The 144179-nt window shown below is 38.0% G+C and overlaps 1 protein-coding gene across 3 annotated transcripts; it reads left to right on the plus strand.

Annotated features, from left to right (window-relative positions):
* Positions 1 to 6316: 6316 nt before the first annotated feature.
* Positions 6317 to 83140, plus strand: CYTIP (cytohesin 1 interacting protein). Of its 3 annotated transcripts, XM_030796816.1 has the most exons (11): positions 6317 to 6399; positions 8304 to 8412; positions 9304 to 9405; positions 9905 to 10007; positions 63343 to 63392; positions 63661 to 63715; positions 67137 to 67239; positions 67447 to 67540; positions 70691 to 70760; positions 79574 to 79640; positions 82014 to 83140. In XM_030796816.1, exons 4-11 carry the CDS (start codon positions 10005 to 10007, stop codon positions 82478 to 82480), a joined length of 909 nt encoding a protein of 302 aa, XP_030652676.1. In that variant the 5' UTR covers positions 6317 to 6399; positions 8304 to 8412; positions 9304 to 9405; positions 9905 to 10004; the 3' UTR covers positions 82481 to 83140. The 3 variants fall into 3 exon arrangements, with proteins under 3 accessions (XP_030652676.1, XP_030652677.1, XP_003266181.1); XM_030796817.1 differs by lacking the exons at positions 6317 to 6399; positions 8304 to 8412; positions 9304 to 9405 and having other exon boundaries at positions 9898 to 10007; XM_003266133.4 differs by lacking the exons at positions 6317 to 6399; positions 8304 to 8412; positions 9304 to 9405; positions 9905 to 10007 and adding an exon at positions 54095 to 54274.
* The last annotated feature ends 61039 nt before the right edge of the window (positions 83141 to 144179 follow it).

Genomic DNA, 144179 nt, shown 5'->3' on the forward strand with positions numbered 1-144179 from the left:
CTCACTGCAACCTCCGCCTCCTGGGTTCAAGCGATTCTCCTGCCGCAGCCTCCCAAGTAGCTGGGACTACAGGTGCGCACCACCATGCCCAGCTAATTTTTATATTTTTAGTAGAGATGGGGGTTTCGCCATGTTGGCCAGGATGGTCTTGATCTCGTGACCTCGTGATCTGCCCACCTCGGCCTCCCAAAGTGCTGGGATTACAGGTGTGAGTCACTGCGCCTGGCTTAGGATATACTTTTAAGTGAAAAAAGTAAAGTGCACATATGTCTATAGTATGGTGCCATCAGATGAGAAAGAGATATAAGAAAATATACGTATATTTTCTCATCTGCACAAAAAGAAATATAGGAAGGTAAAAGTAGAAACTACTGTGATGGGTTATTTACAGAGATCAGTGAGAATGGGGTGGAAAGAATGGGGAATGGTAATGGTTAGAAGGAATGAAGCGGGACATTTCTGCAAGTACATCTTCTGGGATGTTTCTAACTTCTTGAACCAAGTAGTGCTTCACATATTTAAAAAACTAATTAATATTAACCAGGATGTGTGGGAAACCAAAATAGAACACAAACAGTAACCAATGTTATATATACCATACATAAATTAATACCACAACCATAATAAATGGGATGAAGAAGAATGAATCTAAGTAATACTGAAAAACAGCCTTTTAAATATATTCTATAAGGGCAAAGACAAAAACAACTGCACAAAAATATTGTGCCCTTCTCAGGAAATTCATTTTTCACAGGAGAATGTGTTAGTAATTCTAAAACTATATGTATTCTAAGATTGAACAAATAAGTAAACAAATTGTGAATAATGAGAGCCAGTTTCTCCCTATCAGACAAAAGAGTTACAGATGAGGAAACGGGAAGGTGAGAATGACTCCTATGGATTAGATTCACATGTAGATTCACTGGTTCTGAATACACACACACACACTCACAGAGAGAGAGAGAGAGAAAGAGAGAGAGTGAGAAAGAGAGAGAGAGGAGATAGTTACAGAAATAGTTATAGATGTGCATGTATTTTTGTGTATATAAGCTTGTCCCTAGGTATCCACAGGGAACTGGTTCCAGGGCACCCCACAGATGCTCAAGTCCCTTTTACAAAATGGCATAGTATTTGCACATAACCTATGCACATCTTGTATACTTTAAATCATCTCTAGATATTACAATGCCTAATATAGTATAAATGCTATGAAATAATTGTTGTTCTATATTGTTTTAATTTTTATCTTCTTTGAATTAGTTTTGATCTGAGGTTGGAATCTGCAGATATAGAGCGCCAACTGTATATACAAATATTTCTTAGCTCTGTTCACTTAGGACTAGAAGCAATGACATCTCAGCAGCAATGAGTATCCTAGTACTTAGAACTTGAATTCTAAGTACCATTTTTCAGTTAAATGGCTAATTTGAAGGCTGGGATGCAGAAAGTAAAAGATATGCCTGAACCTCCCTATCTATCTATCATCTATCTATCTATCTATCTATCTATCTATCTATTTTTTTTTTTTTTTTTTTTTTTTTTTTTTTTTTTTTTTTTTTTTTTTTTTTTTTTTTTTTATCTATCTATCATCTATCTATCTATCTATCATCTATCTATCTATCTATCTATCTATCATCTATCTATCTATATCTATCATCTATCTATCATCTATCTATCATCTATCTATCATCTATCTATCATCTATCTATCTATCTATATCTATCATCTATCTATCATCTATCTATCTATCTATCTATCATCTATCTATCTATCTATCTATCTATCTATCTATCTATCTATTTTTGAAAGAGTCTCACTCTGTTGCCTAGGCTGGAGTGCAGTGGTGCCATCACTGCTTACTGTAACCTCGACCTCTAGGCCTCAAGCGATTCTCCTGCCTCAGTCTCCCGAGTAGCCCAAGTAGCTAGGACTACAAGTGCACCCAGCTAATTTTTTTTTTTAAGAGATTGGGTCTCACTTTGTTGCCCAGGCTGGTCTCAAACTCCTGGGCTCAAGTGATTCTTCCCCCTCAGCCTCCCAAAGTGCTGGCATTACAGGCCTGAGACACTGCGCTTAGCCTTGAATCATCTTGTGATGCCAGAATGTGAATGCTCAAAAATGATGGGAGCATATTGAAAGGACTGGAAGCCAACCTAAAGGAGCTCTTGAAGGCTAAAACTGGGACAATATGTGCCAAAAAATAAATGAATTATAATCCATTGAATAAAATAAATATCTACTAATTCATACTGATGAAAACAATCAAATAAATAAATAAGTGAGGGAGAAAGGAGGTGTCTTCCTTACAGTAGAATTCCAAAGAGTAAATATAGAAGAAGTGGTGGAAATATAAAGTTGCCATTTGGTTAATGGCACAGTAATAATTGTTTTAAGGACAATTCAATCGGTGTTAAAACTAGTGTGCAAAAATACAATTAGAAACAAGATATTTACACAGTTTCAGACTATCTTCACTAGCTAATTACAAGGGGAAATATCTTTATTGTGGAGAAACTTGGCAGACTAACAACTAAGCGATCAAAGTAAACATCATCAAAATGTGACACTTTGACAACATGGACTCCTGATATGATGCACTGAGAAGAGTGTGGCAAAATTTCTGGGGTATTCTTGCCAAAAATACATGAGTTTTATTTAATCATAAGGAAATATTAGACAAACAGATTGAAGAATATTCTATAAAACAGCTGACCATATGCTTCAAAAGTGCCAAGGTCATGAAAAAGAAAAGATAAGACTAAGAAACTGTCTCAGATTGCAGAAGACTGAGTAGACATGAGAAATAAATGCAACTTGAGATCCTGGATGACATTCTGCATTGAGGGTAGAGAAAGGCCTAAAGAGAGCCAGGCTGGACTTTATGCAATTGGGACAACTAGTTGTTTGAATAATTAATTAGACTTGGCTGAAAGAATAATCTGGGAGGTGGTGCTGAGCATAGAATTTATTAACTCCCTTGTAGAACATTGTACTTCTCCAGTGTAACATTTCTCAAACGATAGTGACATGTCCATATCTTTTACTAGAATGTAAGCTCCATGAACACAGAGAGTTGTCACATCTATCTGGTTCGTCACACTGTCCAAGTGCTCAATGCCTTGCCAATAAATGTGGTTTAAAACATAACCTTAATCTGTGGCTGGTTAAGTTCATGCAAGCAACTTTGCCCCTCACCTCTGCTCTGGGTGGCTTTGCTGGTTGGGTGACTCTTTCTACTTAAGAATGGCTAAGGGGTTCATCCCTTTATTTAATGACTCCTTATCTTTCAGGCTCAATATAAGCCTCATCTTTTAGTCAAAAGTTTTAGGCTTTAGAGGCTAGATGGAATTCAAATTCCAGTTCCGTCACTGATCAGCCTACAACTTAGTTTGGTCTTTCCTCCTCTCCAGGAATGGTTTCCTCAACAGTGAAGAAAGGCCTTTGAATTTTAGACCAGTGATTTTTAAGCTGTTTTTTTAAAAATTTGTTTTGTTGTTGTTATGATTATTGGTGGGTGGATTGTTTGCTTACTTGCAGATCTGCTTTCTTTAAAGGAACTCTTTATGTAGTATCCAGAGGTGTACACAAATAATACATGTTAAAATGGCATTGTTTTCATCTGGTTGGAGGTGGGGGGAAGTGAGGGTAGGGAAGTGGGTTTGGGGGTGGTACAAAGCCTGTCCAACTACCCATTCCTTCCCCTACTGCCACCTCACCCTGGGAGCCTTTGAGGTCCTAATGACAAACTTCTAGTCCATAGTTTGAAAATTCTAGAAGTTTGCTACAATTACTCTGCCACCTTCAGAAGCACTGTTCTCTCCTGTGAACTGTGGCATTTATCCTTTCTCTCTTCCGTGTTACATTTATCATGCCACTATCTGGAATGGAAGGAATGGGATATATCATTTTAGACCCAAGCTCTAGTACAAAACCTTCACCCAATAGTTCACTTACTGTGAAAGTTAATTACACATATTGATTTATTACTGTCATACTGAACTAAATAAGATTCAAGGGGTAAGGGAGAAAATGACTAGGGGCACACAACAGCTACCCCAAGAATTGTCCACATGCCCAGTTGCTGAAACAACCTGCTGAGACTCTAAGATTAATTTTACCTACCACCATCACTCACCAATCAGAGCTTGCCAGCCCCCCAAAACTTTGCTAGTGCCAATGAGTTTTCTTTCAAGATAACATAACATTTCTCTTTCCAATGAAACTTCCAACCTTCTCTTTGTTCTTCAGACATACTGAAGATCACCCCTGTGTGTTGTATAACTCAAATTGCAATTCTGTGATTCCCAAATGAAACAGTGAGTTTAGAGATTCTTCTTTATATTTTATTTGACTTTGGCATTGGCAAATGTTTCTTGATGATGACCACTGGGGCCAGGACCTCCAGCAACTTCCTGGAGGAGGTGGCCCGTAAGTCAGGCTTGGGGGGAATTTGAATTAGTGGGCAGGAGGTCATTATTCTTGATTAGTGAGGGTTATGCAGGGATGACAGACCGAGGAGGCCATGCAATGGGTAGCTCTTAAGAGTTGTTAGGGACACAGGGAGATAGAAGGTGTGGGAGTGAGTCATGGAGCCCAAGAGTGGAGTAGCTCAGCTATGACCTAAGATGGCCTAAAGCCAGAAACAGAAACTATCATGGTATATCTTAAATTAATTCCGTAGTGTAGCATCCTCAGCAAGATATTCCAGGAAGGTAGTTGGAACTGGCTAGTTTCCAGGTATCTTTAGATCAAACAAAATGTGAGCAGCCTCTAAGGCAAAACTTTTCTGGACCTTTCCAAGGGCACATCCCACATTCTCTATTTTCAGCACAAGCCTGCACTGTATTTCGGATCCGGGTGAGAAGATGATGATTGTTGCTCCAGTGCGGGAACACTGCACCAGGTAACTGCACTGGCTTGGCTAGAGGCACTAGCCAGCTGCTGACTGTTGGTGGGAGTATCCTGCCCTCTGCTGGATTTGGCGGGCAACATGAATTTGCATTGCCTGCTAAAGAATTAAGGCTGAAAGCTTTTAGAACTGAAACTAAATATTTGCTTGTGTGTTCATTAGGTTTAATTAACTTGGGAATGCATTCCTTAAATAACATCGGGATTCTCAGGTAATTTCCAGGTGTCAAGGAAAAAAAATCATTTTATATCATATACAGACCTCTTGTTCAGTAAATTCGGGTGCATAATATAAAGTGCCAGCATTTTGTTCTGTAAAGAATAAAAGTTGCATCTATAATAATTCTTAAAGCATTCACATAGTGTTGTAATTTGATGAAAGAATCCCAAGAGTGCAGTTAGACTGTTGGGGTTTATATATTAATTCTGCAAGACACTGAATCTCTCTGAGACGCGTTCTCTTTATCTGTAAAAAGATGCCATACTCACCTTGAAGGGTTGCTGTGAGGATCAAGTGAACTAAGAATATTTGCAGAAGCACTTTACTATGCCTACTAAAAGTATGTAGTTTTAAACATACATGCTATTCACAGGTTAAATTATTGATTTCCCCGAGTTTATTTTGAGTAAAACTGAAAAACAGACATCAATGTTTCAAATCCAGATAATGATAGGACTCTTCCTAAAATACTGAAAGAGATCAGCAGCCCCTAATTTTTGCAAGAGCCTTTGAAGATGGGACAACTTTTTACCAAGTAGTATTTATCTCCAACTGCTGGTCATTCTGTTCTGTGCAATCAATACAAATGTCTCTATTTCTCACTTTCATAAAGAGAAAAATGGCAGAACCTAATTCTAAGGATAATCTTTTCCAGCAGCCATTCCCTTGGTTTCCTCTCCTCCTTTTCTCTTTTGTTCTGGATCCTTCCCTATCCCTTTATTCTGTTCTCTTCCTATGTAAGTTGAAACCAGAAATAAGCAGTTTCAGCTGGCATTGTCATTGCTGTTGATGTTTAGCCGTTTCTCATCTGCCTGTAGAAGTTCCACAGGTGTATAGTTTTCCCTTCAGTGCTATTATTATATTAGGGGTAGAGCCCAGGCTCTGAAGTTTTTTGCTATCTAAGGTGTGAGAAGCTGGGTAATAATGGTATTATTAATGTAGCACCTCTCTAATAAAAAATAATAGATCTGTTTTTAACTTAATAATTTATTTAACTGATTTTATTCTATTCATTAGCAGCTCTCCTTAATAAAAAGATTTTTTAAAATCCAATTTGTGCAACCAGCTGAAGAGTAAACCCAAGTAATTGATCACCTTGCCAGCCTCAGTAAATGCTATATTGATGTGTTTTAGGAAATCCACATTCAACAAAGATTTATACTAATTGCTGAAGATAAGAAGGAATAAGATATGATCGCTATACATGATATATTTTAGGAAGAAATTGGCAAAGAAGATATTATGTGCTCTTGAAGAATGAAGTTTTTCAGGTAGGAAAGGTGTGTGTGTGTGTGTGTGTGTGTGTGTGTGTGTCTGTCTGTCTGTCTATTGGAGCTGGGTGGGGGCAGGCTTCAAGACCGAGGGTACCAGGTAAGCATCACATACTGTTATGAAAACCTATGCTGTGGCCAGAGTGATAAGGAGGATTAAGTTGAGGCTGAGGCTGGAAAGGTACTTTGGGGCCAAAGGAAGGTGCTACTTAACTGCTAAGATGTGGAGCTTGAATTTCATGGGGTATGTGTGTTAACCAATACATTTGAATGTTGGATCAATATTATACCTCCATCACATTCTGGTTTGTCAAAGAAGTATTTATTAGGGAGGAATGTTGGGTTTTAAGTGGCATTATAATTCTCTACGACTTTAAAAATATATGTAAATTTCTGAGTGAGAACCGCAACAGCCTCTGTTCAGTCCAAACTAGGGTGGGTTAGTGACTCCCTGTGTAACCCAGGGTTCCAGGTTTTTGGGTATGCACTGTGAGGAAATCCCCACTTGTGTCTGTTGTATCTTGAGTTCTTATTTCAAAAAGCTCTGGGAAGAAGCTCAGCCCTGGAAAAACTAAAACTGGTTGGATCCAGAGATGCCTGAGTTGGAAAGGAACTTTGGCCAACTCTGCTCATTAACCATAGTAACAAACCTTGCTCAGGGAGAAGCTTATTTGCCATTTTCTGTACGTGCGATTTATGTAGAAGCATGATCAGCAGGCGACTGCACTGCCTTTATGCCACTTCCACATACAATGACTCAGCTAACCAGCCTAATACAAGCCCTGCTTTTACTGTTGTTCCTGGAGGCACCGCTTTGGGAAACTATCCCAGATGTCCTCCTTCCTTGTTGCAAATAATAAAATCTCCCTCTTAAATCCTCTGTGGTTGTGGTCATTGGACTTTCACCTGCCTAGCAATTTCACCCACCTGTTGTGTGGGTAACACCTGAACAGACTAGAATCCCTCGCTTGCATCTTTAAAAGACAACAGCTTGAGTCCCTTTCAATTTATCAAAAAGTCATGCATTTTTAAAAAGCAGCCACCAGCCTCTCTCATCCAGTTAGTCTTAGACAGCCATATACTCTAAAATATCTGGAGTCCAATGCCTAAAGAAGAATTTAGAAACGGCGTCAACCACTTTCTATATCTGACCAACCATTTTGTCACATCAAATAAAAGGGAGATCATAAAAAGACCCACGGATAAATGCTCTCTGCATCACCAAACATGCTTGCTCATCTAATTAATGATTTAAAAAATACAGATTATTTATATAAACTATTCAGCACCATATTACTGATCTTAATTCCCCTTATTCACTATAGCAATTCCACAAACCTCGAAAGAGACAAAGATTGCACACACTAAAGCTTGTTTATGGCACCTTAAAAGAAAGCACTCTGAATTGCTATTCCCCAGTTCCTAAAGTGGTAATGAGATTTATAGGTAACTTTACAAGTTTTTCTTTTGTGTGTTCGCTTAGCACTTAGCACATTATAGGCATTCTGAAGAATGGAGCACATTCCATTAAACAATTTGGGCAAAAATAAAGTGTAAATAAACATAATAGCTAGTGTAGCCAGGTGCTTAGTTGGCAAAAGAGCATAGAGTAGTGTGAGAGCCCATAGGAGCTCCTCCACCTCCAGTGCCCAGCACATAGTAGGCATTCAATAAATAGCTGAGGAATAATGAAACAATGAATGCATTCTTTTTTTTCTAGTCACTTTGCTTGCAGTGGTTATCTTAAGGGTGTAATAAAATAATAATTGCTTTGTGACTATGTGGGCTCATAAGTTAATGTTTGCAAAGTGCTTTGAACTTCTTGGGAAAAGAGATGGTGTTTTTGTTGGCACTGTGTATTGTTTGCAGTGGCACACAAATTCCTCCTCCTCCTCTTCCTCCAGCTGCCAGCACTGTGCCCTCCCCCAGCTCTGTGCAGGGCCAGTATCTCCCACAGGGCAGCCTCACGGCCTTCATTGCCTCTCTCCAGCCAGCTCCAGCACTACAGGACAGGTAGGGACACAGCAAATATCGGAAAGATTTCTTTAAGGCCACCGAGGAGAAATGAAACTTGGGTCGATACTAATGATTCTTATAGGGTTTGGTGTTTAGAGGGATGCAGATGCTTGGCTACCCGTGGAAGGAGCTATTGGACAGACACACTCATCCGTGAGGGCACATCAAGCTAGATCCTGAAGGGGAGAGAGAAGTGTCATATAGGCAAGCGGGGGTATGTGTGGAAGCAGCTGTTTTTTCAGTTTTAGGTGGCCCATATACATAATACAAAACCTTGGCTAGTAACTGGCAACAAAATGTTACATAGTTCTGTTAGTAGGAACCCACAAGACAAGCCAGATTTCTTTTATATGAGTACAATTTTCGACTGCTATGATTTCTTTCCTCATTATTTTCTTTATATTTGATGATGGCAAATAACGGAGTTCTGTCTCACATATGGTTAGCCAAGGCTGCAATAGTTTCCAATGCATTTATTACTATTTTTTAAATTGCCATCATTGTTAGGAACTTCATAATTAAACAACTCACATGTGATTTGGAAAACAAAAGCTATGTTTTCTGTTAAGAATGGATGTCCTTTGTGAACAAATTCAAGCAAAAGAGTTTTTTTTTTCTTTTTGTGTTACACCAGGTTAACTTTCAACTGATCACACATGATAAATATCTCAAAGTAAAACAGGGAGAGGCAGTTACAGGTTCAGAATAACTAGAATGACTATGGGAGGCAGATCTTGCCTTAAAGGCAAGAACACCTTCAGTTTTCCACAAGTTGGAAGTGACTTGTTTTCCAGACCACATCATGAGCTTTTCTGTGTGTGTGGAAAAGTTTTTCATGTTAATTGCTGTACATGTGGCAAATTCGCTCTCTCTACAAATTATTTCTAGAGATTGGAATTAAATGTTACGTGGAAAAAAGCCAACATGGCATTCTGTTAAGAAGATAGACAACCTAAGTGATGTCTATCCTGCTTCAAAGAAAAAACTCAGGTAAGTCTGACTTTAGCTGAACCACATGAAGTTAACCAAGAGCAAGGCTTAGGTTTTGTTTTAAAAAAAATACATAGAAGGAAAACTCCTTCCAACTAAAATACACTCATTATTTACCTGAAAACAAAAGTAGGTGGAGCTGAATTTGTAGTTAGATTATAGTAAGTAGCGTTTGAAACTCTGAAAGCTTAGAGTCCACATAAAAGCCACAAGTACAACATTTATTTGGGAGTAACTCCAGATAAGAAATGGTTTCTTTCGTCACTTGATTCAGTACAAGATGAATTTTTTATTTGTACAGAGCTTGAGAATCACATAGGCATCATTGAATTTTTCTTCTTTTTCCAATCTCTATTTGTGAGTATTTGATACTTGACAGTTTGTCTATGTCCTGAAATAAATGGATGAGAACTCATTTCAGGGAAGATAAGGTGAGCAGTCTGAATTAGGGGGAGGCTGTATTTCCTTTTCATTATGTTAATGACCTGTTGCATTTCAGGAGGCTGTACATTCATTTAGAGCAGAGTAGACGGAACCTCCTATGCTCTGGCTTGGGAACCAGGAGGAATCACTGACTGAGATTTGCCAACCAGACCTCTATGGTAAGTTTGAATTGAAATGTGTGGGTTGATTTTCATTATTCATTATTTCCTTTGATCTTGGGGAGGGGTAGAAATTAACAAATTTTAATGCAGTGTTATATATTCAAATAAATATCATATTGAGGAAATTATTGCTGGAAATTTTTTATTCGAGCATTTAATGAGTCAGCTGACTGACTCGTCATCTAAGTATTTTGGACTTCCTGTTGATACTAGTTTTCACCTGTTTTTTCTTATATGATCAGTGGATTTGCTATGGGGATATCTTATGTCAAGGCAGATGTTGAGTTTATGACATTTAGACACCTGTTTTTGATAATGGAAGGGTTCAATAAATACAAGAGTGTGACATCAACACAAGAAGGGAAGAGACAAGAGATTGGTCTAGGAAGTTGAAGGTTCTTATTAAGAAAAAAGAAAGGAGGGAGATGGTGAAAAGCCAATTTTACATTGGTTAAGCACTAGAACTCAAACATGATATTCTAATGATGAAGACAGGTTGAGTTGGCGTATGGGAGTGTGTGTGTGTGAAACAGAAAGAGAGGGAGGGATGAAGGGAGGGGCACAGAGAAAAATAGAGAGAGAGAGAATTGATTATTTTCTTATCTGTATCCACTCTAGCCTTTCTCAGGACAGGAACCCTGTCCTTTCACCTCTGTATTATCTGCAAAGAATAGATAATCAACAAACATTTTGATTGAATAGGGTATCTCTTTTTGTGGCTGCTACAGAAAAGATCAGCAAACTAGTTGCTTTTATGTGCTTTCTGTGACATAGGGCTCCGAACTCAGCCAGAGGCAGCTGAAACTTCATCAAATAAATAGCCAAAAGCTGAGCTTTGAGTGTATCACAAAGTATTCTCTCAAATTCAGATCATATTGAGAGGTGACAGCCTGCTGGCAGTCCTCACGGCCCTCTCTTGCTCTCGGCGCCTCCTCTGCCAGGGCTCCCACTTTGGTGGCACTTGAGGAGCCCTTCAGCCCACCGCTGCACTGTGGAAGCCCCTTTCTGGGCTGGCCAAGGCGGGAGCCGGCTCCCTCAGCTTGCAGGGAGGTGTGGAGGGAGAGGCGCGAGCGGGAACCGGGGCTGCGCGCGGCGCTTGCGGGCCAGCTGGAGTTCTGGGTGGGCGTGGGCTTGGCGGGCCCTGCACTTGGAGCAGCCGGCCGGCCCCGGGCAATGAGGGGCTTAGCACCCGGGCCAGCAGCTGCTGAGGGTGTACTGGGTCCCCCAGCAGTGCCAGTCCACTGGCGCTGCGCTCGATTTTTCACCGGGCCTTAGCTGCCTTCCCGCGGGGCAGGCCTCGGGACTGCAGCCAGCCATGCCTGAGCCTTCCCCCACCTCCGTGGGCTCCTGTGCGGCCTGAGCCTCCCTGACGAGCGCACCCCCTGCTCCACGGCGCCCAGTCCCATCGACCACCCAAGGGCTGAGGAGTGCGAGAGCATGGCGCAGGACTGGCAGGCAGCTCCACCTGCAGCCCCAGTGCAGGATCCACTGGGTGAAACCAGCTGGGCTCCTGAGTCTGGTGCAGGTGTGGAGAACCTTTATGTCTAGCTCAGGGATTGTAAACACACCAATCAGCACCCTGTGTCTAGCTCAGGGTTTGTGAGTGCACCAATGGACTCTCTGTACCTAGCTGCTCTGGTGGGGCCCTGGAGAACCTTTACTGTCCATACTCTGTATCTAATTGATCTGATGGGGACCTGGAGAACTTTTATGTCTAGCTCAGGGATTGTAAACGCACCAATCAGCACCCTGTTAAAACAGACCACTCAGCTCTACCAATCAGCAGGACGCAGGTGGGGCCAGATAAGAGAATAAAAGCAGGCTGCCCGAGCCAGCAGAGGCAACCCGCTCGGGTCCCCTTCCACACTGTGGAAGCCTTGTTCTTTTGCTGTTTGCAATAAATCTTGCTACTGCTGACTCTTTGGGTCCACACTGCTTTTATGAGCTGTAACACTCACGGCAGAGGTCTGCAGCTTCACTCCTGAAGCCAGCGAGACCACGAGCCCACCGTGAGGAACGAACAACTCCAGACGCGCCACCTTAAGAACTGTAACAGTAACCACGAAGGTCTGCAGCTTCACTCCTGAGCCAGCGAGACCACGAACCCACCAGAAGGAAGAAACTCCGAACACATCCGAACATCAGAAGGAACAAACTCCAGACGTGCCACCTTAAGAGCTGTAACACTCACGCAAGGGTCCGCGGCTTCATTCTTGAAGTCAGTGAGACCAAGAACCTACTAATTCTGGACACAATATCACAGTTACATTTTAGGGCTAGACCACCAAAAGTCAGGGCGTTGTCTCTGGGAAGACTTTGTTAAGTACACTTTAGGTGTCCTGTAAGAAAGACACAGGGCAGAAGATCTCAACTTTTAAGCATGTAACCCCCCCGGACAGTATTCAAGCACTGGTTCCTGGGTCTTGCTTCTTGTGATTCTGATTCAGTAAGTATGAGATGGGGGGATGTGTGTCCCTGGGAATCTATATTTTGTAAAAGATGCTGGTGTTGAAGGATCTCAATTTTGAGAAACATTTCTGGGGTTTCTCTAGCCTGTTTATCTCATTAAAGGCTTATGAGCGCAGAACATATCAGGAACCTGGCTCTGAGACAGACTCACGGCAGCTGGGATGAGGGGCAGTGCCTGCGTCTCAGGGACTTGTGTTTGAACACACTGTGGTGTTGGAAAAGGCACCTTTCTCTTTCCAAGGTTCAAGTATTTTCTTTTTGAAAGAGGAGAACGGTATTGTCTACCTCATGGGATTTGAAGAAATCGTGCATGCAAAGTGGGTTAGCAGAGTGACTGACACGTAATGAATTAGTAATTGTTAGCTCTTGCAGTGGGAAGAGAAGAGGGATGCCAGTAACAGGCCCTCTGTGGCCAGGAAAAATGGTTTGGGCAGACAGACCCAAGGCATCACAATAGAGGAGGCTAGCTGTGGGATCTTGAGCATGCAGGGCCAGTGTCTAAAGGTAAATTCTAGACCTAACGATGAATAAACACGAGGATAAGAGACACACTTTCTCACTCTAACAAGGTTTTTCCAAGAGTGGTAATGAGCAACCCAGATGGCACAGCTAATTGGAATCATAATTGATCCCACAATGGTGTTTAAGTCAATAGTTTAATTGATTTTCCTCAGGACAACCATTATGAGAACTTCTAAAGAGAACAAAGTGAAATGCATCAAATACTGTGACTGGTTCATATTTGCTATCCCTGGGTGGGTGTGGTGGCTCACACCTGTAATCCCAGCACTTTGGGAGGCCCAGGCGGGTGGATCACCTGAGGTCAGGAGTTTGAGACCAGCCTGGCTAACATGGCAAAACCTCACTTCTACTAAAAATACAAAAAATTAGCCAGGTGTGGTGGCGCATGCCTGTAATCCCAGCTACTCAGGAGGCTGAGGCAGGAGAATTGCTTGAACCCGGGAGGCGGAGGTTGCATTGAGCCGAGATAGCGCCATTGCACTCCAGCTTGGGCAACAAGAGCAAAAACTCTGTCTCAAACAACAACAACAACAACATATTGCTACATGCTCTGCGTGGAAGGAAGAATGAATAAAGAGAATAATGGTCAAAGAGGGGAGGGGATACAGGGATCACAAATCAAACAGACTGTCATGAGTCAAATACTTGTCTGGTCATTCAGTGCAATGTTACGTGGTATTGAACCAGATGGTGAGGCCAAGTACTCCCCCGAAATGAAGTACCAAGAGCAGAGGAACCAATACTGGTATCTTAGGTGCCTTCCTTAAATGACAAAGATGAAATTTGGTGGCACATAAATGTATGATATGATAGAAACAGCCAGCAAACAAACAGATGGGGCATATGAAGGATGAATGGAGGTGAGGTGTGATCAGATGTCTCTGAGTATATCATGTAGCCTCCTTTGGCCTAAATGTTCCCTCTGAGTGCCCTTCCAGTCCTGATACAATGTGATAAGGCATATTGCATGGGACAAAACCGATCACTTTATGTTTTTCTTATCTGCAGAGTAGTCCATAAACTAGGGCACCTAAGTTATTGTGAAATGCTAGCTACTTTGAGGAATTTTGTTTACCCTGAATTATGATTTTTTTCCATAAGCCAAAATTTCCACGTAAATATATTTTTACCTGTACTGTTATGACTCTGGATGTAACTGATGTCTTTTCAGTAAATAATCACCTTAATAGGTGGTAATTATGAATGAATGATGAAAAAAATGCTAACAGTAGCAGCCACTGTTTTTCAAGTGCCTATCATCTGCTAGGTCATATTTCATCATTAATCCTTTCAGTAACCCTGTTAGAAGGCATTATTGTGGCCATTTCCCATGTGGATTCTGAGAGGTCACAGAGGTAGTAAATACCTCAGGACTTTTTTTAGATGGAATAATTTTTTATTACAACACTAATTTATTCCAAGTTAATATTACAGAATCTTAAAAATGGAATGACAATAAAATTAGGAATCCGAATAATCTGGATTTGACTTTTCATGTAGTGTTTATACTGAGTGATCTAGTAAAAGTCATTATCTATGCCTCAATTTTATTAGTGAAAATAAGATGATGACACCTACTTCATCATTATGTTTCAGAATAGAATACAATATTTTTGAAAAGATTTTAAAATCTGCTGGGTGATGGCTTTATCACATCTTTATGCCATGCTATGGGTTCCTATTCCTAATATATTCCTTCCTCTGCCTCTTTGCCTGGTATTATTTTGTTTACTTTTAGTAATGAGTTTGCTGAATATTCTGAATTTCCCTGGGGCATATAGATGAAAGTAACTTCTTTTTTTCAATTACTTAAGCTTTGTCAAATTTCTCTTTTACTTGGGCAGATCCTGTGATCTTTTGGTTATGCTTCTATAAAAAAAACAAACCATAACAATTCAGTGTTAGACAAGCCTCAATCTCAATCTAATTTAGAGCTATTCCCTCCAACATCACAGATCAGATATAAGGTGTCGGGAATAGAAGACGTGGGTGTGGTCTGCCTCCGGGATACTACCTCCCTCTCCTTCTTCTAGGGTTCCACAGTTTGTGGTGATTTGGGAAAGAAAAAAAAGGACAAGTCTCTCACATTTAATAGTGCAGCTGAAGTTGGTCCTCTGTAAAATTTTGACTGTTTATCTGGTTATTGTGGACTGGGAGGCAGTGGTCTCTATCTGGGAGTTTTCAGAAGCCCCTTAGGGACCTCACCACTGCACAGTCATTGATATCTCATACATGGAACACTCCCCAGCTCCTGCTGCTGAGATGTGCTTTCAATGGCCAATCCTTGTGGGTAGAATTTGTCAAGATAACACAAACCTAGCTACTTCCCCCAAGTTCACATGGCCCATGAAGATACACGTGTGGGTCACCCCAAAGCTGTGCTCTCTCCCTTTTCTAAGTCACTTTTTTTGCCCTCAGTTCAGGTAGGTACAGGGGCTGGATTGGCAAGGCCACTGCAGGTGCAGATGTCAAAGCTAGAAATGAAATTCTGGCCTTCTCTTCCTACAGGAACTCCTTCCAGGCTTTAAGAGTGGTTCTCATGGCAGCCCCAGCACTTGGTTCAGTGGTGCGAGGCATGTCTTGGTGGAATAGATAGAAAACTGAAGCATTACTCCCTTCCACCCCTACCAAGGCCACCTTATACCTCTAATCATTTCCTTTTTCTCCGTTCCTACCTCAGTCTTCCTTTCAGACTTGACTGGAGGGAGAAGGTACAGTTTGGGGTGATGATTTAGAGCAGCAGAGCCTTTACCTGGTTGTGTCTTCGTAAGCCTTAAAGATGGTGGTCAGCTCCAGTTGTTCTCAGTTCTCCAACTTCTCTATTTTAATATTGTGGCCTTAATTGCCAATTTGGGGTAACAGAAAAACTTGTACTCGTAGCCTGTTACATTTGTGCACTTTGGGGAACAAAAATTGATACAAAATTGAAAACTTCTCATCTGCAACAGAAGCTGTCAAGAGAATGAAAAGGCAAGTCACAGACAGGGATACAATAATTACAAAAGATGTATCTGATAAAGGACTGTTATCCATAATATGCGCAGAAATTGTAAAACTCAACAATAAGAACACAAACAACCTGATTAATAAGTGTGCAAAAGATTTGAACACACTTCACCAAAGAAGAACGAAAGATGGCAAATAAGCATATGAAAAGATGCACAACATCATATCTCATTAGGAAATGCAAATTATTAAATGCCTCAAGGTAGTCTTCTTTGGGTTAAATCTGCTTGGTGTTCTATAATCTTTTTTGGATTTGGATATTCATATCTTCCTCTAGGTTTGGGAAATTCTCTGTCATCCCTTTGAATGAACTTTCTACCTCTCTCTTCCTCTACCTCCTCTTTAAGACCAGTAACTCTTAGATTTGCCCTTTTAAGGCTATTTTCTAGATCTTGTAGTCATGCTTCATTTTTTTATTCTTTTTTCTTTTGTCTCCTTTCACTGTGTATTTACAAATAGCATGTCTTCAAGTTCACTAATTCTTTCCTCTGCTTGGCCAATTCTGTTATTAAAAGCCTGATGCATTTTTTAGTATGCCAATTGCATTTTTCAGTTCTGGATTTTCTGTTTGATTCTTTTAAATTATTTCAACCTCTTTGTTAAATTTATCTGATAGAATTCTGAATTCCTTTTCTGTGTTTTCTTGAATTTCCTTGAGTTTCCTCAAAATAGCTATTTTAAATTTTCTGTCTGAAAGGTCACATATCTCTGTTTCTCCAAGACTGGTCCCTGGTGCCTTATTAGGTTCATTTAATGAGGTCATGTTTTCCTGGGTTGTCTTAATACTTGTAGATGTTCATCTGTGTCTGGGTATTTATCTTAGTCTTTGCAGTCTGGTGTTTGTACTGGTCCTTCTTGGGAAGGCTTTCCAGATATTTGATAGGACTTGGATATGGTGATCTAAGCTGTATCTGCTTCAAGAGGCACCTCAAGCCCAGTAACACTGTGGTTATTGCATACTTGTAGAGGTACTGCCTTGATGGTCTTGGACAAGATCTGGGAAAATTTTTTGTATTATCAGACAGGAACTCATTTTCTCTTCCTTACTTTCTCTTAAACAAATGGAGGCTCTCTTTCTATTCTGGGCCATCCGAACCTGAGGGTGGAGTGATACAAGCTCCCTTGTGGCAATCACCACTATGACTGTTCTCAGTCAGACCTGAAGCCAGCACAGTACTGGATTTCACCCAAGGCCTGTTGTAACCACTCCCTGGCTACTGCCTATGTTCTCTGCAATCAGCAAGTGGCAAAGACGGCCAGGCCCGTGTCCTTTCTTTCAGGGCAGCAAGTTCCCCCAGGCTCCAGGCAGGTCCAGAGGTGCCACCCAGGAGCCAGGGATCAGAGTCAAAACCCTTAGAAGTCTATTATACTGCAGCTGAGCTGGCATTCAAACTACAAGATACAGTCCATCTCACTTTTCTCTCGCCTTTTCAAAGGCAGAGGAGCCTCACCTCATGGCCACCGTCACCACAGGCCCACAGGGAGTACTACCAGACTACCACCAATGTTCCCTTAAGGCACAGAGTCTCTTCAGTCAGCTTGTGGTGAATGCTGCCTGGGTTGGGACTCACCCTTTAGGGCAGCGTGCTCCGTTCTGGCCCAGAGCAGATCCAGAAATGCCATCCAAGAGCCAAGTCCTGGAATTGAGGACCCCAAGAGGCCTGCTTGGTGCTCTACACCCCTGTGGCCAAGGTGCATGACAAAGTCCCCTTTGCTTTTCCCTTCTCTTTTTTCAATCAAAAGAAGTCTCACCCATAGCCATCACAGCTGGGAATGTGCTGAGTCACCCAAAGCCAGCAAGTTTCAGAGTCTCCCCCAAGACCCTCAATGTAGTACCTACATATTGCTGCTGGTTATTCAGGACCTAAGGGCTCTTCACTTAGCGGGTGATGAATGCTGCCAGGAAAGCGTCCTTTCTTTCAAAGCAATGGATTCCCTTCTGGCCCAGGGTATGTCTGGAAATATCATCTAGGATCTAGGGCCTGGAAAGGGGGCCTAATGACTCTGATTGGTGTCCTATCCCGCTGTGGCTGAGCTGGTATCTAAGATGCAAGACAAACTCATGCTCACTCTTCCCTCTCCTGTCCTCAAGTGGAAGGAAAAGGTCTCTTTTGAAGCTGTGAGCTATGCAGCCTGGGGCTAGGGAAGTGTTAATAGCAGCCCTGCCTTAGGTGCTGCAGTGTCTCAGTAGGTCACATGCCCCTCCAGTCAACTGTCTCTGAGCCCAGTTTAGCCCTAGGACTCACCGAGGAGTTGGAGTCCTTGTGACCTAGAATGCCTTTCGAGTTTATTTAGAGCCCCAGAGCACTTTAGACCATGGTGGTAAGGCTTGTGGGAACTCAAGTTCTTACCACTGGGATTGGTGAGAACTTAGCTGATGCTCCTTCCTTGGGTGGGTGATCAGCTAAGTTTGGACTGGTTTTCCTTTCTGTTATAACAGAACAGCACTGAGTTTAATGCCTCACAATTGCTGCACTCTCCCTCCCCCAGTTCACAGACAAGCTTTCTGTACCATACCACTGCTGCTGGGGTGGGGAGGTGGAGGGGAAGGGTTGCGTTTTTTTTTTTCTACTTTTTCAGTGCCCCTTTCAGCAATACGAAGTTAAAACCAAGTACTGTGAGTGCTCACCTGATTATGGGTTCTTATGAAGATGCTTTTTTTGTGGGTAGGTAGTTGTTAAATTGGAGTCCTTGGGGTTTGGGAGGGGGGCGATTGGTAGAGTCTTCTGTTCTGCCATCTTGATCTACCTACCAGGAAATGTAAATTAAAATGACAGGATACTACTATAGTCCTATGGGAGTGGCAAAAATCCAAAACACTGACAACACCAAATGCTGATGAGAATGTAGAGCAACAGGAACCCTCATTCGTTGTTGGTGGAAATGCAAAATTGTACAGCCTCTTTGGAAGACAGCTTCACAGTTTCATATAAAACTAAACATACTCCTACCATAGAATCCAGGAATTGGTCTGCTTGGTATTCTCCCAAATAAGTTGAAAATTTAAGCCCACACAAAAACCTATACATGGATGTTTATAGCAGCTTTTTTCATAATTGCCAAAACTTAGAAGCAACTAAGACGTCCTTCAATAGGTAAATAGATAAAGAGACTGTGGTACATTCATATGATGGAATATTATTCAATATTAAAAAGAAATGAGCTATCAAGTCACGAAAAGACATGGAAGAACTTTAAATGTATATTAGTAAGTGAGAAAAGCCAATGTGGATATGCTACATACTGTATGATTCCCATTATATGACATTCTGGTGAAAGCAAAACTGTAGAGACAGTAAAAAGATCAGGGATTAGGTGGGAGGAAGTAATAAATAAATGGAGCACAAGGCCCGGCGCGGTGGCTCATGCCTGTAATCCCAGCACTTTGGGAGGCCGACCACGAGGTCAGGAGATTGAGACCATTATGGCTAACATGGTGAAACCCCGTCTGTACTAAAAATACAAAAAATTAGCCGGGCTTGGTGGTGGGCGCCTGTAGTCCAGGAGGCTGAGGCAGAATATTGGCTTGAACCCAGGAGGTGAAGCTTGCAGTGAGCCCAGATCGTGCCACTGCACTCCAGCCCAGGCGACAGAGCAAGACTCCATCTCAAAAAAAAAAAAAAAAAAAAAAAAAGTGGAGCACACAGGATATTTAGGGCAATGAAACTATTCTGTATGATATCACAATGCTGGATATATCATTATACATTTGTCAAAACCCATAGAATATACAACACCATGAGTGAACCTGATGTAAACTTGGGTTACATTTGGGTAAAAGTGATTGCTTGTATTTGGGTAAAAATGATTGGCTGTATAGGTTCATTAAATATCTTCATATCAACATCATGAAGGAAGTAATATTGGTATGCCCATTTCACAGGTAAGGAAAATGAGTCATAGAGGGGCTGTAACAAATGTCTCACTCTGGTGCCTAATGCTCATAGTGGGGGAGGCTGTGCAAATGTGGAGGCAGGGGATATATGAGAACTCTCTGCACTTTCCACTTAATTTTGTTGTGAACCTACAACTGCTCTAAAAATAAAATATATTGAAGATTAATTGATAATAAAAATATTAGAGTCACAGGTAACCAAAGCAGAGAAATTGACTTTCTAAATAGATGACAGATTTCTTCACCCTTGCATGGGACAGAATAAGTTTTTTTAACTTTTATTTGAGGTTTGGGGTAGGTGTAAAGATTGTCACGTAGGTAAACACATGTCACAGGGTCTTGTACATATTATTTCATCACCCAGGTATTAAGCCCCGTACATAATATTTTGTTTTATGACTCCATCCCTTGGACAGAAAATGTCTAGTGCATCATAGATGCAGTTGAGCCTTTTACCTTCTCTCTGCATTTTGTTTTCTTAGCTACTGATAGATGACTAGGCAGCAGCATAGGTGGGTGAGAAGAGAATGCCCCTTCCTGGAAGGCTTACCCTTGATAGTGAATCTACTTCCAATGTTGCAGAGAACTATGTGTCACCGTTATTGTTCTGAATGATGCAACTCTATAGAGATTCTTTATTACCTAGAAAAACAGCAGTCTCTGAAAGTTGAGATTCTGTTTTCTTAGAATACTGTTTTTGGTGTTCACAACTTTAGTTAGTCATGAAACCAGGTTATGAGAAACGGGAGCTGGCAAGTTGGACATGGCATAGCTGTGAGAAATGTCTTCAGCAAACTGATATTTGCCTACAATGTTATTCTTTCACATTTAGCTACAGACATTCATTCTGTGCCTTGGTCTCTTAGACTTTTCTCTGTAACACGAGATTTTGCACAACTAACTCATTTAATCTTCATAGCAACCTCATGAGGGAAGTTAATATTGGTATGCCAATTCCACAGATGAAGAAACTGAGTCACAGAGAGGCCATAACTAGCCCACTGTGAGATAGCTAGTAAGAGGTAGAGTTGAGATCTGAGTAAAAGCATCCTTGCTTCAAAGTAGGGTTCTTAATCACTCTACTGGGTTGCAAAAAGCCACAATAATACAAACGACACGAAACTGGTTAAAAATTAGAACTGTTTATGTAACAAAAATAAATAGATTGGAGGTAGAAACTAGGGTATAGTTTCATTATAAAATTATCCAACCCAACAAGGGTTGCTATTCGGAGAAATTGGTTATTTTGGATTGAAAAGTCCAGTTTAAGGCCGGGCGCGGTGGCTCACGCCTGTAATCCCAGCACTTTGGGAGGCCGAGGTGGGCGGATCACGAGGTCAGGAGCTCGAGACCATCCTGACTAACACGATGAAACCCTGTCTCTACTAAAAATACCAAAAATTAGCTGGGCGTGGTGGTGGGCGCCTGTAGTCCCAGCTACTCGGGAGGCTGAGGCAGGAGAATGGCATGAACCCGGGAGGCAGAGCTTGCAGTGAGCCGAGATTGCGCCACTGCACTCCAGCCTGGGTGACAGAGCAAGACTCCATCTCAAAAAAAAGAAAAGTCCAGTTTAGCTAATCCCCCCTTAAAAATAATTACCCATTTTATTCCAAGTGGATTAAAGAGTTAAATATAAAGAGTTAAACCAAAATAACTTGGAAGAAATATAGATGAATATTTATCTTATCTCTGGATAGAAAATGATTTTCTAAACATAAAAGCAATTAAGAAAATCACAGAGGAAAGACTGATGAATGAAATGAAATATTTCTGTATGTCATAGACAAAATGAAGACAAATAACTAACACATGTAAGAAATTGTGATTTTCATATACATTTGAAGAAAATAACAAAAGAGAAAACAGAAATGCTTAAAATATGAGCAAAATATAAAAAATACTCTTTTTTTTGTAAAATATGAAAGGCAAATTTTTAAAAATGGAAAATAAAGCAAAATTAGTAAGCATTTTCTACAGAGCACATTTTATCGAAGACTTTTAACTGGTAATAATTAAAGCTGTTGGGAGTTCTGCAAGATCAGTAACTTCATGTACAATCTTTCTGCCAATAATTTAGCAATATCCATTAAGAGATTTAAAAAATTATATTTTTCAGACCCCTGTTTTTTTAACTTTTAGTTCGGAGGGTACACATGAAGGTTCATTTACATAGATAAACACGTGTCATGGGGGTTTGTTGTACATATTATTTCATCACCCGCGTTTTAAGCCCAGTACTCAATAGTTATCTTTTCTGCTCCTCTCCCTCCTCCCCGTCTCCATCTTCAAGTAGACCCAAGTGTCTGTTGTTTCCTTCTTTGTGTTCATAAGTTCTTATCATTTAAAAGTGAGAACATGCAGTATTTGGTTTTCTGTTCCTGCATTAGTTTGCTAAGGATAATATCCTCTAGCTCCATTCATGTTCCCACAAAAGACATGATCTTATTCTTTTTTTTTAATGGTTGCATAGTATTCTATGGTGTATATGGACCACATTGCCTTTATCCAGTCTGTCACTGATGTCGTTTGATGGGCGTTTAGGCTGATTCCATGTCTTTGCTATCATTAATAGTGCCGCAATGAATATTTGCATGCATGTGTCTTTATGGTAGAATGATTTATAGTCATCTGAGTATATACCCAGTAATGGGATTGCTGGGTTGAATGGTGGTTCTGCTTTTAGCTCTTTGAGGAATTGCCATACTGCTTTCCACAATGGTTGAACTAACTTACACTCCCACCAGCAGTGTATTAGTGTTCTCTTTTCTCTGCAACCTGGCCAGCATCTGTTATGTTTTTGAATTTTTAACAATAGCCATTCTGACTGGTGCGAGATGGTACCTCATCGTGGTTTTGATTTGCATTTCTCCAGTGATCAGTGATATTAAGCTTTTTTTCATATCTTTGTTGGCCACATGTATCTCTTCTTTTGAGAAGTGTCTGTTCATGTCCTTTGCCCACTTTTTAATGGGGTTTAAAGCACTATTTTTTATGTAAGGATTTATCCTAATAGTTATATGGACATATACTAGAAAATTATGGTTCTGCTATAGTATGGACTGTCATATCAGTATTAAAATCATGTTGTGATTAGTTCTTAGTGACAAAAGAAAATTATAGTGGGTAGTGTTAGTGGTTAAGTGTAACAAAATAGTGTTTTAAGATACACTATTTAAGTGTAGTAAGAGTATACATAGTTATTTATGCATAATTATTTCATCTGGTTAAAATCAATAATAAAAAAGGACTAGGGAGGTTAAGACAAATGTTCATGATGATTTTTGGTGGTAGTGGGATCCTCTCTACTTTACAAATCATCTACAACAGAGAGATAATCATGGGAAAATGTATTTAAATAAGGAAAAGAAACAAATACAACAGGAAATACAGAGACAAATAAAAAGGGCAGATCATTAGAAATGGTGAGAGGCTCACAGATATGCCCTCAAATCTGAAGTGAAGGCAGAGTTGGAATGGAGTTTAGAGCAAATAGAAATATTGGAGTAATTCGTGCTCGTGGCCAGCTCCTTCAAAGCACTGAAGTGTATAGAATGGCTGCAAGGAAAGACCTGAGCTTGTCTGTTTTGTGATGAAAGTGAGTTTTGTTTTTCTAAAACAAACCAGTTCTCTGCCCAAATTTACATTTTTATAGATGCCACATATATTTTCAACCTCTAAAATATTTTGGTTAAGGTGTTTTCAAGATAATAAATCTTCAAAATCAGTCTCTATTTTCTCTGTATTTTGTTTCAGCCCATGACCTTTCCAATTTATGCAATATTTTAATTTTGGGGGAGAGGGGCAGCAAAAGTAGATGTAATTTGTCTATTAGCTATTACTTTGATTTTTATAGTCTAAATATGTGGAAGTTTCCAACTTTCTTCCCTTTATTGCAGTTAGACTTTCTAAAATGCCTTAGAGGAGTTTGAAGTTCTCATTATTTTCTTCAAACACTTTATTTCCCAGGAAGGTAGATATTTGTATCTCTTGCCTGTAGAATCTGCTGTATGGTTAGGAGAATTTATGTCCCTATTTTTTAGTTCTCACTTGGATTTCTTGATACTACAAAAAGCCTCCTGAACTCAGGCCTTTACATACTTGTTCTCAGCATAATGGATGCCTGGTCCACACAATCATGTTCATTTTTTCAGTTTCTCCCTCCCTCTTCAAATTACCCTGGGGCCTTGATCCTGTCTTCTCTTGCTATAGCCTGTCTACCACTACCTAATCTCATATTCCAGCAGCGAGTGATCACTTATGTAGGCCGAGAGGAAAAAAATGTTGTTCTCCTGAATTTCTTTTTAGGAAATAGCAGTATATTTTTGTTAAAACATAAACATAATTGCTTATGCCCAATAAACTTTTACAGAAATAAAATATACTTAAAACTGTGTTTTCCATTGAATTGTCACTACAACACTTCTTTCCACTAGAACATTTCTTTGCACTTAGTCTTAGTAAGATTGCATTGGGTTCTCCATCAGCCCAAGGTATGAGATGCTGGCTGTTGGATCTGCGAAGCATGACTGAGTCCCAGGGCATTGATCACCGTGGCATATGTATTATTTTGCTGCTGTGCTCTGCTGAGCCAAGGAGATGATGCATATGTATTCACACTCCTCCACTCTCACTTTCTTCTTCCATCTATACTTTCTCTGTGAAGGCAGTTTTGGCTGCCACCAAGTACTGTACCCTAAATGCCAAATTTTCAAATGCAAATGCCTGTTTACAGGGACATCTTGTCCCTTGGGCCAGTTCATCTCTCTGTGGTACATGCCTACCGGTAGTATAACTATAACTTTGGCTGCTGCTTTGTAAGTATAAAGTCACAGCCAGAATTATAAAATGCGAATTTAAAACTGGAATGTCTACAAGTAGGCTCAAATACCTTTGGAGTCACTAAGTTTGTTTAGAGGCGTGGAGCTGTATTAGCCTGGGACTTGACTTCATGTCCCATAAACCCCTCTGTTCCCTCTTGGAACCTGTTGCCATTAACCTGTGATGTATGTACTCTGCCACCATTACCTCTAGCTCTAGCACTCATCCATTCATATGGCAAATATAGAGAGAGCACCAACCATTGCCAGGCACTCTGCTAGGTGCTAGACACGCACAGTGGAAAAGAGGAAAGAGCCTGTACCATGTGAGAGCTTACAGTCTAGTGGAAATGCAGACAAGAGAGCTAATTAAAATATGCAGTGTTAAGAAAAATCCTCTGTGCTGTAGTGGAACCCAGTCCACAGGAAGGACACTCAGATTACCCTTTAAAAGGAGTGATGAGGGAAAGTTTCCCAGAGAAGTAATCCAGAACCCAAAAAAGAAAGGCTTAAAGCTGTGGGTCTCATGCTTCCAGGTCTCCCGCAAAGGATACACTGGGATTCCAGGAGTGCTAGGGTGACAGAGCAGTCAATCATCCAAACCAAGCTTGGAGAGGCTATGGCAAGCAATGGGAACATACAAATCTTTAATCTCTGTTTGCTCTTAGTGATGACGGCATCACTGAAATTTTTGAGGTGTATTCTCAGGGTTATTTAACACACATTAAAAAGAAAAATGTATTAAAACTGATTTTTTTTCATGAAGAAAAATCTTGGTGATGCTTGCCTGGATTGAAGAACCCTTCTGGGATGTGACCACAGGTCTAACTTCTCTGGGGGTTGGTTTGAGACCCACTGGAGTGACCTCTGAGAATGGACCCCACTAGTGAATAGCCTCATTAGAGACGATGTGGGTGGAGAAGGCTGAAGTGATGCTGCCGTTTCTCCAGGATGCCTTCTGTAGATTCATCTCTGCTCTGCTGGGAAGCAGACTTCACTGACTCAAGTTTTTTTTTGGTATTTTAAATTTTGAGGTAGGGTCTCACTCTGTCACCCAAGCTATAGTGCAGTAGTGCAGACTTGGCTCACTGCAGCCTTGACCTCCTAGGCTCAAGCGATCCTCCCTCCTCAGCCTCCTATGTAGCTGAGACCATAGGCACCCGCCACTATGCCCAGCTAATTTTTTTTTTTTTTTTAGTTTTTGTAGAGATGGGGTCTTGCCATGTTGCCCACGCTGGTCTCAAACTCCTGGGCTTAAGTGATCCTCCCACCTTGGCCTCCCAAAGTGCCGGGATTACAAGTGTGAGCCACTGTGCTGGCCTTCAAACTTCTCGAACTTCAGCATTCTCATGCTTGCCACAATTGTCCTTCAGAGCTTGATTGGTCAGTGATATGCTGGGTCTCAGCTTGTTTCCCCCTTCTCATCATTGTTCTAATATCATTCCAAATATCTTTATTAATGCTACTGTTACTTCTAACTGCTACTACTATTACAACGACTACTAGTAAGGGTTTTGTTTTGTTTGTTTTTTGTTGTTTGTTTTTTTTTTTGAGACGGAGTCTCACTCTGTCACCCAGGTTGGAGTGCAGTGGCACGATCTTGGCTCATTGCAACCTCCATCTCCCGGGTTCAAGCCATTCTCCCACCTCAGCCTCCCGAGTAGCTGGGAATACAGGTGCATACCACCATGGCTGGCTACTTTTTGTATTTTTAGTAGAGACGGGGTTTCACTATATTGGCCAGGCTGTTCTCGAACTCTTGACCTCGTGATCTGCTGGCCTCGACCTCCCAAAGTGCTGGAATTACAGGTGTGAGCCACTGCGCCCAGCCAGGGTTTTGTTTTTTGAGTGACTAGTAGCCAATGTCCTAGGCATTTTTTTTTCACATCTTTAGAACAACCCTGCAAAAATAAATGTTATTATCTTCATTTTGTGGTTTAGGTGACTGAGGTTCAGAGAGTTTAAGAAACTTCAGTTTATTGAACAGTATTCTCCGCATACGGAACAAATATAAAACTTAATATACCATTGTTAACACCAAAATTCCACTGAGCACAAACAGTGCTCAGTACCCTTGATTCAGGAAACCTGTGCTGCCGTGCTTCCTGTTACAGGGACCACTGGCAGCAATTTGACTGAACAGCCAGATGGGCCCTGTGGCTTTGATGGTTATTGCAGGTTTCAAGGCAAGAAAAGGGTCTTCTTGAGGTCAAACAGGCCCATTGGAGGGAAGCAAGGCTGACAGACTACAGAGTCAGCAAGCAACAGGGAGGCCTGACCACTCCATCCAAGGGCAGAAGAGTCACCAGGTGCTGACTTTCTGTTTTGTTTCATTTTTGTTTGTACTGACTGCTGGGTGTCAGTCGTTATGGGCTTAGGGCTGTTAATTCTTGGCAAAAAATGTTCTGAAATTCTGTAGTTGAAACCACCCTTCTTGGGGACAGGGAGAGAAATTCTTGGATTATCAAATCAAAATTAACATCAGCAACCCCGTTTTTTACCCTGCCAATACAATGACCCTTTGGTATGCTGTAGAAGTTTTATTATTTGAAAAAAAAAATTCATAACAAAAAAATTTTACTAATGTTTTTTCTCTTTGCTACAAAATTAGGATTGCTTATTCTAGCTTTCCAGATGTTTAGATCCTGAATAAGCAGGGTTTTCATGTACTAATAAGCTTCCATTGTGTGGACAGATACCATTATTGAAGGAAAGTTAGAGACCTCTGAAGTTCTCCACTGCATCCCAGGCTGTAGAGACTACGTTAAATTGACAAGTATACATGGCCCATGCAGATGAGCAGGAAATAATGCATAAAAATAGAAGTTTACATTTTTACTCTCTACCCTAGGTAAGAGGCTGTGAACTGGTGTGTGTGCTTTGGCAGATAGTTAAGAAAGTGTGGAATTCCTTACCCAGAGGGAATGAAGTTAGAGTAGGTGTCCTGTTGTTTCTCATCACAGCACTGAAGAGATGGTTTCAGTGGTGGAGTAAGAGATGGACCCTGGGAGGCTAAGAATAGAAGTTGTGGTTAGCCCCAGACTATGGGCTAATGGGGCTGTATTTCTTGTTGTTTTGAAGTAATGTGAACCTCAGTGGCCTTTCTGTTGAAGCAGTCTGTGTGCTAATTACTTGTGATAAAAGGGTGCTTACAAGATATCAAAAAGAGTCCTTGGCTTGTTATCTGAAGATGGTTTCCTTTTCCAAAATGAGGGGGAAATGGTCTGGAAGACCTGGAGCTGACTGTGTTTTATCAACAGGAGTTGACTATGTAAATCCTATGTACAGCTTGTTTGCTGGTGATTTAAACCAGCGTTTAAAAGTCCCAGATAAGGGTTGTCACAGAATTCTTGTAGGTGATTTTTTTCCTCTTTCAAGAACTTCATATAGAGTTAATTAGGAACTCTTCATGCCCTTATACAATTCAATTCAATGTATCACTAAGAACTTCAAGTATGCAATTTGTATAGCCCACTCTTCATATTCATTAAAATTCACATACACATTTGTTCATATTCACTGCACAGTGATGGAATCAGAGAGATTTTGTTATTTAGTCACTCTCTTGGTTTATTTAATCTCACTGAGTTTATGCCAAAAGGGATTTAAAGTGGCTAAATTAATAAAATTCAACAAACTATTCTTGACCACACAGCATTTCTCTATTTTTTGGAAGGTTTTTACTTCTAAAAAATTGTGGAGGTAGAGTTTTCTTATATTTTGAGTAGGTGAAATCATCCTCAAGTTGAAGAAAAGAAAACAAAAATTTTTTCCTGAAATGCCAGAAATTTGCATGGGGTAAAACACCTGGTTCGTAAGAAAAAAAAAAATCAAGCCCAGACGTCCTTACCAAGCTGAAACAATATTTCATGTTTCTAAGATACTTGGGTGAGTTAAACCAAACAGGAAGCAGCAACAGAAGTCCCTGAATCAGAGAGGAACTGATCATTACTCATTTGACTTTGCAAGCAGAATGATGACGCCATTACCCTGAAATCTAAAAAACTTAAAATAACTCCTTGTCAATTATGAAAATACTTATGGTTATGGTCTTCTGTCATGTAATTTCATGGGCAATTTCAACTTCTCCCTATCCCTTAGACTACTCCAACCCTTCATACTTCTAGAACTAGATCATGTTTTTGCAAACTTTTTAGAACATGGAACACTTTGGGGGAGAAGAAGGCTGAATCACCCCACTCGATCTTTTAAGTGACTTAGCCCACCCTAAATAACTTGAATGGGAAAACTACACAAGAAAACAAATGAAAAAATTGGTAATTCTTTTACATAATCGAGATAATGTTTAGTTTCTTAAAATACAGGGAGAAGCTAAACATTAGATGTAAAACTATTGTAAACACAATTTCCTCGGCCGCCTATGGATGACAGTCATCTGTAATACACAGACAACTTGTCATGCCCAATGAACACCCTGAAGAAGGAGAAGCAGAATGGGGAAGTGGGATGGAGGTTTTAATTTCATGGTCTTTTGTGTTTTGGAAAATGTAAGTCAATGTGGCATTTGCAGAAGTTATCACATTGTTATCAGAGCCAAATTACACCTTCCCTTGCCATTATATCTAAAATGCTGGCTCCTTTTTATTCTTTGATATAAGGAGAACAAAAGGTATTTCTCCTTAAAGTAACAGTCGAATTTTGCCACTTGGGGCCCTGTGTTTATATGCCATGCTAGTGCTCAGCAGCTCCAGGTTTCTTAGATATAATTTTTATTGAGTGCTTACTATTGTGTCAGGTAGTCCTACAGAACTTTAATTTCCACAAAAATCCTATGAGGTTGGCACTATTTTTTACATAGATGTGAAACTGAGACACAGAGATAAAATGCAGCTTTTCCCGACAACTTGGTTGCCTACTGTTCTCAAGGGGTATCTAAAGTGTAGTCCTCATGGGGTGCCTATAGGACTTGTTTAGCCTTTTTTCTCTTATTTTACCATTATTTTGAAACTTTAAACTGTTTTTGAAGTTATGAAGTAAGTACGTATGTAAAACCAGGATTAGAACATACGAAGAGACAAATAAAAAGAAGTCTTCCTTCCCTAACACCCCAGGACTACTCCACAGGGGTAACTATTTTTAATTTTATGTATTAGAAATTTTCTATGCCTAAACTAGATATGCATATGCATACACATTCATTTTTATGTATGGATCAATTAAGGTACATGTGTCGTACCTTGACATGGTTGAGACATCTGTGAACATGCTTGTCTCCCTGAATTCACTGTAAATTCTGAAGTCATACTATGTATACCGTTTTGGTTATCTGCTGTTAAGTAACAAATGATCCCAACACTTAGTGGCTGAAATTAACATTTATTTTGCCCACAGACCTGCAGTTTGAACAGGTCTTTGCTGGAAAACCTCATCTTTGCTACACTCGAGATCAGCTGGGGTGGTGCAGGGATTAAGGGCTGGAATCGTATGAAGGCTCAGTTGCTCACATGTGCAGTGTTTGATGCTGGCTTTCAGCTAAGTCGACAGGTGACCCTGTGGCTAGAACACCTTCACATGGTCTTTCCATGGAGCTGCTTGGCTTTCTCAGAGTATGGTGGCTGGGTTCCAAGCATCCCAAGATAATTGGGCAGACACCATATTGCCTTTTATAATTTACTCTTGGACATTGTGTGACATCATTTCTGTAGTGGCCACAGTCTTAACCAGAATCAACTCACATTGTAAGGGGAGCAGGTGCGATGGGATATATTGATAAAGGCATCTTTGGAAAATATGATCTGCCATGAGTATCTTTTTATCTCAGGCATATCCCTCACTGGCCACAGCTTTATCCTACAGTTTTGTATACAGTAGGTGCTTAATTAATGTTCAGGACTTCGAATTGTGAATCAGGTTTAGGAGGAGGTAGCTCTGTGAACTGAGCTGACCTAACAGAAGCGGGGAGGTGCTGGCTCATACGAGAGTAGGATCCAGACCATAAAATCCCACCAGGGACAATTGCTAGGGATTGCTAGAAAAAGTGCTTCTGAAATAATTCCCCTGGGGTAACTAGCAGATGTCTCTGAGCTATTTTCTTTGTCCAGGAGGTTTCTGGGAAGTGAGAGATGTGGAGACAGGATGGAAGGTCATACTCATGGATTTGTTTTGGAACTCATCCTCGTTATGTCTTATTTTGTCTTTCTTATTCCTCTGTATTCTCCTCTGTAATGTCCTTCTTACTGTCACACTCAGTTTCCAAGTCAGCTGTCAGCCTCCTCCATTCCCTGGATATTGATACACTTGTTCTCTCCTGGCATCACATCACTTTAACGGATAGCCTGGAATCAGCCCAACCTGGCCCCTGGCAATACATCAATTCCCAGCATCACACACATTGCATTCCCTTGTAGGCCTTCCCTCATGGGGGTCTTCATTTGGCCATTCAAGCTCCAAGGGTTCTACTCTCCTTCCCAGTTTGGCCCCAATAGTGTTAGAGTAAACAATAGGTAACCATGTGTTTACAAGGGCTTAGAATCAGAGACACTATTGAAAAAGACCTTCTTGTGCTCATATTTAAGTGTATTTGAAAAACATTTATCAGAGGGACAAGGCCAATATTAATATTGTTAGCTAAATATTTCCAGCTACTTATAGGAGTTGTCTGCCATGCTACCTACACTATTTTCTTCACTCAAGTGGGTATCCATAGCATTGACTAACTCCATTTTCCTTTTAGTATAGTTTATGATTATTTTTATACCTTAGACTATTCTAAACCATTCCTTTGAACAGATCCTTAAAGGCCCACCTCCAGCTGCCTCACCATTGCCATCCAAGCACTTCTTCTACTCATAAGATTCAGTGGTAGAGTATGACTTCATGGTAACCATGGGGGGGATGCCCGATAGAGGAAGATGAAGCAATTGAAAAGAATTTCATGACAGCCTTTTGATGTTCAGGCCAGATTCCCCGATGGGACATTGGTCTGAAGAGATGGTCAGACCTTCCATTTTCTAGTTGAGCTCAAGATGAGTATTTCGCTTTTTGCTTTCAGAATGATTGTTTCTGGAAAGCTATTAAATGTTGTTATTTATTAACCTTCCATTGCCAATGGCTTCTGTAGTGTGAAATAAAGAAAAAATTAGATTTCCCAATGTGGCAAGGTTTTCATGAGTTAATTTTTGGGCCTCAGAAGTTGAACACTGTTTGGAAGAGCTTGGCTGTAGTGGTAGTAATGAAATTGAGTCACATAACAGAGCAAAATTCTTAGGTTCCCTGCCATCACTGCTTGTGATAGCATCATCCTCCTAGGTCCTCAGGATGGTTCAGAGTTGCAAGTCCCTCTCCCATTGCTCCTTATGCCTAGGAGTCACAACTTGCTTATCCCTTTGCAGTGTTTCTTGCTTCTACTCTGTCCATTTCTTACCCACGGACACTGCTTTAGCACAAACTTTTTTTCTTTTTTTTAGACAGTTTCCCTCTGTCTCCCAGGCTGGAGTGCAATAGCACAATCTCGGCTCACTGCAACCTCTGCCTCCCAGGTTCAAGGGATTCTCCTGACTCAGCCTCCGAAGTAGCTGGGATTACAGGCATGTACCACCACACCCGGCTAATTTTTGTATTTTTAGTAGAGTCGGGGTTTCGCCATGTTGGTCAGGCTGGTCTCCGACTCCTCACCTCAAATGATGCACCCGCCTTGCCTCCCAAAGTGCTGGGATTACAAGCATAAGCCACCCTGCCTGGCCTCTAGTACAAGCTTTAATTGACTATTTTTAAGATGGTGGCACTAATTGAACTGATCTTCAGCTTTCTTCCTTCCAATTATCTTATAAGCCACTGTCTTATCAATTTTCCTAAAATCCCCATTTAGTAACATATGCCTTTACTCAGAAAGATTGGCGATTCCTTTTTGATAACTGAATCAAGTTCAGTGTATTAATTACACCAGTGAGGTGCTTGGTAGTTCTGTGTTACGCAGCTGCCCACGTTCCTGCCATACGAGCTTTGTCGCCAATCTCTGATAGCTCTCCCAGTTTTCTCCTCTTGATGACTCTCCTCATCTTCTCATTCACATGTGAAATGCTGGTTCTTCCCTGGTACCATTTCTGACTTGAAATTGTGCTGATTCTCTAAATTTGTCTTTCACCTTCAAAGGCAACCTTGGCTCCCATCTGAAGAGGAAATGAATTTCTCTGTTGTGTCCTTCGAATGGCTTTGTGATGTTTTGTGTCTTGTACTCTGTAGAGGTGGGCATGTTGAGTTATTTTGCTAGACTCGAGGCTCGTGCAGGGCAGAAGCTAGGCTTTGCTCACTTCCGCATCACGTTCTCCCACACTTAGAGGCAGACATGTTGTAGGCCTGTGCTAAATGCTGTTGATTTGAACGGAATATTCGCAGATTCTCTCTAGGAAATGGTTAAGTTTAATCTAGACCATCAACTTAAGTTTTTGTGTCTATAAAATGTGTAAAGCAAATATGATAAAAAAGTAGATATGATTAATTTGATGTCAAATTATTCTGATCATATTTCCTAAATCAAGACATCAAAATGTGATTTCATAAAGGATGTTTAAAACCTATAATTGACAAAGGACAATAGGACAATTTCCTCCAAATTGGATATATTAAATTTGATTCCTTTTATATGTTAGCACATAACAACTAATGACTCTTATAGACGCAAAAATATATAGTAATGCCAATGGTTGTTTACTCAATATGCTGTCATGGGAAGACTTTAAATATTTTGGTATATGTATCTTTTTAGTTTTTTAAAGAAAGCATACTTACATTTGCCTTTATAAAAACTTGTATAAATGTAAGGGGTACAAATGCAGTTTTGTTACATGGTGTATATATCTTATGCCTCTATTTTCCTCATCTCTTTTTAGAAGTGAGCTCTATCACATGGTACGTTTATGAGAAGAGGAACCAGCAATGTTTCTTTCCATCTTCAACTATACTAACAAGATCCATCTGATGTGTAAGCTAGTCTGGGAAGTAGGGGCACAGAAAATTGCATATTAAAGTCATACAACTTTTTTTTTTAAGAAAAGCTCTTTCTGTGATTTGTTGCTCCAAATCTTTCTTCTCTTGTATTAAAAACTATAATGTTGAGAATTGATTCTCTTTGTACCTGGTAACAATATTTTAGTAAGCCTCTTTTCAGTTTTGAATAGTTTGTCATTTTTCCATGAGTACCTTCAGGTCATACATACTTGGCTTTTAAATTTTTTTTGGAATGCTATGGTAATGGGCCTGCTGTTCAGTCCCACCACACACTTAGCTACTTCTTTTGGGTGCTTGGGTGCAGATTTTCCTTTGAAGCCAGTGGGAGCTACATGCACAGATGAAACATGTGGCAGGAAGGGGACGTTTCCCACCTTCTCCTCTCTTGGGCTCTTTCATCTCTGTGTGATAATGTTTTCCACTCCTCCATAGATAAGAATCTTTTTGTAAATTTCCTATATTTAACACCAAGACTAAATGCTGTTAAGCAACACCAGTCATTCTCACCGCATCCACTGAGATTAAAAGTGAGTCAGACAATTAGGTTACTCTGGCAGGAACTGTGGCCCCACAAACTGATGGTTTTTGATAGCGTCTTCCAGCATGTTCTCTACTGCAAATGCTAGGATTCAGACTAAGGCAATTTCCATTTTTCCTCCCCCTTTAAAAAAAAAAGAGAGAGAATAAGATATATATTTTAATGTATTCTTGATACTTTCCCTGCTTTTTTAGGGCCAGATGGATGCTCAGTGATACCGCTCAGTTCTTATGCGTGGTCACTGGATTTCATCTAACTCTCTTCCCCAGAGGTCTTGCTTAACATTGAAAAACTAAAAACTTAAGAAGAAGACTATCTTTTTTTTCCCCCAAAACGGAGTCTTGCTCTGTCACCCAGGCTGGAGTGCAGTGGTGCGATCTCGGCTCACTGCAGCCTCCGCCTCCCGGGTTGAAGCAATTCTCCTACCTCAGCCTCCCAAGTAGCTGGGATTACAAGCAGGCACCACCACGCCCAGCTAAATTTTGTATTTTTAGTAGAGACTGGGTTTCGCCATGTTGCCCAGGGTGGTCTTGACCTCATGATCGGCCTGCCCCGGCCTCCCAAGGTGCTGGGATTACAGGTGTGAGCCACCATGCCTGGCCCAGAAGAAGACTACAAATTCCCTTGACAATCCATGGCAATAATGAATGGTCTTTCCTTTCAGGGAAGTGCCACCTTAAGTGATTGCTTGAAGAGAAGTAACTGGTTGGTTCTTGTCTGGAGGTCTGAAGACTGCCAGATCTGCCATGTCCTGTACTCCTTTAGATCATCAAAAGACTGCACAGGCCAGTCCTCACGCTGACCTGACCATTCCAGACTCTGTAACTGAGGTCTTAGCTTCTTCTTGGTTTCCTTCTCAGAATTATCTTCCAGATCTCTACAACCTAGGAAAGGCTAAAATTGAGGCTTTCTTTACCCTAAAATTACTTCCCACATTTAAGTTTCTCCTACACGAAGTAAACTCAGTGGAGGAAGCTTGCTTTTCACCAACCAGCTCCACTCCAGCTCTTTCAGTTCTGAAATTTAAGGATCTGGAAGGGACACTCCAGAGACTTTTTAACTAAAGGAAACTAAACTTTTAACTAAAGGATGTTTTTTTGCTTTTAACTAAAGGAAATTCTTAATTTTAACTAAAGGAAATTCTTAATTTTCCAACATGTGTGTTTTCATATATGCTTGGGGTTGAACACTTGAGGACAAGTGAAAAATGTTCTTTAAATATTCGGATATAAACTACATTTACTATTAAACTAATCTAAAGGACTCGCCTGCACCACCAAGAGTAATTTTGTTTTAGAATAAACAAAATTTTGTTTGGAATAAATTGGCAACCAGTAATTTACGTTTACTAACTTATTTAGGATAATTTTCCATGTGTTCTTCAGCAAACTGAATACTCTGTTACTACGTAAGTTTCCTTGTCTGTAAAATTAAGCAGAGGAAGTAGATTGTCCCAAAGATGTTTTTAACTATAATCATATTTTTTGATTTTGTGATCCTAGATAAACTTCAGTGTTTTCAGTGTGGATAGAAAGGTGATTAGAAGGCACAGCTGGGCAGAAAGACATAAAATACAGAATTCAAAGTAATTTGGGAGTCAAATTGGATCCTCTCTTCCTCTGAGCAAGTGTTTGAATGACTCAGGAAGAGCCTCCAACCTTCTCCCCTCCTTCTACTTTTTCTTCTTTCTCTTCTTCTTTGTCCTCTTGTTTTCCTCTTTGTCCCCCTTATGCTCCTCTATTTTCTTCATTCTTTTTTTTTTTTGGCAGGATCTCGCTCTGTTACCCAGGCTGGAGTGCAGTGGCATAATCACAGCTGTCTGCAGCCTCAACCCTTGGGCTCAAGCAATCCTCCCACCTCAGCCTCCTGAGTAGCTGGGACTAAAGACACATGCCACCATACCTGGCTAATTTTTAATATTGTGTAGAGATGGGGTCTCAGTATGTTGCCCTGGCTGGTCTTGAACTCCTGGAGGCAAGTGATCCTCCTGTCTCAGCCTCCCAAAGTGCTGGGATTACAGGTATGAGCCACTGTGCCCAGTCAATGCAATGGATTTTTACTGGTTTGATATACATATTTTATTTTCAATGAAAGTCCAGTTACCATGATTAAGCTTATATTCTATCTCCTTTGCTACCCCATCCCACATAACTAAGCACCAAAGTTGTCTTAGATTTATTTGATTTCAAAGAACAGGAAAAAGGAAATCAGTAGTTCATTTAGTGATGTTTTCCCTTGGACATTTTCCATGTACCTGAAGAATGATTTTTCCACGTATGTGAAGAGTGATGACCTATTTTTTTGTTGTTGCTTTCCTATAATTATGTTTTAGTATTGATTTTTTTTTTGTCAGAGAAGATTTCAAGCAATTTGGAAAAGGTTTTAAAGTCATTCAGTCTTTAGAAAATTTGTCCTGTCAATACTATGAAATACATCTCTATATATTCATTTTTGAATTGATGGACAGATGACAGGCAGTAGGCAGCAGGATTCAGTATTAAACAATTCTTGTGTTAGGCTTCAGAAAGCTTAGCAATCTGATCTGTAGTACATGAAAATAAGCTGGAAAAGAGCAAAAACAGATATATGCATGAGAATTTGGTCTCAAGTCAGAAAAGAGCAAACAAGTACTTGTATTAGAAATTTTTTTTTAAAAAGTAAAGCTAGAAAGTAGGAATGTTTGATACCATTATGAACAGATGAGCTAATAATTTTATGTTTTATTGAAAAGTTATCTGTTGCCTTATGCCATGTTGAAAATTTTAGAGATTAGTTGAAAGGGAATAAGAATGATTAAAAGTTTGGAAGGCTGAATTTATGAGGAAAAATTTTAAAAAGGCAAAGTTCTAATCATGATCTTCCAGTAAAAGGTAGTGTGGTTCAGTGGGAAGGGCAACAGTTTGGGAAACAGAAGGTCAGTGCCTGACCGCAGCTACTCCCAATGACCCCCTGTGTCAAATTGTCCATATTTGTCAAATGAGGGCACTGTATTGCATGATATTTTAAAAGTCCTCCCAGCTCAAACTTTATAATGGCCTTTTATCTACCAAGGATATAAAACAAAAAGAAATATGCAGAGTGTATTGAGTTAGCCTTGTTAAGAAAAAAAAAAAAGATACAGCATTTTTAAAGCTGGGGATGAAACAGTCATAGAATTTAGGAAATTTTATTCCATTTATAATCTTGGCATTTGGGTTCAGTGCTTATCTTCTTTTCTTTCCGTTTGCAAAGCCCATTGTGTCTTGCTTATTCTTGGCAGTGTTCAAACACAAGCTCTAGGAAAGAAAAAAAAGAATAAAAATAGAAAAATTAATGCAAGTACAATTTCTTCTGGGGAGTCCACTGGTTTCCTCTCAGCTTGCCCTACTTTTTCTCAAACCTGGCTTGCATACCAATGTGTTGTGTTTCTGTGCAAATCTTGTTAGAGTTTTTGCACAACAACAACAAAAGTTTAAAAAAAGAATGAGAATTACAAAACTAAATAAAACTGACAGGCTACCAGTACTTAAAAGCAGAATAAGAGCGAATTCTCCTCTGCACCCAAGTCCTTCAGGAACTCGTGGAAATAAGTAAATAATTAACTTCTTTCACTTGAAGTATGACGAAGAGGGCCTCTGGGTTTGTTGAGCAAGCACTAGATGATCTTCAGCGTCCTATGTGGTCCAAAGTTTCCATAACATGATTTCTGCCCTCAGGGAAATCACATTTCAAAAGTGGGGAAAAGGGAAGTTTAGACTAAGCTAGCGTGGCTCATTTGAAAAATGACAAGAGCTATTTTACCTCTGAGTGTGTCTCTAAACACCTCTGGCATTCCATACAAATACAATTATTTTCTCCCCTGGGGAGTTCACTGGTTTAGGTGGGTTTTTGTTTTCTAGTTGCTTGGGAGACTGAGTCATGTTTCAAAACCTAAACCATTAAGCAAAGAATAGCAAGCCATAAGCAAGGGACACAGTGTAGAGTGAAAAATCTATAATGGTCTATGCACTTATGAACTATTTAGTATTTAAGAGAAGTTTTACTTTTTGAAAAATTCAAAGGCGTAAGTATAATATCAGTTTTCAGTAGGTGGAAAACAAATCAAAATTAATTGTAATGAACACTTGTTGATCCTGGAATCCTTGCACTTTAGAAAGGATTTCAAAGGCATCTATTATAAAAAGAAATTCTCCTCTAAAATCCAGCTAATAAACTGACTCGCTAACCCAGGGAAAGAAGTGCATCAATACATTGGCAAAAAAAAAAAAAAAAAAAAAAAAAAAAAAAAAAAAAAAAAATCACTCTGCTTGTTCTGGGTGTAAGGCTTTGGGTCTGTTTTCCAGGGTGAAGAGAGAAGGAAACATTCCCTGTATGGTTATGCATTTGTGTGTATTGTATACGGAATTTTTTGCGAGGCGTTATAAATTAGACAAAAGAGAAAACGCATTTTACCCAGAGATAGCAATTACTTAGGGGGATAAAATACAGCAGCATAAGAAAGACTAGGAACTATTAACAATCTGCTTATCACCGAACGAAAGTGTTGTCCTACACGCTGATTGTGGAGTTGAATATCATATCATAGATAGAAGTGACAGATCCATACAATCTGGCTTTTCCTTCATTCAGTTTCTTAACTTGTGGCTAGAAGCCAGTGATATATTTTGCTGTCTTTGTTCCTCCCTCCACACGTGCTCTGGTGAGCAGCTGTTATGTTTTCCTTTCCTTGCTTAGCCATGATCAGTGTACTTTTTTGAGGTCCTAGTAAGAATTTTAATCAGTCCTGGCCAGTAATTACTGTCTCTTTCCAGATGTAAATCTCTTACGCATACTTCATTTTTATTCTTCTCCAGTGTTACGAAGAAGGGTGAAATTCTGTTACAGAGCTTGTTGTACCATTAGCAGGAAGGGCATAAGTTGCTTCCCTCAGTCCTCCTGTAAAATGGGTGAGGGCGTCGTTTTCTGATACTGCTAATCTAAAACAGAGGTATTTTGGTGATTGCATATACTTTGGTTTTTCTCCTTCCCTGACCCCAAGAATGTTCAGTGTTTTATTATTTCCACATTGCGCAGGTTCTACCTAGTTTAAAGAAGACAAATTTGTCAGGAACAATAGCTGTTGTATCTCTCAACGCATTCTCAACATGCCCAGCGTACATCTACAAAACTCTTGAGTGTTTCACCCAGTGAGGGTATGAAATAGTTTAGAATAAGGTTTTTAATTTTGGCCATTTTTATCAGCTTTGACTTTCTCCATATTATCTCAGAAACCATTATGTGACATTCAATCAACTGAATTATCTGCTCCAAATATTTTATTTATTTGACTTATATTTAGGCAATTTTTACATATCATAGATATATGTAAAATGAGGTTCTTGTCCTAATAGGAGGATGTCTTGCAAACAAATAACTGCAATATATGCTGATGTGTCAAGAGCTATGTGAGTAGGGCAAAAACTAAATCTTATAGGAGTCCAGGAGTGGTAACGAGACATTTCTGGTTGCTTCCATCAGGGAATACTTCAAAGACGTGGTGGCATTTAAACTCAGCTTCTAAGTGAAAAAAATTTTAACAAAGATGGGGTGGAGTATATATTGGTCAAAGGATCCAAAATTTCAGTTACACAGGAGGAATAAGTTCAATAGACCTATTGTACAACACAGTGACTATAGTTAATGGCAATGCATTATATACTTGAAAACTGTCAAAATGGTAGATATTAAGTATTCTCACCACAGAATAGTATGTGTGATAATGCATGTTCGTTTGATTTAGCTATTCCACAATGTATATATATTTTAAAACATCATGCTGTACACCATACATATATACAATTTTTATTTGTCAATTTAAAAAATCAAAAACAAGGGGGCAAAAAATAGAAATGGGGAGAATGGGGAGGGGGTTTTAGAAAGAGAGCTGTTTAAACAAAGATACAGAGATATGATAATGCTAGATGAATTGTCAGGAGGAAGGCTGTCATATCTTGGAGCAGGAAGCCAATATATTTAGACTAAAAGCTAAGACTGGAAAATTAGGTACAGATTAGATTGTAGACGATTTTGAATGCAAGGCTAAGAAGTTTAAATCTAAATCAACAGTTATGGGAACTTGGCACTATTAGATAGGAATAGTTTGGTTGGGAAGACCGTATATGGGAGACCAGTTGCCATCTCTTGTGTTGTGTTGAGGACTGAACTTCGGGCCTCGACTAGGAAGCTGCTGGGGTTCATGGAAAAGAAGAGACAGATATCAGACATTCCAGAGGCAGAAGTAACAAAATGGGAAGTCTAACTGAATAGAAAAAGAGAAGTCCGAGACAAACGAGATGGGAGCTGTGTTCCCTACAGGATTGTCCTGGTGAGTCTTGTTCTTTCTCTACTTCAATGTGTGCATATCTTGGAGCATGGAGCGGGCTGTGCAAAGTACACTCTTCGTTCTGAGTGCTCATCTTCTCCAACTTTACATTTCTGAAATTAGGATACGTCTTACCATCTATGGATATGTTTAATATGGAAATTTTTCTTGAAAGGCAGTTAGTAAATCAACAGTGCATATTTTAATTAATGATACCTTATCATCAAATAAATAAAGTGTACATTATTGCTGTGTTCGGGTTTTGCTTTCAAACCAAAGTTATTGTTTTGGGTTTTGTTTTTCAGACAAAATTATTCTATAGTCTTGCAATTAAGCCAAACAGCCTAGAATGCATAAATTACATTTAAATATTAAAAACACAGTAAATATTATCCAACAAACACCTACATTGCCCAAAGTAAAGAATCACTGTAAAAATAAGTCAACTGGCAGATCTTTGGGCAGATTATGAATGTATTCATCAAATGTTTACTGATTAGCTCTTATGAAAAAGCCACTCTTTTAGGTGCTAGAGGGACACAAAATAAATGAGAAAAGAATTCTGTCTTGGAGGTGGGGCTCCCAAGAAGAAAAGACAGGTATACATAATTTTAACAAGGCAACATGTGATTTATCATAAGAGAGATCCCCAAATTGTGCTTTGGATTATTTGAAGAGGGGATGCTCATGTTTGCTTGGGAATATCAGACGAGACTTCAGGGAAGATGTGGCATTTAAGTTGGGCTAGGAGAGTGGGGAGAATTTCTGTAGCTAGAGGTCAGAACCTGGAAAGGACCATGTGTGTTCAGGGAACACAGCAGTCCAGAGTAGTTGGAGTGCAAACCATAAGCAATAACAGTGATAACTGTAGGAAGCATTTGCTGAGCAATTACTACGTACCAGGCACTGTTGTGTTTTACTTTGTGATGTGCAGTGTTATTGGTCCCATTTTACAGATGAGGACACAGAAGCACAGTTAAATAACTTGTGCAAGGGGCTAAGAGCCCAAGCATCACCAGTAGGCTTTACTTCTTTCGTAAGCAGGATGCATGTAAGAGCACGCACACAGTGATGTTCAGCTACGAAAGAATGCTGAACACAGGTCAGGGGAGGTGTTGCAAACTTATGTTAAAGAGTTTGGAGTTTATTCTGTAGCCGAAGTGACAGTATTATCTAGATTTGGAACACTATGTCACTATCATCATGGTGTGTATAGTAGAACTGAACCATAATGGTCTTTAGTAATATGGTACGAGGGAAGTGTAGAATTGAACCATAATGGTCTTCAGCAATATAGTACCAGGGAAGTGTAAATTGTGTGTCAAATTCTAGCATCTTTCAGGGGACATTTAAACTCCGAAATTTTCATAAGACTTTGCATTCTCAAAGATCTTTTCTATTGCCTATGTCATTTATTTTGATTCTCATAACGATGTGGCATTTCTTCCTGTATTGGTTATAAGGGGAAATGTACCCCAAACTGGCACTGATTTTCTCAAAGCTCTATGGCTGACAGGTGGTGAAGCCAGGGAAAGAAACAAGGTATCTGGAGCCTAGAAAATTGCTACTCTCTTCTGCTTAGTCCTTGGCACTTTCTTCTTTTTACTGGTTTTGTCTCAGCAATCCCCCTTTTTACAATCAGAGGTGTAAATGAGCATGCATATGAGAACTGATAGGTTTGCTTGACACTAGAAGTCAGTTCTCCTAAGCAGAAGACAGTATTCTTACCAAGCAAGAGAAGTGGACCATTCTCGGGCTGACATTAGCAGAAGCAGGAGGTCAGGTGTTTGCTCAGTAGCTTCTGTACATTTCCGTTGATGAGTCGGGAGCAGTCCTAGCTGGCTACCTCTGGAAACTCAGTGTCTGGCTAACACGGTGAAACCTCAAAATTTATTTTATTACAGTTCCAAAGGTTAGAAGTTAGAAATGGAGGTGTCACCAGGGCATGCTCCCTCTGAGACTCTGCACAGAAGCCTTGTTTCCCTCTTCTCTGCTTCTTGTGGTGGCTGTCAATTCTTGGTGCTTTTTGACTTGCAGCTACAAAGTTTACAATCCCAAATCTGCCTCTCTCGTCACATGGGGTTCTTCCTGTGTGTCCATCTTCACATGGCATTTTAATCTTCTTATAGGACACCAGTCATATTGGATTAGGGCCCACCCTAATGACTTCACCTTAAAAAGACCCCATTTCTAAATGAGGTTAGTCTTACAGGTACCAAGGGTAAGGATGTCAATATATCTTTTTAGGGGGACACAATTCAGTCCATAAAAGATAGAACCAATAATTGACAATCTTCCTTTTATTAAGGTTAGCTATATACTTGTCATATCACTTTCTCAAGATTGTAAACTTCTTAGGCATATGAGCTGAGCTCTAATAGAAGAAATACTTTGATTCTCTTTGGTAAATCCATAGTATTGTTAGAATTATTGTTTTAATTGTAATCACACAAAACTGTTTTTGTCAGTCTCTATCTTCCCTACTTGATTTCTTTCCCCATGAGGGCAGGGATCTGGCTCAGTTTTACATTCTCACAGGGTTAGCACAATTAACAGGAGACAGTATTGCAGAGTGGCTAACCTTGTCATGTTTGGAAAATGATGATATGGTTTCTAATTCTGGCTGTTCTGGGTCTTAGCTGTTAACCTTAGGCAAGTGTGTTGGCTTCAGAATCCTCATCTGAAAAGAATGATAAATATCATACTCTTCTTATGGTTTGTATGAAATTAGACACATTTTGCATATTGCCTGTTATTATAATTATAAACTCAGTAAGTGCTTGCAGAATTGAATTCAAGGAGACCAAGCAGTCTAGTCATAGTTCTGCCATTAAATTACTCGATTTCTTTGGGCAAGATTGCCATCTTTTCTGAGCCTTAGTTTGTTTACATGCAAACTAAGGGAGTAGTTGAGATGACTCTAAGATCCCTTCCAGTCTGTAAATTCAGCTATTGTCTTCTTAGGACTTCAATAATACAGATACACACATACATATACACATACGTATATACATATATATATATATACACACATACATATAAATAAATAAATAAATAAATATATGACATATATATATATATGCAGTCAGTCCTCTGTATCCATGGGTTCCACATCTGTGAATTCAATCAACAATGGATTGAAAATATTAGAAAATAAAAATGGATGGTTGTAGCTGTATTGAACATGTACAGACTTTATTTTCTTGTTATTACTTCCTAAACAATACAACTATTTAATAGCATTTACATTGTATTAGGTATTATGAGTAATCTAGAGAGGATCTGAAGTATATGGGAGGATATGCATAGATTATATGCAAGTACTACATTATTTTTTATAAGGCAATTGACCATGTGTGGATTTTGGTATCTGCAGGGATCTTGGAACCAATCCCCCACAGATATCGAGGGATGACTGGAGATATGCAGATGGAGAGAGAGAGAGAGAGAGAGAAAGAGAAATATATATATATTTGATATATATAGCAAACCAATATATACTCAATTCTATTCTTTACTGAGGAGTCTAACAAATAGTATGGAATTATTAGAGGGTTATATTGTTATTGGTTTCTCTCCTGTGCTTACTACCCTGAACTGTATATATTTGACTTACGTCAATTAAATAAAATTTGAGAAACTTTTATGGCTGCCTATTGTAAGTCAGGCTCTGTGCTAGGTTATGGACACCCAAAAATGACTGGTACACTATTCCCTGTGTTACATTTGAATCTCAAAACAATTGAGATTTCATATCTTTTTTTACAAATTGTAAACAGGCAGGAAAAGAAATAAAATAGAGGATTCTGGTTTTCTAAGAGGTTACCTTATTGCTCTTCTGTAGTTCCTTCTGCTACACACACACACACACACACACACACACACACACACACACATAACTTTCTAGACTCTGAAAACAAAAGTGGAGAAGTTAAGGAACATTCCAATTGTTGCTTCCTGCTGGCCTTTCTCTGCTGATCCACTTAACCATTCTCAAAGACAAGTCCCCTATAGGTGGCAGAGCTAATCCAGGCAGCTCCAGATGGTAAGCAGAGTGGAGGAGTGTCTATTTGGAGAACACTAAGGTGAAAGTTCTCCCTAGAGCTCGTCCATCCACATCTGGATGTGGCTTATCACCTTTATTCAATGGGTTGCGTTGGGACCTCCCTAGTCGGTAATATTTGAACTGGGATTTGGAGAGAGAGATAGAGAGAAGACAAATGAAACAGGCCAAAGGGAACAGTGTTTTGAGCAGAAGAAGCAGTGAGTGCAAAGGCCCTCAGGAGGAACTGCTTCCTGCTGGATGAACAGAAGGAAGGCCAGTGTGACCAGGGTGATATGAAGTTGTAGGATCTGCTAGAACATGCAGGACCTTGAAGGATAGGGTAAGGAGTCTGGATTTTATTCGAAGCCCTGGGGAAAATCACCTAGATTTCATGCGGGTGTTTTATTGTTCCAAGTATTACACAAAATTCCAGTCCCCAAACAGGTTTCTTGCTTTCTAAGAAGTTACTTTGTACAGCCCTGAAGCCCTTGCCGATTGTGTGGGGCTGCCCGCCCACGCCCATTGGGCAAGAGTTAAGATTAAATAAAAGCCAAGCCCTGAGTGTGACGCAGGATGCTAAGTAAGGGAAGAGGAAGGAACTCTGTCACTTGTTTACCTTGAATTTTGATAAAAGATTTGGATTTCGAAATGGAACTGTGTGTGTGGTAGAGAAGGGTAGGGGTAATAAGTGAATTAGACACTAGAAAACTGCCACTTTAGAAACAGTGGATTTCAAAAGAACACACCAATGCCCTTTACCATCATCAAAATTAATGGCTCCTCTCTGCTACTACATTATTTTGTGGAGACTTCGGTAGGTCTTTTTGAGGAGGAAAAAAAAGATAAAGAAATATGAAAGAATTGCCTAAAAGAATGAAAAGAAAATCACATTAAGCAAAATAAAATCTTAGCCTGTAAACCAACACAAAACAGCCAATGGATAAACCAGTAATTCTCATTGGTAAGCAGAAACAGAAGTATGAGGACCTTTAAAACCATAAGACATTATGAACTAAATGTGATTTGCTTTTTAAAATTCTTTGTGAATTGTTGATATTTTTAAAGTTGACCAAATAATATATGAATGCGTACTTACTATAAAAGATTCAAGCCATATATGGCATACACTTTGAACTTTCCTACCCATCTTCTCCCACAACGGTTCAAGAAGTAACTACTATTCTATTAACAGGCTGGTATATATCTTTCTAGTCTTTTTTTTTATGTCTATACATGTTAGTGTACATATATGTATGTGAACTTTAAGAAAAAAGTATAAATGGGATCACACCATACCTATTATTCTACCGTTTTCTCCACTTTGTGTTAAAAATTTTTATCAGCATATGAATGTTTATTGTATACTTTTCAATAGGTGCAAAGTATTCCATTGAATTAAATTACCATAAATTATTTAACCAGTTCCCTATTAATGTAAATTTAAAACTCCGGTTTTTTGCAATCACAAACAATGCCACAAGAATCATTCTTGAATTGTTTTTTGCACATATGGAAGTATTTCCATAGGGTCAATTCTCTCTATTTTTTTTTTCTTGAGACAGGGTCTTGCTTCATCACCCAGGCTGGAGTGCAGTGGCTCCACCATGGCTCACTGCAACCTCTGCCTCCTGGATTCAAGCCATTCTCCTGCCTCAGCCTCCTGAGTAGCTGGGATTACAGGCATCTGCCACCACGCCTGGCTAATTTTTGTATTTTTAGTGGAAATGGGGTTTCACCATGTTGGCAAAGCTGGTCTTGAACTCGTGACCTCAGGTGATCCACCCAACTCGGCCTCCCAAAGTGCTGGGATTACAGGCGTGAGGCCCTGCACCCTGCCCTAAGGGTCAGTTCTTAAAAGAAGATTCACTACCATTAACTGTCAAAAGAGCAACACATTTCATGTTGCACATTTAAAATTTTGATACTGTCAAATTACCCCACTGTTATTATGTCTTTATTGATTTGTATTCCTACCAAAAGTGTTTAAGTGCTCACTTACTTGCAATTTTGCCAATACTGGATTTCACTAACCTTTATTATTTTTGTTTATTTGGTGGGCAAAAAGTAGTATCTATTTTAGTTTTTGCTTTCTTGATTACTAAGTAGGGTGAGTTCCTTTAATAAATCTATCGACAATTTGTATTTCACCTGTAAATTATTTGTTCCTGGCCTTTGGTATTTAAAAATACTTTGTTGAGAAGTATAATTTTAAGAACTCTATTACAACCATTAAGCAATTGTCTGTCACAAATAATTTCTTGCTATCTTTCACTTAGCTTTCACCTATGAACATTATAGCTTTCATTGAACAGAAGTTTTTCATCTTTACATTGCTAACGCTTTCTGGGCTCTTATATATTGTTAGGAAAAGCATTCCCAACCCAATTATGTTAAATATTCTATATTTTCTGCTATTCTTTTATAGATTTTAAATTATTTTTACCTTTCTAACTCCTTAAGTTGCCTGGAAATTACTATTATATTATCATAAAAAGCTAAGATTTAATTTTTTTCAAATGGGTTCCAGTCTTATTTATTGGAAGATATATTCTTTTCCTAATACAATGAAATAACTTCATGGAAATATAAATTTCTACATATGCATGTGTATGTTTGGGGAGTCTCTATTCTTTGATAATATTGTATTTATAGACATTCTTTTTACTGACCTTTCCTGTTTGACAATACAGTTCTAACCCATATAATATTAAAGATAGATTTCCCAATGCCCATCCTTACCTCCATCTCTTACCTCTTTTAATTTCAGACTTTTGTTGGCTAGTCTTGTGCACATTCTCTTTCAGATGAGTGTAAGAATGTGTGTCAAATTTTATAAACAAACAAGCAAGCAAACACACAAAACCTATAGAGATTTTGACTTGCAGTGAACTATTTTAGAACATTTGGGGATAATAAACGTCTTTATAAGATGGGCTCTTCTTATATGAGAACATGGCATGCCTTTCCTTAGTCTGGACTCTAGAATTTTCTTCATAACATCTTAAGAATGCTTGCTAAATTCATTTCTGTTTTATGACTTTTTGGCTATTTCGATGTGTCTTTCTCCCATTCTTATAAGTTCTTTTGTAATAAGATAATATTATAATATACTATATTAACAAATATATAACATAACTGCTATTGTATAAGAAGCTTGTTTCTTTATATTTGTATGTCTTTTGAATGCTATACTTCAGAAAAATTCTTACCAGGTTTTTGTTCTTCATGAATTGTCCTGGATAATCTAGTTGTGAAGCCATATAATCAACAAACTTGACAGTTTCATTGTGTTTCTTTATAAATTCTATATCTTTTGTTTGTGATATACTGTAAAATTGTGAAGAGTGACGATGGTTATGGTCATCGTGGTCTGCCTTCTTACAGTAATGAAAACATTTACGTTTCAATATTGAGGTTAGTGTTGGGTGGGTATTTCTGGTAGATACTCTTCATTATGTTAAGGTATTTTTCCTTCTAACCCCAGCTTACTTGGAATTTTTAAAAGCAAAAATCAATCTTAATAGCTTCGACATCTATTACATTGAATTTAATTTCTTTTTAATGCAGAAATTTAGTGGTTTTATTTTATTGCCTAAGGTCATGCTCTTTGCCTCAAATAGATTTGAATGAACTGATTTCAATAAATTATTCCTGCTGGGTGCAGTGGCTCACACCTGTAATCCCAGCACTTTGGGAGGCCGAGGCAGGTGGATTACAAGGTCAGGAGATCGAGACCATTCTGGCTAACACTGTGAAACCCCGTCTCTACTAAAAATACAAAAAAATTAGCCAGGCATGGTGGCGGGCACCTGTAGTTGCAGCTACTCGGGAGGCTGAGGCAGGAGAATGGCGTGAACCTGGGAGGCGGAGCTTGCAGTGAGCCGAGATCACACCACTGCCCTCCAGCCTGGGTGACAGAGCAAGACTGTCTCAAATAAATAAATAAATAAATAAAATAAAATAAATTATTCCTATATTCAAATAGAAACAGCCCTCTTCACTGAAGCCAATTTCTATTGGGTGCGGCTAATATAATTCATTTATTTCATGATTGTTATGGCAGCAAGATAAAGACATTTATGCATCAGGTTAAAAATAAAACTAAATGAAAATCATCTATCCATCTCTCTATATAGACAGGTAGATCTCTATATGCCTCTATATCTTGATCTCGATGTTTATACTTGATTGGACATATTCTTAAATGTTTTATTAATCAAGTAACTTTAAAATAAAAATAGCTACTTTTTAAAAAATACAATAGTCCTCAAAGAAGGAAAATATTCCTGGTAATAAGTGGTCAACCAATTATATATTTGTCTTAAAGCTTTAATCTTTCTTGGAAAGGCATCTTCATATTATAGAACAATTCCCTTAGTACAAAAATGTTGTTCATTCCAGTTGAGTTAAACCCTCTCTACCTTTGTCTTAATAGGTTAATGAACAAAAGATTGTTTTGAATGAATTTTAAACAAATCCAGAATTAGGGTTCCTTTAACTGTTGGTTATCCTGGTTACTTTTGTGTTTCTTTTTAAAGGGATTTTTACTGTTAGGGCTTTATCTCTCCAAAAAGGTGACAGTCAGTAGAAATTGGGGAACTCATTAGAGGGCTGACACTTTTTTTTTTTAACAGAGGGATTCAGTAGTCTACTGTTCTTCACACTGTATGTGAAGAGTCTTTTCTGTTTTCTATAAGCCTGTATTTTCATTCAGTTTTATTTTTTAACCCGATTAAATCATGTGGTATGAATGGGAACACAATATAAAGCAAAGCAATTACAACTACAGTGGTTGATGTCAGGGCTGAAAGTCTCAGAATCCCCCTCTCATGCCTTTTTATTTTTCTTCTTCTTCCCTTATTTCCCAGGACATTCAAAGGATCTCCTTACATTTTCATGAGTACAGTTTTAAAATCATTGCACAGACTACCTCTTAAGACTCAAACAACCCGCATTCACAGAGCATTTTGTATAGATATATGGATAAGTCCACAGGAGAAGCTGCCTTTTAAAACCTATGCACATACATCCTGACTGCTTCCAAGTGGCCCCAATACTACTGTGTACCTTCAGCATGGACCCTTCAACATGGAGCCATCTCTGCCATATGCCCAACATGCTCAAAGTACTCCCTCTAAACCTGACATAGATAAAGTAGCAAATGGAATATCTAAAAATGTAGTTAATGATGTTTGTACGTGATAAGTGCACCAAACGAATGTGTCTACTTTTACATCTAAAAGAATGTTGAAATTATCTTACTGAGTTATTTCATGAAACACTGATCTAGATAATCTATTTAAAGACCCAATTGAATTTAGTGGTTTAATCCCTTGAATGGTATTGCAATCTACCCCTAGCTTCATGATTTGATTGAATTAAACTTGAATAAATCAGAAAATTGTTTCCTTGCACTTGCATTAAAAACATAATAGATTTGATGTATTGCTAGCTATTATTTATATTAGGTTTAAAGTTTTTCTTTGTGCTGTTTTAAATATGAATGTCACAACTCTAAGCCAATATTTGGCTTATATCACACTAGGATTTCTAATATAGGGTCTTTATGACCTTTGTTTCTGTTATTTTCCTTTCCTGAGCTGCCTATTTTTCAGGGCTTTTCCTAGTTACAGATTTTTAGTTTATCCTTTTCTGAAGAAGGCTATTACTGTCTGGGGAGTAGTGTTCATAATTCCAATGATCCACACTGAGTTGGATGAGGACATCTGTCTACCCAGCTCCATCACTCAAATAAGGTGATACATAGGACAGAGCATTTTCACAGTTAGTGGATCCTCATATATGAGAGTAACTTTACTAAATTAAATTTACTTTATATAAATTCAAAAGCACAGTATTCAAATATTGTCTATGTGACTTTAACACATCTCCTACATCATTCCAGAGACCCAGATAAAAACTTCCCTTCCAAATGAAGGCAAAAGGCCAAAATAAAACAAATTAGCAAACCAAACCACAACAAAACACAATCCTATGATGTTCCAGGAAGCCAGATAAAATCTTCTTGTGCAAATAAAGGCAAATGGCAAAAATAAAACAAACAAAAAACTCAACAACTATCTTAAGATCAGAAAGGCATAGAGGAAGTCTCATTTTTTAAGCAACCAGTTACTCTTCTTCTGTGTCTTACAATAATCCAGAAATTTCAGACACTGGCTCTGATGATGGTTTTCAAACACATCTTGATATTCGATGGTAAGGAATTCACATGTATTGTGTAGCCTTTAGACTTCTCCAGGGTGAGCAAGGGCATCCTTGCTGCACATAGAGGCACTTGGTAATGAATGGGGCTATTCATATAGAATTCATGTTATTTCCTTTTTTAGCTTTTCTTTTGAAGTCTTGTTACTTAAAACAAAATTCAGTATATATAGCTTACTTTATACCATGTGCTATTCATGGGCTATTCTGTCTATTTTTTCCTGCAAATTTTTGTTTTAGATATGTGAACACTAAGGTTTAGAGAGTGTATTAGTCAGTTCAAGCCACCATAACCAATGCCATAGCATAACAAATACCATAGACTGGGTGGCTTTAAACAATAGAAATTTATTTTCTCACAGTTTTAGGTGCTGGGAAGTTCAAGATTGAGGTGCTGGCAGGTTCAATTCCTGGTGAGGGCTCTCTTCCTGGCTTGCAGGAGGCTGCCTTCTTGCTGTGTCCTCATATGGTGGAGAGAGAGCCCTCTGCCACCTCTTCCTGTGAGGGCACTAATCTTATCAGATCTGAGCCTTACCCTTATGACTTCATTTAACCTTAAATGATTCATTAACCTCCTTATAGGCCCTGTCTCTAAATACAGACACATTGAAGCTCAGGGCTTTAATGTATGAATTTTTGGGGGACACAACTCAGTCCATAGCCTTTAAAGCAGCAGAGCTAGGATTTGAATCTAAGTAGTGTGACACTGGAACCCTGTTGTCAACCCTCTTACAGCTGCCTAAGATTTTCATGGATGATTGTAAGGTTGGCTCAGTTTGTCTTGCAAACCTTTCCACCTTTCTTTCTCTGTTCCGTGCTTTAGGTATATTCCTCTCACCTGACTGTACCAAATCTCCATGTTGTAGGCCCTCAGTGTTCATCTCATTTGTACTAAAGATTAATTCCTTCCAAGGGTATTTGCATATTTATGAACAAAATATTCCAAATAAGAGCTTTGCCCCACAGAACAAATATTAGCTTTTAGAGCATATGGCAGATGGGACGTATTTTTTTTTTTTTATTATTATACTTTAGGTTTTAGGGTACATGTGCACAATGTGCAGGTTTGTTACATATGTATCCATGTGCCATGTTGATTTCCTGCACCCATTAACTCGTCATTTAGCATTAGGTATATCTCCTAATGCTGTCCCTCCCCCCTCCCCCCACCCCACAACAGTCCCCGGAATGTGATGTTCCCCTTCCTGTGTCCATGAGTTCTCATTGTTCAATTCCCACCTATGAGTGAGAACATGCGGTGTTTAGTTTTTTGTCCTTGCGATAGTTTACTGAGAATGATGTTTTCCAGTTTCATCCATGTCCCTACAAAGGACGCGAACTCATCATTTTTTATGGCTGCATAGTATTCCATGGTGTATATGTGCCACATCCAGGGATCCCATTATTTGAAAAATTTTACTTGTTAACACATTTCATGAGTTAAGTAATAAGTAAATTATTTTCCATTTTCTTAATTGAATGATGATCTATGATTTACATCAGCTTAAGGTCAGTATAACAATGAATTGGTACAATTTTAGTAGTCATTTATAAAAATGAGTGAGTCAGTTGGCCTGAGTGGGTGGCCTTATATTAAGCAAGTGTATAATTTCCATTTGGCATTTTAAAATATTAAGAATAAATATTAAAAATATTTACCTAACTTTATCAAATTCCTAGGGTACAGTGGACTGCTGTCATCCATTAATAGTGTTGATTTAATTTATGTGCCTCTTAGCCTGAAAATGTTTTTAAAATCAATCTCTCTCTCTGTCTTCCTAACACACACACACACACACACACACACACACACACACACCCGACATATACCTGTATACATATCTGTACATATCTATAAATATAGATTTTACGTGAATATCTTTATAATCGACGTATTCTTTAGTTGCCAAGTATTTACCACTCCCTTTTGCCTTACATATTTATGTTACTCACCTGGCTTCTGAAAACATATGTGTTTTTAATTCCCGATTTAGACCGTTATATGTTTTTTTGTGATATCACTTTGTCCATGTCAAAATTCAATTCCAGTATAATGAGTCATGCTGTGATAGAGTTTTTAAAATCTATAATTGGCTTCAACTTTTGAAGCACTGTTAATTCAGGTTTTACTATTTATATTTGGCAATTTCTACTTGAGTTGAATTCATCTTCACTGCCAGTACACACACATTCCATTGTAGTTCAGATTTGCTAACTCTTTTAAATGCTAGTATTGATCTTCAGAGATTTTAAAAAGCACGTTTGACTTTTCGTGCCATATAAAACTTCTCTTTTTGACTTTTGTTTCGATTCTTCTTTTTACTTGCCTCCCCTACTCCTCCACTGAAACCAGTTCTCTCAAAACTACCTGCCCCCCAACCTCAGCCAAAGGAAAAAAAAAAGCATCTGTGATCTTGAGTACTTGGTGATGGTGCCCTTGACCCATATGCACATGCGGGGACCAACAGGCAACGTTCTTGGTGCCACCTTGGTTTGCCTGTTACCTTCTGCCCACTCCTTTCCTCCCCGGGACCACCGCTGATGCTGCCGCAAAGTCTGATCTAAGAAATGGCAATATTGTGCCCTAAATGTGCTGGCTTTCCCTTCCCATTGTACTTTGTAAAGATCATGGGTAATTTTAGTAAGGACAAAGTAGTAAAAGGACAACCAGAAGAATGCTGAATGGTCACAACCCCAGTGGCAGATATAATGTCTTTTTGATGAACATTAATGATCTAGGGCATACTTCAGGGAAAGTACAGTATTACAAGGACTTCGAGAGAGAACATTATGACCAGCACCTGTAATTCTTGCCTATATTCACAAGAACTGAATGTCCTCATGTGCTGACTTCTGCACTGCATTGCTAATGTTAAGTAAGAGAATGGATGGGAAACAAATGGTAGCACTTGGGGACATTTTTCTTTCTTCTCTAAAGAAAAAAATGGCAAATGGCGGTGTGAGTACAACTTGCCACAGAACATAAAAGCATAAGAGTTCCGGCTGTTTGAGGTGAAAAAATAAGCTGATTTTTCTTTAAATTGTAAAAATTAGCTCCAGGTTCTCTCTGGAGCTTAAAGAAAAAAAGCTTTGAGAAATGGGAGTGAATTGCAAGATAGGGTTTGTGTAACAAGTTCCTCAAACCACAGAGGTCACATGGGCTCTTTCTGCTTTGCTACTTTTGATTACTTGTCAGAGTTGTACTTTTAGCTTCCCCCATCCTGCAAGGCCACTCAACCATGTGCTAGCTGGAGTGATCTTTATTCACAATGTCTTTACAAAGGCTCCTGCAACACAGCAGCAATGGCAATTTGGCGGACTTCTGCGCTGGGCCAGCGTATAGCTCTTACTCCACACTCACAGGCAGCCTTACGATGGACGATAATAGAAGGATTCAAATGCTGGCAGACACGGTGGCTACTCTGCCTCGGGGACGAAAGCAGGTATGATTGCTGTTTTGTACCCTTTAGAGTGTTCACATTCTCTTGAGGGCAGAGTGATATGTTTGTCTGACTTCATACTAATAGTGGTATTTTAGAGGCTTTGGAATTACTGGCTGATTATTATGGGCGAAGGAGGTGAGATGCTCAGGGAGCTAGGTGAACCAGTCCAAAGATTTGAGACCACAATCAAACTTTTTTTTTCAGGGCAAAAATTAAGATTGTTTTTCTTATTTGAAGAAGTGCTCAGGTAAAATAAACATCATTAAGCATAAAAAGCTTGAAGATGGTTTATATAGATACAACCAGTATGAGAATTAATTATCTTTTCCCCATTGTGTCTCCATTGATTTTTTCCCTTCCATCCTTACTTGCAGCCCTTGATGGTCATTTCAGTTCATAATCAAATAAGAAGTACCTTTTCTGAGGACAAATTTTGTTGACTAATTATCTTCAGCTCTAGGGTGCTGGCACATACCTCGGGCTATTGGAAAGTAAGATTTTTTTTTTTTTGATAGATGAGAGCCAGATAGAATATCAGCTCACCACTTAGTATCTGTGGGATCTTGAGCAAGCCACTTGCCTCTCTAAGCTTCAGTTTCATTTTTTCTAAAATGGAGTTAATAATAGAACCACCCTTATTGGGTTCTTATGTTGGTTAAATAAGGAACTGTGCAGTGCCTAACAGTGACTGGCATTCAGTGTGTGCTTATTAAATGCTAGATTATGCCATTTTAATATTTTTATTGCAAAGTTTGTCTCTAGGGATGAAAACTCATTTGGAAAAATCTATGTCTAACTGAATTTATTTTGATTTTTTCATTCTTCAATTTCTAACATGTAAAAAAAATTTTTTTTAACCATAATACCTCTTCAGGATTTTTTTTAAACAACTTGCTCTAAATCCCCAGGTACATATTTGAATTTCGATGTAGCATTTCTACAGAAAATATTTAGAATTGCCATAAAGCAAGAATTTTTGTGCTTAAGTCTTGCATGTACAATCATGTGCTTCTCTTAAGCCTTCTAAATTCAGGATTAGAGAGGTATGGCATAGTGGGAGAGACATGATCTTTTTTCAGTGATGTATAGAGCTGATTCCTTGGTATTTTTCACAGTGAAGATAAGGGCATAATTTTCCATGATTTGGGTTATCGATCATTCTCAATCTAAAGTGCTTTTATGATACAAAGTTTAATGTAATGATGAACATTTTATCAATCTACAACCTGTCTGAAGATAAAGCAACATGAGAAATGTCGACATCTTTTTTCAGTTTTCAGATATAAAGCAGTCAGATTTTCTTTATATTTGCCACGAAGCTATCACACTAAGGTTCACTTGATTAGGCGATGATTTTTTTTTTTTCTGGAGACTGTGGGTACTTTTTCAATCAGGGTGGGAACTTTCCACTCTCTATGTCCTCCATACCTGCAACCTTACTCATTTGATCTACTCTCTAGCCCATGCAATTCAATGCAACAGATGGTTTCCGAGCACCTACAAGGAGACAGACATTGTGCTAAGTGTAGGAGAGGTAAAAAGACGAGAAGGGAATGTTTCCTATCCATATACTGTTTACAATTCAGTAAGCAGAAATAATGGGTTTTCTGCAAAGTAAAACAACATGAATACTCTCATCCAAGTGAAACATCTTTAAACATAGCCTTGGAAATAGATATTCGAGATATTGAAGGCTATTCCAGATATTGAAGGGTATTCCAGAGCAAGGGAGAAATTGAAGCTGAGGCATAGATCCTGGTGCCTGGAGGACTTTTTTGTGTAACAACACAATATTGAGTGTGTCAGGAGAACCTGGTTAGTGTGTAGGAGGTGAGAGGAGATCTCAGCGCTGGGCTGCTTTACAGAACACTTGGACAACTTCCCCTGAAAAAGCCGGCATGAGGGCCACTGAATGTGTTTGAGAAGTAGAGGATTTCAGGAACCTTATTGTAGAAATGTAGTGGATTAGTGAGTAGAGACTAGTAGTGAGGGAGGAACTTTTGCAGTAGTTGGAGAAAAAGGAAATGGGGGAACAGAAAGGTGACTGAAAGGCTTTAATATGAAAGGGACTGAAGATGAAGGAGTCACATCTGGTTTTGAGCCAGAGTGAAGATAGTGTGAACTGAAAGAAGGCAATCAGTAGGAGAGGCTGATTATCAGAGGAGGATAAAGAGAGGAATTTTGGCATATGAAATACACGTGTGTGTGTTTGTGTATGTGCATATGTACATGTACACATATGCACACAGGCACACACACATCCCCATACTAATTAATTTATGCAGATATTCTCATCTTTTCTAGGTCTTCTCATTCCCCTTCTCTCAAATTCTTTCATGTGGTAGACTTTCCATATTCAAACAGTTTTTCTTACTGTTGTGAGAATTGCTTTAGAAAATAGCAAAACAAAACTTCTTGTACATGATAGTTCTGATTCCGTACAATTATCATCAATGAGACTTGATGCAAGTTTATCCCAACATTTCACAATCTTCCAAATGGATGTTCATTTCCTTTAACTGGTTTTTAGAGAATAATCACCCATTTGGCACTGACTAAATTGCAGGCAACAAGATCCTTGTGAGGCAATCACATGAGCAGGTGTTTCTCTGCCTACTGTTATTTTCGACACTTTCAGGGCTGACGTCAACAGCTCATACTTCTTGTTGTTGGCTTTGGTTTCTGCAAAGCTATATCTGGTTAGCTTGTAGTTTCAAATTAGTCTTCAGAATCAATTGGGTGTTTACATTCAGAATTATTTAAAAATAGATTTCTCTGTGTGCATATTATCTCACTACCTGTACTGATGGGAAGTGTCAGACACTCCAGTATGGCTTCTACTTGTGAACATAGTTTTAGGGCAAAAGAAAAAAATATCTTTGCAATGGAAAGCTCGGTAGGAAGGGGACAGGAGGAATTAAGGACAGTCTCTATCAATGATGCCAAAGAAGTAGTGATTGTCTTTGCCATCATTGACAAAGAGTGACCCACTCTCATAACTGTAGTACGTTGCTTTTGGAAAGCAGTTTTTGCAGAATGCTATAGTGAGAACCAGGGACCTGACAAACAAGTCCACAAACTTCAGTGGTACCACAGACTGACTCTCTTTTCCTAATTTTCTTTTAGTTATCACATTATTGCTAAATAGGCAACTTCTGGCAGGCTGATTTCATCTACAAGTTCAGATAGGGAATGTGTGCTCTGCTCTGGGATGTGTACACTGCTGGGCTGGGCTCTGCCCTGCAGCAGCTTTCACCGTGTGTCCCGCAGCACACCCATCAGGTGCCGTACGTAACTCCCAATTGTCCTGAACTACACCAAAGGATTTTAATCACCTCATGACAATTTTAGGTAGAAAACTGTGCTAATTTCACTACAAAAGAGTTTGAAACTTATTCTTTAATCCATATTGTGGCATGCATGGTCAAAATCCAATAATTTTTCTTGAAGAGTCTGTGAGCCTACAATCAGAACTTACTTGGAAATGGCAGTATTGTATTTCGGTTTCTCTGGGCACTTAATGTTAGGAAATTAAGTTCAGCTCCATTATTTTGTTGTATCTTTGAATAGTCTGTGGAGCGTTGATATCCTAATGCTCCTTACTTAAAAGGGGGTGGGAGTTGCATGGAAGAATTGGGGAGTGAGGCAGGGGACTGGAAAGGGAGCAGAGCACGTAATTTTGGGGCCTTTGAAACAAATAACAGTGACAAAAAACCTCACTCTTGAATCAGTAACCTGGCCCCAGCACCCTCCCCAACACTTTCAGGAGATGAGTATGCAGAGTGGGGACCAGGAGGAAGTAACCTCTGTAACTCCCCCAGAAGTGGCTACAGTGTTGAACTTTGAGCTTCTCTAAGGAGGGCTGGCTATCTCGCTGAGCTACCAATTACTCCTATCTTTCAGAAATTGACAGCTGAAGTATTTGGTCTTGGTTTCCCACTGAAGAGGAATGTGTGGAATCACTGCAGAGCAGAAGAAATTAAATTTTGAATATTAATGCCTGATCTTTTAAGTCATCTGACTAAAAACAGAAGAGTGATCGTAAGCCCAACCCTAGGTATCAGTGTATTATGGCTAGCAAGGAGTTAAGCTTTGTCTATTCAGCAGTCATAATTGAATGTGTAGTTTGCAAGCCTGCCAAATTGCTAAACCTAGATTTCTCATATTAGATAATGTGTAATAAAAGACAGCTGTTGCCAGCATATGCTGTGAATTGCACACCAGTTCCTCATTCATGATTTTTGGTGCCATCACTACAACCCTTCGAAAAGTCTCTGGCTGGGAGGGCTGTCTGGGGAACATAGACCCACTGGTCAGATCCTTGAATAAGGCTGCCCGCCCTAGGGAAAGGGGTGCAGGAAAGACTTTTTTTTCTCTCTCAAAGTGCAAAACCCTTGGTGAGACCTTAGACACACTTCATTTCACTTTAGGCAGGTAGTTTGGTGTGTGAGCTAGGTCGAACCCTGGGAACATTCCTTTCCACATCGCCTGAGTCTGACAGCCCAGATCAAAAACAAGTAGGCTTTGTGTCAAGACGTGGCACGTGTCAGAGAATTTGGCGGTGCTTAATTTATTTAAATTGTTTTTTGTTTAAGTGTTAGGTGCTTGAAACAGCCTCTTAGCTAATACAGAATGGAAACTAATTTGTAATTTGATTTATCTGACTTTTGGTGTTGCTGATAACCCAAGTCAGTTAGTCCACAGGAATTGAAAATCTGCTATGCTTCTCATGTTGTGCTAGACAAATATTTTCATCTTTAACTAGTCAATTAGCTAGATAGAAAGGTTAGAGGTAGAGTGGTGGGGGAAATATCTATAGAGGCTTCAGGTCTGTCCTGTGGTTGAAAAGATTTTACATTTGAATCTATCCAGAATGACTTTTGATTCAAAAGACAGATTGGATGAAATCTTGAAGTTCCTAATAGATGCATTGATTTCTGACATACTAAAAGGGTATTTAAAATTGACAAGGCTCCAAATTTTACTAATAATGTATTCATTCTTGCCACCGTTCATCCACTTAGCAGCTATGTACTAAGGCACTACTATCTTTGTTTTCTGTTAGTACTTTTTCAACATTTCTTGTTTTGGATTGAATTTTTTTTTTGTTCTTGTCTGTTTTCTTTCATTTAAAATTTTTTGATTTTTAAAATTTGTATTTATTTAGCTGATATATAATCATACATAGTCATGGTATACATAGTGATGTTTTGATACATAGAATGTACAGTGATCAGATCAGAGTAATTAGCGTATCCATAATCTCCCTCACACAATGATCATTTCTTCGTTTTGGGACTGTTGAATATCCTCCTTCTAACTATTTGAAACTAGTACATGGTATACTATTGTTAACTATAGTTAGCCTACAGTATAGAGCACTGGAACTTATTCTTCCTATCTGGCTGTAATTTTGTATCCTTTAACAAATGTGTCCCTATCCATTTCTTCCCCCAACCCTTCCCAGCCTCTAGTATCCTCTGTTCTACTTTTTACTTCTATGAGATCAACTTTTTTAGCTTCCACATATGAGTGAGAACATGTGGTGTTTAACTTTCTATTCCTGGCTTATCTCACTTAACATAATGTCTTCCAGTTCAATCCATGTTGCTGTGAATGACAGGATTTCATTCTTTTTTATGGCTGAATTGTATTCCATGGTGTATATATACCACATTTTCTTTATCCATTCATCTGTTGTTGGACACCTAGGCTGATGCCATCTCTTGGCTATTGTGAATAGTGCTGTAATAAACATGGGAGTGCAGATGTCTCTTCAATATAATGATTTCCTTTCCTTTGGATGAATTCCCAGTAGTGGGATTGCGGGATCATATGGTAGTTCTATTTGTGGTTGTTTGAGGGACCTCCATACTGTTCTCCATAGTGGCTGTACTAATTTACATTCCCACTAACAGTGTATGAGAGTTCCCTTTTCTCCTTATCCTCACTAGCATTTATTATTTATTGTCATTTTGATAATAGCTATCCTAACTGGTGTGAGATGATACCTCATTGTGGTTTTAATTTCCATTACCCCAATGATGAGTGATATTGAGCATTTTTTCATGTATTTGTTAGCCATTTGTATGTCTTCTTTTTCTTTATTTCTTTCTTCTTTCTTTTTTTTTTTTTTTTTGAGATGGAATCTCACTGTGTCACCAGGCTGGAGTGCAATGGCATGATCTCGGCTCACTGCAATCTCCGCCACCCGGGTTGAAGTGATTCTTCCAACTCAGCTTCCTGAGTATCTGGGATTAGAGGCACCTGCCATCATGCCTGGCTAATTTTTATATTTTTGTAGAGATGGGGTTTCACCATGTTGGCCAGGTTGGTCTTGAACTCCTGACCTCAGTTGATCCACCCTCCTCAGCTGCCCAAAGTGCTGGGATTACAGGCGTGAGCCACCACGCCCAGTCTTGTATGGCTTCCTTTGAGGAATGTCTGTTCAGATCATTTGCCCATTTTTAAATTTTTTTTTCTGTTGAGGTATTTTAGTTCATTATATATTCTGGATATATAAATGAGAAGTTTGCAAATATTTCCTTCCATTCCACAGGTAGTCTTTTCACTCTGTTGATTGTTTGCTGTGCAGAATCTTTTTAGTTTAATATAACCCCATTAGTTTATTTTTGCTTTTGTTGCCTGTTTTTTGAAGGTCTTATTCATAAAATTTTTTCCCAATCCAATATGCTGAAGCATTTCCCCTATGTTTTATTCCAGTAGTTTTATTGTCTCAGGTTTTACATGAAGGTTTTGATCCATTTACTTATTTTCAGTTGATTTCTGTATAGAGTGAGAGGTATGGTCTAGTTTCTTTCTTCTGCATATGGATATACAGTTGTCTGTTTTCTTTCATTTTTAAATCTTGCTACATATTTAAGATTTTTAAATTTTACTTTATGTATTTTAGTGATTATCCTTGAGTTTTTCCTATGATATTGAATTTAATAAAGGACAATGTTGAAGACTATCTTTACATATTTCTCCTGAACTTGAATATTTAACTTGGCTCTTCAACCACCTCAGTTGCTTCCATTTTCGTTTAGTAGTTTATTTATTTTTATCTATTTCTCTATTTTTAAGTTTCCATTCTATTCCAGGCCCTGTGCTGGGCATTGGGGCAGAAAGTAAAACAAATAACATTCCCCAAGAGGTCCAAATCACACAGATGATTATGTACAGATGTGAAGTATTTGATCCAGTATGCATTTCATATAAATATATACATATATGTATACATATATATATAGCTCTCTCTATATGGATATATGAATAATATGATGAATACTGATAGCAAGAGTAATACTTTAAAAATATAAGCCCTTATTTATGGAGGTATAAGAAACTTTTATAAAAAGAATAAAAAAGCCCTAGTTATCATTATATAATTTGAATTAAGGGCAGAAAACAAGCAGCTGAAGATGATAAAAATAGATTAAGAAAATATGAGTACAATATAAGGGAGAGACTGAGAATGCTTGGAAATATCAAGTTTGTGGCTCTCTTCTGCAAGGAGGCCCACTAACATAGATGAATAGTCCCTATCCTTGGTAACGGTACATATGAGGTACAAAATCAGGTTACAACAAACCATACGAATCCTTGTAGGCATTCCACAGTTAGTGCTTACAAATTGAAAAGAGATACTTTTTAGCAAGACTAGAGAATCTTTTTGGGTCTGAGCAATTTATTTCAGTCTCCATTGCGATATAAGTGAGTTGAAGCCCAGAACTAACAAAAGAGGAAAATATAATTAATTTACAGCAAATTGGTAAGAAGAGACCACCTCTCCATTACATTAAGTTTATGGACTGGTGGCTGAATTCTTAACACTGGTCCATTCCAGGAAATTTGTGAAAATGCTGGCATTTGGTACCTGGTAATTCAAATTTCCTACAGTGGTGTAGGCTTCACTCCTAATGAATGTCTTAATAAGCATTTCATTTGTGTAACTTGTCACATAAGCATTAATATCTCCTACATATTTTCCCCCTTCTAGTTTTCGTCCTTTACTTATTTTATTTTGCTTTGTCTGGACTGACTATGCATTGATTTCTTGATGTTTTATGTGTTCATTTATATATGACAACCATTTCAGGTCGACAATTAAAAACCATGGGTTAGCTAGTAGCGTATGTTTTGGGCCCTTGAACCAACACTTGAGAATAGGGCTAATAAACATTTCCTGAACAAAGAAACAAACCAACCAAAAAAACCCAAAAACCTGCTGCGATTTTCCTAAAAAATAAGTTGTCACCTTTTGTTGATGCTGCTTCTGTTTACAGTGCTAGAATGTGTCCCGAAAGCTTATGTTTATATGATCTTTTCCGAAAGTGCAGAGGAATGAAGGTGATATTTTTTATACCATTGATACTATTCTGAGGTTTCTTTCCTTTCTTGGCTGGAAATTTCATGTTAGTCTTCCAAAACTATTACAAAAATAAATCATAAGCAGAAATGAGGTTTTGAGTTCCTGGTTTTACCTGAATTGTGTGTGTGAGTTGGTTGGTTAGAGATTATTTTATCCTACTAAAAACAGTAACGTATTGAATTATTATAGTAAACACAGTCATTTCATCATCATCTCCAAAAACTATAAAGTATTTGGGTTTCATATCCCATTCTACGTATGCTATTTTTCTTTGGATTTCAGTGTGATTACAAATTGCTATGGTTAATCTTTCAGAGGCTGTTTTAAATACAGACCAGAGAGGAAGTTCTCTTTGGAAGCCTTGGAGTTTTGCCACATTATATTAACTCTTTTGCCACATTGTATTACTATCTAAACCTCTTTCAATCTTTTAATTGGAATGCCTAGAATCCTGTCTCCCTACTCTCCTCTGCTATCACTAGAGAATGTAGAGAATGGAAATGTCTGCCTTTACTCAACAATTTCCCAGGAGCTGGGCCAAAGAAGGTGGTAAAGAACAGGTTGTGTGTGTGTGTGTGTGTGTGTGTGAGAGAGAGAGAGAGAGAGAAAGAGAGAGAGAGAGAGAGAGATTTAGAACATTTTACAGTGTATGTTGAAGACCCTGGGATAACTATATGCTTTTTGTGTTTTTCAGCTTGCTTTGACCAGATCAAGTTCTTTAAGTGACTTTTCCTGGTCTCAAAGGTAAAGAGATTGAATTATTTTTTGTCTCTCCCAAAATATTTAGGAACACAGCTCTCCAGACTGTTTTTTTCTCTCTCTCCCTTTCTCTCTCTCTCTCACGCACACACACAGATGCACACACACAGACACACACACAGAATCTTACATACTACAATTTACATAAATGTCAGTTATTTTTAATTGTGACAGTTATTTTTAATGATAAATCTGTGCCAAATGCGATACTTTAATTTTCATGCAGTTTCTTTTTTAAACATTTTTATTACAGAAAGCTTGTTACTGTGGAGAAGCAGGATAATGAAACATTTGGATTTGAAATTCAGGTGGGCAGTTTTCACATTTTCTAGACTTCCAAGGAAGAAAGTGGCATTGGTAGTGTCATGTTATGTGCAAAGAAAAAATGAAGTTAGGATTAGAGAATGATGGAGTCTATGACTTTTATTCAGTGTGTGGCTGTTTGGGGGTAGTTTTTCAGCGTGTTGAGTACTATTAAGGAAAGAAAACATTGAAGACGATAACAAAACCTCTGCGATATGCTCAGCAGTTTGTACTTCGTTGCTTCAGTCTTCCCTTAAGTCCCAGACTGATCAGAAATGGTTGGTATCAGCTAGGTCTTAGATAAGAGAGTGAAATACATTTTACAGATGTGTACTTGATATATTTGCATTTTGAATGTGTTTGCATTATCATATTGTTATACTGTATATCAGATTTGAAGTATTTGCTTTGGCATTCAAGAGACACTCGAAAGACTATACATGTGTGTATATGGAATGCATATATTCATGGATAGCTCCTGGTACGTTTTGCTACTAAAGAGTTCATATTGTACATAATGAGAAATTTGTAGCTTTTTTTCTAATGACAATGCTTTATAATTGTTATTTGAAACACTTGAGAACATTTGGCTCTACTTGCAGATTGCCTCATGCTGTAGGAAATTTTTAAGTCTTTATAAGTTTCAGCATAATTGCCTAAGAATTTCATTGCTTATTTGCTGTCTGCTTTTTCATGAGCACATTTGTAAAATGGGTGAGGTAGGTCAAATGAAGTCTAACCCAATTAAGTGCAACAGTTGTAGCTTAAGCATTTCTGTTTTTTTTTTCCATAGTACGTTTGCATGTCTTTTGGATGTGTTTTGCATAATCATATTCTTACACTCTATATCAGATTTTAGATCTTAGCTTTACTGCTGCTTTCAGAAAACTTTGGTGTGATATCAGCCCCACAATTGGAAAGTCAGTGTGTATTTTAAAATTAGGAACAGGAAACTGCTAAGAAAAACATGTTTTATGAGTAAAGAAACAAAATGGAACTTTAGCTGCAATGAAGACAGAGAAGGCACTTTGAAAAGAGGATCACTTCTATCTCCCTAACTCTTGTACTTTTAAATTTGGTGAAATCTGTAATTCACCACAGTAATTGGTGAAATCTATTAGGTTTTAGAAGCATAGTACTCCCTCTTATTCCCCAGTCACCTGAACTACTCCCTTTTCTGTTGTAGAGACACTGCTTTTTGTCACTGTTTCTTTTTAAAGGAGAATTATCCTCAAGGATGTGCAGCAGTGGCTACTGAAAACAGGATAAATGACTACTCACCTTTCTTTATTTTTCTTACACTGCCATAATAATGTCACTACTTTCTTAAGTTTTTCTCCCATACCATAAACACTTATTCTCCATGGAGCAAGAGTCAAAACTATGTCAGGCCACAACACCACTGAACCTTTGTAGATCAACATGAACTAATGGCACCTCTAAATGGCAGCAGGTAGGTGTTATCTCAGTGATGCAGAAATCCACACTCCTGTAAACTCCCTCTGGTATATGCTCTCCATTGTCAAATACACACATAATCTATTCTCTAGTACTCATCAGATTTGCAGCAGTCAACAAATAGGAGACATGCTTCTGGGAACTTTTTGAAAATCAGATAGAACCTCATGTACCCATATTGTGCATGCAGTGTGAGTACATGTTTGGGATGTGGCCTACTAGAGGAATGACACTTTGGAAGAGACGAGACCCATGGTTCTCCATGGGAGCTAGTTTTATGCTGCTTATGAGAATCGTGCAGCCCGATAGGAATGCAGACTTTGGACTCATGCACACCTGAATTCATATCCTTCTAATGCCTTATGGGGTCTTTAGGAGTTTTAAATGAAACAATACATGCAATGTACCTAGTGATGTGCCTTACCAATAGAAGATCCACAAATGACAGGTGTTAGAATGAATGTCATTAGGCAAGAGAAAGGACAATGAGATCTTCGTGTCTCTAAGAAATGCAGGTGATCATTGTGTCACTGATCCCTTAATAGGAGCTAGAAGGCTGGGTAAAAGAGAGAAGTATCCGATTAATACTTTCTGTAGCTTTGGGGTTTCTGTTTTTTTCTATTTCTAACTACCATATTTTACACCCAATGTGAACATATATGGAGGTGCCAGCTACATAAATCAACATGTTTCCACTGCACTGTACTCACTTTGATCTCTGGGAATGGAGGGTAGGGTCTCACTGCTAATGAGAATTGTTAGAACAGTGGTTTCCCAAAGGAGTGTCAGTTATATGTTTTATTCATGTACCACATGAACTAGATCAGTCTTTCATCTCCAGAAGGGTCTAGGCTATACTGAGAAGACCCCTGGCAGGAAAGCTGTTAATGAAGTTTCTGACATAGATGGGAACGTAGTGCATGATCTTTTAAAGTCCCTTCTACCTTTAAGATATGGGGATTCTAAGTGCCTTATAGATTAGAAAGAAGTCCTTTAGAGGTGAACAGACCCAAGTTTCTGGAAGTTGCTTGCATGTGGCTGACTTGTGGTGCTTCAGGGATTATTGAATAAGAAAGAATGAACATCAGACATCAATTTTTTCACAAGGAAGTAGTACTTTAATGTAGCTTAATTTTAGGAATCAGATGTTTAAAAGATGTACTCTACTCAGAACACTGATTTTGCTTCTAAGTGGAACTAGACTTCATAATTTAAATGTGTGAAAAAAAGAAAATTATATTTGTTATAGGTCATTGGGACACTATATCTAGCAAACATTTATTCAGTGTTTTGGTATAATTAAAAATAAAAAAACCCACCACCACCAAACTACTTGTGCCTAATTGAGGCAAGAGTCGAAGCTTAACTTTTTCTAATTTAGTTGGGTGACTAATGAACCGGTGAGGATTCAGGACAGGCATACCAGAGGGTGCTCAGAAATGAAGGTAATTGAGTCAATTATAGTACTTTTGAATAAACGCAGGGCAGATTGTCATTATGTGCAGAACTCTGATTTAAAATAATCATTGTTGGCATGTCTCCTTGCTGCATGTGTACAATTTCATACTCCTATAATGAGTGTTTTAGCTTGGGAGAACCACTTAGGGATTTTTCTCATTGCACTTGGCCATCATTGTTTTATCCCATTGGGAAATGAGAAACTCAATTTTTAAAAATAAATATGTAATCGTGACAGCATCAGGTGATATCTTGGGTTTGAAAATATAAAATCTTGAGCCACTCTCATTTCACTTTCTTTCTCATGACAGATGCCTTTATGAATGGAGTTGGCTACAGATTGTCTGGTAGAATGCAAAATTGATACCTTGATTCAGTTTATAGTGGAAATCCTTTGTCCTTTGAACTTACCTATTATACTGCTTAATGATAATTGACATCATTTTAAATTTTGGCAAATAGATGTTGAGGTTGTTAAATAGTAACTATATATCACCTTAATTTTTACAGTCTTACAGGCCCCAGAATCAGAATGCCTGCTCCTCGGAAATGTTCACTTTGATATGCAAAATACAGGAGGACAGCCCAGCTCACTGTGCTGGCCTGCAAGCTGGTAACTTAAATTTTTGCTCATGTTAGGAATCATTTAAATGGAAAGAAAATAAAATGTTTTGAGAGTGAAGGTCAGGATGTATTTGTTGCTTTGAGTTTTCTTGGCTCCTTTATGTTTTTAAGACTTGGAGCTGCTTGTTTCATTTGCATGTCAGGAGGGATTATTTAACTAACCAACATAACACTCATTTCTCTTGGCATCTCCCAGGTGATGTCCTTGCAAATATCAATGGTGTGAGCACAGAAGGTTTTACCCACAAACAAGTCGTCGACCTGATCAGATCGTCTGGAAACCTGCTAACGTAACTATCTGTCTAGTTCCCGTGGGGCTTCCAAATGTTACGTTTTCTCATAATGCCTGATGAGTGAATACATAGGCCTTTTGTTCAGCATCACAAGATGGAGTGAGGCAGGGCACCGGAGCTTTAGAGTGGGGCACAAACATTATCAGTTCCTTTTGTTTCTCAAGATTCCTCACACTTGAACATACTGTCAACATCTGAAGTCAGAGGACGTCAATAGCCCAAATGTCTGTGTGGGAAGGATGGCCTTAAAAAATGTATTTTTTTAATGTCAAATTCAATTAAACTGGCACACATTCTCTTTAAACTGGGAAGAACCGATCCACTTTTCATGGTTGATATAATCCTGTAGCTAAAACAAATAAAAGGTCAGAAGGGCTGAGTTTTTCCTCTTATGTGACAAGCCACCTGTTTTTCCCTTCTAGTGTTCCATTTGGAAGGAAGAATAGTCTGTTCAACCATCCCCACCCTGAAACACACATACTTACACCACATGTTCCAAATATTCCAAACTTCTTTTTTTTTTTTTTTTTTTTTTTGAGACAGAGTCTCAGTCTGTCGCCCTGGATGGAGTGCAGTGGCACGATCTCGGCTCGCTGCAAGCTCCGCCTCCTGGGTTCACACCATTTTGCTGCCTCAGCCTCCCAAGTAGCTGGAACTACAGGCACCCGCCACCACGCCCGGCTAATTTTTTGTATTTTTAGTAGAGATAGGGTTTCATCGTGTTAGCCAGGATGGTCTCAATCTCCTGACTTCGTGATCCACCCACCTCTGCCTCCCAAAGTGCTGGGATTACAGGTGTGAGCCACCGTGCCCGGCCCCAAACTTCTTGATAGAACACTGGCTTTCCCAATTAGATGTTTGACTGATTTTTCTACCATAACAATACTAGCACCTAATAAAATCTTATTAGGATAGTTAAATGATGAAATTTGCTCATTCATTTAAATCATGTTTATTGAGCAAATACTATGTTTCCAGCTCTGTGATAGGCTCAGGAGAGACCAAGATAAATACTCTCTTAGTACGTTAATAATTATGGAAGGAAATGGCTCAGAAAAGCCTGAAATTTAAGTAATGTTTATATTTCAGTTATTGATAACTACTATGAGAAAAGTGCAAAACAGCAATGGCCTGTCATGCTGGGCAAGAAGGCTGCTGGTTTGGCTTGGATGTGTAAAGTGGTCTTTTCTGGGGAGGCGATATTTGAGTTGAGATCTAAATGAAGAGAAGGATGGTCAAATGAACTCCTCGTAAGAGCACTTCAGGCAAAGAGAGAGGTCTCTGAGTGCTCAAAATGGGCTTGGCATGTACAAGGGAAAGAGAAAAAGACAGTATAATTGGTAGTTGATGGATTAGAGAGAGTATAATAAGAAATGAAGCAAGAGAGTTGGCCTGGGGGCAGACCATGGATCTCTTTGGCCATGCCAACAAGTTTGAGTTTTATTCTGATTGAGGTGGGTCCTATATTGTCTCATTTATTCTTCATAGCCACCCATGAGGTTAATTTTATTCCTATTTATAGATGAAGTGCCTGAAGCTTAGAGAGGGCTTAGTTAAGGTCACATAACTGGTAAGTGATAGGGCTGGGGTTTGACCACCTGCTCTGGATGCCAGGATCTGTCCTTTTCAGCTACAGCTGCTCCTTGGAAGCTGCCAGTAGAAAATCTGCTGGATGCTCTTCAGTGATTCTGGTCTAAAACTTCAAAGGATGCTTTGGGTGTTTGTGAGAGCAGATTTGAAAGACGGTGGTGGTAATGAATTGGGTCCAACTCTATAGGTCCTGTGAGTTCAGGGTAAAGGATGAGGCGCTCTTGCTCTAGAGAACCCTGGATCCAAAGGAGAGGAACCGTGCAGAGTCTGAGGGGAACTGCTGGTACGTAGAGTCAGAAAGCATGTTCCACATGGGTGAAGAGGGTAGACCACAGGTAAATAGGGGTGGTAGATGGAGGTAACTGTTGGAAATCCAGGAAAATGGGAGACAGTCTGTACAAATACTGAGGAAAATGGCCAAATCAATGGTTGCAGTTTTGCCCATACACATCTATTGCTTCAGCAGGTCAAACTGACATTCAATCCCAATGAAACAGATTCGTATGGATTCCCACTATTTCTCAGAGTCAAGATCACCTTAAGGAGAAAACAGACAGCATTTGGCTTGCTACCAGCTGATTATCCCTGGCATGATGCTATTAGAAATAGAGGAAAACTGATCTCCACATTTAATGCTTTTACCATGCCTTGAAAAATTCCTTGCATCTTTATAGAAGTACAGCTTAATTACAAGAAGGAACTTGAACCAACACTTTAAAAATTGGTGTGTGATTCACAAATGAAATTTTTAAATCATATTCAGATTGATGGTTTAGTAGTCAAAGTAAAAGCCTTTAACTTGAACACACAGAACAAATCAAATCACTCAGAATGGAACAAGTATTTTATTTTTAGAAATGTGTGTGGTGTAGGAAGAACAGAACACTGGTAAGTCGATAATTCTAGGATTAGAGTTTGTAAACTGAATGTTTTGAGATGAAAGAATCATATGAAGGTTATTATCTCATAGTAGTTGTACTTCTGTTTCTTCTAGTACCAAAATTATAAGGAGATTTACAGAGGTAAAGCCTCCTAGAATCCTATGGAGGAAAGGATTTCTCCCTCTTTCAAGAAGTAGCATGTTAATTCCATGGTTGTGAAAGCCCCTAGTGCCTATTGTTTCTGTTGTTGTGCCGCTTGTGTTCAGCATGGTTTCTAGAATCTGGTACATAGTAGATGCCCAATAAATATTTACCAAAGGAGTGAGGTCATTCAGCCCATCCCCACAAGAACAGATTCTAGTAGAGAGCAGCCATCATTGTCACGTAGTGACTTCTATAAAATAAGCTATAGTTTGCAAATTAACTAGGATCCTTTCTTTCAGCCACCTTCTCAAGGGGAGTTTTCCCCCATTTTCTTTCTCTGAATGTTATCAGAAGATTTGGCTTTGGTCCAGCTACTCGAAGTGCCATGAGAACTGTAACATTTATATTTCGTTTTTAGTATAGTATGTGCTCAAAGCGTAGTACTCCGTAGTATGGTACTTATTTAAATGAATCACTCATGTTACTCACTCCCCACCTTCCTCTTCTTTTTTTTTTTTTTTTCTTAAAACAGGATAGAGACTCTTAGTGGAACAATGATTCTGCAAAGAACGGAGCTTGAAGCAAAGCTGCAGGTTTTAAAGGTAATTTAATTTAAGACAGCGAGGCACATTTTTCATCCTTGAATGTGTGAGTGGTAAAATAAAGATCTATTTGAGGAACTGAGATAGCCCTTGAAAAAGAAATGTCGGATGAATCTAAACTGCTGAATTATCAAGAGCCGCACAATTACCTTTGGAGGAATATCAAATTCTGCAAACCAGTGTAAATCACTCCCTTCCTTCCTCCTTCTGTGTGACTATGAGGCTCAGAAAGGCAACAGGAAGGCACGCCACTTGAAGAACTCTTCATTAGTGCACCTGTGATCTCTATTGATTTACATTTTGTTTGGAATTAAAACGAAAAAGGTCATTATTTTCCCAAGTTCATTGGAGGGCCTGGGTTTTTCACTTTTTCCGTGTCCTCTTTTGGTGTCCTTCTCTTCTACCTCATCCTGAAAACAAAAACCTTATCCATCTAATCCTGTGACTGTCCTTGAATCTGCTTTCATTGGCAAATACACTAGCAGCTTCAAAGGAGGAAGAAATTAGCGTCCAAGAGATAGTAAATAATGCAGGAGGTCCATTGAAAATTCCCTGGGATGGCTTTTTGAGGCTTTTAAAAATCTCAGTTTTCTGGGCTGATGAGGGTCTCCTAAGCCATGAAGTTCAGACCCTCACTCATGCATCTGAGTCATAGTTCTAAGGACCTCTCTGTTTGTCTCAGTGACCTCTGCATCCCAATCTCTCCCTTGCAGAGCAACAAGGTAGCCAGTCTGAGCAGAGATTGTAGTTTACTATAGGCAGGTTGCTTACTTCGGCTTTATTTAGAAATAGCTGCCATGTGTTAGTTTTCTTCATGAAATATGAGCTTATTAATTATTGAGCCCAAGAGAGTGGATTTTATTTTGTATCTTTTTCTTCCTCCACATCCAATTCATCAACAAGTCTTGCTTTCTTCGTCAACATTGGTTTGGATACTCTTGCCACTGTGCTTATTTCTGTGCTTTGTTGAATCAATTTATAAAATTCCTTGAAAAAACCTCTGCTCAAATTTTGATAGGAATTGAATTGTATTTATAAAATAAGTGAGAGCAATTAAAATCTTTATGGCTTTCACTTTTCTCACTTTGAATTCAGGATCTCAATCTTTTTATTCAGATCTTTTATGGACTTCAAAAATATTTTGTAATTATCTTCCTATATTTTTACATATCATTTATTATATTCATTCTTGTTTACTTCCTCATTGTTCTTGCTATATTAATCTTTTAAATTTTCAGCCATTTATTGCTAATAATTTTGTTTAAATTAAAAAAATCCAGTTTTGTTGAACTCTCTTTATTCTAATAATAATTTTTATAGATTTCCTTATATTTTCTATATAGATTTCTTATCACTTGCAGATAATAACATTTTTTGCCCCTTTAGCTCAATTATTGAAACTAATTTATTTTTCCTCTCCTATAGCATTGGCTAGGATCATCAATATATTGTTAAATAATGATAATCTTATTGTTGACTTTAAAGAAAACATTTCCAAGATTTTTGTTGCTACATTTTTATGAGGGATAAACAATGCTTCATATTATACTTGAATTTAAAGTTAATTTGTTTTTGCAAAAGAAAGATAATCTTAGTGAACATCTTTTTAAAAAAGTTTAATTTTTTTGCCTTTTCTTAGAAAAAAGAAATATTGAAAACAAGAATTAAAAATAGGGCTATATTCTATGGAATAAAGTACTAACTTGCACAAATCATTATTTGATGCCTTTAAGCAATTTCTATTCTTTGCATGTTTTTGCCTTAAGTTTTAATGTACATACTTACCAATGTATGAATTTTTCAGTATCTCCATCCTCTTCCAGAACATCATAAGCACCATACAACGTTTAAAATGCCCATTTAAGACCCTATATTCCTTATGATACTTACTTTAGAGAATTTGTATCAATTTTTTAAAGTACAAAATACAGATTTTTGTTCTATAGCTGGTAGTGAAGAAATACACCAACTTGTTCCTTCTGATGCGTTTGCTGTTGTTTGTTGCATTGTACTCCTTACCTCTAGGTTTACTTTCTTTCTTGCTATAGTACTTCCTTCTGTGGGGATAAGTAGATTTTTGTTGAAAAATGTTTTTATTTCACTGCTACTATTGGAAGAGAGTTTTGATAGGTAATTGAATTATTCTATGTAGGTGTTTAGCTCCCTTAGCACTTTGAATATATTACTCCTTTAATATTTTTGTTTATGAGAGAGCTCCTAATTATTTTTGGCAGGTAATCTATATTTTCTGCTAAAGGTTTTTAACATTTTTCCTCTTCCTTTAAGTCCTTAATTCATCCAGAATAACTTTTTGTATATATTATGAGGTATGGGGAAAATTCCAATTTAATTTTTTTCCATATGAATAACCAGTTCTTCCAGTACCATTTATTTTGTAGTCCCCCATCCCCTTCAACTGACTTGCAGTGGAACCTCTATTTTTAAGCAAGTTCCACATATGCATGGATTTGCTTATAGGCTTTCTAATATGATCCATGGGTCAATTTGTTTATCCCTAACTGTTTATAATGAGTCTTGATTTCACATTGGGCACAGTTATTCTTGGTTCTTTGATCATCTATATAAATTATAAAACCAGATTATATGTAAATAAATGTTGGTGTTTTGATTGATATCAAATTTTATTTATCTATTTGTGGAGACAGGGTCTTGCTTTATTGCCCTTGCTGAAGTGCAGCAACATGATCATAGCTTACTATAGTCTCAAACTCTGGGCTCAAGTAGTTCTCCTATCTCAGCCTCCTGAATTGCTGGGATTACAGGCCTGAGCCACCATTCCTGGCTGTGATTGCACATTATATATATATATATATATATATAATATATATATAATATATATATGTATCTATATATTATATATAGACATATATATAAAATTATATATATATCAATGAGATATATATCAATTTGAGGAAACAACATCATATGGTATTCAGTTTTTTTATTGATAGATGATCTTACCATTTTTTGTTTTCTTTAAAGTCTTTCAATAAAGTTATAATTTTATGCATATAGGACTTATACATCTTCTGTTAGACTTAGTCCTCTGTACCTTATATTTTTTGTTCTTATTATTGTTTCTTTACAAAAACTAATGCTTTGATTGATGTTAATAGACATGTGAATCAATTTTTCTATGCTGTTACTATATTCAAACACTTTGCTAAATTATAGAATAGTAATATCTATTCTAATAACTAATGAATTATCTGTAGATTATTTTGGATTTACTGTAGAGATAACTATCTGTTATGAATGAGTTTTGGTTCTTTCTCTTACTTTACTTCACAGCTTAGGAGCTACCATACAACAATGAATAGAAATTATGGTTGTAGGCATCCTTGTTTTATTCTTGATTTTAAAGGAAATTCTTCCTAATTTCTTTTCCACTAGGAATAAGCTATCTTTCAGATTAAGGAGACTCCCTTCTATATGAAGTTTGCTGGTAGTGTTTATAGTGCTTGTGCATTAAACTTTATCAAATACTTTTTTCTGCATCTGTTAAGCTGGTCTTCTCATTTATTCATTTGAAAAAATTCTGTCAATATGTGAATGAAATTTAAATATATTCTAATATAAAGCTACCATTTCATTTCTAGGATAAACCCAACCTGGCTTATCCTTGAAATTTATAACTTGTAAATGTAATTACAGGTTTGATTTGCTAATATTTTATTTAGGATTTTGAAAGAGTTTCATTTTTCAGGTAGACTGGCCTGTAATTTTATTTTCTTAGATTATCTTTTTAAGTTTTGGTATCAAGTTTACTAGACTCTTAGCATGACCTGGGGACTGTTTTCCTCTTCTTATTTTCTGGCAGAATTTTAATAATACCATCTGAATCATCTTGTTTTAGGATTCTTTTTTGATGGGAATACTGTTAATGTACTGTTTCAATTTATTTATTAGTTGTGAGACTACTCAGGATTTCTGGTTTTTTTAAAGCCAGTTTTAGTGACTTATGTTTTTGTTAACAAAGTTTTTAAATTTATTAACTGACAGTAAAATATTATTGAGGTTTTAAATTTTTGTCAAAAATTGTTTGAGTGTGTCCCCATTTTTTTCTTGCATCTTGTACCACTTTTTATGCTTCTTTTTTTTTCTTGATAATTTTCTGTACAGGATTTTCTATTTTTGGATCTTCTAGAAAACCAGTATTTGTGGCCATCTTTAATCCTTTTTCCGGTTGCTTTAAGATATTCTTTTGTCCTTATTGATCTATGGTTTTACTACAATGCAGTTAGTTCTGGATCCATTTCTAAATTTATACTACGTAGAACTTATAGTGCTCTTTCTGTTTAAAGACTTTCTTTAGCTTTGGAAAACTATCAACTCAATCTTTTTGGAATATACCTTCTACACCACTCCTGTACTATCTTCTGGAATTCATATTAGACATAGTTTCTTGATTTATCTTTCATGCTTCCCAATGACTATTTCATAGGTCTTTATTTATATTTTTGTGTTACATTCTTTCTGAATTCTTTAGTAACGTCTCCAGAAATGTTCTTGCTAGCTGTTCTGTATAGAATGTCTTCTTTCTATTGAGTTATAAAAATTACTTTCTTATTATCTTGTAGTTCTTTTTCATGTCTATCTGTTCTTGTTTTATCATTTCAAATTTCTTGTTCTTATAAACATTGATCTTATTTATCTCTCAGAGGATTATAAACATTCTTATTTTGAAGTCTTTTTTGAACACTTTTCTTTTTTTTTGAGACAGAGTTTCGCCCTTGTCACCCAGGCTGGAGTGCAGTGGCGTGATCTTGGCTCACTGCAACATCCGCCTCCTGGGTTCAAGGGATTCTCCTGCCTCAGCCTCCTGAGAAGCTGGGATTACAGGCACCTGCCACCACCCCGGGCTAATTTTTTGTATTTTTAGTAGAGACGGGATTTTCACCATGTTGGGCAGGCTGGTCGTGAACTCCTGCCCTCAGGTGAAGCTCACCTAGGCCTCCCAAAGTACTGGGATTACAGGTGTGAGCCACCGCACCTCGCCTTGAGCACTTTTCTATTTTCATTTTGTTTAGAGAGAATCTATGTACAAATTGTCACTTTTATTATCTTTTCTATCGTTAAACATCTGTAAGTGTTTGGGGGTTTAGATTGCCTACTTCCCTTGCATGGCATATAGCCTTTCCCTTCAGCACAGTGTGATAATTGGATGCTTGTCCCCACTCAGCACTTCAAGGGTACCAATCCAGAGCCAGGTCTGGGGGCTTCCATGCCTTCCTTGAAGACTCAGTGAGCTGTTTGGCTCAGGTCATGAGGCTGTGCTTAGGTATTCCTGCCTTTCAACATACAAGCTCTACATGAGTCATAACCAGCAGCATCAGCTTTTCTCAGCCTCGTTTCCCAGTGATGGAGCTTCAGCCAATGTTTTTTTCTTAAGCAGAAAACCTGGCTCAGACCTGTGTTTCAGATAGGTGTATTTAAACCATATATTGCCATAGAATTTATTTCTGCTTCTCCATATCCAGAAGACTTTACGTTTCATTCTGCTTTCTATCTTGCATGTCTGTCCTGTTTCTAATCTTGAAATTATGAGATTCCGTTTATCTCTTGAGCCAAAAATGTCTTGGTCTGACCTATTGCCAAGGTCAGGCGGGTTTCCCCTCCACATAATGACGTTTACTTTGTGCATCCTGTGTAAGTAAGCATTCTTTCCCTCAAAGACTCTTCATTGCACCAGGAGCTCTTCGTTCGAAACAATGGTCCTTTCTGATCCACATTTTCAGGGATTCCCTTTCTTCTGACCTATGATTCAAATGTTTAACATGAAAACAGCACATCCAATGGGCTAGCTGGGAGAGCTAGTTTGTAATCTACTTCTGCTATTTACTGGGTTTGTAGTGCTTGGGAAATATTTTGTTACATTGAATATTCATTTTCGAATCTGTAACTTTTTAGGGAAGTTATGAAAATTAAATATCATGTTATCAGTGAAAACACAATTGAAGTACTAAAGTGCCATGGAAGTGTTCAGCTGTATGTCCCCTGTAGATTGAAAGCATTGGAAACTTCTTTGGAACCAATGTGTGATAGCTGAGAGTTGTTTTAGGAAGCCATTATTTTGACGTATTCATTCAACCATTATTTACTGAGCAGCTGCTATGTAGCTGGCACTGAACTAGGCACAGTGAGGTAATGCTGCCCAGTGGGGTTAGATCTCACTTGTGCTTTAATTCTCATCTAATGAGAGCTCAGATATGTCCAAATAAACAATTGTGATGTCAGTAACACAGGCAGAAACAGACCCAAAGGAAAATAGGGAAGCTTGGTTACAGTTGAAAAACCCTTAGTCACTTTGACACATCTGCTCTTTACACTGGTATTTTCTTGGTTTAAGTGACGACATACTGAAATGACTGGGCCAAATCAACAAATCAGATATTGCAAAACCAGTATTTTTCCAAAAATTGACTATATATATAAAGTCAGCCAGTGCTGACTTCGTATTTTTAGATAGTAAGTGCAGAAATATAACTTCCTCTTCTTTCTGTCTCTAGTTTTTACTGTTGACCTATCCCTATGCCCCTCCACTGGACTCTAGTCTCTCATAGGAAATAAATCTCTTTAAGAAAGTTGAAAGAGGTTGGTATGTATGCCAGGTACTTGCTAGCCTTATAATCCCTATGTCCCTAATTTTGACCTTCATATAACCACAGATTTACACAGTTAAAAGCTGGGAATAAGGCAGCATCGCAGTCCTTTTTTTTTTTTTTGAGGCAGGGTCTCACCCTATTGCCCATGCTGGAGTGCAGTAGCATGATCATAGCTCACTGTAGCCTCAACCTCCCGGGCTTAAGTGATCCTCCTACATCAGCCTCTTTTTTAAAAAAATTATTTATTTATTTTTGAGACAAAGTTTTGCTCTTGTTGCCCAGAGTAGAGTACAGTTGCACCATCTCAGCTCACCACAACCTCTGCCTCCCAGGTTCAAGCGATTATCCTGCCTCAGCCTCCTGAGTACCTGAGATTACAGGTGCCTGCCATCACACCCGGCTAATTTTTGTATTTTTAGTAGAGACGGGGTTTCGCCATGTTGGCCAGTCTGGTCTCGAACTCCTGACCTCAGGCGATCCACCTGCCTCAGCCTCCCAAAGTATTGGGATTACAGGCGTGAGCCACTGCACCCAGCCTCCTCGGCCTCTTAAGAACTTGTGTGCACCACCATACCCAGCTAATTAAAAAAAAAAATTTGTAGAGATAAGGTCTCACTGTGTTGCCCAGACTTGTTTCAAACTCCTGGTCTCAAGCAATCCTCCCACTTCAACCTCCTAAAGTGCTGAGATTACAGGTGTAAGCCACTGCCCTCAGCCCTCAAAGCAGTATTATAGCTATTCTAGACTATATTATGGTACAGAAAGAACAAGAAGTTGACTGAGTCAAGCATTTTATTGATTTATTGCTCAATTTTATATTGGCAACCATAAGGGTTGCTGTTAAATGTTACTAGTATCAAGGTTTGGAAAATTCTGCCCAGTTATTCTTCAATCTTTGAAGACTGAGGAACAAGCCATGTTCCCCTTAAGCATTTAATGATGTTCTTGCAATTTTATTGTTTTCTTTCCTTTAATCCTTCTCCAAATATGCATTTTTTTCCTCTTCCTTTTTAGCCTTCATCTACTCCTTGCAGATTGCTTTGTGGCAAGGACTGCTTGTTTCAACTAGGCTGTCTTTCCTTTGGCCTAAGAGTCCACAGGCAAACCTGAGCTGTGCCCACTTGCTGGGCTTGCTATAAGGACCTGAATTGGCAAAGGAAGGGGAACAGTAGAGGATAAAGAATGGGAGACAGTGAGCCTATGGCTATGTCTTTTCAGGTGCCTTCTGCCTGGTTTGTTTTAGATTGCCATTGCCTCAGTCCCCTCTGTGGGATAGGCCAGGACTTGTGTGCTGTCTTGACCCATGAGGCAGCTACTTAATTCCCACTGTGGGTCTCAGCTCTCATGTGCTGGGGCAGCCAAGAAGAGAAACAGTTAAGAAGTTAGGGTGCTTAGCAGTGTTCTAAGTTTAGCCCACTAAGGAAGCCTTTCAGATAGTTCTGTTCTCCTTTTTTGTGTGGAAAATAAATAGCTGTCCAAGCCAGGCACGGTGCCTCATGCCTGTAATCCCAGCACTTTGGGAGGCTGAGGTAGGCGGATCACAAGGTCAGGAGTTCGAGATCAGCCTGGACAGCATGGTGAAACCCTGTCTCTACTAAAAAGACAAAAATTTGGCCGGGCGTGGTGGGGTGTGCCTGTAATCCCAGCTACTTGGGAGGCTGAGGCAGAAGAATTGCTTGAACTCAGGAGGCGGAGGTCTTTGGGCTTGTATGTTGATGATGATATTTGTAGAGCATTAACTAAGTTCTAGTCACTGTTCTAAAAATTTTTACATCTATTCACTCATCTAATCCTCATAACATTTCTGGGGTTTAGGCTCTATTATTGTCTTCATCTTACAGATGTGGGAATCCTAGAGTATAAATCCTTGCCTAAACAGCAAGTATGTTTTCACAAACCCAAATAATCTTTTTAAAATAATTTTTAAGTAAAAATATACTTTATTGTTTTTCTTGTTTTTTAAAAGAAAGCTTCTTGGTACTACTAGATTATTTTTTGAGGTCATAGTATTCTCAATATCCTCCTTTTATACAGCAAAAATATTTTAAATGGATGAGATGGATTGGTACTACTAGAAAGAAAGGTAAAAAATTTAATGACAAATCTCAACACCTAGAACCAAATTGCTAGCTTCACTGGGGTTTCCTAATAATAAAAACTGTTTTTTTTTTTTTTTTAATCTCACAGCAAACCTTGAAACAAAAATGGGTGGAGTACAGATCTCTGCAGTTACAGGAACATCGTCTGCTTCATGGTAAATGCAATTTCCTGTTCAGAAACCACACTAACATTACTTCTTTCAGCATTTCTGCCTCAAAGTTGTTTTAAGATTATCATCATTATAAGAAAAATTTGTCTAATGCTGGTCAAAGAAACGGGTCTGTGTTTCTTTGGCATGAGCTTTGGAATGGCTGTATTTGGAGGAGGGATAAGGCAAGTCAGATCCACTACTCATATACATGACGCAGATGCACATGCTCCATAACAGGCACCTGGAGATTTTAGAAAATCATTGGGGAAGATTGCCTAACTTTCCTTCTACTTCAGTGAATGAATTACATTTCTGAAAACAATCACGGCTCAGGGGCTGTATAGTTTTTAGAAGCTATTAATGCTGGAATGGTTGCACACTTACTGGGTAGAGCTCCTGTCTTTTGTTTAAATTGCAGAAGTTGCATTTATGCAGAGAAATTCTTTTTCATGGCCCCCAAGACCAAGACATAAATACATAAGATTAATACAACAGTAAATGCATAGCTCTTGCCATTGAGTGCATTTTTAAGGGAAGGGTTGACTTTAAATGTGTTAATTTGCTATTTGTTGTATGATAGATGTAACCAAAGGAATGAACTTTTGTGTACAAATAATTCACTGAAACCACTACGTGGGTGTGAAATATAGCTTATCTCTTCTTTAAATAGCACCAAGCTTAACTCTGTAACCTAGAATATCTGTTAAAAGTGATAACCAAATTTGTTTACCAAAAAAGATAACAATTTAATCCTTAACTAGTCACTAATTTATGGATTAGAGTTCTGGTATGAACTTCTGTTTTTTTTGTTTGTTTTAACTGAAGTGTTTGAAACTTATGTACAAGTTACTTCTCTTTTTTATGTATTCATTTAATATTTTTAAAAATTCGTAATTTTTTTTGGGTAGTGAAGTTTGTTAGAGAGGCAGAAATATTTAATACAAAAACTTCTTTATGGCCTTGTAAATTCAGCCACCTCCTTGCTTTCTTTAGACATGAGGGCTTTTTAGCCTCATTTCCACTTCTGGAGCATCCTGAATGGCCCAGTGAATATAAATTCTTGCTGTTCTATAGGAACAGCCTTGTATAGACAACATTGTTAGGTCAGGATCCTCATAAAGTCATTGTTGTACATATATTTTGAGCAATTGAGGGAGTTCTTCTTTTTCTAGATGTGTAGTAAACATCCAGGGCATGTGATTCTATAAGGCAATTGCGCTCCAATCAAAAGAAATTCATCACTTATTGCAAGATGAAATGAAGTAGGTTGTATTAGCAAAAACGAAAGCATTATGACTAGTCACTGTGGGGTTGGCTGTACTCAACCTTGCAAATCATCTGAAAAAAAAAACAGTTTCTTTTTATATTATCAACCAAGGACAAAAGAGAGCAGCAGTAAAAATAATCAGTACAAAATACAACCATTTTAGAGTGTGCAGTATTCTATTATTTTTTCTGAAGCAGAGTCACTTACTGATTATGTTTTTCCAAGGCTGGTATTACAAGTTCTCTCTCTCTCTCTCTCTCTCTCTCTCGCGCGCACACACACGAGATACCAACCAACTCAGTTAGTGTGGAAGCAGGGAGGGTCATATTGGTATGTGATTAACATTAGAGTTTGAAGAGCCAGATGTACGTTGTTAAGGATCAATGAAAAAAATTTAGCCAAGCAGATAAAATTCAATTTCTTCAAATAAATTATTACTTACTTGAGGACAAGGATGCTTTCTGGGTACAGTATCATTCCAGAGAATGTAAGTATTCCAAAACGAAACTGGGAATATTAAGGTTGGAAGATACATTTGATTTCACAAATCCTTTCTCTAAGAAACACTTTTGAATTACCTGTTCCATAACTGTTTTCTATATACGTCAAATGATTTTATAATAATTTTAGAATTATTTTTAAAAGACAGTACCTAAGAATCAGAGAAACTACATGGAGAAAATCATGATAGTATTTCCCCAACTGTATTCTATGGAACCCCATTTCTGTGAGAATTTTAATAAAATGTTTCAGGGTTATTTAAATTTAAGAAATGATCATTTTGGAGATTCAGATGTCACATTGGTAGACTGTCAGTTGGGCTGAACTGTTATCATATGAAACATCTTGTTTATTATATTCTAATATTATAATTTTTGTGACCATGGAATCTTGGTCTATGAACAATAGTTCAGGAAACCCTACTATAAGGTTTATCAAATGGCCTCATAAACAGTTACTTATTCATGCACGCCAAAGCTCAGTGAAAAGTATTTTTCACCCTTACTCTTTCTTGTGTCATTCAAAGAGAAGTTTTGATGTGGTGTATTTATTTGTAGGGAGTGATGAACAGATCCATTTCACAGTAGACTTTTTTCTCTGTGCTCTAGGTGATGCAGCTAACTGCCCCAGCTTGGAAAACATGGACTTGGATGAATTGTCTTTGTTCGGACCCCTGCCTGGGCCAGGCCCAGCCCTGGTGGACCGGAACCGATTATCCAGTGAGAGCAGCTGTAAGAGCTGGCTGAGCTCCATGACGATGGACAGTGAAGATGGCTACCAGACGTGTGTGTCTGAGGACTCCAGCAGGGGTGCCTTCAGTCGGCAGACGAGCACAGATGATGAGTGCTTTATCCCCAAGGAGGGGGATGATTTTCTGAGGAGGTCATCTTCAAGGAGGAACCGGAGCATCAGTAACACCAGCAGCGGATCCATGTCTCCCTTGTGGGAGGGCAACTTATCGAGCATGTTTGGGACCCTGCCCCGGAAGAGCAGAAAGGGAAGTGTCCGAAAGCAACTCTTGAAATTTATCCCTGGCCTTCATCGTGCTGTGGAAGAGGAAGAAAGTCGCTTTTGACGGACTGTGGTGTCTTTTCAAATTAGCTTATTTCACAAATATCTCTAGACTCACCCAGATCCCAGCTTGGTGGGAAAGTGCAGAAGAATTGCAAAACTGACATCCCATTTCACAGCAATAGTGACCTTTATTTAAATTGTTGTGTCATAGTTTTTGCTTCTTAAATCATTTTTCAACCTAAACAGCTCAATTTCTAAGCAGATGGAAACTAAATAATAAGTTAATTAATATAACAAAGATGCAAGTGCCTGCACATTCCAGTACTGTCTTTGAAAGCAAAACTAATATTTATTTTCTAGATTATCCCTGTGAATAATTGAGAACTTTTTGGAGTCAAGTATGAATAAAGGTTTGGCAGAATATAATAATCTGGACTATTTTCTATAGGATAATTGGTGGGTTATAAAATCTTAGGTTTGCTTATGCCCAGTAGCTCCTGGGGAGGCTTAATAATAGGCAATTTTGAATTTGTTCAAACCTGTAACGGCTTGTAAACAAAGATGACCAGCCCTTTCTCACATTTATAGTGATAATAAAGCAGGAAGTATAAGATTTAATAGGAGGGGTGTTAAGGTTCATGAGAACCATGGAAAGATATGGTCTGAGATGGGTGCTGCAAAGATCATAATAAAGTCATTTTTATAGTCAGTCTAAACAAAATGGGTGGGGATGTCCTGTTTTTTGCCCAATTCAACTTTTGTTCTGCCAGAACATTAATGGCAACTCTCCCAATCCTACAGCTTTGTAATTTTTTTTTCTACAAATGTCTAACATCCAAAGTGTGAGAGTTGGGAAAAGGACTTTCCTCTTGTAGTTTTTTTCATATTACTTCTCACTTTATATCATATGTTCTAAATAGCCTTCACCTCAGCAGTCTTTTGCCTATTGGTTATGTTAGTATCACACTACTTCTAGCCTTTCAATTACTCCATGTTTTATTTAATAGCCATCAAAGTCTATGAATTCTCTGTTCTGGTGGCACAGCTGTTCATTACCTATATTCTGGAGTAGACAATATGGACTATGTAATAAATAGTCTGCTGATTTTAAGTTCTCTCTCTCTCTATCTGTGTGTGTGTGTGTGTGTGTGTGTGTTTGGGAGAAATAGAAACACTTCACTTTAAGTAGAGCTGCTAAATTTAAGTAAACTTCTGATTAAGAAATGAGTTATTTTGAGATAAAAGAGGGTAGGGTAAGGAAGTATGTAAGATAAGAAAGAAATGATAAAGTATAAAAAGATTTCTAGTTGGGACTTGCCTTCTATTAACTCTTTGAACTGAGAAACATCCAGTGGCCTGTGCATGAGAGTCACTCATATGAAAGGCAGAGTGTCACACCTTTCACAGAAACAATAGCGATACTGTCTACCATTTACTGAATACCTAGTTGGCTAACGACACTTTACATATGATCCTCACAATTACTATATAGTAGGTGTTAGGCATACAGATAACAAGTCAGGAATTTGGAAATGTTCTCAGGGTCACAAGGCTAGTCAGTGGCAGGGCTAAAATTGGAAGCCAGTTCTTCTTTGCTCTAGTCTATTCCAGATATCTTTCACTCTTTTGGTTCTGTTTAGTGATCATCACAGTACTTTTTATTCCACCCAACAGGAATACTTAAAATGTACAATTATAGATACTACATAGATAAGTGTATTTCTTTGGGTAAATAGTAAAACAAACATTTCTCTGTTCCTCATACACAAGTTTCAGATATAGGTTCTTTAATAACTACATGATTAGCAATGCATGTACTTCAACAAGAGCTTGCAAACCAGTTATGATTCAGCTGGTATTGCTTATTTCTCATCATAGTCTAGAATCATCCTGTTAAAGGTCTACTTATATGAATTCAGCATTTCTTGTTATCCTATTTCACAAAGTCCAGGGGAAGAAAACACCACATTTATTTGAGGAAAGATGACTTTGAAATCTTCTACAAGGTGAAAAAATGCTTTAAGAACTACATAGAATGACATAGATCATACGGGAAAGCAGACCATAGATCATTTGCTTTTCTTGTGACTTTAATACAAGTGTAATACTGCTGTATGACAGTAGACCTCAAACGCAAAAAAGGGGCAAGGAAGGGACGGAGCAAGCATCACTTTAGTTTGCGGTAAGAATTAAAGTTGAGGTATGTTCTGAGAATAAAGAAAAAAGTACTGGTTAACCAAAGTACAGGAAGGAAGGGTATGTCATGTTCAATATTTCACAAGCGGTAAGAAAATTAGCTTTTGTTTGGTGGAAATGTGGGTAAATTTCTCACAGTATAACTTTCAGACCAATTTATGACCTCAGTGGGGCTTTAGAAGAAACTTCTGGTGCATAGTGATTCACTCTGATATGATTTACTGGGAAAAAAATTGAAAAGTGTTTTTTTAACTTGAAAGTTCTCAAATATGTATTACTGGTGAATTCCATTAATTGACAACCTATTATGAAAATGCATTTTTCTGGAATGGCATTTGATAAACCAAATTTGAATCAAGTAGATTGGGAATTACTTTATCATGTGGCTGAAGAACACAACCATGACAAACAGATTAGTAATATATTTTTGGAAGTGAACTTTTATTTATGACTTTCTACCTTGTAATAATCTTATATCTTAAGTGCATGATACAGATAGCATTTAAAATCCCAGTTTGCACTGAAGAGCTCAAACTTGGAAATAGTATGTGTGTATTGATCACCAAAGTACAGACATTTTTGAATGTATACATACTAAAAATAGTAAGTAATACAAAACTATATTGAGCCCTTCAGATCATAAAAGTATTGTTATTTTATATCCATTTCCTTAGATACCTATGGGCTACAAAATCAAAATTTGATGCCTTTATGAAATAAAGAAGGCTATTTTTCAGTGTCAGGACTTTCTCTCTCTTTCTCTGTCTCTCTCTCTCCCTACACTTCTCTCTACCATAAAGAAATAACTGTTTTAAAAGCAGATTTTTAAAAAAACTTGGGTGATTCTCAACATTTACTTCTTTGAGGACCTTAAAAGACACTACTTACTTAATTGAGACTTTGCACCATTATCTTTTTTATTGCTATTTAACAAATTACTGCCAGGCACGGTGGCTCACACCTGTAATCCCAGCACTTTGGGAGGCCGAGGTGGGTGGATCCCCCGAGGTCAGGAGTTTGAGACCAGCCTGACCAAGATGATGAAACCCTGTCTCTACTAAAAATACAAAAATTAGCCTGGTGTAGTGGTGCATGCCTGTAATCCCAGCTACTCCGGAGGCTGAGGCAGGAGAATCGCTTGAATCCGGGAGGCGGAGATTGCAGTGAGCTGAGATTGCACCATTGCCCTCCAGCCTGGGCAACAAAAGCAAAACTCCATCTAAAAAAAAAATAATAATAAAATAAAAATAAATAAATAATTACCACAAACTTAGAAGCCTAAAATATATTTATTATCTCAAAGCTTCTGTGGGCCAGGAGTCTGGGCACAGGTTAGCTGGATCTGCTCAGGATCTCACAAAGCTGCAATTTACTGCAATTTAGGTATTGCCCAGGGTTAAGTTGTTACCTGGAGGCTTGATTGGAGAAGGATCTACCTTTAACCTCCCTCAGGTTGTTGTCAGAATCATTTCCTGGTAGCCATACGATTCATGGCAGCTTGCTTCTTCAAAGCTGGTAATGAAGAGGAAAAAGGGAAGGGCTACAAACAAGACAGAGTCTTACATAGTACAATGTAATCGCCTTTGCCATGTAACATAACCTCTTAAGTGACTTCCCATCACCTCGCCTTATAATGCAACATTAAGATGGGAATAGTATCCTATCAACTGTGCCATGTTCTGTTTGTTAGAAACATGTCACAGGCCCACCCACACTCAAGAAGCAGGGATTACACAGTCATGAACATTAGGAGGTAGGGATCAGGGGACCACCTTAGTCTGTTTGTAACACCATTCAAGGAGTTCACAGACTTAATATAAGGGTATTGAGCTGTCTCTAAGTCTCCTTGAGTAAAAATTAGTGACTGTCATAATAATTTCTACATAAAGAAATGGAAGCATTAGTGAATTTTGGAATGAAATAACCTGGTCAAGATTGTATAACTAGTCAAAAAGTTGATTAAGAAACTTTCTGGCCTCCTAACTTTGTCTCCTTGGTGCATGAAATGATAAAAGATTTAAAAAGAATAAGAAAGAATGAACTAGTTACTTGCTTTCAAATTTTACTCGGGGGATCTGAATGCATTTAAGTGAATAGTGATTGGCATACTGAAGTTTGCCACTTCTAGGCAGGCACATCTTTATAAGCAGAGGATAGTAGAAACTTTTACACAGAAAAGTAAACAAAACACTTATTATCAAAACTACAAAGCACAAAAGGAAATGATCAGCCATGAGCAAAAGTTAGGAGATATCACAAAATTATCAGAACTTGAGGGAAAAAAAGAAGTTTGAAAGAATATAAAAAATGTATATCTTAGGAATAAAGGATAACTTCCTCAGCTTGATAAAGAACATCTACAAAAAGCCTACAGCTAATATTATAATAGTGGGAAACTGGACACTTTCCTTAAGATCAGTTACAAAGCAAATATATTTTCTCTCACTTTTCCTTTCTACATTGTATGAAAAATCTTTGCTAGTGCAATAAGGCGAGGAGAAGAAATAAAAGATACACAAATTAAGAAGGAAGGAAAGAAACTGTCTTTATTTGAGGATGATATGTTGTCTATGTGAAAAGTCTCAAAGAATCAACAGTGCAACAAAAAATCCTGGCACTACTAAGTGAGTATAGCAAGGTCATGGGATACAAGGTTAACATACAAAAGTCAATTGCTTTCCTACATATCAACAATGAACAACTGGAATTTGAAAAAGGAAAAACAATATGTTGACAGCATGCAAAAATAAAATACATATAAATCTAACAAAATATTACAGGATGTCAATATGGTAAACTATAACCCTAAATAGAGAGTCAGTGTTCCTGGATTGGAAGACTCCATAGTTTTACAATTCAGTTCTTCCCAACTTAATCTGTAGATTCAGTGTAATCCCAATCAAAATTCTAGCAAGCTATTTTGTAGACATCAACAAATTAATTCTAAAGTTTATATGGAAAGACAAAAGACATACAATGGTCAAGAAAATACTGAAGAAAAACAAAGTTGGAGGAATTACAAAATCCTTTTAAAGACTTAATATATAGTCATCATTACAGCATGGTATTGGCAAAAGAATAGACACATAAGTCAGTGGAACAGAACAGAGTGCCTAGAAATAGACACACACAAATATAGTAAATTATGTTTGACACAGAAGTAAAGTCAATTAAATGTAGAAAGGATAGTGTTTTCAACAAATGGTTCTGTCAAATATGCAAGCTCTTATATGTTTCACAAAAATTGACTCAAAATGGATTATAGATATAGGTATAAAACATGAAACTATAATACTTCTATAAGATAGCATAGGAGAAATTCTAGATTTCATTTGGTGTGGCAATGAGTTTTTAGATACATCAAAAGGATGATTTATGAAAGAAAAAGTTTATACATTAGACTTTATAAAAATTAAAACTTCTGCTTTGTGAATGGCACTGTTCAGAGAATCAAAAGACAAGTCATAGGCTGTGAGAAAATGTGGATATACAAACGGTTACGTCTATAAGATGCAATATTATTCAGCTACAAAGAAATAAGCTATCAAGTCATTAAAAGACACTATGAATCTTAAATGCATGTTGCTAAATGAAAGAAACTAGTTTGAGGAGACTAATACTGTATGTTTCCATTTATATGACATGATGGAAGAGGCAATACTATAGCAATAGTAAAGATATGAGTGGTTTTAAGGAGTTAGGGGTGGGAAGAAGGCATGGAGATGGTTGAATAGGAGGAAGACAGGTGAGTTTTATATAATGATGAAACTCTTCTGTGTGATATTGTAATCTTGGATACATGACTCTGCATATGCCAAAACCCATAGCACTTTACAGAATGAAGCATTATCCTTAAAGCATGTAAATTATCAAAAAGTCCACTTAGGAGGTTGGGGGATCCTAGGATAGAATGAAGAATGTGACAAAAACAATCTAACTGTATTAAAAATGTATAAAACAACTTAAGAGCATGGAAAAAAAAGATGCTGAGCTAAATAGCTCTGGAAATGATTGGAGTTTATAAAATGAAAGGCAAAATAAAACACACAAAAACTTTCTACTCTAACGGAAAAACTTGCTTTCCACGTGAATACAATTAATAACTCTGACAGTGCTAGGTATGTATACTGCAAGTGAAGAGTTAATAAATTCTTCATGGGGGGTGGAGCCAAGATGGCCGAATAGGAACAGCTCCGGTCTCCAGCTCCCAGCCTGAGCGACACAGAAGACGGGTGATTTCTGCGTTTCTGTTTGAGGTACCTGTTTCATCTCACTAGGGAGTGCCAAACAGTGGGTGCAGGACAGTCGGTGAAGCGCACTGTGCGCGAGCCGAAGCAGGGCGAGGCATTGCCTCACTCGGGAAGCGCAAGGGGTCAGGGAGTTCCCTTTCCTAGTCAAAGAAAGGGGTAACAGGCGGCACCTGGAGTATCGGGTCAGTCCCACGCTAATACTGTGCTTTTCCAACGGGCCTGGAAAACGGCACACTAGGAGATTGTGTCCCGCACCTGGCTCGGAGAGTCCTATGCCCACAGAGTCTCGCTGATTGCTAGCACAGCAGTCTGAGATCAAGCTGCAAGGCGGCAGCGAGGCTGGGGGAGGGGCGCCCGCCATTGCCCAGGCTTGCTTAGGTAAACAAAGCACCCAGGAAGCTCCAACTGGGTGGAGCCCACCACAGCTCAAGGAGGCCTGCCTGCCTCTGTAGGCTCCACTTCTGGGGGCAGGGCACAGACAAACAAAAATTCAGCAGGACCTCCACAGACTTAAAGGTCCCTGTCTGACTGACAGCTTTGAAGAGAGTAGTGGTTCTCCCAGCACGCAGCTGGAGATCTGAGAACGGACAGACTGCCTCCTAAAGTGGGTCCCTCACCCCTGAGCAGCCTAACTGGGAGGCACCCCCCCAGTAGGGACAGACTGACACCTCAGTCGGCCGGGTACTCCTCTGAGACAAAACTTCCAGAGGAACTATCAGACAGCTGAATTTGTGGTCTCACGAAAATCCGCTGTTCTGCAGCCACTGCTGCTGACACCCAGCCAAACAGGGTCTGGAGTGGACCTCTAGTAAACTCCAACAGACCTGCAGCTGAGGGTCCTGTCTGGTAGAAGGAAAACTAACAAACAGAAAGGACATCCACACCAAAAACCCATCTGTACGTCACCATCATCAAAGACCAAAAGTAGATAAAACCACAAAGATGGGGAAAAAACAGAGCAGAAAAACTGGAAACTCTAAAAAGCACAGCACCTCTCCTCCTCCAAAGGAACGCAGTTCCTCACCAGCAACGGAACAAAGCTGGATGGAGGATGACTTTGACGAGTTGAGAGAAGAAGGCTTCAGACGATCAAACTACTCTGAGCTACAGGAGGAAATTCAAAACAATAGCAAAGAAGTTAAAAACTTTGAAAAAAAATTAGAAGAATGGATAACTACAATAACCAATGGAGAGAAGGGCTTAAAGGAGCTGATGGAGCTGAAAGCCAAGTTTCGAGAACTATGCGAAGGATGCAGAAGCCTCAGTAGCAGATGCGATCAACTGGAAGAAAGGGTATCGCTGATGGAAGATGAAATGAATGAAATGAAGCAAGAAGGGAAGTTTAGAGAAAAAAGAATAAAAAGAAATGAACAAAGCCTCCAAGAAATTTGGGACTATGTGAAAAGACCAAACCTACGTCTGATTGGTGTACCTGAAAATGACGGGGAGAATGGAACCAAGTTGGAAAACACTCTGCAAGATATTATCCAGGAGAACTTCCCCAATCTAGCAAGGCAGGCCAACATTCCGATTCAGGAAATACAGAGAACGCCACAAAGATATTCCTCGAGAAGAGCAACTCCAAGACACATAATTGTCAGATTCACCAAAGTTGAAATGAAGGAAAAAATGTTAAGGGCAGCCAGAGAGAAAGGTCGGGTTACCCACAAAGGGAAGCCCATCAGACTAACAGCTGATCTCTCAGCAGAAACTCTACAAGCCAGAAGAGAGTGGGGGTCGATATTCAACATTCTTAAAGAAAAGAATTTTCAACCCAGAATTTCATATCCAGCCAAACTAAGCTTCATAAGTGAAGGAGAAATAAAATACTTTACAGACAAGCAAACGCTGAGTGACTTTGTTACCACCAGGCCTGCCCTAAAAGAGCTCCTGAAGGAAGCACTAAACATGGAAAGGAACAACCGGTACCAGCCACTGCAAAAACATGCCAAATTGTAAAGACCATCAAGGCTAGGAAGAAACTGCATCAACTAACGAGCAAAATAACCAACTAACATCATAATGACAGGATCAGATTCACACATAACAATATTAACCTTAAATGTAAATGGGCTAAATGCTCCAATTAAAAGACACAGACTGGGAAACTGGATAAGGAGTCAGGACCCATCAGTGTGCTGTATTCAGGAAACCCATCTCATGTGCAGAGACACACATAGACTCAAAATAAAGGGATGGAGGAAGATCTATCAAGCAAATGGAAAACAAAAAAAGGCAGGGGTTGCAATCCTAGTCTCTGATAAAATAGACTTTAAACCAACAAAGATCAAAAGAGACAAAGAAGGCCATTACATAATGGTAAAGGGATCAATTCAACAAGAAGAGCTAACTATCCTAAATATATATGCACCCAACACAGGAGCACCCAGATTCATAAAGCAAGTCCTTAGTGACCTACAAAGGGACTTAAACTCCCACACAATAATAATGGGAGATTTTAACACCCCACTGTCAACATTAGACAGATCAACGAGACAGAAAGTTAACAAGGATATCCAGGAATTGAACTCAGCTCTACACAAAGTGGACCTAATATACATCTACAGAACTCTCCACCCCAGATCAACAGAATATACATTTTTTTCAGCACCACACCACACCTATTCCAAAATTGACCACATAGTTGGAAGTAAAGCTCTCCTCAGCAAATGTAAAAGAACAGGAATTATAACAAACTGTCTCTCAGACCACAGTGCAATCAAACTAGAACTCAGAATTAAGACACTCACTCAAAACCGCTCAACTACATGGAAACTGAACAACCTGCTCCTGAATGACTATTGGGTACATAATGAAATGAAGGCAGAAATGAAGATGTTCTTTGAAACCAACGAGAACAAAGACACAACATACCAGAATCTCTGGGACACGTTCAAAGCAGTGTGTAGAGGGAAATTTATAGCACTAAATGCCCACAAGAGAAAGCAGGAAAGATCCAAAATTGACACCCTAACATCACAATTAAAAGAACTAGAAAAGCAAGAGCAAACACATTCAAAAGCTAGCAGAAGGCTAGAAATAACTAAAATCAGAGCAGAACTGAAGGAAATAGAGACACAAAAAACCCTTCAAAAAATTAATGAATCCAGGAGCTGGTTTTTTGAAAAGATCAACAAAATTGATAGACCGCTAGCAAGACTAATAAAGAAGAAAAGAGAGAAGAATCAAATAGATGCAATAAAAAATGAAAAAAGGGATATCACCACCGATCCCACAGAAATACAATCTACCATCAGAGAATACTACAAACACCTCTATGCAAATAAACTAGAAAATCTAGAAGAAATGGGTAAATTCCTCGACAAATACAGCCTCCCAAGACTAAATCAGGAAGAAGTTGAATCTCTGAATAGACCAATAACAGGTTCTGAAATTGTGACAATAATCAATAGCTTACCAACCAAAAAGAGTCCAGGACCTGATGGATTCACAGCCGAATTCTACCAGAGGTACAAGGAGGAACTGGTACCATTCCTTCTGAAACTATTCCAATCGATAGAAAAAGAGGGAATCCTCCCTAACACATTTTATGAAGCCAGCATCATCCTGATACCAAAGCCTGGCAGAGACATAACAAAAAAAGAGAATTTCAGACCAATATCCTTGATGAACATTGATGCAAAAATCCTCAATAAAATACTGGCAAACCGAATCCAGCAGCACATCAAAAAGCTTATCCACCATAATCAAGTGGGCTTCATCCCTGGGCTGCAAGGCTGGTTCAACATATGCAAATCAATAAATGTAATCTAGCATATAAACAGAACCAAAGACAAAAACCACATGATTATCTCAATAGATGCAGAAAAGGGCTTTGACAAAATTCAACAATGCTTCATGCTAAAAACTCTCAATAAATTAGGTATGGATGGGACGTATCTCAAAATAATAAGAGCTATATACGACAAACCCACAGCCAATATCATACTGAATGGGCAAAAACTGGAAGCATTCCCTCTGAAAACTGGCACAAGGAAGGGATTCCCTTTCTCACCGCTCCTATTCAACATAGTGCTGGAAGTTCTGGCCAGAGCAATGAGGCAGGAGAAGGAAATAAAGGGTATTCAATTAGGAAAAGAGGAAGTCAAATTGTCCCTGTTTGCAGATGACATGATTGTATATCTAGAAAACCCCATCGTCTCAGCCCAAAATCTCCTTAAGCTGATTAGCAACTTCAGCAAAGTCTCAGGATACAAAATCAATGTACAAAAATCACAAGCATTCTTGTACACCAATCACAGACAAACAGAGAGCCAAATCATGAGTGAACTCCCATTCACAATTGCTTCAAAGAGAATAAAATACCTAGGAATCCAACTTACAAGGGATGTGAAGGACCTCTTCAAGGAGAACTACAAACCACTGCTTAATGAAATAAAAGAGGATACAAACAAATGGAAGAACATTCCATGCTCATGGGTTGGAAGAATCAATATCGTGAAAATGGCCATACTGCCCAAGGTAATTTATAGATTCAATGCCATCCCCATCAAGCTACCAATGACTTTCTTCACAGAATTGGAAAAAACTACTTTAAAGTTCATATGGAACCAAAAAAGAGCCCACATCGCCAAGTCAATCCTAAGCCAAAAGAACAAAGCTGGAGGCATCACGCTACCTGACTTCAAACTATACTACAAGGCTACATTAACTAAAACAGCATGGTACTGATGCCACAACAGAGACACAGATCAATGGAACAGAACAGAGCCCTCAGAAATGATGCCGCATATCTACAACTATCTGATCTTTGACAAACCTGACAAAAACAAGAAATGGGGAAAGGATTCCCTATTTAATAAATGGTGCTGGGAAAACTGGCTAGCCATATGTAGAAAGCTGAAACTGGATCCCTTCCTTACACCTTATACAAAAATTAATTCAAGATGGATTAAAGACTTACATGTCAGACCTAAAACCATAAAAACCCTAGAAGAAAACCTAGGCAATACCATTCAGGACATAGGCGTGGGCAAGGACTTCATGTCTAAAACACCAAAAGAAATGGCAACAAAAGCCAAAATTGACAAATGGGATCTAATTAAACTAAAGAGCTTCTGCACAGCAAAAGAAACTACCATCAGAGTGAACAGGCAACCTACAGAATGGGAGAAAATTTTTGCAACCTTCTCATCTGACAAAGGGCTAATATCCAGAATCTACAATGAACTCAAACAAATTTACAAGAAAAAAACATACAACCCCATCAAAAAGTGGGCAAAGGACATGAACAGACACTTCTCAAAAGAAGACATTTATGCAGCCAAAAAACACATGAATAAATGCTCATCATCACTGGCCATCAGAGAAATGCAAATCAAAACCACAGTGAGATAGCATCTCACACCAGTTAGAATGGCCATCATTAAAAAATCAGGAAACAACAGGTGCTGGAGAGGATGTGGAGAAATAGGAACATTTTTACACTGTTGGTGGGACTGTAAACTAGTTCAACCATTGTGGAAGTCAGTGTGGCGATTCCTCAGGGATCTAGAACTAGAAATACCATTTGACCCAGCCATCCCATTACTGGGTATATACCCAAAGGACTATAAATCATGCTGCTATAAAGACACATGCACACATATGTTTATTGCGGCACTATTCACAATAGCAAAGACTTGGAACCAACCCAAATGTCCAACAACGATAGACTGGATTAAGAAAATGTGGCACATATACACCATGGAATACTATGCAGCCATAAAAAATGATGAGTTCATGATGTCGTTTGTAGGGACATGGATGAAACTGGAAAACATCATTCTCAGTAAACTATCACAAGGACAAAAAACCAAACACTGCATGTTCTCACTCATAGGTGGGAATTGAACAATGAGAACTCATGGACACAGGAAGGGGAACATCACACTCCAGAGACTGTTGTGGGGTTGGGGGAGTGGGGAGGGACAGCATTAGGAGATATACCTAATGCTAAATGATGAGTTAATGGGTGCAGGAAATCAACATGGCACATGGATACATATGTAACAAACCTGCACATTGTGCACGTGTACCCTAAAACCTAAAGTATAAAAAAAAAAAAAAAAACTATGAGAAAAAAAATAGGAAAAAAAAATAGAAAAAAAAAATAAATTCTTCATGGCTGATAAAGGGAGTCAGATTTCTTACTGTTGGATTCAAAGTTCGCAGATAAGTAAGGGAGAATGCTGGATTGACCCATGTGGGATTAAGTTTTAGACATCCGTATGCACTCAATATTAGTTTAATAAAACTATGGATTAAACTATTAGTTTAATAAAAGTATGGATGATTACATACATAAATATTTATAGATATCTGTGTATGCATGAATTAGTTTATACACACTCATTTCCTTGCTCTGTCAGCTGAGAGGTCAAGGAAATAATGACACTTTAGCAGCAATGAACACACACAGTACCAAGATCTTGGCTTCTAATACCACTCCCCAATAAAATAAACCAGAGTTCCTTGGAGACATGGCTTATTCTAGGTCTGGGGCAGGGAATGAACAAGAAGGGCCTGCAGCATCTTGTAATGTCAGAAAGTAATAAAATATTTAAAAAAATCTTATAAAGATTGAGATATGTCAAAGGGAAATAGAAGTCAATCAGAAGGGCTCCTAACGGCCAAAGATGAAACACTTTGAGCAACAGATAAAACAGTATTAAATTATAACCCAAAATATAAAATAAGTATACATTCATGTGCCCATAGTGATATAAATAAAGGACTGAATAAATAATAAATGGAGTGAAGAGACAAACCTCCTGTATGGAAAAATTTCCCGTTACTTATGTAGATACTCCACCCTCAAGGAAGAGGAGCAGAACTCCTCATTCCTTAAGTGTGGGCTGAATATGATGACCTTTTTCCAAAGGGTATGGTATGGAAAAATGGGAAAAGTAATTTCTAATTTTGGATACATGCTATCTAATTTTGGATACATGCTATCATACTTTTGTCCAAACTTACAGAATGTAAAACACCAAGAATGAACTCCAATATAAACTATACTTTGAGTGATAAAGATATGTCAGTGTAGGTTTAGCAATTGTAATAAATGTACCACTTTGGTGGGGAATGCTGATAATGGGGAACATTGATATGAATATATTGGACCAAGGGATATATGTAAAATCTCTGTACCTTCTACTCAACTGTACTCTCAACCTAAAACTGCTCTCAAAAAAGTATATTAAAAATTGTTATTGAAATCAAATCCTCACCATCAGTGGGAAAGCATATCACACATAGATAAAGAGAGAATTTGTGAACTGAAAAATTAGTGAAATTACCATAATAAATATATAAAGAGACTTCAAAAAGTTTGTGGAAAAATGGAACTAAAAAATAAAAATTAAAAAAATATAAACCTTAATTTTTCATCATAAGCTCAATTAAGCTTGAGACATTCTTGTAAGCAATAATATCAGCCATTCTAAAGAACTGAGGATCTTGGGAATTTGACCATGTTAATACAGTCTTTTATACATTATTAATTGAAGAAAAATGGGTGCCCTTTACGGTCTTTTTAAGATTAAGAAACAAACAAAAAACAATCAGAAGGAGCCAAATCAGGAATTTAAGGTAGATGCCAAAAGATTTCCCATAAAAACTCTCACAAAATTGTCCTTTTTTGATGAGATAAATGAGCAGGAGCTTGGAGCATTGTTGTAGTGGAGAAAGACTCTCTGGTGAAGCTTTTCTGGATATTTTTCTGTTAAAGCTTTGGCTAACTTTCTCAAAACTCCCTCATAATAAACAGATAAATAACAGATAAATAAACTGCTCTTTGGCCCTCCAGAAAGTCAACAAGAAAAATGCTTTGAGCATCACACAAAACTGTTTTCATGACCTTTGCTCCTGACCCGTCCACTTTACTTTGACTTGTCCACTTCCACCTTTTGGTAGCCATTGCTTTGGTTGTGCTTTTTCTATAGGATCATACCAGTAAAGCCATATTTCATCTTCTATCACAGTTTTTCAAATAAACCCTTCAGGATCTTGATCCCAACTGTTTAAAATTTCCACTGAAAGCTCTGCTCTTGTCTGCAGCTGATCTGGGTGGAATGGTTTTGGCACACATTGAATGGAAAGTTTGCTCACCTTTAAGTTTTCAGTTAGAATTGTTTAAGCTAAACCAGTTGAGATGTCTATGGTGTTGGCTATTGTTTCTGCTGTTAATCATTGGTCCTCCTCAATTAGGGCACAAACAGGGCTAATATTCTTTTCTCCCAAATTAACGTGGATTATTTGTTGCTGCAGGCTTCCTCTTCAAAATTATGTGGTCCCTTCTTAAAACAAGTTATCCATTTGTAAACTGATGATTTCCTTGAGGCACTGTCCCCATAAACTTTTTGTAAGCAATCAATAATTTCACCATTTTTCCACCCAAGTTTCACTATAAATTTGACATTCGTGTTTGCCTCAATTTTAGCAAAATTCTTACTGCTCTGTTAAGGGCTTTTTTCAAACTGAAGTCCTAAACTTCTTAATGCCTCAAACTAGATCCCATTCCGGCATATTATAACAAGTTAGTATCAGTTTATTTTGGTGCAAAAATTTTTAAGACCTACACATAGCTTTCCATAATATGCATTTTCCATGAACTTTTTGAAGTCCTCTCATATAAAGAGAGATAAAGAGAGTAGAAATATTAGAAATAGATGAAAAATAGGAAGGAGAGAAAGGAAAGTTCCAACATATATCCAATGAACATTCTGGAAGGATAAAATAGAGAAAACAGGAGAAAGGCTGTCTTTGAAGAGATGGTGATTGAGAATTTAGTCTAACTGAGTTTTTTTAAATCTCATGAATTATTAGAGTCAGAAAAGGCAACATCTTGATAAAATAAAAACAATAAAATAAAAAATAAAAACAAACTCACATTCACACATTGTAGTGGAACCATGAAGTATCAAAGTCAGTCTTTGGTGAAAATCTTAAAAGCAACCAAAGAACAAATGCAGATCACAAAGAACCATAATTATGTTGAGAGAATTAAGTCTCTACAGCTGTAACACTAAGGGGAGACATAGGCACTCTAAATTCTGCATGGTAATGAATGCCGCTATATAATATCTTTTGTGAGATTGTCTACCAGCCTTTCATAGGTGTACAACTTAACTTACTGTTGGTGCCATGTACAATTATTTTTCCTTATATTTCTGCATTTACTAGTGGAGAACAAGATTTTGTCAAGCAAAATAGTATAAAGTTTCAATTTTCATTTGTTTGTTCAATCATCCAACAAGTCAATGAACAATTTCTAACCTAATTCTTTGAGAACCATGTTAGAAACTCAAGATAAATATGAGTTCTTCTTGTTAATACTTAGTATCAGAAGACAAATACTTATATTATAGTATGACAAATTCCAAGGCAAAGATATGTAAGAGCCTACACAAGTATGACATAACTCAGTCTGAAGTTAGAAATGTGATCATTATCGTACATGAACTCTTCTGGGGAGGAGTTCAAATAACCTCATTTATGTTACAACAGAAAATCAGTAATATGATAAAGGAAAGTATAAAACAGTTTAAAAAATCACTTGGATTTAAACTGAGTTTGCCTTTTCTTCACAATAGTGATGATTTGGTGATTGTGATCTGAGAGCATTCTGGTCCCATTACAAATTCATTACTAAAGAAAGTGTACATGCTCAGATTGAAGAGCAGAGAGGACTGGGTGGTACCTACTTTCCTTTCCAAATACTACTTAAAAAGTGGTCTTTCATTTTTGCCATATTTATTTTCTATCCAGCCCAAACACTAATGGATGGAGGAGAAATGAGAAGAGGAATATCATTTCCACTGTTGAGAGGGTGAAATTCTGCACTTACTTTGGCTTCAAATGTTGAGAATTAAGTTAATGGGTCAATATAGCTCCAAACCTTATCACTGCCTCACGTAAATAGAGAAAACAAGAAAGAAATGAGTTTGCTAAATGAACTAGAAAATCTAGAAGAAATGGATAAATTCCTCAACACATACACCCTCCCAAGACTAAACCAGAAAGAAGTTGAATCTCTGAATAGACCAATAACAGGCTCTGAAATTGAGGCAATAATTAAGAGCCTACCAACCAAAAAAAGTCCAGGACCAAATGGATTCACAGCCGAATTCTACCAGAGGTACAAGGAGGAGCTGGTACCATTCCTTCTGAAACTATTCCAATCAACAGAAAAAGAGGGAATCCTCCCTAACTCATTTTATGAGACCAGCATCATCCTGATACCAAAGCCTGGCAGAGACACAACAAAAAAAGAGAATTTTAGACCAATATCCCTGATGAACATCGATGCAAAAATCCTCAATAAAATACTGGCAAACCAAATCCAGCAGCACATCCAAAAGCTTATCCACCATGATCAAGTGGGCTTCATCCTTGGGATGCAAGGCTGGTTCAACATATGCAAATCAATAAACATAATCTAGCATATAAAGAGAACCAATGACAAAAACCACATGATCATCTCAATAGATGCAGAAAAGGCCTTTGACAAAATTCAACAGCCCTTCATGCTAAAAACTCTCACTAAATTAGGTATTGATGGAACGTATCTCAAAATAATAACAGCTATTTATGAGAAACCCACAGCCAATATCATACTGAATGGGCAAAAAATGGAAGCATTCCCTTTGAAAACTGGCACAAGGCAGGGGTGCCCTCTCTCACCACTCCTATTCAATATAGTGTTGGAAGTTCTGGCCGGGGCAATCAGGCAGGAGAAAGAAATAAAGAGCATTCAGTTAGGAAAAGAGGAAGTCAAATTGTCCCTGTTTGCAGATGACATGATTGTATATTTAGAAAGCCCCATCATCTCAGCCCAAAATCTCCTTAAGCTGATAAGCAACTTCAGCAAAGTCTCAGGATACAAAATCAATGTGCAAAAATCACAAGCAATCCTATACACCAATAACAGACAAACTGAGAGCCAAATCATGAGTGAACTCCCATTCACAATTGCTTCAAAGAGAACAAAATATCTAGGAATTCAATTTACAGGAGATGTGAAAGACCTCTTCAAGGAGAACTACAAACCACTGCTCAATGAAATAAAAGAGGATACAAACAAATGGAGGAACATTCCATGCTCATGGGTAGGAAGAATCAATGTTTTGAAAATGGCCATACTGCCCAAGGTAATTTCTAGATTCAATGCCATCCCCATCAAGCTACCAATGACTTTCTTCACAGAATTGGGAAAAACTACTTTAAAGTTCATATGGAACTAAAAAAGAGCCCACATTGCCAAGTCAATCCTAAGCCAAAAGAACAAAGCTGGAGGCATCATGCTACCTGACTTCAAACTATGCTACAAGTCTACAGTAACCAAAACAGCAAGGTACTGGTACCAAAACAGAGATATAGACCAATGGAACAGAACAGAGCCCTCTGAAATAATGCCATATATCTACAATTATCTGATCTTTGACAAACCTGACTAAAACAAGAAATGGGGAAAGGATTCCCTATTTAATAAATGGTGTTGGGAAAACTGGCTAGCCATATGTAGAAAGCTGAAACAGGATCCCTTCCTTACACCTTATACAAAAATTAATTCAAGATGGGTTAAAGACTTACATGTTAGAGCTAAAACCATAAAAACCCTAGAAGAAAACCTAGGCAATACCACTCAGGACATAGGCATGGGCAAGGACTTCATGTCTAAAACACAAGAAGCAATGGCAACAAAAGCCAAAATTGACAAATGGGATCTAATTAAACTAAAGAGCTTCTTCACAGCAAAAGAAACTACTATCAGAGAGAACAGGCGTGGGAGAAAATTTTTGCAATCTACTCATCTGACAAAGGGCTAATATCCAGAATCTACAAAGAACTCAAACACATTCACAAGAAAAAAATGAACAACCCCATCAAAAAGTGGGCAAAGGATATGAACAGACACTTCTCAAAAGAAGACATTTATGCAGCCAAAAGACACATGCAAAAATGCTCATCATCACTGGCCATCAGAGAAATACAAATCAAAACCACAATGAGATACCATCTCACACCAGTTAGAATGGCCATCATTAAAAAGTCAGTGAACAACAGGTGCTGGAGAGGATGTAGAGAAATAGAAACACTTTTACACTGTTGGTGGGACTGTAAACTAGTTCAACCATTGTGGAAGTCAGTGTAGCAATTCCTCAGGGATCTAGAGCTAGAAATACCATTTGACCCAGCCATCCCATTACTGGGTATATACCCAAAGGATTATAAATCATGCTGCTATAAAGACACATGCACACGTATGTTTATTGTGGCACTATTCACAATAACAAAGACTTGGAACCAACCCAAATGCCCAGCAATGATAGACTGGATTAAGAAAATGTGGCACGTATCCGCCATGGAATACTATGCAGCCTTAAAAAATGATGAGTTCACGTCCTTTGTAGGGACATGGATGAAGGTAAAAACCATCATTCTCAGCAAACTATCGCAAGGACAGAAAACCAAACACTGCATGTTGTCACTCATAGGTGGAAATTGAACAATGAGAACACATGGACACAGGAAGGGGAACATCACACGCTGGGGCCTGTTGTGGGGTGGGGGGAGGGGAGAGGGATAACATTAGGAGATATACCTAATGTTAAATGACGAGTTAATGGGTGCAGCAAACCAACTTGGCACATGTATACATATGTAACAAACCTGCATGTTGTGCACATGTACCCTAAAACTTAAAGTATAATTAAAAAAAAAAAGTTTGCTAGACAGTGCAATTTATTATTATAAAAATTGCTTAACTATAAAAACTACCATTTTTGGTCATCAATAAATGATGTATAAGTACATTTTAAAAGTATTTATAAACTAAAAATAGGAAAAACATAGAAAATGATAATGAGTAGGGATCTGATCCCAACCAGCTGTATTTGAAGACACAGTTGTTATTTCCTCACCACAGTGTGTGACATTTTATTCTGAGTTTCCAAACTACAGACAGAACCACTGATTAAAAACAGGATGTGGGTGAATAGTCATGCATGAGACTACCTGGACGAGACATGAGCTAAGCTAGTGGTTCTAAAACAGCAGCCTTCCGTCAAACACTGGCTTGCTGCCTCAGAATCACCTAAGCAACTCGTAAGGGTGCAGGTTCTCAGGCGTTGGGCCCCAGAGATTCTGTTGAATAGGCCTGGGTGGGTTTCAGAAGTCTTTGTATAAACAAGTTCCCTAAAAGATTCTTGCATTAATAGCTAGCAATCATATTTTGAGAAACACTACCCTGGAAGTTTATAATTTCTTTATTAGGTCTGGTGTTGGTGAACTGTAATTGGGAATGGAGTATAAGCAAAATGATAAAAAACGTCAAAATTATTAAAAGTGTCTTAAGAAGAAAGCTACTTCCTAATAACCTCCTCTTAGATTTTCCAACATGAATGTATGAAATTTCCACCCTTTTCAACATCATTTTCTGCATGTAACCATGACTCCTAGTCTGCTGAAGTGGAAGCCATCTAGAAGGAGTTCCCTCAGTTCCCTTGCCTCCAGTGATTTCTATCTCCTTTTTCTCTTTGCTGCTATTTCTAACTGAAATGAATACATGTCTTTCCCACTTCTTACATCTTTACTTTCCCACAGACTTCTTTCTTCAGGCCAGCAAATTATTTTTATTTTTACTATTCTGAACTTAACCAGTAAAACCTGCATTATCAGCATGAACAGAAGATCATATCTCTTTAATATGTAAATTAATTTCCTAAGCCCCTGATTGCTAGATTCAGCATTGGAAACTAACCTTTATTGATCATGTTTCCATTTTCTGTCCTAGATCTTTTGAAAACGCTGGGATCTTACTTGGTGGTGCTTCCACACTTCTGAAAAGAGAAATGGAGAATTGAAAAAGCCACAAGTCGGGGAGGTCCCAAGATAGCCGAATAGGAACAGCTCCAGTCTACAGCTCCCAGTGTGAGCGATGCAGAAGATGGGTGATTTCTGCATTTCCAACTGAGGTACTGTGTTCATTTCCCTGGGGCTTGTTGGACAGTGGGTGTAGTGCACAGAGTGTGAGCTGAAGCAGGGAGAGGCATCGTCTCACCCAGGAAGTGCAAGGGGTCAGGGAATTCCCTTTCCTAGCCAAGGGAAGCCGTGAAAGACGGCACCTGGAAAATTGGGTCACTCTCACCCTAATACTGCACTTTTCCAATAGTCTTAGCAAATGGCACACCAGGAGATTATATCCTGTGCCTGGCTCGGAGGGTCCCACGCCCACAGAGCCTTGCTCACTGCTAGCACAGCAGTCTGAAACTGAACTTCAAAGTGGCAGTGAGGCTGGGGGAGGGGCACCTGCCATTGCTGAGGCTTGAGTAGGTAAACAAAGTGGCAGGGAAGCTCGAACTGGGTGGAGCCCTCCACAGTTCAAGTAGGCTTGCCTGCCTCTGTAGACTGCACCTCTGGGGGCAGGACATAGCTGAACAAAAGGCAGAGAAACTTCTGCAGACTTAAACATCCCCGTCTGACAGCTTTGAAGAGAGTAGTGGTTCTCCTAGTATGGAGTCTGAGATCTAAGAATGGACAGACTGCCTCCTCAAGTGGGTCCCAGACCCCCAAGTAGCCTAACTGGGTGGCACCCCCCAGTAGGGGTAGAAGGACACCTTATATGGCCAGGTGCCCTCCTGAGATGAAGATTTCAGAGGAACAATCAGACAGCAACATTTGCCATTCCGCAATATTTGTGGTTCTGCAGCCTCTGCTGGTGATACCCAGGCAAACAGGGTCTGGAGTGGACCTCCAGCAAACTCCAAAAGACCTGCAGCTGAGGGTCCTGTCTGGTAGAAGGAAAACTAACAAACAGAAAGGACATCCACACCAAAACCCCATCTGTACGTCACCATCATCAAAGACCAAAAGTAGATAAAATCACAAAGATGGGGAGAAATCAGAGCAGAAAAGCTGAAAATTCTAAAAATCAGAGCACCTCTTCCCCTTCAAAGGAACACAGCTCCTTGCCAGCAGTGGAACAAAGCTGGATGGAGAATGACTTTGACGAGTTGAGAGAAGAAGGCTTCAGAAGATCAGTAATAACAAACTTCTCTGAGTTAAAGGAGGATGTTCAAACCATCTTAAAGAAGCTAAAAACCTTGAAAAAAGATTGGATGAATGGCGAACTAGAATAAACAGCACGGAGAAGACCGTAAATGACCTGATGGAGCTGAAAACCATGGCACAAGAACTACGTGATGCATGCACAAGCTTCAGTAGCCAATTTGATCAACTGGAAGAAAGGGTATCAGTGATTGAAGATCAAATGAATGAAATGAAGTGAGAAGAGAAGTTTAGAGAAAAAAGAGTAAAAAGAAATGAACAAAGCCTCCAAGAAATATGGGACTATGTGAAAAGACCAAATCTATATCTGATTGGTGTACCTGAAAGTGACAGGGAGAATGGAACCAACTTGGAAAACACTCTTCAGGATATTATTCAGGAGAACTTCTGCAATCTAGCAAGGCAGGCCAACATTCAGATTCAGGAAATACAGAGAACACCGCAAAGATACTCCTTGAGAAGAGCAACTCCAAGACACATAATTGTCAGATTCACCAAAGTTGAAATGAAGGAAAAAATGTTAAGGGCGGCCAGAGAGAAAGGTTGGGTTACCCACAAAGGGGAGCCCATCAGACTAACAGTGGATTCTCAGCAGAAACTCTACAAGCCAGAAGAGAGTGGGGGTCGATATTCAACATTCTTAAAGAAAAGAATTTTCAACCCAGAATTTCATATTCAGCCAAACTAAGCTTCATAAGTGAAGGAGAAATAAAATCCTTTACAGACAAGCAAATGCTGAGAGATTTTTTCACCACCAGGCCTGCCCTACAAGAGCTCTTGAAGGAAGCACTAAACATGGAAAGGAATGACCGGTACCAACCACTGCAAAAACATGCCAAATTGTAAGGACCATCGATGCTAGGAAGAAACTGCATCAACTAACGAGCAAAATAACCAGCTAACATCATAATGACAGGATCAAATTCACACATAACAATATTAACCTTAAATGTAAATGGGCTGAATGCTCCAATTAAAAGACACAGACTGGCAAATTGGATAAAGAGTCAAGAATCATCAGTGTGCTGTATTCAGGAGACTCATCTCACATGCAGAGACACACATAGGCTCAAAATAAAGGGACAGAAGAAGATCTACCAAGCAGATGGAAAGCAAAAAAAAGCAGGGGTTACAATCCCAGTCTCTGATAAAACAGATTTTAAACCAACAAAGGTCAGAAGAGACAAACAAGGCCATTACATAATGATAAAGGGATCAATTCAACAAGAAGAGCTAACTATCCTAAATATATATGCACCCAATACAGGAGCACCCAGATTCATAAAGCAAGTCCTTAGAGACCTACAAGGAGACTTAGACTCCCACACAATAATAACAGGCGACTTTAACACCACACTGTCAACTTTAGACAGATCCACAAGACAGAAAGTTAAAAAGGATATCCAGGAATTGAACTCAGCTCTGCACCAAGTGGACCTACTAGACATCTACAGAACTTTCCACCCTAAGTCAACAGAATATACATTCTCAGCACCACATCACACATATTCCAAAATTGACCACATAGTTGGAAGTAAAGAACTCCTCAGCAAATGTAAAAGAACAGGAATTATCACAAATTGTCTTTCAGACCACGGTACACTCAAACTAGAACTCAGGATTAAGAAACTCACTCAAAACCACTCAACTACATGGAAACTGAACAACCTGCTCCTGAATGACTACTGGGTACATAACGAAATGAAGGCAGAAGTAAAGATGTTCTTTGAAACCAACGAGAACAAAGACACAACATACCAGAATCTCTGGGACACATTTAAAATAGTATGTAGAGGGAAATTTATAGCACTAAATGCCCATAAGAGAAAGCAGAAAAGATCTAAAATTGACACCCTAACATCACAATTAAAAAAACTAGAGAAGCAAGAGCAAACACATTCAAAAGCTAGCAGAAGGCAAGAAATAACTAAGATCAGAGCAGAACTGAAGGAAATAGAGACACAAAAAACCCTTCAAAAAATCAATGAATCCAGGAGTTGGTCTTTTGAAAAGAACAACAAAATAGATAGACTGCTAGCAAGACTAATAAAGAAGAAAAGAGAGAAGAATCAAATAGATGCAATAAAAAATGATAAACGGGATATCACCACCAATCCCACAGAGACAAAAACTACCATCAGAGAATGTTATAAACACCTTTATGCAAATAAACTAGAAAATCTAGGGGAAGTGGATAAATTCCTGGACACATACACCCAGCTAAGAGTAAACCAGGAAGAAGTCGAATCTCTAAATAGACCAATAACAGGCTCTGAAATTGAGGCAATAGTTAAGAGCCTACCAACCAAAAAAGTCCAGGACCAGATGGATTCACAGCCAAATTCTACCAGAGATGGAAAGAGGAGCTGGTACCATTCCTTCTGAAACTATTCCAATCAATATAAAAGAGGGAATCCTCCCTAACTCATTTTATGAGGCCAGCATCATCCTGATACCAAAGCCTGGCAGAGACACAACAAAAAAAGGGAATTTTATACCAATATCCCTGATGAACACCGATGCAAAAAGCCTCAATAAAATACTGGCAAACCGAATCCAGCAGCACATCCAAAAGCTTATCCACCATGATCAAGTGGGCTTCATCCTTGGGATGCAAGGCTGGTTCAACATACGCAAATCAATAAACATAATCCAGCATATAAAGAGAACCAATGACAAAAACCACATGATTATCTCAATAGATGCAGAAAAGTCCTTTGACAAAATTCAACAACCTTCATGCTAAAAACTCTCACTAAATTAGGTATTGATGGGATGTATCTCAAAATAATAAGAGCTATTTATGACAAACCCACAGCCAGTATCATACTGAATGGGCAAAAACTGGAAGCATTCCCTTTGAAAACTGGCACAAGGCAGGGGTGCCCTCTCTCACCACTCCTATTCAATATAGTGTTGGAAGTTCTGGCCAGGGCAATCAGGCAGGAGAAAGAAATAAAGAGCATTCAGTTAGGAAAAGAGGAAGTCAAATTGTCCCTGTTTGCAGATGACATGATTGTATATTTAGAAAGCCCCATCATCTCAGCCCAAAATCTCCTTAAGCTGATAAGCAACTTCAGCAAAGTCTCAGGATACAAAATCAATGTGCAAAAATCACAAGCAATCCTATACACCAATAACAGACAAACCGAGAGCCAAATCATGAGTGAACTCCCATTCACAATTGCTTCAAAGAGAATAAAATACCTAGGAATCCAATTTACAAGAGATGTGAAGGACCTCTCCAAGGAGAATTACAAACCACTGTCCAACAAAATAAAAGAAGACACAAACAAATGAAAGAACATTCCATGCTCATGGGTAGGAAGAAAAAATATAGTGAAAATGGCCATACTGCCCAAGGTAATTTATAGATTCAATGCCATCCCCATCAAGCTACCAATGGCTTTCTTCACAGAATTGGGAAAAACTACTTTAAAGTTCATATGGAACCAAAAAGAGCCTGCATTGCCAAGTCAATCCTAAGCCAAAAGAACAAAGCTGGAGGCATCATGCTACCTGACTTCAAGCTATACTACAAGGCTACAGTAACCAAAACAGTATGGTACTGGTACCAAGACAGAGATGTAGACCAAAGGAAGAGAACAGAACCCTCTGAAATAATACCACACATCTACAACCATCTGATCTCTGACAAACCTGATGAAAACAAGAAATGGGGAAAAGATTCCCTATTTAATAAATGGTGTTGGGAAAACTGGCTAGCCACATGTAGAAAGCTGAAACTGGATCCCTTCCTTACACCTTATACAAAAATTAATTCAAGATGGATTAAAGACTTAAATGTTAGAGCTAAAACCATAAAACCCCTAGAAGAAAACCTAGGCAATACCACTCAGGACATAGGCATGGGCAAGGACTTCATGTCTAAAACACAAAAAGCAATGGCAACAAAAGCCAAAATTGACAAATGGAATCTAATTAAACTAAAGAGCTTCTTCACAGCAAAAGAAACTACCATCAGAGTGAACAGGCAACCTACAGAATGGGAGAAAATTTTTGCAATCTACTCATCTGACAAAGGGCTAATATCCAGAATCTACAAAGAACTTAAATTTAGAAGAAAAACTCAAACAACCCCATCAAAAAGTGGGTGAAGGATATGAATAGACACTTCTTAAAAGAAGACATTTATGCAGCCAGAAGATACATGAAAAATGCTTATCATCACTGGCCGTCAGAGAAATGCAAATCAAAACCACAATGAGATACCATCTCACACCAGTTAGAATGGCGATCATTAACAAGTCAGGAAACAAGTGCTGGAGAGGATGTGGAGAAATAGAAACACTTTTCCACTGTTCGTGGGGCTGTAAACTAGTTCAACTATTTTGGAAGTCAGTGTGGTGATTCCTCAAGGATCTAGAACTAGAAATATCAGATGACCCAGCCATCCCATTACTGGATATATACCCAAAGGATTATAAATCATGCTGCTATAAAGACACATGCACACGTATGTTTATTGAGGCACTATTCACAATAGCAAACACTTGGAACCAAGCCAAATGTCCAACAACAATAGACTGGATTAAGAAAATGTGGCACATATACACCATGGAATACTATGCAGCCATAAAAAAGGATGAGTTCATGTCCTTTGTAGGGACATGGATGAAGCTGGAAACCATCATTCTCAGCAAATTATCACAAGGACAGAAAACCAAACACTGCGTGTTCTCACTCATAGGTGGCAATTGAGCAATGAGAACACTTGGACACAGGGTGGGGAACATCACACACCAGGGCCTGTCATGTGGTGGGGGGAGGGGGGAGGGATAGCATTAGGAGATATACCTAATGTAAATGAGTATACATATGTATACCTAATGTAAATACAAGTTAGTGGGTGCAACACACCAACATGGCACATGTACACATATGTAACAAACCTGCACGTTGTGCACACGTACTGTAGAACTTAAAGTATGATATAATAAAAAAGAAATGAAAAGAAACAGCCACAAGTGGGCCCAAGTTGCCCTTCTGTTGCTTCTGTTGCTATCACGAAGTGCCATTACTCAGATCCTGCCCTGCAGCATTCAAGGCATTTATAATTTTAATAGTCCAGAGCCTTCCATATCTTTGTATTTCATGGAAAAAAGTCAATCTCAGTCATCTGGTATTTGTTCAGTCCTGAGAATATGAGCTCCCAAGATGGCAGTTCTGGTTTTCATTCACGTTCTCAGTCTTTTGTCTTCAATCCCCCTTCTATATGGCATGGCCAAATTGGAAGGAGCTGTGGTCTTTAGGAATTCTTCTCTCAATAGCAAAATCATACTCCAAGACAACTTGCTGTCTTTACTTCTACACTTAGAAAAAATTGTCATAATTTTACATGCCTTAAATATATGTGTATTTCTGCAGATATACACATATATACATACCCAAACGTTTATGTGTATGTATACGTATGTATACATGCATCTTCTCTTGACTAATTTTCCCTTTAATCTGTTGCTGTGTCTTTTTCCTTCTCTTAACAACCAATCTTCTTGGAAAAGTGTTCTACTCATTCACTATCTCCACTTTCTTTTGACTCAGTTTCTCATTGGCTTATCCTCTGTGATCTAGTTTTTGCCCCATCACTCAATTATAAAACAATCTCGTAATTAGCAACTTTCTAAAGAAAAATGCTATGTCTTTTTGTTAAATCTTGTCCGCATCAGGCTTTTTGTAGAATTTTACAGTTTTTATTAGCCTCTTTCCTTTATGAAATAGTCTATTCCTGTGTTCTTGATTATTTATTTGCGAGTTCCTCTTTCTGTACCTGAATGGAGCCTTCTTCAAGTTCTATCCTCTTATCTCTACTTTTCCCTTCTCTATATATTCTTTTGCTTGTGGTTTGTATCCTCAGTCACAACTTTAAATATCACTTCTCTATACCTCTATCATTTTCCCAGACCAGAATTCCTTGCTGCTAATATAACTCTTTGACCCTATTGCTCTCTTTCTCCAGTATAGACTCTGTATTTCAGTTGTATTGAACAATCAACTTTTGCTGTCTCCATGACTACAGAGATAAGAGAAAGTACATAAAGGCATGACATGGGCCAGGTTAAGACAAATCATTTTGTAATACACACTCTGCCTCAGTGTTAGGACAACAGGGCGAGGTGGAGACTGTTGTAAACTGAAGAGCTCATGCCCAGATGGTAAGCTGTTACTCAGCTCCAGTGAGTTGTTTTTCAGGTTTCTTGATTTTCATAAAAATTAATTTTTAAAAAATTTTTGAGACAGGGTCTCACTCTATTGTTCAGGCTAGAGTGCAGTGGTGTGATCATGGCTCACTTTAGCCTCGACCTTCCAGGCTCAAGCAATTCTTCCATCTTAGCCTCCCCAGTACCTGGGACTACAGGAGAGTACCATCATGCCCCGCTAATTTTTTTTTTAAGTTTTTTTTTGCAGAGGTAGGGGTCTTGCTATGTTTCCTAGGCTGGTCACAAACTACTGGGCTAGAGTGATCCTACCACCTCGGCCTCCCAAAGTGTTGATATTATAGGCATGAGCCACTGTTCCTGGCCGGAAAAATAATTTTTACATTGTTTCCTGGCTTCTAAATGTTGACAAATAAATTTTAAGGTTTAGATAACACTGTACAAACCAAAGAAAACATATTTATTAGGCATATTTAATCTGATGAACACCAGTTTGCAACTTCTAACTTATATCTAGATTACTGAAGAAACTCCCTACATAATCTATACTGTTACTCTAGGTGCTGCCTCCTCCCTCTCATTTGATGACAATAGCTAGATTAATCTTTTTAAGTCTAAAGTAAACCACAGATCATGCCATTTTCCAAGAAAAATATTTCATTGTTGATTAAATTAAGCACAAAACTTTAGTTGAACTCTAGAGCCTCTTCTCACCATACTCTGAGTTCTCCTTTGCAGCCTTATCTTTCCCTGCTTCCCTACATGTATTTCATGCCTCTGGGCTGCAGTGGAGACTTTAAAGACCTCTGCTTATCTGACCCATGAGCCAAAGTCATGCTCCCCATTCCCTTGTTAATTCACATTTGGTGTGCTCAGGCACTTCTGTTCCCTTTGGTTGAATTGTGTATTATTCAAAGTTTGGTTGATTTTCTTCCCAGCTGTATTTGTGATTTAAAAGTTGCTTCCAAAATTGGGCAGGATAATATGAAAGACAGAAAAGAAATAGCAAAAATCCAAAATTCTGTACTAAGATTGCTTCACGAGGGTATTTTAGTTCCTTTTTTACTTTAAAGAAACTGAGACTGGATGTTCTGGATAAAGGTTTGTACAAAGGTGATAACATGGGGATTCCAATTAGTGGACTCGTTTTCAAAGGAGAATAGTTGGCCATATGGCAAAATGTTGGTGAATCTACACCTGTACATTTCAGGTTAAAATAAAACATTTTCAGATATATACACCATTTCTATGATTACCTGCCTCGACAGACTTTGTAGATCGACCAATTATGTGTCAAAATGATCTTAGATTGTATTTGGTATTTTGTGCTCTCATTTCACTCCCAAGCTTCCTTGGCATTAGGGTTTTATTGACGCTGTTCCATCAGTCTACAGATCCCCTTTTCTTCATTTCTAAATTTTTGAAATTCAACCTGTTATTTTCAAATTGGCTCAAATGCCACTTTCCCTATCATCCTACACATGTGTAAATGTATATATGCATACACATCCACATCCACACTCACAATTTCCCTTTGATTTCTCCACCTTGATATGAGTTCACCATCCTTACACATCCTAAGTCTTTATGATGTTCTTTCCTAAAAATATTGATTATATTCCTTTTTTTATACTTAGTATAGAAATTAGTGTTCTTATGCTTCTGAAAATGCCACATTCTTTGAAGGCAGATTTGTGTACTTATTCATTTCTGGGCCATCCCACAGTACGTGTCATTGAACACACAGGAAATAAGATGAGCTTTAATTCTTGTCCCCCCAAACTCTTATGTCTTCTCTCACTTGAGATCAAATAATGCTGACTGGAAAGCTCAACTAGGCTTCAGACTTGGTGGGTACTCAAACCTGTTGGTAATTAGATGGTTTTTTAATGTATTGTATTTCGATACTCAGGAGACTTAGAATCTGTCTCAGAACTTAACAGGCCATTTGTAATAAGTGAATTTCTCCTTTCTCTCTGTCTTTGGAGATGGCACCTGAAGCAGCCCTTGGCAAAAAGATATACTGAAATTAGAAGTGGTACATTGCTAGGCCAGTGCAATGAGATGATGTTTATGTTGATTATCATTAATCTTGGCAAAACTTTTGGATTTAATATGTGATTGTGTTTGCATTATCTATGCTGATTTTATAATTGTAGAGATTATAATAATCAATTTGCTTTATCTTTGTGTAATTAGAGGTTTTTGATTGTTACTATTTTAGGATGAAGAATATGACAGTCAAAATGGTCCAAAAGATGTTTGACATTTTTGCCCTAGAAACAAAAAAACAAAAAAAGTTGTATATGCATCACTAAGACTGAAACAGACAAAAATCTGACAGTCATTTTAGAAAGCAATAGAAATATGTGTTCCCTTTGGGCTTATTTTGGAAACAAAAAAGAATTTGAAAATGTCAGGTTTATAAGAGCAAAATCTCCTTGTGAGGTGCCAGAACAGGGAACATACTTAACAGGAGTCAAGTATGGATTATTGAACGTCCTCAAATGAGAATGTTTATGAGCATAGTTGCCTGGCAGTGACAAAACAATTTTTATGTATTTATTAAATCAAATTTAAAATGTTCTCAGTTGACTCCTGCTCATTTCTTCAGAAATACTGTTGTTAACACTTTAGTGAGTTTTCTTATCAGCCTTTGTCTAGGTATTTATATATGCATATAAACCCAATATTTAACATATATATTTAAATTAAATGACATCATATATACAGCTGTACAACTTAATATTTTATATTTCATCAGGAGTATATTTTCTAAGTTTTTGATATCTGAAAATGTCTCTGCTTTCCCATGTGAATGCTATACTAGTAGAAGAGTGCATTTTAGGATCACAGTCCTTTTCAAGATGGCAATAAATATCATTTGCTCTTTTGACTTCTAGTTTTATGGATGAATAATCCAAAGCCAGTTTATTTCTCTTGTAAAAGTGTTTTTTTTTTCAGTTTATTCCTGGAATTAAAATTGTTTGCCAATATATCAAACTAAGAGTGTGAGTGGTGTGCATTTTTATTAAACAAGTCTAGATTTGTCTTTTGATCTGAAAAATAATCTTCCTTTTCATCTAGATAGTTTCTATTTTAAAATGATTATTGCTTTTTCTTCATCTATTTTTTCTTTTTTTCTTAAATTCTTACTTTTTATAGTTTACAAATCTGAGTATTCGGCTAACAACACAATGCCAGGATCAAATTCACACATATCAATACTAACCTTTAATGTAAACAGGACCCATACTCCACTTAAAAGTAACAGAGTGGCAACCTGGATGAAAAAAAAAGACCCAGTGGTATGCTGTCTTTAAGAGACCCATCTTGCATGAAATGATACTCACAGCAAAGAGATGGAAAGAAATCTACCAAGCAAAGGGAAAGCAGAAAAAAAAACAAGATTGTAATCCTAGTTTCAGACAAACACGTTTCAAACCAACAAAGATTTTGAAAAGAAAGAAGAGCATTACATAATGGTAAAGAGTTCAATTCAACAAGAAGGCTTAACTATCCTATATATATATGCACCCAAAATAGGAGCACTCAGATTCATACAGCAAGTTATTAGAGACCTACAAAGAGACACAGAATCTCACATAATAATAGTGGGAGACTTCAACACTCCACTGACAGTATTAATCAGGTCATCAAGGCAGAAACCTAATAAAGATATTCAGGATCTGAAGTCAGCAATGAACCAAATGGATCTGATAGACCTCCACAGAATTCTCCATTCCAGAAAGACAGAATATACATTCTTCTCATTGCCACATGGCACATACTCTAACATTGACTACATAATTGGGCATAAAACAATCCTCAGCAAACGCAAAGGAACCAAAATCATACCAAACACATTCTTGGACCACAGTGCAATAAAAATAAAAGTCAAGATTAAGAAAACTTCTCAAAACCAGGAAATTTCCTGGAAATTAAACAACATGTTCCTAAATGACTTTTGGGCAAATAATGAAATTAAATAAGAAATCAAGAAGTTCTTTGAAACTAATGAGAACAAAGATACAACATACCAGAATCTCTGGGACACAGCTACAGTGCTGTTGATAGAGAAATTCATAGCATTAAATGTCAACATCAAAAAGTTAGAAAGATCTCAAATTAACAACCTAACATCATAACTGAAAGAATTAGTGAAGCAAGAACAAGTCAACCCCAAAGCTAGCAGAAGATAAGAAATAACCAAAATCAGAGCTGTACTGAAGGAAATTGAGACATAAAAAGCAATTTAAAAGATCAATGAATATAGGAGTTTGTTTTTTGAAGAAATTAATAAGATAGATAGTGCTAGCTAGAATAATAGAGAAGAACAGAGAGAAGATCCAAATAAACACAATTAGAAATTACAAAGGGAATGTTACCACTGACTGCACAGAAATAAAAATAATCTTCAGAAACTACTACAGACACTTCTATGCACACAAACTAGAAAACCTAGAAAAGATGGACAAGTCCCTAAACACATACAAACACTCAAGATTGAACCAGGAAGGAACTGATTTCATGAACAAAACAATAATGAGCTCTGAAATTGAATCAGTAATAAATAGCCTACCAGCCAAAAATAGCCCAGGACCTGATGTATTCATAGCCAAATTCTACCAGATGTACAAAGAAGAAATGGTTCCATTTGTACAGAAAATATTCCAAAAAATTGACAAACAGAGACTCCTTTTCAATTCCTTCTATGGACCAGCATCATCTTGATACTAAAACCTGGCAGACACACACAAAAAATAAAACTTCAGGCCAATATCCCTGATGAACATCAATGTGAAAATCCTCAGCAAAATACTTGCAAACTGAATCCAGCAACACATCAAAAAAGCTAATCCACCATGATCAAGTAGGCTTCATTCATGGGATGCAAAGTTGGTTCAACACATGGAAATCAACAAATGTGATTCATCACATAAACAGAACTAAAGACAAAAAACACCTGATTATCTCAATAGATGCAGAAAAGACTTTCAATAAAATTCAACACCTCTTTATGTTAAAAACTCTCAATAAACTAGGTATTGAAGGAACATACCTCAAAATAATAAGAGCCATCTATGACAAACGCACAGCCAATATTATACTGAATGGATAAAAGCTGGAAGCATTCCACTTGAAAACTGGCACAAGACAAGGATGCCTTCTCTCACCACTCCTATTCAATGTAGTTTTGGAAGCCCTATCCAGAGCAATCAGGCAAGAGAAAAAAATAAAATTCATCCAAATAGGAAGAGGAGAAGTCAAACTATCTTTGTTTGCAGATGACATGATTCTGTATCTAGAAAACTCCATAGTCTAGGCCCAAAAGCTCCTTCAGCTGATAACTCCAGCAAAGTCTCAGGATACAAAATCAATGTACAAAAATCACTAGCATTCCTATACATTTACAAGAGTCAAGCCAAGAGCCAACCAGAAAGCCATTCACAATTGCCGCAAAAAGAATCAATTACCTAGGAATACAGCTAATGAGGAAGGTGAAAGATCTCTACAATGAGAATGACACAACACTGCTCAGAGAAATCAGAGAGAACACAAACAAATGAAAAAACATCCCATGATCATGGTTAGGAAGAATCAATATCATTAAAATGGCCATACTCTCCAAAGCAATTTACAGTTTCAATGTTATTCCTATCAAACTAACAACGACATCCTTCACATAAAGATAAAAGACTATTTTAAAATTTATATGGAACCAAAAAAGAGCCCAAATAGCAAAGGCAATCCTAAGCAAAAAGAAGAAAGATGGAGGCATCATGTTGCCTGACTTCAAACTATACTACAGGGCTACAGTAACCAAAGCAGCATGATGCTGGTACAAAGAACAGGCACATGGAACAGAACCAATAGAACAGAACAGAGAGCCCTGAAAGAAGGCCACACACCTACAACCACCTGATCTTCAACAAAGCTGAAAAAACAAGGAATGTAGAAAAGACTCCTTATTCAGTAAATGATGCTGCGATAACTGGCTAGCCATATACAGAAGCCTGAAGCTCAACCCTTTTTTGTACACCATATACAAAAATCAACTCAAGATGGATTGAAGACTTAAATGTAAAACACAAAACTATACAAACCCTGGAAGACAACCTAGGCAATAACATCCTAGACATAGAAACAGGCAAAGATTTCAGGATGAAACACCAAAATCAATCACAACAAAAGCAAAAATTGACATATGGGATCTAATTGAACTAATGAGCTTCTGCACGGCAAAAGAAACTATCGACAGAGTAAATAGACAACCTACAGAATGGGAGAAAATATTTGCAAATTATGCATCTGACCAAAGTCTAATATCCAGCATCTATAAGAAACTTAAACAAATTTACAAGAGAAAAACAAACAACCCTGTTAAAAAGTGGGCAAAGGACGTAAACTGACACTTTTCAAAAGAAGGCATGCATGTGGCCAACAAGCATATGAAAAAAAGCTCGGTATCACTGATCATTAGAGAAATGCAAATCAAAACCACAATGAGATACCATCTCACAACAGTCAGAATGGCTACTATGAAAAAGTTAAAAAATAACAGATACTGGCAAGGTTGCAGAGAAAAGGCAATATTTATACACTGTTGGTAGGAATGTAAGTTAGTTCAACCATTGTGGAAAGCAGCATGGCAATCCTCAAAGAGATAAAAGCAGAACCACCATTAGACCCAGCAATCCCATTACTGGATATATACACAGAGAAATGTAAATCATTCTACCATAAAGAGATACATGTAATGTTCACTGCAGCACTATTAACAATAGCAAAGACATGGAATCAATCTACATTCTCATCAATGACAGATTGGAAAAAGAAAATATGGTACATATACACCATGGAATACTATTCAGCCACAAAAAACAACAAGATCATGTCCTTTGTGGGAACATGGATGGAACTGAAAGCTACTATGCTCAGCAAACTAATATAGGAACAAAAAACCAAATAATGCAGGTTCTCACTTATAAGTGGGAGCTAAGTGATAACTTATGAACGCAAAGAAGGAAACAACAGACATTGTGGTTGGCTTGAGGGTGGAGGGAGGAAGGAGGGAGAGGAGAAGGAAATAGAACTATTGGGTCCTGCATTTAATACCCGGGTGATGAAATAATCTGTATAACAAACCCCCATGACATGAGTTTACCTATGTAACAAACCTTCACATATACTCCTTAACCTATAACAAAAGTTAAAAAGAAAACTGGATATTTTGTTCTTCAAGTCTTATCTTTCTTTTCTCTTGATTTCCATTTTTTCTTCATTTTTGCTTTGTTTATAATCTTCACAAATGAATGTCTATCTTTCTATTCAGTATATGTTTGTTTTTATAAAATTCAGAACCAAGTTTTTAATATCTACAATCTTTAAAAATTTAAATTAATTATACATATTTGCATAACTCATTCAGCCATTCTATATGTCTTTTGGTTGGACAGTTTAGTCCATTTACATTCAATATTATTATTGATAAGTAAGGACTCACTGCTGCCACTTTGTTACGTGTTTGATAGTTGTTTTGGGGTCTTCTCTTCCGTCTTTATTTCCTTTCTTCCTTTTAGTGAAGGTGATTTTCTCTGATGTTATGATTTAGTTTCTTCCTTTTTATTTTTGTGTATCTGTTGCAATTTTTGATTTGAGGATACTATGAGGCTTGCAAATACTATCTTATAATCCATAATTTTGAGTTGATAAAAACTTAACACTGTTTGCATAAACAAACAAGTAAAAAGAAAACTAATAAAAATTTACAACTTAACTTTGTCCCTCTGCTTTTTAACTTTTTTTTCTTACTATTTGCATTGTATTGTACTAAGTCTTGAAAAGTTGCTGTAGTTATTATTTTTGATTGGCTCATCCTTTAGTCTTTCTGCTTAAGATAAGAGCAGTTTACCCACCACAGTTACAGCATTATAATATTCTGTATTTTTCTGTGCACTTACTTTTTTTTTTTTACACCTTCAGACGAGATCTTATTGTTCATTAAAGTCATTTTCTTTCTGATTGAAGTACTCCTTTTAGCGTTTCTTGTAGGATAGGTCTGGTGTTGATGAAATCCCTCAGCTTTTGTTTGTCTGGGAAAGTCTTTATTTCTCCTTCATGTTTGAAGGATATTTTAGCCAGATATACCATTCTAGGATAAAAGTTTTTTTCCTTCAGCACTTTAAATATGTCATGCCACTCTCTCCTGGCCTGTAAGTTTTCCACTGAAGAGTTTGCTGCAAGATGTATTGGAGCTCCTTTGTATGTTATCTGTTTCTTTTCTCTTGCTGTTTTTAGGATCCTTTCTTTATCCTCGATCTTTGGGAGTTTGATTTTTAAATGCCTTGATGTAGTCTTCTTTGGGTTAGATCTGCTTGGTGTTCTATAATCTTTTTGTACTTGAATGCTGATATCTTTTTCTAGGTTTTGGCAGTTCTCTGATATTATCCCTTTGTATAAACTTTCTACCGTGGTCTCTTTCTCTACCTCCTTTTTAAGGCCAATAATTCTTAGATTTGCCCTTTGAGACTATTTCCTAAATCTTGTAGGTGTGCTTCATTGTGTCTTATTCTTCTTTCATCTCCTCTGACTGTGTATTTACACATAGCCTGTCCTCAAGCTAATTCTTTCTTCTGTTTGATCAATTCTGCTTTTAAAAAACTCTGATGCATGCCTCAGTATGCCAATTGCATTTTTTCAGCTCCAGGATTTCTGCTTGATTCTTTTTAATTATGTCACTCTCTTTTTTAAAAATTTATCTGATAGAATTCTGAATTTCTTTTCTGCATTATCTTGAATTTCTTAGAATTTCCTCAAAACAGCTATTTCAAATTCTCTGTCTGAAAGGTCACATATCTCTGTTTCTCCAGGATTAGTCCCTGGTGCCTTATTTAGTTCATTTGGTGGGGTCATGTTTTCCCAGATGGTCTTGATACTGGTAAATGTTAATCTGTGTCTGGCCATTGAAAAGTTAGATATTTACTGTAGCTTTTGCTGTCTGGTCTTGTTTGTACCCGTTCTTTTTGGGAAGGCTTTTCAGATATTCGAAAGGACTTGTGTGTTGTGATCTATTACTTTAAGGGGAACCTTAAGCCCAGAGACATTGTGGTTCTTGCAGACTCATAGAGATACCGCTTTGATGGTCTTAGAAAAAGAGTGGCATCTGCAATTCAAGTCTGTCTTTCTTACCTCTTCAGTGTCCTTTTCAGTGATATAAAGTTAAAACCAGGTACTGTGAGTGCTCACCTGACCTGCTTATTGATTCTTTTTTTCAAATTTTACTTTAAGTTCCAGGATGCATGTGCAAAATGTGCAGGTTTGTTACATAGGTGTACATGTGCCAGGGTGGTTTGCTGCACTTATCCAACCATCACCTAGGTATTAAGCCCCACATGTATCAGCCATTTGTGCTGATGCTCTTGCACCCCCCACTCCCACTCAGTGTGTTGTTCCCCTCCCTGTGTCCACATGTTTTCACTGTTCAGCTCCCACTTATGAGTGAGAACATGCAGTGTTTGGTTTTCTATCCCTGCAAAGGACATGATCTCATTCCTTTTTATGGCTACATAGTATTCCATGGTGTATATGTACTGCATTTTCTTTATCCAGTCTATCATTGATGGGCATTTTGGTTGGTTCCATGTCTTTGCTATTGTGAATAATGCTGCAATAAACACACATGTGCGTGTATCTTTGTATGTATCTTTATAATAGAATGATTTATATTCCTTTGGGTGTATATCCAGTACTGGGATTGCTCGGTCAAATGGTATTTCTGGTACTAGATCCATGAGGAATCACCACACTGTCTTCCACAGTGGTTGAACTAATTTATATTCCCACCAATGGAGTATAAGCATCTGTTACTTCTTGACTTTTTTTTTTTTTTTTTTGAGACGGAGTTTCACTCTTGTTGCCCAGGCTGGAGTGCGATGGCATGATCTTGGCTCACTTCGACCTCTGTCTCCCGGGCTCAAGTGATTCTCCTGGCTCAGCCTCCTGAGTAGCTGGGATTACAGGCACCCACCACCATGCCCAGCTAACTTTTTGTATTTTTAATAGAGACAGGGTTTCGCCATGTTGGCCAGGCTGGTCTTGAAGTCCTGACCTCAGGTGATCCACCCGTCTTGGCTTCCCAAAATGCTGGGATTACAGGTGTGAGCCACCATGCCCAGCCACTTCTTGACTTTTTAATAATCACCCTCCTGACTAGCGTGAGAAGGTATCTCATCGTGTTTTTTATTTGCAATTCTCTAATGATTAGTGATGCTAAACTTTTTTTCATATATTTGTTGGCTGCATAAATGTCTTCTTTTGAGAAGTGTCTGTTCATGTCCTTTGTCTAGTTTTTGATGGGTTTGTCCATTTTTTTCTTGTAAATTTGTTTAAGTTCCTTGTGAATTCATTAACTTAATCCATTTTGAGTTAACTTTTGTATAAGGCATAAGGAAGAGGTCCAGCTTCAGTTTTCTGCATATGGGTAACCAGTTTTCTCAGCACCATTTATTAAATAGGGAGTGTTTTCTGCATTGCTTGTTTTTGTCAGGATTGTCAAAGATCAGATAGATGGTTGTAGATGTATGATCTTATTTCTGAGGTCTCTATTCTGTTCACTTGGTCTATATGTCTGTTTTGGTATCAGTATCATGCTGTTTTGGTTACTGTACCCTTGTAGTATGGTTTGAAGTCAGGTAACGTGACGACTCCAGCTTTGTTCTTTTTCTTAGGATTGTCTTAGCTATGTGGGCTCTTTTTTAGTTCTATATGAAATTTAAAGTAGTTTTTTCTAATTCTGCGATGAAAGTCAATGGTAGTTTGATTTAAATAGCATTGAATCTATAAATTACTTTCAGCCTTATGGCCATTTTAATGATATTGATTCTTTCTATCCATGAAGATGGAATGTTTTTCCATTTGTTTGTGTCCTTTCTTATTACTTTGAGCCATGGTTTGTAATTCTCCTGGAAGAGGTCCTTCACATCTCTTGTTAGCTGTATTCCTAGGTGTTTTATTCTCTTTGTAGCAATTGTGAATGAGAGTTTATTCATGATTTGGTTCTCTGCTTGTCTATTGTGGGTGTGTAGGAAGGCTTGTGGTTTTTGCACATTGATTTTGTATCCTGAGACTTTATTGAATTTGCTTATCAGCTTAAGGGGTTTTGGGCTGAGACAATGGGGTTTTCTAAATACAAAATCATGTCATCTGCAAACAGAGACAATTTGACTTCTTCCCTTCCTATTTGAATATACTTTATTGCTTTCTCTTGCCTGATTGCCCTGGCCAGAACTTCCAATACTATGTTGAATAGAAGTGGTGAGAGAGAGCATCCTTGTCTTGTGCCAGTTTTCAAAGGGAATGGTTCCAGCTTTTGCCCATTCAGTGTAATATTGACTGGGTTTATCAAAAGCATTTGATAAACAATACAAGTATATGATGTACATAACAGTTATTGTTTAAAATTAGCCGAGATTTGTATTTTGCTTGTTACATGGCCACTTTTTACTGTTGCTTCATGTGCATTCAAACAGATATATATTCTCTCATTTTGGAAGCAGAATTATATATAATTTAATATTTAATGCTTGGTCATTGAATTGAAATAAGTGTTTAGAAGTCTTCCACTTTGAGTTACATTTGTCAATTTCTCACATTTAAGTAAAATTTTGCTATATATATTCTGAAGCATAAAGATGCATAAAAGCTTAGAAATATATCTTTATGATGACTGGAACCTTTCATCACTATGTGATGTGAAAGAGATGTGTTTATCTCTAATAATACTTGTATTCAAATCTATATTTCTAATATAAATAATATGGGGTTTCTTGTTGTTATTTTCCTGGCATATTATTTTCTATGCTTTCAACATTTTTGGATCTTTATTCTTATATGTGTCTCTTGTAAATAGAATATAGCTGGATTTTGAAAGGTCATCCCTACAATGTCTGTCTTTAATCTGAAATATTAGATTGGTGCAAAAGTAATACTTACTGCTATTTTATTTATTTTAATTATTCATTTATTAGTAAGTGTCAATATATTGTGCTATTTATTTTACTTTTCCATGCTTGTCACAATTATCCCTTTTTAAGATAATGAATTTTATTTTTTGTTTCTCACTCTATTGGGTTTATCTGGAGAGTATATATTCTATTTCTGGTCTTTTACTAGATACCCTAGAACTTGTACCATATGCACTTAATGACCTAGCAAATTCTGAAGTTAATAAAAACAATCTCTTCTTTTGAAGGAAGTAAGATGTTACCAATTACCTCTGATCACTCTTCTCTTGACATACATGATATTGTTTTCTGATATTTCAACTCTGTTTTTCTAACCATACAAGTTAAATATAATAATAGTTGTTACTTTATAAGGACAATATTTATTACCCTCATCTTTATTAATTTCTTACTGTTTCTTTTTGTATCTCAGACACTGCTTCTAAGACCATTTTCTTTCTTCCTCATATTGATACTTTAGAACAAGCTTGTCCAAACTGCAGCCCACAGGCTGCATGTGGCCCAATAATGGCTTTGAATGTAGGCCAACATAAATTTGTAAACTTTCTTAAAACATTTTGAGATGTTTTTGAGTTTTCGGTTTGTTTTTTAGTTCATCAGCTATTATTAGTGATACTTTATTTTATGTGTGGCCCAAAACAATTCTTCTTCTTTCTATGTGGCCCAGGGAACCCAAAAGATTGGACATCTCTGCCTCAGAAGATCCTTTAGTGAAAATCCACTGGTGAACCCTTTTTTAATTTTTATTTTCTTGAGTCAGGATCTCACTCTGTCATCTGGGCTGGAGTACAGTGATGTGATCACGGCTCACTGCAGCCTTGAACTCCCAGGCTCAAGCAATCCTCCCTCCTCAGCCTCCTGAGTAGCCGGGACTACAGGGGTGTGACACCATGTCCAGCTAACTTTTGTGTTTTTGTAGAGATGGGGTTTCACCATGTTTCCCAGGCTAGTCTTGAATTCCTGAGCTCAAGAGCCACTTGCCTCTGCCTCCCAAAGTGATGGGATTAAAAGTGTGTGCCACGGTGCATGGCCTAATATACAAAAATATTTATTTTATATTTTCTTAAATAAAGATTTTCTAGGTTTATAACTATAGACATGTAGCTTTTTCTCACAGCATATTGAAGATTTTATTTCACTATTTCTTTCTTCAGTTTTTGTTTTTTAGAAGTCTGATTTAATTTATAATTCTTTCAAAGTGATTTTTTTTCTGTTTTAAAATTTCCTTTTTTATATTGACAATAATAATTGTACATATAATGGGGTACCTAGTGATTTTTTGATATATGTTATGTATAGTGATCAGATAAGTGTAATTAGCATATCCATCATCTCAAACCTCGATCAGTTATTTGTGTTGGTGATGTTCAGCATCCTCTTTCTAGCCATTTAAAACTATATAACATGTTATTGCTATCTATAGTCATCCCACAGTGGTATAGAACACTAAAACTATCTAGCCATTATTTTGTATTGTTCAACAAATCTCTCTCTCTTCCTCCCCTCCCCCGTCCTTCCCAGCCTCTAGTATCCTCTGTTCTACTTTTTACTTCTATGAGATCAACTTTTTTTAGCTTCCACATACGAGTGAGAATGTGCAATGTTTAACTTTCTATTCCTGGCTTATCTTACTTAACATAATGTCCTACAGTTCAATCTACATTGCTGCAAATGACAGAATTTTGTTTTGTGATGTATATGCACCACATTTTCTTTATTTGTTCATCTGTTTTTGAGCATCTAGGCTGAGTCCAAATCTTGGCTCTTCTGAATAGTGCTGCAGTAAACATGAGGGTTCAGATGTGTCTCTGATATAATAATTTCCTTTTTTTGGATAAATTCCCAGTAGTAGGATTGCTGGATCATATGGTAGTTCTATTTACAGTTTTTTTTGAGGAACCTTCATACTGTTCTCCAAAGTGGCTGTAATATTCTCCATTCCCATCAACAGTGGATAAGAGTTTCCTTTTCTCCCCATCCTTGCCAGCATTTGTTGTTTATCGTCTTGTTGATGATAGCCATCTTAACTGGAGTAAGATCATACCTCATTGTCGCTTTTATTTGCATTTCCCTGATAATTAGTGATGATGAGCATTTTTTTCATATACCTGTTGGCCATTTGTATATCTTCTTTTGAGGAATGTCTGTTCAGATCATTTGTCCACTCTTTAATCAGATTGTTTTCTTTATTATCTAGATATTTCAGTTCCTTGTATATTTTAGATTCCAATCTCCTGTCAAATGAGTAGTTCGCAAATACTGTCTCCATTCTGCAGATTCTCTTTTCACTCTGTTGATTGCTTCCTTTGTTGTGCAGAAGCTTTTTAGATATTAATCTCCAGTCAAATGAGTAGTTTGCAAATATTTTCTCCATTCTGCAGGTTCTCTTTTCACTCTGTTGATTGTTTCCTTTGTTGTGCAGAAGGTTTTTAGTTTAATATACTCTCATTTGTCTTCACTTTTGTTGCCGATGCTTTGGAGGTGTTATTCATAAACTCTTTTCCAAGTCCAATGTCCTAGGCTTTTTGAAATATAAGATAAGATCATGTCATCTGCAAACAGGGACTATTTGACTTGCTCTTCTTCAATATGAATGCCATTTGTTTTTCCTTTTTGCCAGATTATTCTAGTTAGGACTTCTAGTACTATGCTGAATATGAATGGTTAATGTGGGTATCCTTATCTTATTCCAGTTCTTAGAGGAAAGCCTTTCAGTATTTTCTCCATTCAGTATGATGTTAGCTAAGGGTTTGTCATATATGGACTTTATGATGTTGAGGAACTTTCCTTCTATACTTAATTTATTAAGAGTTTTCATCATGCAGTGAGATTAAATCTTATCAAAATCTTTTTCTGAATCTATTGAATTGAGATGATCATGTGATTTTTGTCCTTCATTCTATTGATGTAATGTATAACATTTATTAATTTGCATAGTTTGAACTATCTTTGCATTCCTGGGATAAATCCCACTTGACTGTGGTATATTATTGTTTTGATGTGTTGGTGGATTTTGTTTGTTGGCATTTATTTTGTTTAAGATTTTTGCATCTGTGTTCATCAGGAATGTTGAACCATGGTTGCCTTTTCGTTACTGTGTCTTTGTCTGATTTTGGTACCAGGGTTATGCTGGTTTCATAAAATGAGTTGTGAAAAATTCCCTCTGCTTTAAATTTTGGAATAGTTTGAGAAAAATTGGTATTAATTGTTCTTTAAAGGAATGCTACTTTACAACTTCTACTCTTCAATTCAACATCGTTATCTGGCACATTTCCTTTCAGCATGATCAGGAGAACTAGTGAAAGTTTACCTTGGGTTTCAGTAGAGCTACTTGGCTTACCAGAGTTTTAGAAGTAATCATTCTGGATTTATTTCTGCTCAGCTGCATTCATTTTTAGCTGCAAATCTGGCCGGCGTTTCTCTTTGATTCTTCTCCTCCTCATATTACCTCCTGATGGCTTCTGAGGTCAAGTTATCCTAGCCTCAGAGGCAGTTTTTCTTATGCTATTTGCAGTGTTGACTTTGACTTATTTAAAGGTAACCCCTGAGTCTTTCGTGGACTTCACATACTCTCATTCCTCCTTATTTTACATAAAGTGTCTTTGGAAGAGTCTTTACAGATCTTTTGTGTTACTTTAAGATGTACTGGTTTGTTGCCTTATCCCTCATTTTGGTCCACATTTTATTGAAATCAGTAGACTGTGTGTGTGTTCCCATAATTATTTATTTGTTTTGTCACTCATTTCTGAACTTCTAGATATTACATTATTTAAATTTTAAACTGTTTTTGGTACTTTTGGTAGATTCCAAGGAAGGGTACAGAATAAATATGTCTTTAATATGATATATTTTCCTTAAATTCAAAACCCAAACAATTTCATAAAGATAGGGCTAAATGTAGGGCCCAGCTTGTTTCTTTTTAAATGTAAACCTGGAGGATAGTCCTTCGATGTTGGTGTGGTATAATACGAGAAGCTAGCTGCAAAGTGGCCAAACCAAATAGCAGAACAAGAAAAAGAGTGCATGCACTATAAACTTCTTTCCAAAAAAACATTTTTAGAGGAATCCCTTTCCCTCATGTTATTTGTATCATGAAGTGACACCTTGCATTCCAGTTTTTATCCTCCAGAGTCTTATAGACATTTTGAATACAAAAACATTATGTGAGCTTTCACTATACCTGACCCTCTCTGTAAAACTCAGATACTAGTTCACATTGAGAGTGGGATTAGAGCTGAAGGACAAACTCAGGCAAGAGTAACCTCCAAGAACAGAAGCATTTTAACAATATGTGATCATGTCGAGGTCTTCTTAAGATGTCTCTCTGTCTTGTCATTATGGCAACTTGATGCTCCATGGGACCCAAAATATTCCTGACTATGTTTGTGTAGAGTTGATAATTTCTATTCAAAGAACATTATTGGGTGGAATTAAAATTTTAGTCCGAATTTGTTTAATACTTACTATATATACTCCAGTACTCTTCAACTCTAAGATATACATTATCTTGGCTGGGCGAGATGGCTCACCCCTGTAATCCTAGCACTTTGGGAGGCTGAGGTGGGTGGATCACAAGGTCAGGAGGTCAAGACCATCTGACTAACACGGTGAAACCCCGTCTCTACTGAAAATACAAAAAATTCGCTGGGCATGGTGGCGGGCGCCTGTAGTCCTAGCCACTCAGGAGGCTGAGGCAGGAGAATGGCATAAACCCGGGAGGTGGAGCTTGCAGTGAACCAAGATCATGCCACTGCACTCCAGCCAGGGTGACAGAGCAAGACTCCATCTCAAAAAAAAAAAAAAGTGTGTAGCATATCCCTACTCTCTCTCTCTCCCTCTCTCTAGCCATGTGAAGTACCTTACTTCCCCTTTGGCTCCTGCCATTATTGTAAGTTCTCAGGCCTCCCAAGAAGCAGATGCTGCCCTGCTTCCTGTGCAGCCTGAAGAACTGTGAGCCAATTTAACCTCTTTTTTTTTTTTTTTAATAAACTACCCAGTCTCAGGTATTTATAACAGTGCATGTGAACTGACTAATATAGAAAATTGGTACCAAAGAATGGGGCATTGCTATAAATGTACCTGAAAATGTGGAAGCAGCTTTGGAACTGGGTAACAGGTAGAGGTTGGAAGAGTGTGAAGGGCTAAGAAGATAGGAAGATAAAGAAAAGTTAGGAACTTCCTAGAGACTTGTTAAATTGTTGTGACTGAAATGCTGATAATAATATGGACAGTGAAGGCCAGGCTGATAAGGTCTCAGATGGAAATGAGGAACTTATTGGGAATTGGAGCAAAGGTGACTTTCGTTATGTATTAGCAAAGAGGTTTGGATTGTGCTCCTGCTCTAGGGATCTGTGGAACTTTGAACATGAGAGAAATAATTTCAAGTATCCAGAAGAAGAAATTTCTAAGCAGCAAAGTGTTCAAGATGTAGTCTGGCTGCCTCTAACAACCTAAGCTAATATGCATGAGCAAAAAAATGACCTGAAACTGGACTTATATTTAAAAGGAAAGCAGAGTGTAAAAGTTTGGAAAATGTGCAGCCCAGCCACGTGGTAGAAAAGAAAACCCATTTTCAGAGGAGGAATTCAAGCAGGCTGCACAAATTTGCATAACTAAAAGGAAGGCATTTCAGAGAGGTAGTTCCTCCCACCATAGGTCAGAGGCCTAGGAAGGAAGAACAGTCTCATGGGCCAGATTCAGGGCCTCATTGCCCTTTGCAGCCTAGGGACATTGAACATCCCAGTTGATCCAGCTTCAGCTGTGGCTAAAAGGGGCTCAGGTACAGCTTGGGCCACTGCTTCAGAGAGTGCAAGCCATTAGCCTTGGTGGCTTCCACATGGTAGTAAGCCTGTGGGTGTGCAGAGTGCAAGGGTGAGACTTGGGAGCCTCCAACCAGATTTCAGAAGATGTATGGAAAAGCCTGGAATTCCAGGCAGAATCCTACTGGGTAGGTGGAGCCCTCAAGGAGACCCTCTACCAAGGGAAGTGTGGAGGAGAAATGTGGGATTGGATCCCCAAACAGAGTCCCCATGAGGGCACCACCTATTGGGGCATGAAACTGCCCAAGACCTTGGGAGCCCACCCTTTGCATCAATGTGCCCTGGATGTGAGACATAGAGTCAAAAGAGATTATTTTGGAGCTTTAAGATTTAATGACTGCCTGCTTGGTTTCAGATTTGATTGGGCCCTGTGGCCCCTTTCTTTTGGTTGATTTCTCCCTTTTGGAATGGGCGTATTTACCTAATGCCTCTATCCCCACTGTATCTTGGAAGTAACTAATGTGTTATTTATTTTACAGACTCATAGGTGAAAGGGACTAGCCTTGTCTCTGATGCAACTTTGGATTTTGGAACTTTGAGTTAATGCTGGAATGTGTTAAGCCTTTGGGAACTGTTGGGAAGACATGACTGTATTTCAAAATGTGAGAAGGACATGATATTTGGGAGGGGCCAGGGCAGAATGGTATATGGTTTGGATCTGTGTCTCTGCCCAAATCTCATGTTGAATTGTAATCTTCAATGTTGGTGGTAGGGCCTGGTGGAAGGTGATTAGATGATGAGAGTGAATTTCTCCCTTTAGTTCCTTTCTCATGATATAATTACAGTGAGATCTGATTGTTTAAAAGTGTGTAGTGCATCCCCATTCTCTCTCTCCCTTCTGCTCTGGCCATGTGAAGTGCCTCACTTCCACTTTGCCTTCCATCATGATTGTAATTTCCCTGAGGCCTCCCCAGAAGCCAATGCCACCATGCTTCCCGTCCAGCCTATGGAATCATGAGCCAATTAAACCTCTTTTTAAGAAAATCAATTACCCAGTCTCAGATATTTCTTTATAGCAGTGCAAGAACAGACTAATGCATATGTCTTTCCCCAGACTCACATAAGTGGTAAAATTTGAAGGTAATTCTATTCTATGATGACTAAGATCTTGAGTTTGTAGTCACATGGCTCTGGAATCAAACCTTGTTCCTACTTTTTACTGTGTTTGTGATATTGGGCATGACATTTCTCTGAGCCTTTGTTTCCTGGGCTATAACATGAAGATAATAGCAGCAACTACCTGTAGGGATTTGTAAGGATGCAATGGGATAAGTTATTAACATGTATGGCAATTAGCACAATGGCTGGCATATAGTAAGCATTCAGTAAGTGCTATCTACAAGGACTGTAAGTAATTTATTTATTTCTCTATTGAATGCAGGAGGTTATATCAGAGGAGGGAATTCTTGCAAATCAGTCTGACAGTCAAAGTTTAGTAAAATTGGTATCTAGTGACAGTGGTGAAAGAAAAGTAAAATGGGAATAGTTTTGTTTATAAATTATTTTGAAAAAATACCCCCCAAAATCCCAATATAACTTTCATGGGCTCTTTAAGAAAATAGTACCAAATAGTCAGACTATATCTCATGTGATACAGTTCCTTTTTAAGAATTTGATTCTGAAAGGCAAACACCAGGAGGCTGTAACTGGCAAGAGGAAATATTTGAGCAGAAGCTCATGAGATTTACCAGTCTTGGCAAAGAGTGCAGTAAAGTAGCTGAGAATTTGGCCTTTGGAATCAGGTGCCAGTATTCTCTAATAGTTGTGTGACCTTTGCCTATTTCCTCTTCTTTAAAATAGAGGTTAAATTGTTGCATAACTTACAGAGTTGTTGGATGATTAAATAAGGCCATTAGTGGAAGCTCTCAGTACAGTGTCTGGTCCATAAGAAAGATTCAGCCAATGCTAATTATGTTTAGAAACTGCCATACTTTGGCTTTTGTCTTCCAAACTCTTTTAAGAGGATGAAAGTTGAGAAACTCTTTCACTAGTTCTAGAATTTCTGTATATTTATAGACAATCTCACTTGAGTTCCTGTAATGCAGATCATTACTTTCAACTAATAAAATTCACCTTATATAAATACACATTTGGTGCTCTTCTCTAGAAACTCTGCTAACTTTTCCAGAAACTCTGCTAACTTTTCCAGAAATGCCTTAGAGAGAAGAAATTTCCTGATTTTGTGAGCTTTTTACTTGAATATATTCTCTTTCTTTCTCAGCCTATAAACAAAGCAAGTTTCCTATTGTTACCTGAGGTTCTAAGGTAACAGGAAGAAGTGTATTTGTGTAAAGAGGTGGTTAATGCCCTGCCACTAATAAAATGCTCTCTATGTAATTATAGAGGATGATAAAGTATTTTAAAGGAAAATTAAAACATAGATTTTTTTTGGGGGACAGCATCTCACTCTGTTGACCAAGCTGGAGTGCAGTGGTGGTCATAGCTCCCTGCAGCCTTGAACTCCCAGTCTCAAGTGATTCTCCCGCCTCAGCTTCCTGAGTAGCTGGGACTATGAGTTCATACCACCAAGCCTGGCTGATATTTTTAAGTTTTGTAGATACAGGGTCTCACTATATTGCCCAGGCTGGTCTCAAACTCATGGCCTCAAGTGAGCTTACTGCCTCTGTTTCCCAAAGTGCTAGGATATTGGTGTGAGCCACCATACCCAACTAATTCTTGTAGTTTTAAAATTTCTTGAATAGATGTTGGTTTTCTTCAAATACAAATTGATAAAACTTTGCTATCTATATCAGTGAAGACCCTGTGAAGTAGATGTGAAGGTGTTCTACATAATATTTACTATGGGTCGGTTACTTATAAGGTGGTATAGACCTTTATAAACATCTCTAAGCTAGAGACATTAATTTCTTCTGATAACCCCGTAAGACTGATTTTTGAATCTTTATTTTACAGTTAAAGACATTGCAGCTCAGAAAGGTGAAGTAATTGGCCCAAGATCAGTTTCCGGTGAGAGGTAGAGTATGGATACAAACATGTCTTTCTTATTAGATACTCTGCACTTTTTTTGCAATACCATATGGCTTTCCAGTCAAGTAGCCTACATATATGGATTAAGCTATAATGCATGGTCTTGCCTTTGATATTATTTTTTTTAGATTCCACTTTACCACTCATATATACTAGTTCTTTTCCCTCCATTGATGGAAAATATTATCTCCAGAGTAGCACACTGATACTTGCTGATGACCACAAAAAGAAAACTTGTTCTTCAGTTTTATATCACAAAAAATAATGAGCACCATCCCCAGCCCCATTATCAAATTTGCCTTGGTTATTTTACCATGAAACATTCTGTATAAATACTTATTTAGGGAGGTAATACCTTCAATTTTAACTGCAGTACCACTTTTATTTATTCATGTTGACAAAACATCTTCTGTAACTGGGTAAAAGAGTTTAGGGCTCTGACCTTTAAATTTCTTCTACCCTTTGTGCTGTGGCTAAATGGAGCTGAATATTTCCTAGATGCCATAGCTGGTAAAATGGGATGTTTACAGTTACAATGAGACACACAGAAGTAAACTTCGTACAATTTTCTACAACTTAAGTCTACTTTTGTGATGTCCTTATGGAAATTTGATTGCATCATTTATAAGGCTATAAAACTAAGTTTACCAAAATACCAAGGGCCATGAAATTCAAGGTAGACATTTTCTATCGGAAGCATTGTACAATCACATTTGTACTTCAAGGACTTAGCCTGAGATCCCATGCCATTCTTCCACAAAATACAAAGAATCCTGGGCATTATCCCTGTGATACAAACACAGATTGCAGACTTTTTCTCTTATTTGTTACTGTTCACCTCCACAAATACAAAGCCTTGACAAACATAATGTGATTATTTCAAATTCTCTTCACAAAGAGTTTAGACCTTTGCATTGCCTGGCAGCCTGGTAAACTGCTCCTAGATTAGCCAACAAAGAAGATAAAAAGAAAGAAAGAAAGGAAAAAAAAGAGAGGAAAGGCCTGAAGTTCGGTGGCTCAGAGCTTCAATTCTCTGCCGGTTTGCTTTCAGTGTTCATAAAGGTTGGCTCACTCGACTCATCTTTCACAAAGAGAATTAACTTATTGAACCAAAAGATTAGCTTCGGAATTTTTTTTTCCACTGAGGAGCTCATTAGAGCTTCTAAATATGCCTCTCTTGAGAAGACTCAGTTTAAATTTTTCTATTAACAAAGACACTTCATCAGTCTTGGCCACCTTTTGAACTCATTCAGTTCAAAACTTCCGCAGTTCAAAAGTACACAGAAGCTGATAATTAGAAATGCACATTTTTTGCACTTTTCAGGCACATTTCAGGCCTTTATCTTCTATTTTTTTCATCATCTTTGCCTTCATATTTTCTTTTTTACTTTTATTTTGTTTTCTCTCCATTTTTTACATCTCTGCTGACCAAATTTTATTAAGATTAGATAATATGTTGGTGGGGCTTAATGAAAGAAACACTGTGCAAAATCTATGGTCTTTTGTAAAATATAAAGACAGAACTAGTCTGTTATAAGAAGGAGACGGAAAATTGTACATACCCTAGGATCCCTGGTCTTCCTACAATGATAACAAAAGCTAGAGACAATATTTACTTTTGTTCCTACGGGGGTCACAATGCGGTGCTTTGTAATTGTCTCATATCTGGTCAATGCTTCCTCATTCTCCAACCTTCTGCTGTGTAGATACTCCTTATTTTTAATGTTACTTTTGAAATCCTACCGTGAAATGCAGCAAGCACCATAAGATAGACTGAGAAATAAAGTATAGAAATTGTTGCCTTGATTCCTTTTTTTATTTTGTAAATCACATCAATCAGAGGAGCACATTGGTTTTACCCCTATAGTATATACTAAATCTGACCACCATTTTTGCTACTCATCTGCCTGCAATGGTAATGTAAGTCATCAGCTGTTTTTGCCTATACTACTGAATGTTTCAAATACCTAAATGATTTCCCTTCTTTCATTCCTATTTCCACCCCCATCTAACCAGAGTAAGCTTTCAAAATATAAATTAAATCATATCACTTCTTTGCTTAAAACTCCCCAATTGCTTCTTGTTGAACTTGGGTTAAATCCATTCACCTCTACAACTATTCTTGAGGGATCTGTCTCTTGCCTACCACAGACCATATTTCTTGTATTCTTGAGAGATCTGTCTCTTGCCTACCACATTGACCATATTTCCAACTACACTCTGACTTCTGTGCTTCAGCCGCACTGGCCTCTTTTCTCTAAACATGACATGCTTACCATTGTGGTTCCCTGTTCTATAATTGTTCTTCCTGCCAGGGTTCAATTGGCAGGCTTCGTCTCATTCAGTTCTTCACTTCTTAGAGAGCTTGTCTTAGTTACCTAATCTAAATAAGCTCTTCCTTGTCCCCATTTTCCTTATTCTATTATCATTAATTTTCTTTATAACTCTTATCTCCATCTGAAATTATGTATTAATTTATTTCCTTGTTTACTGTTTGCCATCTTAAAACAGAATTGTAGCTTTATTCGAGCATTGTACTCATTTGTCTTGTTGACTGCAGTATCCTGTGTCCTGAAAACAGTGCCTGGTACATTGTGCATGCACAATAAATGTTTGTTGAATGAATGAATATCCAAAGAGAGTCATGCATTGAGAAAAAAAAAGAAGACATGTGGCATCTCCTACTTAGATCATGAGATCTTTATGAGTTAGCCACAGCAGGAAGATTTGTTTCAAACCAGTCTATGTTATGAACATAAAGATATTTAAATAACTCATCCTCGTGTCATTTCAGTAACCAAGAATTTACTGCAGCTTTTCAGCTGCTCAGTGAAATGATTCCCAGAGGCTAAATGTGTAACACATTAAAATAAACATTTTTTTAAAACACCTTGGATGTGTGTATGACAAAAACCACACAGGGCATCTATTTTTAGAGTAATATGTCATGTGATGCTTAATTACTATCTCTGCTTATGCCAGAGAACAAGAAATGTGTCATGACAGTCTCCTGGGTGTTTCCCCTAGGATTTCTTGTCTAAGCTGTAACTCAATTTGGCTTGCACAGCTTAATATGAAATATAAAATAATTGGTGGTTCTATACTTATGAGTCATTCAGGAAAATCAAATGGTAGAAAAGTTAGGGAGAGAAAGAGGAGAACTGAGGAAGAAGAGCTAAATGGTAATAAGTCAGTCACCTAGGAGGATGCCTGAAATTTTTTTGCCTACTCGAAAATTTTAAATGTCTAATTTTCTTCTGTATGCCAAACAGGTACTCTATAGTTGTTTGAAAAAGTCTATTTTGCTAATTGAGGAAGACAAAATCAATGATTTAAACTGCTTCTGAATTATTGGTTAAGAGTATTATAAAGATTTTGCAAGTTATAAAGAATTAGCATACTGGTAAAATTTAATTTCCACACCTTGAAAGTCAAGTGATAATTTCTCAGTTTTTCAAATGGGGAAACTGAGTCTCAGACAAAGAGATTCGCTTAAATTCAGCATGTAGGAATCTTTGAGGCAGAAATTGCATTTATTCTGGGAAGGATTGCCATAGTGAGCCAGGCAGATGCAAGTCATGCATGCGTCTACCCACTGCTTTGGGAAGACTGAACCAGTGAAGTCATCTGAGTGCTGATGTATCACAGAAATGCTGAATCCTATATAGGTAGAATATATAGATTGCATACATTTTAGCTATATACCTAAAGATTTAGAGACACTCCTTTACTAAGTCTTGACCTCTTCCACCTTTTGACTAAAATATTTGTTTGTTCTATGGCGATATGTGGGTCTCTTCATTTAAGTGCTCAAGATTTGGAGGTGAGTCTGAGCACCATCTCAAAGATGTGTTGCTTACCATCTCTCTATAAAACCATCAAGTAAGCTAGATATAGCTTGACGTAATACAGCGTGACATAATACGAATAAATGTTTCATACATCTCACATGATTGTTTAAGACTAAGACTGGGAAATGTGCTGTCATATATGATGATTTTCTTTTTGTCTGGCCATGGAGTAAAAAACACACTGTAAATACAGATAGTGTGTGATTTCCTCTGAAGGAAATGGACATTCCCATTGTCGATCATCTTAGAGCAAGAAAGAAAACAAGTCTGAAATTAGGATGTAGACTAACCTGCTTCTCTGTCTGAGGCTTATAGAATTATGATCAGGACCCTAATATGGAGGGATGTCTGGATATTCTCACTTGTGGGGACAGAGTGGACTCCCTGTGACTTGGAACATGCCAGATCCTAAGCCTGGAGAGGGAAGTTTGGTGAAGATTTGTAGTTCTCTAAGAGTACTTATTTTTTTCTTGGGATATTAAACTTCAAGCGTTTTTAAGCTTTTAATAAATATAGCCAGGGGAATTAAGAATTGAGCTTCATTCCATGTTTTGAAGGCAGGACAGGGCAAACAGCATTTGTTTGAAGACTTCATTTACAAAATAGCAAAGTGAGAGCAGTGGGAAAGCTTGAGTTGGGTCTGAAGGTGCTAATCAATCTTACCACTCTCTGTGACAATCTGTCCCAACTAAGAAACAGTCACAGCAGTTAAGACAGGCATGAAAAAATCTACTTCATTGTTATTATATAATGGAGAATGTGGCTTGAATCAAAGGCCAAATAAGCTTCTCACTACCTTCTTTTGAATTGAACTTATATACCTAGTCAGAAGGAGAACAGCAGGACAGCAGTAAATTTCCTCTAATGACAGGAACAGAGAGAGCAGAGAGAGAGGTGTAAAGGAAGAAGGAGCTGGAAAGAAGAATATATTCAGTCTGCAGGAAGGGAAGGTCCCAAAGTAAGAGAGGAGAAAGATAAGAAGAGATTGGGCTACACATGCTTAGTTTCATCTCCTCAATGTCAACAATAAAGGCATTCCTCCAGAGTGAGTCATGGGGGAGAAGGCCATCCTCCCAAACTGCTTTCTCTTAGGAGAGGTGTGGAAGTTTGTTCTCAATGGGAACTGAAGAGTAGTGGTAATAAGCTGTCCCACCAAATGATAATGATAGTGGGCTTTCTTTCTCCTTACTATTTTGTTGGTATTTCTGAAAACTGTGTCCTAAGGACTTTTAGAACTTCATGAAAGCATTCTTGGAGTAGAAGAGCCTGTTGAGTTTTCTCCTAACACTTTGTTTGTTGGAAGAACTCAGGAAAGTATGGCACAAATGTAGAAAGAGGGTATGTTTCAGAGCGTAAATAGAAAAAGAATTTTGACTTATAGATACTATGAAGGAAGAAAACTTTGTTCAGAGACATGAAGACAAAAATAATCTGGATATAAAATTAACATACTCTAGACTGCCTCTATCTGCAATAAAGAGATTCCAACATGCATTGCTGGTCAGAAAATTTCAGAATCACTGACTTCCATATGGAAGCTTTTTGCAGGCAGCCAATTATTCCAAACTTTGTTTTCCTCTAGATGGAATCTTGTCGTCTTTGAGCAAGCCAAAAGGATCATAGGATATTTCTCCATGGCCTGATTTTACATACATGGGGGAAAGGATATTTGCAGAGTGCTCAGGCTTATTACATTTCCAATTGCTGTTGGCCAGTGGGAAGTGTTGTTAAAGAGCTCCAGGAGGTATGACTTTCTTGAACTGGATAAAAAAGCAGCAGTCAAAAGTTAGTGGTAAACCACAGAAGGTGAATAGAAAAGCAGAATTTAAACAGCAGCTCAGGAGTCTGAATGACAGACCATTATAATTGGAAGCCCATTTATTTTTTGTGGTTTCTGGAGAAGGAAAAAAGCATAGTATTCATGTTTCATTCTAATCATATATATACAAGCACACGTTGGAGATATTGTGGGTTTTGTTCCAGACCACCACAATAAAGTAAATATCACAATAAAGTGGAGTGCACATTTTTTTTTGTTTCCCAGAGCATATACAAGTTATATTTACACTATAGTGTAGTCTATTAAGTGTGCAAGAACATTGTCTAAAAAATATACTACCTTAATTCAAAAATACTTTATTGCTAAAATGCTAATGTTCACATGCAACTTCAGCCTGAGTTGTAATGTTCTTGCTGGTGGAGGTTCTTGCCTCAATGTTGATGGCCACTGACTAATCAGGGTGGTGGTTGCTGAAGGTTGGTGCGGCAGTGGCAGTTTCTTAAAATCAGACAACAATGAAGTTTGCCTCATCAATTGACTCTTCCACTCACAAAAATTTTATCTTTAGCATGTGATGCCGTCTGACAGCATTTCACCCACAGCAGAATATCTTTCAAGATTGGAGTCAAGCCTCTCAAATCCTGCCACTGCTTTATCAACTAAATTTATGGAATATTCTAAATCTTCTGCTGTCATTTCAACAATGTTCACAGCCTCCTCACCAGGAGTAAATTCCATCTCAAGAAACCACTTTCTTCACTTATCTAAAAGGAGCAAGTCCTCATCTGTCAAAGTGTTATCATAAGGTTGTAGCAATTCATTCTCAACTTCAGGCTCCACTTCTAATTCGATTTCTTTTTCTATTTCCACCCCATCTGCTGTGACTTCCTTCATTGAAATCTTGAATCCATCTGATATGGTTTGGCTGACATGGTTTGGCCCACCCAAATCTCATCTTGAATTGTAGCTCCTGTAATTTCCACATGTTGTGGGAGGGACCCGGTGGGAGATCATTGAATCATGGGGGCAGTTTCCACCATTTCCACCATACTCTTCTCATGGTAGTGAATAAGTCTCACAAGAGCTGATGGTTTTATAAGGGGTTTCCCCTTTCACCTGGTTCTCATTCTTTCTTCTCTGCCTCCATGTAAGAAGGGCTTTTTGCTTTCTGTCATTCTGATTATGAGGCCTCCCCAGTCATATGGAACTGTAAGTCAGTTAAACCTCTTTTTCTTTGTAAATTACCCAGTCTTGGGTATGTCTTTATCAGCAGTGTGAAAATGGACTAATACACCAACTAAGTCATCCATGAGGGTTGAAATCAATTTATTCCTAACTCCTGTTCATGTAGATATTTTGACCTTCTCCCATAAATCACAAATATTCTTAATGACACCTAGAATAGTGACTCCTTTACAGAAAGTTTTCAATTTTCTTTGCCTGGATACATTAGAGAAATCACTATCTATGGTAGCTATAGCCTTATAAAATATGTTTCTTAAATAATAAGACTTGACACTTTGAGAGGCCAAGGCAAGACGATTGCTTGAGCCCAGGAGTTAAAGACCAGCCTGGGAAACATAGTGGTACCCTATCTCTAGAAAAAAATTTAAAACAATTAACTAGGTGTGGTGGCACATGCCTGTAGTTCCAGCGACTCAGAAGGCTGAGGAGAGAGGATAGCTTGAGCTTGGGAGGTCAAGGCTGCAGGGGACTGATAATAATACTTCCGAGTAAAAATTACTTCTTGAACCATAGGCTGCAGAATGAATGTTATATTAGCAGACATGGAAAGAACATAAATTTCCTTGTACATTTCCATTAGAGCTCTTGGGTGAGCAGGTACATTGTCAAGCAGCAGAAATATTTTGAAAGGAATCTTTTCTTCTGAGCAGCAGATCTTAACAATGAGCTTAAAATATTCAGTAAATCGCTGGGCATGGTGGCTCACATCTGTAATGCCAGCACTTTGGGAGGCCAAGGCAGGCAGATCACCTGAGGTTGAGAGTTCAAGACCAGCCTGACCAACATAGTGAAACCCTGTCTCTACTAAAAATACAAAATTAGCTGGGCTTGGTGGCGCATGCCCGTAATCCCAGTTACTTGGGAGGCTGAGGCATGAGAATCGCTTGAACTCGGGAGGCGGAGCTTGTGGTGAGCCAAGCTTGTGCCACTGCACTCCAGCCTGGGCAACAAGAGTGAAACTCCATCTCAAAAAAAAAAAAATTCAGTGAATTATGCTATAAACAAATGTGCTGTTATCCAGGCATTGTTGTTTTATTTATAAAGTACAAACAGAGTAGATTTAGCAAAATTCTTAAGGGTCCTAGAATTTTTAGAATGGTAAGTGAGCACTGACTTCAACTTAAAGTTACCAGCTGTATTAGCTCCAAATAAGAGAGTTGGCCAGTCCTTTGAAGCTTTGAAGCCAGGTGTTAACTTCTCCTCTTTAGCTATAAAGTCCTAGATGGCATCTTCTTCCAATGAAAGGCTGTTTTGCTTCCTTATCATTCATGTTTTGACTGAAGTAGTACTTTTAATTGTCTTCAAGATATTTTCTTTTATATTTACTACTTGGCTAAGTGTTTGGCACAAGATGCCCAGCATTTGTCTGTCTTGGCCTTCAACAAGTCTTCTTCGCTAAGCTTAATCATTTCCTGCTTTTGATTTAAAGTGAGAGACTATTCCTTTCACTTGGACACTTAGAAGCCAGTGTAGGGTTAATTGGCTGAATTTTGATACCATTGTGTCTTGGGGAATTATGGATGCCCAAAGAGCTGTTGTGGGGAGGGGAGAAATGGCCAGTGAGTGGAGTAGTTAGAATACACACAACATTTATCAATTAACTTCACCGTCTTATACAACATTATCAATTAAGTTCACCACCTGCTCCTCCGTCAGTGGAGCAGTTAGAATACACACAACATTTATCAATTAAGTTCACTGTTGTATAAAGGTACAGTTTGTTTGTGGCACCCCAAAACGATTACAATAGTAACATCAAAGATCAGTGATTGTCCAAGTGTGGTGGTGCATACCCTGTGGTCCCAGTTACTCTGGAACCTGAGGCAGGAGGATCATTTGAGCCCAGGCAGTTGAGGCTGCAGTGAGCCGTGATTGTGCCACTGCACTTCAGCCTGGGTGAGAGAGTGAGACCCTGTCTCAAATTAAAAAAAAAAAAAAGCAAACAAACAGTCAAAAAAGATCACTGATCACCATAAGAGATACAATTATATAAAAAAACTTTGAAATATTGCAAGAAGTACCAAATTATGACACAGAGGCAAGATATGATGTGAGCACAGTTGTTGTTAAAGAGGTGCTGATAGACTGGCTCCATGCAGAATTTTCCCAAACCTTCATTTTCTAAGAAATATCTGCAAACAGCAATACAATGAGGAAGAACAAAACAAGGTGCGCCTGCATGAAGCAACAGCAGTAGCATTTGAACGTTGGAGTTGTTTTATCATCAAAAGTTGCCAGAGATGATATTTTACAGCTGTTAAGAGTCGAGTATCTGATTGGACAGATGAGGAAGAGTAGTGGCTGCCTAAAGCAAGTGATAAGCTAATATTAAAGGCAAGTTAATATTTCTTTTACTATTCTAAAGCTTTCTTAAGATTAGCTTTTTGAATAACACCATTATGGAGCTGGCTGGTATAATAGAAAGAAATGGATTTTCTCATCCTACAGAGTTGACTTTTAACCACACTCTGCCCTTCACTAGTTCCATGACCTTGAGCAACTTATTTAACTTTCTAATCTCAGGTTTCCTACTCCATATGATACAGTTAATAAGACCTATCTTATTGGGCTTCTGGGAGGATGATGGGAGAATTCATATGTAAAGGGAAAATCAGGTTTTGGCTTTTCGCAGGTTCCTTCTTGAGGGCAGATTAGATGGAAGACTGGTTGAATGTTTGAACCATCAGTTGGCAGTCAGCCAGCCTGATATTCAAAAGGTTCAAAATCTAGGCTCCAGTGGACAACCTAGCAAGCCAGACAAATGTTAAAATTTTGGATTCTAGCCAATTGTGTATGTATATGTATGTGCTTGTCAGTCATCTGTGTTACTTTTTAATTAAGGGCTTTAACACCAAGAGTCAGAGATAAAGGAAAAGTATAGAACAGATTGAGAGGATTACATAGATTTAGAGAAGATGCTAATCAAATGAAATTGGTGTGGGTTCTGCAAACACAGCTTCAAGGGCAGAAAATTTTAAATCTGCTGTTAACTTGCCTACTTCTGTAGCCTTTGGGTTCCTCTTTAGATACTGTAATGGTAAATAATGTTGCTCATGAATATTGAAATACCTCACTCAAGAATTCTGGAAACATTTTGCATACTGTATTGAGCTTAGGACTTTGAACAACTTTCTTTGTGATCAGAAGGTAAAGATATTGTTTTCCCCTTCCTATTGGTTATATAGAATGTAAGCTCTTCAGACATTAAAATGTCAAGAACCAACAGGCAGAGAAAATGGATGTGGATAAGATCCCTGAAGAGTAAATGTCAAAAGGCTTCATCTCATGACTGTTGGTAAAGACTCTTTTTATAGGATGTGTGTTGTCATGGCATTGGAGAGCAGGGACTGAATTGGGAAAAAATTAAAGACATTATAGTGTGGTAAAGGGACTTAGCATATATAAGCTATGGAGAAAAGTGCAATTCCTTTATCTGGTCTTGGACATCACACAGCCAGCTTACAGGATGCTGGCAGACATTATGGAAATGACAAATAGCTAAAGATTCTGTGATTCAGACTGGTTGCCACATTATCTGAGCTATAACTTCAGAGTTGAGAGGGAAATTGGGTGGAAATTGCTCTGGTAGTATTAACAGCTGGAGGTACTTTGAGACGAGCAGGGGAGGCACACATATATCAACCACAAACATTTTTGACACACCTAAATGTCAATTCAGCACATTTGAATATTTACTTAGAAACACTTGTGCACTCAGCCTTCTAATAGATGCTGTAGAGCATATAAAGAAGGTAGATATTACCCCTAACCTAGAGGAAATAAAAGTCAGATATCAAATGCAAACTTTCTTTTTATTATTTACTAGTGAATCTTTTAAAACTTCTGGTGAGAGGCTTCAAGAATCAGACTTAGGAACCTGTAAAGCACAAATTTTTTCAGAGACTTATTTTTTAATTATAATTAATAAAAATATAACTTAATTGATAATAACAGGCAAATAGATTAAAATGTGTATATTACATTATCGAATGTTTCCTCAATCTTTGATATACTAACTTCATAATTTTTGCCAAACCTCAAACCACCTGTAATATATTTAGTTATTATCTAAAACAAATTATTTCTTTTTATTTCAATTAATTCATTTGAAAAAGAAATGGGAGGCAGGAGAATCGCTTGAACTCGGGAGGCGGAGGTTGCAGTGAGCTGAGATCATGCCACTGCACTCCAGCCCGGGCAACAGTGCCAGACTCTGTCTCAAAAAAAAAAAAAAAAAAAAAGAAAAAAAAAGAAATTGGAACTTGAAAAAAATATTGCTTGCCATAATAAAATATAATTGTAAAAATAAGTGCAATTAAAACAAAATAATGTAATTCAATTCAAGAAAAATACTTTTGCCTGCTGAAGGAAGGCCTGTCAACTACTCTTCCTTTGCTTAAAAGGGAGAATAACAAGTGCTAGAAGACGTGAAAACATACTGGCACCAAATAGGGATTTTCCTTTTTATGTAATTACAAGGGTTAAAACAAAATTGAAGTAATTTTCATACCGTGTGATTTAATATTATTAAATGCATGTCCAATAGTCATCTAAAATCATCACGTTCCACACTTTGGTATTCACTGCCTTAAGGCTTCCAAGGTCAAGTTCATGTACTTAATTTTGTTTAGCCTTGCAAGAATAACAACATATTCATTTATTAACCCAATTTTACAGATGAGGAGACAAAGGCACAAAGAGGTTAAAAGGCACCCCCCTGTGTTTAATCAGTGGTAGATATGGACACAAACACAGATTTTTGAGGGAAAAAAGTTGTTTCCCTTTATACAATCATTATATTATTATGTTATATACTATTATGTATTATATATTGCACAGCTATTATTTCATGCAATTTTATTATTAATGAACTCAAATAAGTGAGTAATAATAATTACTGAATTTTTTTATCAAGCTATAGGAAGCGGATTTTTCCATATTTTAATGCCTTGATGATAAGCATTTTATTAATTAGAGGAACAGCCTCTGCTAATGGTGTGCTTTAAGAGGGGTGTAGTTTGGTAAGTAAATTTTATTCATCTGTTTTTGTATATAGTAATAGATATATGGGGAGGAAAGAGATGTGACCCTGGGTGGCAGTATAGAGAATGTACTCTAGTGACCTCAGATTTAGAGCAATGGAAATGGGGTCTCCTAATGTTGAAAAATACAAGGCAATGATTGAGGGAGAAGCAAAGAACTGAAGATAAGATTTAGAAAGACTAAAGTATAAAATGGGTTGCAAACTTCGATAAAGCCAATGATAACCAGAAGACCCTAGTTACAATACAGTAAGAATAAGATCATCAAATGAGTAAACTCAGCGCTGTGGTTTAGAGTGTAAAGTTGATGGTTGACATAGGAGAGAACTCTTTAATCTCTATTTTGCTTTGTCTTTTCTCTTAAAGAGACTGATTTCAACACTAAGCTGTGTAGAATAAACATTGATTGGGAGGAACAGAAGATGAAAATGAGATAAAATATTATAAGAGGTAATCCTACTGCTAAAAATGAGTTCAAGTTTCCTCCTGTGAGCAAATTTAACCCCAGAATATAATATCCTAAGGTGCAAATGAGGACAGTGATATGTGAAGGAGAAAGAGAAAATGGAAAAGAGGAAAATGTAAATGTAGATTCACATTTTAGAGGAAAAAAGGATACATGCTGCTATTCAGGACTAGAGAGCTTTAAGTTAACCCTGGGCAAGGTCCTAGAATGAATTATTAAAGATGTGATTCATAAAAATCTAGAAGGAGATCCAGCAAGAGATCACCAACATCACTTCACAATGGAGGAATATCATTTTGTTCTTTAGCAGGAAATAGTGACTGTTGAATGAGTGTATCTCATATTCCACAGGCATTTTGGGAACACTTTCATGATATTTCTGGGGAAATCATGAAGAATGGGTTTAATGCAATAATAAATACCCAATTGGAAGATGGTTCCTAAGTATCTGAACAAGTGTTGCTTAACAAAATGATAGCATTCAAAGAGGAGGTTCTTAATGTTGCTTCTCAGAATTTTTCCATGTTTAAAATTTGTTGCAGGCTAGATCTGCTGGTTATGAAGCTTAGTTTTTGTTTGTCTGAGAAAATCTTTATTTCCCCTTCTTTTTTTGTATTTTTTTGAGATGGAGTTTCACTCTTGTTGCCCAGGCTGGAGACTGCCTCAGCCTCCTGAGTAGCTGGGATAACAGGCACCCACCACCCCGCCCAGCTAGTTTTTGTATTTTTAGTAGAGATGGGGTTTCACCATGTTGGTCAGGTTCGTCTCGAACTCCCAACCTTAGGAGATCCACCTGCCTTGGCCTCCCAAAATGCTGGGATTACAGGCATGAGCCACCACGCCCGG

This window comes from Nomascus leucogenys, chromosome 17 (genome assembly GCF_006542625.1).
Source record: "Nomascus leucogenys isolate Asia chromosome 17, Asia_NLE_v1, whole genome shotgun sequence".
NCBI classification, from domain to species: Eukaryota; Metazoa; Chordata; class Mammalia; order Primates; family Hylobatidae; genus Nomascus; species Nomascus leucogenys.

Coding starts and splice junctions, on each gene's coding strand:
- CYTIP (XM_003266133.4), top strand. CDS start 54,101: ATGTCTTTACAAAGGCTCCTGCAACACAGCAGCAATGGCAATTTGGCG. Junction 67,240..67,446: donor CTGTGCTGGCCTGCAAGCTG/GTAACTTAAATT, acceptor GGCATCTCCCAG/GTGATGTCCTTGCAAATATC. Junction 70,761..79,573: donor CAAAGCTGCAGGTTTTAAAG/GTAATTTAATTT, acceptor TTAATCTCACAG/CAAACCTTGAAACAAAAATG.